Source organism: Diadema antillarum, unplaced genomic scaffold, assembly GCF_040938485.1.
Source record: "Diadema antillarum isolate AM-2024a unplaced genomic scaffold, OU_Dant_1.0 scf00000141, whole genome shotgun sequence".
NCBI classification, from domain to species: domain Eukaryota; kingdom Metazoa; phylum Echinodermata; class Echinoidea; order Diadematoida; family Diadematidae; genus Diadema; species Diadema antillarum.
In genome coordinates this window covers 2,469,134-2,613,312 of record NW_027271030.1, presented here as the reverse complement: position 1 = coordinate 2,613,312, position 144,179 = coordinate 2,469,134, and the positions used below count along the sequence as shown (strand labels likewise).

Genomic DNA, 144,179 nt, shown 5'->3' with positions numbered 1-144,179 from the left:
AAGAAATCCTAATAAAAGGCGTGGCCTGTCGCCTTTTATTATTATCACTTTTTTGGGATATCTCAGCCACTTGAAAAACAATTTTCAACAAATAAACGTTGAATCCTTCTTAAAATTACATGCTCTTTCATATTTCATAAAAGGTTTCTCATTATCTCACTTAGAATTGTTCAAAACATTAGTCCCCGTCTCAACCAGTACTGTACAATCCCTTTAAAAGCTAAATCCTCACCTCAACCAGAACTGTACACACCCTTTAGAAATGAAGAGAACGAGTTATAATGCGGAAAGATTTACGGATAAAATCCTCTTTGTGCGAGGCTGCAGACTTCAAACATTCAAAGTAATGCATCTCCTGACGATGGTAATTGTTGTTTGTTTAATTCTTTCGTAAAGACTCGTGAAGATTGCTTGGAAGTACAGGTATATTTTCGATTGTATTTTGACATTGTTTTCCGTTCTCGCCAGAAAATTCTCCGTGTCCAATCAATTCGATATATTTCTCCCAGAAGATTGCCAGTAGTTTAAGGTCGAAACTAATTTTAATTTTATATCATTCTTCATTTTCTTCATTTCGATGATGACAAGCATCTTCAAATTCTTTTACGATATGGTATCCATGAGATCAAAGTATTTGGCGCTGAAAATATGTCAATCATAGTATACAATTTCAAAAACTGTCAATTTGATAACAGATCTTAATGACAGTTAGTGATCCCTAACTAACTTTCTCCGCACTCTGTTGTGATCCACTGAAAATGTGGAAGGATTGTTTTCTTCACTTTTTTCTTTTGTTTTTCAATTTCTATCCACTCTTGGAGGACAAAATCAATGAAACATCCCCTGACAAGTTGTAACACTCGAGTACAGCAACTTCAGGGATTCGAGTTACTCTTGATTTCATTAAAGATAGGACGTTGTGCTCCCATGGCAACAGATACTAAAAAAATAAAACAATTGCGACATGAATTCCTTTCTGTCAGTCTAAAAAAAAAACTGAACAGTAATGACATGAGTACATGTTCTCTATCCGAATAAAAACTCCAAATGGAAGACCATCATGATGATTCTATATAGGCCAGGCTGATGCTTTCCTAACTTATTTTCATCCAGGAGCCTTCCGTCGATACTAAGACTGTGAGAAGCCCGAAATATCTGGTCTCCAAATTACGCCAAGAGTAATCTGACTTATTAATCATCTATTGACAATCAAAACGCCTTCAAGAAACCCTCCGTCCTGTATAAGACTAATTCGATCGTGTCACTGCATTTTCTTTATTATCTATTCAATTACTTCTTAATCCATTCTTTTCGCGGGGGCTTGAGGGTTAAAGGCCTAGTGGAGAAGTACTAGTATCAATCGGGGTTTTCTACATTTTTTGGCGCTCACGTTCAAACTTGAGGTCAGTGCACTGACCTGCCGGGCGCTCTAACCTCTAGGATGCTTTTGGCGGGAAAACTTTTCAACACATTGCACCAATTCAATTTCCGCGGCCGACAATTGGATACGAGATAATGGTATAGCGCACAAAAATTGCCCGCTGCTCATATTCTGCTTTTCTATAATCAATATAGGATCTTTGCCAAAGTTTGCCGATGGTCACGTCGAAGGCACTGTATTAGATTAGTGATAGATACTTTCTAACGTCGATGACATCGTCGTATCGGCGGCATCGTTCAAATTATTTGCTCTATCTCCCCCCCCCCCTTTGCTCTTTCATATTATCATGCTTTCTTAATAGTCCTCGATCCCAAACGTAACGTCATGTTTCCTTTTGCAGGTTCTTGATTTTTTTAAAATCTCTGCAGTACCCTAATCAAAATGCCTACATTTTTGTCTGATTCCAAGAGTGAGAAAGAGAGAAACATATACATCTTCCGTGACGGAGAGGATATAATTTTGTTCCGAACTCATCTTCCATGCAAGAGAGGTTTTATAAACACACGTCCTTAGCAGAGTTGCTTATGCTATGACAAAGAAAACTCATTGGCTATAGTCTATCTCACGCATATCTATCAAGGAAAATTGAGATGATGCAGAAGCCATGATCAGTATGACGATGATGGTATGGTAATGATGACGAGGAGGAGGAGGAGGAGGTGAAGGAGGAGGAGGTGGTGGTGGAGGAGGAGGAGGAGGAGAAGGAGGAGAAGGAGGAGGATGGTAATAATGAATATTTCAATTCAATTTCAATTCCAATTTATTTTCATATTTCTCGATGAAAAAATACATCAAATGTAACAAAATTGAATACATCAAATATAAATAATAAAATAACAAATATGATGATGATAACATCAACGATCATGATTCCCTAACACATTAGTGATGAAAATAGCTCTCACAAGATGCGCAGAGCAGCAATGTGAGAAAAAAAGGGGAAAAACGTGTATGTATGAGTAAGAAAATTGTATATGCTACTCGTTTTGGGTCATTAATGTTAGAGTTAGAGACTGAAATATCCCCGTCTCCCACGAATTCGATTTTTCCCTTCGACGCTCACTTGTCAGCTCTAATTCCATTGGCTCCCCTGTGAAAAGCGCTCACAAAATTCTTTAATTTGCGCCAATGATAAGGGTCGCGTCATTTTCACTTTTCTGACTGTCGCGGTCATATCCAACTCCCCCCTGCCTGACCTATGCGAAATTTCAAACAACAGCAGTTTTTTTTTTCTTTTGCTCATTTCTTGCTCTTCCCGAGATGTAAACTTGCCAATTTGTGATGATCTCCTGCTACTTGTGCTTTAACACAGGAAAAACAATAATCTAACTGAGGCAGTTTAGAATTATCCAAGAGAAGAGTGTAAAATATGCAACGCTGGCCTTTAAAAGAGATGAAGTTCTTAAGATAGGTTTCTGTTTCACATCAATCGATAATAATTGACTACTAGAATGTATTCATATGAAAGGATTTTTTAATATGATCGGTTTATTCGTTTTTTTGCTTGCTTGCTTGTTTATTCAATTGCTTGTATAAAGACATGACAATGATAATGATAATGAATAACATTTATATAGCGCTTAATACTGATGTTTCTAAGCGCATCGATCCGGAAAAAAAAAAGAAGTATGACATTGAAATAGAATACAGCATTATATACATGTACATATTACAATATAACAACAGCAACAAAACAACAGAATTAAAGTTGAGTAAACAGATAAGTTTTCAACAATGACTTGAACTTATCAGCATTTTCAGCATTACGAATATAGAGAGGAAGTTTATTCCAGAGAGACGGGGAAATAACAGAAAAAGCCCTATCACCATAGCGGGTGCAGGTGCGGGGACCATGTGATAGTTGGAGAGTGGAGGAAGAACGAAGAGAACGGGTTGAAGTGGAGGAGCGGAAAGAAATTAAGTCTTTAAGGTAAGATGGAGCAAGATTATTACATATCTTGTAAACAATAAGGAGGATTTTGAAGGTAATACGTTGATGTATGGGGAGCCATGTAGTGGAGGGATTGGAGAACAGGAGTAATGTGGTCAGATCTTTTTGTAAGGGTTACAAGCCTATAGCAGCTGTGTTTTGAATTCTTTGAAGTGGTGCAATACTCGAAGCAGGGAGACCAACAAGAAGGGACATGTTTGTTTGTTTGTTTGTTTGTATAAACACATGACGTGATTATATCCACAGTGAAATATGGTGTGATCTGAAGAAGAAGAAGAAGAAGAAGAAGGGAAAAAACACACGTGTCTTGAATAGGAGTAGTGAGTCTTTGAAGTTTGATGTCAAAATGTAGTAAGGAAGCATATAAGTTAACAATAATAGTCTTGAAAGTTTCGCGCGCATAAAAAAAAAGTGGATGAAAATTAAGCAGCAAACAGTAAAGATTTAATCAAGACTGATAAGCATGATGACAAAAAAAAAAAATCCCTATAGGCCGATGATTTTTCCCAAGCATTCGCCCATCTCAAAATCTGGGAGACAGAAATGGGCAAATCAATTCTGGTACAAATCTTCATTCCGTAGTGAGGATTAACTATTCGCTTAGCTCGGATGAAAACATCGCAGGAATTAAAAAAAAAACCTACAGAGAAGGGGGATGTGTAAGTAAATCATCAAATTAAGCTACCTGAAATGAACCAAAGATAGGGTTGTAATATGGAAGTATCCCGGAAGGGAATTAAATCATCGTAACACTGAGTGACTGATTTCGCTAATGGGCGGTGCCGTGTATCTCATTACACGAACAATGATAATCCATCCAAATTAGTCAGCACGAACAACTTACAGGAGAGATGAGTTATTGTATACGGTTATTCCGGTTATATCATTCCGTCACATTACGTTGAAGTTACAAGCGAGATCGTTCAGCGGTAATGATGTCAAATGGATCTGAAATCTGAAAATTGGTACCGGGACTGAGTGGTTAAATGATGTGACCTCGAATAAATCTGAGTAAGGAGGATTTAAAGATTGGAAAGCGAGAAGAACATGCATCTTACAAACAGAGACGAAATCGGCGCTTGAGATACATTCACTCCCCCCCCCCCCCTTATTTCGTTGTTCTATTCTTCCTCTTCATCTTCTCTTCTCAAAGTAGCAAAGGCAGTGTCCTGATTGATAGAATGTTCAGTGCCTGTAAAATCGTTTCCTGTCATTTGATTACAAGTAGATAGATAACAGTATTCCACCCCCTCTCTCTCTCTTTCTTTCCCTTTGAAGTTTCTTTTTTCGTTATTTTCTCACCTCCCCATTTCTTTTCGTTCAGAAGACTCATTTTTTTTCATAAAATCCCATTACATATACATTACGCCATTGTATTTGAGAGTCCAGAGTGTATGCCGCTCATAACTTCCTTTATCAGAAATTTGAATTGATTATGTTATTGGTCATTCTTTTGTTATCAGAATCATATCATCCAAGATTTTTTTCCCTCGGGTTTTCCTCTTTTTTGTCCAATTTCATCTCCTCCGCGTGTTTTTCATTTTCAATATTATTTCCCTTATCATTTTGTCTTTCCAATTCCTGTTATTCTTATTCTCGTTTTGTAGAGAAAACCAGTTATGAATCATTCTACGTTGTCAAATATATCGTATTACCTGAAAAAAAAAATATCTTAAACATGCTACAGAGCTCGAAAGACGATATTCCGAGCTATAGGCCAATCCGTCAGTCACATTACGGGCGTCCGGTCGACCACAAGAAGCACGTCTTTCTGCCGTTGTATTATCCCCTTCTTTCAAGTGACTTTTCATAATCTCATGTAAATGGTCGTATTTGTTGTCCACTCTAAGGGGTACTCATCCATTTCATCTCCCTCATACTATCTCCCTCTTACTCCTTTCTCTTTCTATGCAACTTTAATCCTCATCTAGAGCAATTTTCTTCTCCGTCTCCATCTTATTCATAAGTGGTCGCTAACTATTTGCACGAAGAACTGTGAAGAATTATCTCAAAGGGATGTCTTAACTTAGGCTAACATAAACCTCCAAGGGTGGCCTAAATTCTGAAGACATTTTTTTTTTTGGGAAGTGCTCGTTTACCAGCATATTCCTTGTCAAGCTGCATCACAAGCTGACTTTCAGCCGGTTTACAAAATGACTCCGTCGTTAATTGGAAATGAGGAAGATGAGTTTTCGTTCCTCAGTCAGTAAGGTTTGTTGGTGTAAATTTCGAAAACATTCCTTCATGATGCCATGTGTACTCTGTTGTTGGTGGAAAGCCATCTTAGTTGTTTATTTCTTTGCATTATTGTTATAACGCACATAGTTCAATATTTTCATTTTATTTACTGTCATTAATGTAGCTACCTTGTGCGCTTATTGTGGTCATAATATGAAAGTTTGGCAGAATCTACAAAAACAATGTTTGAATTCTGATCAGTTATTTATGTTATACTATCGAACATAACTTTGAGGAATTAAGGCCACAGAGTTTCATATAGGCCATCTAATGGTGCACAAAAATTTGTTGGAATGTAGGATTATAATATGAAGAAAGAGATGAAGAGATAATGAACATATGTTTGTATATTATATATGTGTAAGTATATATTCATCTTTCATTTTATTTCTTTTCATTCGTTCATTTTCAGTTTAAAAATTTTAAACAGAAAACATACACGTACAACACATCATCCTGATGAAAAAGGACAATATACTATTTATATGTCAAAATGATGTAGGCCTATAATCACAATATACAAAGAGCATAGTCACGTGAATCACTATTAAAGGAAAGAGTGCCATGAGTAGAAGAGCCATCTACTTGTTTGTGATGTGACAAATTGTGACAAAAACAACATTCGTCCGATTTTGGAAATATAAGTCATCTTGTTTTGCCCTCCTGTTACGTGTCGTTTGCTTTGTTTTAAAGCCACATCCTGTAGGTATCATATATACCAGGGAGGTGTTACAGAGATGGAGTGGCAACTCTTCGTAATTCATGCAAACACATGTTTGGGTTCAAGGCGTTACAATGGGATGTATAGCATTCCATTACACTTTTAAGTCATGCTCGGCACCGCTCTAGTTGCAAGACGAAGTTCGGAGACGAAGAGCGCATTTCACCTTTCGTTGAATTATAAGCTTTATTGCACCGTAAAATTTTAAATGAAATACTCGAATTGATTTAGAATAGTTTAGGGGAAAATTCAATATTATAAACATGTATTTCTAATTTCTTCGTAATGCGCAAAGCGAAATGAAATGAAAATTAGGCCCCCTTAAAAACCTAATATTTTTCTATAATGCGCACATTTCCGCATGTTAGTTTTCTATCTTTTAATCTGGTATATTTTGATCTTTCAAATAAAGCACTCCGCTAAAGCGTGTTCCAGCGTGTTTTTAAACTATTTGCTATTAAAATTGTCAGTTTTACACTGCATTTTTATTCGCTGCTCCAATTCAAGGTACACAAATTCATTGTTGCCGTCACCGTGAAAGAGAGAGCGAATTGCAGTTGGGGGAAGTCTTTCCTGGTGTGAGAGGCCAAGTCCCGATTATTGATGCTCTCTTTTGCCAAAGCACCTGGTTTCTACCTGTAGTTGGACGCATAACTTCTCGACGGTGCCGCGCATGACTTCAAAGGAGAGCAGGAGTTGTCTCTCCTTCTCTAGTAGCACCTCCCTGTATATACAGTGGTGTCTATCAACTCGTATCACGTGTGGGTATATCTTGAATGGTGCTGCTCACTGCGCTGGTAAAAGTAGACCCTTGGTGTTTGAAAAATTAAGTTGTCTTACTTTTAACATAACAATTCTTGCGACTTTGCAGTAGGTCTTTATCCAGTCCGTGCGGAATATAGAAATCAAGTTAAAAGTATAACTTAAGCAAAAAGACAGTAATAGCATCAAGCTGAAGTTACCGCATATAATCGCACCTACCAAGTAAGGTGGGGTGAGAGTCTTGTATGAATGGTTGTAAGATTACAGATCCCTGACCACAAAGATTCCACCACTAATCTTCAAAAGACTGCATCTCATTCAAGGAGATGCGTACTGGTATAGCCTCATCCTTAACAGTTGTAACAATGGTCATAGAGATGAGAGTCTCTGCTGCCGTGGCTGACACTCTTTCCTCCCGGTATAGATCCCCCATAAGAGGATAAGTGTGACTCTCAAACTGTCAGCTTCGCAGTTCTTAACGCAGATAGATGTTCAGATCATCTAGTGGAAGCAAGTTTTGTGCTTGTTACTTTCTTTTGTAAGTCGTCCGGGTCGGTATCATCCGGACTTGTGCTGCCGAACAACATTATAATGTAAAACAAAACCTCTCCCGCTTCGTTGGGACAAAAGCCGCCAAGGATCCTGCTACGCCACCCGTGGTTTTTTCAGGAGCACAATAAAATAGCATGTAACTGCAGCCTGGCAGCTCTCTGGTCCTGAACAAATGGAATAATTAGGTGGAAGAAGCTCCCTACGATTCCACGGGTCACTTTGGTCTTAATCCCGCCAAAAAGTCACATCCACAATAATCATCTCCCGCGGTGCCGTTATGAGCCTGTATCAGGCAAATGAGCTGTCTTTTTACATACCATTTTTTTTTCTTATCCGTCTTTTTTTCTTTCCCTCTCTCTTCGTCTCAAAGTACCAATATATCTCTCTTTATGTCTCCTCCGTTCCCCACTTTGCTCCAACAACTTTGTCCTCTGGTGTTCAACTCAGATCATTTGAAAATTACACTCTGCAAAACTCAAATACTCAAATTGTGATGCCAAAACCTCGTTCTAATTTTGTCCGAAACAGCCCATCTCATATTTTTACATGTTAAACTTTCAATCATCTTTCTGTCCATTTAAGAACAGTATTTAGTCTCACCTCCCTGATTATAGTGACATCAAAAATTTCACGAAAGAGATCATGAAGTTAGGGGAAATCCCTTAATGTGTCCAAAAAGTATATCGATTTTCTTTTCATGTTTGTAAACATCTGTAAATATTGCTTTTTTAATTGTTTTTTTTTTTGTAGCCTGTTCGGTACTTGTCATTTATTGTGTATTATTGTGTATGCTTACATTTTTGCTGTGTGTATGCTTTGTTATGCGACGTAAAACACGGCCATGCTGAAAAACAGCTGTCCAGCTAAAACCAGGCTTTTATTCCGTGTATAAATGAACTCAACTCAACAGGCTTCTTGATGCATTTTGTGCGAAATGGATGTGTTGTGATACGTGTCGGATACAATATAAGGATCAGTCATTTTTGAGAAGTTAGATCATTTCGTTTCCTTCCGTTTCGTGTAGTGTTCTTCACCATTTTCGCCTTCTTTTGCTTTTTTTTTCTCCGTTTTCATCCTTCTTCCTTGTCTTTTTTTCCTCTTCATCATCATCTTCTTCTTTTCTCTGCTTCTTCTTTTGCACCTATTCCTCCTTCTTCTCTTCTTTTTCTATTTCTCCTTCTTTTTCTTTTTCATCTTCCTCCTCCTCCTTCTCTTCTCTGTCTTCTTCTTCTTCCTCCTCCTCCTCCTCCTTCTTCTCCTTCTCTTACTGCATCATCTCCATCTTATTCCCATATCAAGTTTCCGCGTCTCCACGCAGCTTTAAGGACAAGACTTCGATTATCAATGGCCAACCTTTCCAAGTGTTTTTATTGTCTATTTTCGATTACAAAAGCTTTGCAACAAAATTTCGACCAATGCACCTGCACATGGGTGCACGTCACAAGACCGATACCCACAAGTCATACAGCCCACGAGTCATATAGCTCACAAGTCGTATACAGCCCATGAGTTATACAACTCGCGAGTCATACAGCCCATTAGTTCGACACTAAGCTTACAAGGCCCACGAGATCAGTCGAACTCGCGGGCTGTTTTTACCTAGTGTCGAACTCATGGGCTTTATTTGCCTAGTGTCGAACTCATGGGCTGTATGACTCGTGAACTGTATGACTCATGGACCTGTTTTCATTGTCGAACTCGTGGGTTGCATGACTCGTGGGTGTCGGTCTAGTGGTATGACCCCCTGCACATATCGCTATCAGAATGTTAATTTGTTTGTTTGTTTGTTTTTATTCCCCATCTGAAAAGATGGCTGGAAAGTCCAATAGAATCATCATTCAGAATAGTTTCATCTCTTGCGTTCATAGAGTCTGTATTGTGGGTTGGTTTTGTGTGTGTGTGTGTGTGTGTGTGTGTGTGTGTGTGTGTGTGGGTGTGTGTGTGTGTGTGTGTGTGTGTGTTGGGGGAATTCCCATTTCATTGTTTTGGGAGTAAAGGTCTCTGCTCTTTTGTCGATGCTGTGGTGATTATTCAAATGCATAAAACATCTTTTAGTTGAATGGAATGCAATACCTGTTATATCCTATCCATAATGATATGTCTCTTTCAGCCACAATTAAATTTCCGTCCAGCATGAATGCATCACCTTGAGTATGAGGACTGTATACATTGTACTTACTACACCTAACTACAATTATCATTATCATTGTATTATATTTTGGAGGGCCTGCTATAGTCGTATACCAGCTTAATTTTTTTGTGTTACATATTTTGAAGGAATATTTCAATTACTGTATAAAGAGAACTATTTTCTGTTCGTTAAAAGCTCAAAATCATAGATTGTAACACACGCCATTTATCTTCTTGACCGAATAATGTGCCTCGAGAGTTATTTCCTCTATAACGAAAGATCGCAGAAATCTTATAACGATGTCTTTTGTATGCGCCTTTATCCATGCCTTCCTCTAGAAATAAACTTAAAAAAAAGGAAGATACAATGGATGCTTTTAGCAAGGAATCACCCTACCAATCCAGGGTTTTGTGGAGTTGATGTGGTGGTTATGTACATCAGGGATTTCACGTATAGGAACCCGTGCAGACCAAGAAACCCCAAAAGTATTTTGTAAGTATTTAAGGCATGTGCAAACATCGGGAAGGTGCCCATTAATATCATTTTCTCGCTAATACCCTTCTACTTATACATCGAACCCATCTCATGATCCACGACTTATCTCTTTTTGACAGTTGTAGAAAAGTGTATTTTAGTATCCCTCGTAATATGAAACCTCTCATTTCTCTAAGCGATTTCTTCCTTTTGGGGGAGCGAAAAGTTTTTTTTTTCTGGGATTAGTCAGTCTCATTCTTGGCATTTACACGTGATTAGGTTTTATCTAGTGGCACAATGTACAATGAGGCTTAACTTAATAGGAAAGAAAAATAGAGACGTATTCAAAATGAAGAACGAATTGCTGTTGATCCGCTGTGTCTACTGTATGTGATAGCTTATAGCCATTAGGAGCCTGCCCTGACAATTACTGTTGACCAACTAGACACCTAGCTATTCCTTGTTTTCTTACGGCTATGCCTGTGTAAACCCTCATAATGCACTCGTTTCCGCTAAGGATTTCAAATGATAATCGAATTTCATCTTAACAATGGACTCTTTTCCGCTTTCGATTCGTCTCTTCAGACATTTCTTACAAAGGTTTATTCCAAAAGTGACTACATGTAAGACAAACTAACAAACAAACAAACCATACAGTTGGGTTTTTTCAGATTTTCCTAGCACCACCGGTCCTTTCTTGGTTTGGTAATAATTCAAGATGATAAGGTCTGTTGCATCTCAAGAGTTCATTAAGGCGAACTGCATGATTGTACTTTTTGTCATGTCTACGAATATGATTAGGTGCTTTGTGTGTGGTTGGTTAGGTACGGTATGTGTATGTCTGTGTTGTGTGTGTGTATGTGTGTGTGTGTTGATTACAAAATGTATTTGTGAGTTTGGTGGCTTATTTGTTTGTTGCAAGGGAATGGGCAATTTTCTGCAAGAAAGATTCCTAAGTGTGTCTTTAAAGAGAGAGAATGGTGACGAATAGAAGACGCTCGGCAAAAAATTATACTTATTTCGGGTTCGAAATTACTTGACGGTAAGACTGAGTTAAGTTATTTTTTTCTGTTGTTATTGTTTGCTTTTAAACTGTATGCATGCAGTTGCAATCACATTTGAAAGGAATGGAAATGGGGAACAGAATAAACAATAATAAAGGATCTCTTGGACCAATGGTCAACTGGAATTGGTAGGATTTAGAGTGTTCACAAAATCAAAACAGCATTTGGTTTAATGGTCTTGTTTTGTAGAGTGTACAATGTGAAAGTACAACAAATGCCACCAGTTACCACATGGGAAAAGCTCATAGCTGATTGGCTAGTGCATGGCTAGCTGATGATGTAGTATAGCTGCCTCATACTATTATACGTTGTAATCGATGCAGATCGTTGTTTCAAACAGTAGCCAACAAAAACGAAAGAAAGACAAAAATGTTCAGAACAAAATTCCGACGGGCCCCATTAGCGCACTTTACACGGCCATGTGAAACACATAATACCTTTCTTAACGAGGTGTCTTAAACCGAAGGGGAAAATGAGAAAGAAAAGAAAAAGAAAACAAACAAACCTCTGTAAGTGGGAAACAACGATTTCAAGAATCGTTCCCTCATACAAACACGCAAACACAAACTAACACACATACTTGTCGTATACTCTCTCGATCATTCTATCCGCCTGTACATGCATTTATGCATGTTTTTTAATTTTGTATCTATCTTCATTCATGTGTATCTTTCAATATACCCATCTGTCCATTTTTCTCATTGATAAGAGGCGAGTATGCTTTATTCACGATTCCCATGGTTGATTAATCGTGCAGGTTCATGTCAGAGTATCAAGGTAAAAGTGACCAATAATGCCCTCACCTATAAAGGAAATGGACTTGCCCTGGCCCCTTCACAAATTCGTACCAAGATGCAAATGTAGCAGAGATAGTAAAGACAGTTCATTTAAAAAAAGGAAAAGATAAAATAACGATGGGCATTTGAATTTTGTGCAGGCTCTTAGTTGAGGTTGATGAGGGAGAATTTCTCAGCAATTGCGTAGCTATTGCGGATGTCTGAAACTTATTTTGAAATTTAGAGGGACTATTGTTTATGATATAATATGGTGCTCTAAAATATTAGGAATTTCTGAGCGAAACAGCACGTAATCTAGACGCAACCCTGAGCAGAGTTTGAACTAAATTGCCCCCCCCCCCCTTCCGCCCCTTTTGCTAATCTAATGACCGAATTGAAACAATTTGGAGACCTACAAGAAAGAACTTGCAACTTTGGGGTATTTTTTTTTTATTACATACGTACCGTGCGTCGATGGAAGACTAGTACAGGACTGGTGTGAAACCTTCAGCGCACTTTGCTCGGTAGATGGCGCTCGTTGTGAAGACGGTTTGAGCTCCCGGACCCTTGATACCACTTCTATGTTACTAATACAATGTACTGCCTTTTTCAGTACTGTCATGTATTATAAATCATTGGAACTGCCTGCGGTCGTCCCGCAGACCGATATCCTTGCAAACAGTATGTTTAAAGCAGGGAGGCGAGTGTCACCTCCCTGGTTTGAAGGGATACATGTATTTTATTTCTGTGGAGAGTGTACTTCAGATTTTAATTGGTTGTAATATGGTGAGAAACCACTCAATGACGTTTTCATTGAAAGAGCACATACTTTTATCGGGAATTTAGTGCTTACTTGAAATTCAGATTTAAAATGACTGAGATATTCAAGAAACAAAACAAAACAAAACAAAACAAAACAAAACAAAATAAAACAAGGTGGTCCTGAGACAAGCTCCCTCTATTATTTGAATTCAAATTCATTCAGCATTAGGCTCTTTATATTCTCGAGCACACAGTTTCTCACTGACAAGAAGTGTCACGACAATATCTGTAAAAAAAAAAAAAATTGTAGTACACTTACTGACGTCATCATTGCGCTCTTGAAGAGTATAGTAGCCAATTACTGGTAAACAGGGAGGTGAGTCTCACCTCCCTGAGTCAAATCAAAGTGCTCTGTGCGCACTGTAGTAATCGCTCTTACTATTGTCAAAGATCCCACACTCTGTGTAAGATATTGTTGTTAACACGAAGGGAGTACAAGGGATCTGTGTATTTGGTAGCAATGTCAAGTAAAACTTCATAGATAGATACACACATGTTTAATAAGCCATTGGTCCCCGATTGTCACATCTTTGGGTTGTCTTACCGACAGATGGCGCAATCTTGCCAAGTTTGCTCCATACGATTGCTCTATCAGTGCCCAGCTCCACACCAGGACGGGGAATACTCGGCTGCATATTAGTCGTTCTCTGGCCCGACTATCCCCAAATCAGTCATACGGGGTACTTGAACGACGAAAAGCATTATATTGGTATTTTATATTGAAAATGTCAAGCGACATTTGGCTTATCCATAATACATTATCTTTGTGTGTGTATATGTAATTTGTATGTATGTATGTAAATAATTTTGTATGCACGCATGTATGTACGTATGTATGTGAGTAGGCCCTATGTACTAGGTGTTTCAAAAAACATTTCCCACTTTTGATCATTAATAGTTCAAAAACTATTCATCCGATAAAACTGTCATTGATATGAGTAATAGCTGGATAGTGTACAATTTGGTTGAAGGTAATTTGCACGTGAAAGCATAAATCAGTTTCATTAAATCTAAGATTGATTTTGAAGTAAGGTTTCAGATTTTGGTCAAATTTTAACCCTCTGTACAAAAATTGAACTTCGCACAGGAACCAATGATGTGTATGTGAGTGTGTGCTGACAATGGCCCTTAACAATGGACATGCCTGAAGCACCTGTTGACTAAGCGTCAGTTTCGCGCTCCCTGGCACATGAATGCTTAATCAATAATTCATGTGAATTGCCCTGTGCACTGCTAGTCTGAATTCATTCACGGTAAAGTGCTTGCAAACACCACATTTCATTCCAGCTGGCAATCATTTTCAAATTTTGCTTCACATATCACTAAATTTGGGATATAAATAAGCATGAATGATCTAAAGTTCCTCATTTTAATACAACTGTCTACTAATTAAATAGTCTGACAAATTTGTCGCTTTTTCTATAAAAAGAGATCATTTTTGGTAAAGAGTTCAGCAGCATTTGTCATTGGGGCAATTTGTTTCACAGTAGATTTATTTAAGGCTCCATATACACAAGTGTATATACTCTAATTGATTTTCTTTACTTCATGTCACCACGTTTACCATAGAACAGAATGTATTCATTGTAATTTTGTTTTTTTCAGAAGTAGGGAGAGCACTGTCGCGACTCAACGACAGTATCGACAGCCGTTTGACTTTACACAGATACCGCCAGAGGCTGAATAAAGACTAGTTGTGATAGTGGAATATCTCATGAATAAATAATGAAGCATTCAAACCCTGGCCATTGTTCAGGACCATTGTCAGGGTGTAAACCACACACTCCCATACACACCCATTGACCCCTGTGCAAAGTGAAATTTTGTACAGAGGGTTGAAAATAGAGCAAAGTCTGGAACCTAACTGTGAAATTAATCATGGATTTCATGAAACTTACAAATGCTTTCATACTCAAACTAACTTCAACCAAATTGTACACTATTCAGCTATCATTCATATCAATGACAGTGTTATTTCATATATAGTTTTTGAATTATTAAGAATCAAAAGTGGGAAATGTTTTTTGAAACACCTAGTATATGTACATCATATATCAGGGCTCGACACTAACATTTTTTTTTTTCCTGATGGCCCATTTGGGGAAACTAAAATCTTTGAATTGGAAATTTTAGTGGCCTGAAATAAAGAAAATAAAACATTTCATTTTACATCTTACATTTTAATTGCCCTAAAAGATAACCTTTTCAGAAATGCGGTGGCCTGACATTAATCGTTAGTGGCCCTGAGTGACTGGGTTGCTACTAACGTGGAGCCCTATATATATATATATAAACATATATGTGTATACATATATATATATATATATATATATATATATATATATATATATATATATATATGTATATATGTATATATATATATATATATATATATGTATGTATATATATATATATATCATATATATATATATCATATATATATATATAATATATATATAAATATATATATATATACACATATACATATATGAATATATATATATATATATATATGTATACATAGATACATAAAGTTCTGCATCTGTGTGTAATAAATAGATATCAAGAGTAAAAGCTTTACTCTTGATAAACTTTACCTTTGATAAAGGTCTTTGACCGAAACATCAGTCCAGTTTTTTGGCTCCTGCGGTGTTTTTATTAGACTCCCAAGTTTTTAATCTTGATATCTATATCTATACATATTAATATTATAATCTTTCTGTCATACCCTGACACACACACACTCTCCCCCCCCCCCTTTATAATCCATATACCTATTTGACGTATTATTTTGTTAAAAGCTAGGAAAAAAAAAACAGTAGCAAGCCCACACTACATAACTCTCTTCTTTTTAAGCTCATGATCCAGCAAATCAGCACAGCAAACAAACAGGTAAAACAAACAGCACCCCCTCAAAACAAACAAACAAACCAAACAACACCTCACAACTGTGACACAGAATCATGAGGGAAAAAAATCATTGAACACATTTGTTATCATTTTTATTGTTTTGATTCATCTTTTTTTTTTCTCTCTCTCTCTCTTTAATGATTGAAAGTCAGAACCATTCAGACAAGAGACTAGACAAGAGACTAGACAACATTTTAAACGGACAGGTTGGATGAAGAAGACTGGCCATGAGTAACACACTCGACTTCATGGAATACAAAGAGATAGGAGTCTGTGGAACAAGTTCATCCCTCATATACTTTGTGACGACACAGCTCCACTACGGTTTATACACACACACAACCTCTATACACATTCATAGCCAATCTATACAGATCAATAAATAAAATTCATAGGTTTTTTTGTTTGTTTGTCTGTTTTCATACAAAATTTACACAGTCGTTATTATCAATTTGTCAGTGATTGTATAAAAGAACAATTTTTCAAATAACTTTACATGTATTTTTTTTTTTAGTCATTTCTCTCTTTCTTTTTTTTTGTATAAACAATTCACAACAGGAATAAGATGAAAGAAAACTATCAGCAGGATGGCATTCCATAGTCCCCACAGTCTTCTTAGCCACAACTATGTATATATACAATAAGATGCATGTATGCCTTAAGAACAAGGAAAAGGAATTGGCAAAGATCACTTGTAAGGATTTTTGTTTTGATCCCCGGATTTCCTTCAAAGATGTGAGATATCTATATATCTTATATAAGATGCAAGATTAGAACACCCTTCTAACTGTAACAATAATTGTGGAAATCACGGTGCCACTGTTAGATAAGGACAGTGTGAATCTGCTAAAGTCATCGTGTCACAGTTTGAAAGGACAGTGTGAATCTGCTGCAAAAGTCATTGTGTCACAGTTTGAAAGGACATTGTGAATATGCTAATATCATGGTGCTACCATTTGAAAGAACAGTGTGAACAGGCAATCAAAATCAGGGTGCCACTATTTGAAAGGACGGTCGTGAATCTGTTAAAATCATGGTGTCCCTGTTTGAAAGGTCAGTGTGAATCTGCTAAAATCACATCCACTATTAAATGCAATAGTGGGAGGTCACAACTATCGATTATACAATTGTGAGAAAACCACATTACACAGTCAACTCGGCGTAAAATCGATCTCAACGGGACTGAGAAAAGCGCATCAACTTTTGCAATATTCAACTTCTGCATACGCAGAGGAATGACACACCTATTACTATTAGGATGTGAATGAAAATTGAGACTTTTTATTCTCATTGCCTCAGCCGACTACTCCAAATGTGCGGCGTCGACTTCCATGGAGTTGACTGAATTCCCAACTGTAGATGAAAGGGGCTTGACACTTTCCAATGTGGGCCATTCTTGGCAGCGAAAACAGTAAATACAGCATTACATCTCTTGACATTTCATTTTCAAAGCATCTCTCGGTGAGTAACCTCGAAAAACCAATTACCAGTGGCACTTATATGAATGAACCCACTTTTACCGGTATATTATGAATGTTGGATGAATAACAAGATGAACTACTGAAAACTCTAGCTTGCACCAGTCATTCAATATCTATTTTCATGTTTAACTGCTGTCAATACCAACACTTTAACAACAACAACAAAAATCTTGTTCTTTACCTTTGCCCTGAATCCTTTAATTCACAGTTTTCATTAACTTTAATATCAATGAGCAAAACAGGAAAAACATGTCAATTATATTGCACTGCTGTACTCATTAGAAATGTGAGTCATCATCAGTCTCATTTACAACTGTTTGTTTCTAGCTAATGGCCAAAAAATAGAATTTCAATATTTCTGCTTGTGACTCATTACTGCTCTGCAATTTCTATCAAACAGAATAGATAAATAGATGGGTAATTGTAATGTCTGAAAATGCAAACAAATCAACCCATAACTGATCTTGATTCATTTCAAATGACTCGCCGACAACAGAAAATGCACCTGTATGGGTAGGACAGTGCAAGACCAATGAATGTCATCTAAAATGTGGCGAGAAATGCCTTTTGTATCCAAATATCCTCAAAAAATTACAAAAAGCTTCCTGGATGACTGAGTTTCTACAATGATCTGAGGTAAATCTGTTGTTTTTAAGACACTCTTTTGATTTCAATTGCTGAACAAGGGTACCAGAGTACCTGTATGAGCATTACAGAGAGCTGTTGGGCATGGGATGGGATTGCATCATGTACAGCCATCATTAATGGAACAGTCTGCGTGACTGCAGAAGGTTGCATATGCACTGAGGGTAGGGTGAATGCTACGCCTTGAACATTACGGTTTCACACTTGGACGCATTCACCTTCACTTACCCCATTAGGCCCGTCAGCTCAAAATGTCATTAATATCAAGTATGCAAACAGGTCACACAGTGGCAGACAGAGCATTACGCCTGATAAATTGAAGGTATGATGCTTACTTGATCTTGCTGGACACCAAACTACAGCCACGCTTGTTCCACTACGGATAGGCCATCCATGTTCTGATACCTTAGGTTCTTAAGGGCAACATGTTTGGACAAAAACGATTCTAGCTCTAGCCTTGGTACCACTAGACAAGTGTCCTACAAAGCTATGCTATATAGCTGACAAAGCACTGTAGGCATGGAGTCTTTTCAAACATCAAACACCGATAGGACTATCGACTTCTAACAATGATAGACACCAGATATTGAGTTAGGCAGTTAGGCCAGGGAGGCATCATATACATGACAGTGACATAGCGGAAACAGGCGGCTTGCGATTAGAGCTGACATCTACAGTAACACATCAGCACAATATTGCAATCTTTTACTACTCCGCAAAGAAGCCCCAACAGTGTGCCCAACTTTATTTGCTATTCACATGAACCGAAGCTCAAGAGCTGATATTTTTTTCAGAGTACATGCATGGTATTGTATCTTTAAAATGTACATACTCAGGGGGAAAAATTTGCAACACCAACATATAGCTCCCAACTGCCGCAGATACACACACAAAAATAAAGAATAGAAAAGAACAAAAATGTGAAGTGAGAGCATTTCTGAATGTTGCTATTCGAGTACGCTTAAAATTTTGGAAACTCGTCTATTTTTCAATTTACCAAAGCATCTGTCACAAGTAAATCACATTTTTTACTTGAAAATTGTACACACAGCCATAATATGCTCTTAACGTTCATGTGCAAAGACCAAACACATTGCAGTAATGTGACACATTCTCCCCTCCAAAACTCTGAGAACTACGGGGCGAATGCTCTAGATTTGGAGTGATTGGGTCTTGGTCAATCTGCCAATATGTCACCCCTACAATCAAATCAATCATTTGACCATACAACCATTGCTCCTCCCCTCTGTGGGAACCTTCATCCAGTTTAGGAATACTTGCAACATTTTTAAATAACACTACCTTAGTACATCATTCTCATTCTAAACATCATCACACTTGTCATCATCATTTCATTTCTGCCAGCAGAAACAGGGTTACAGAGATATCTTAGAGAAACGGGAAAAAAGTCATCTTTTACCCTAGTTATGAGACGCACCCACTGAACTCATCAACATAACCATGCACACACACATATACACAAGCATATCCTCCTTTTAATCCCCCTATACAAAAAAAAACACCAAACAAACAAAAAACAAACAAAACTCCATGTGATGTAGAATGTGACAAAAAATTGAAGGAGTTTCAATCAACTCCAAATAGCCTACTACGTTCTTTGGAGAAAAAAATGAATCGAGGTAAATGCAGGGGACAATAATTGGAGTTCAGTCCCCTACATAATATCACAAATCATATAATTGCTTTGAGTCAAAGTGAAAAGTTAATAGCTGTTAACATGTTGAATGACTTCTGATTTTAATCCTATAGTGATTCCAATGAAGATAAAAGAAATTTAATGAACTGTCTATACACAGGAGTCACTATAACTGAATTCATATCCTGCATTACCCAGTATTGATTTTTCTTCTGACTTTTTGTTTCAGATTTTACTCCACTATACTGCCTAAGAATAATATACTTATTTTTTATGAAAACACATATTGTAACACATACTTTCACAGCCACTGGTTAAATCAACACTGCAAACATTTGTGACAAAAATTAATGGAAAACGGGTGTTAATCAATAAGAAAAAGAAAACACACTCTCCAAACACAAAACAAACTTATAAAATGTTGAAAAAGATTGGAAGATATTTTTCTTTCGCACAGGAAAAATGAAAGCACATTTAAGATTTACAACAGACTTTACGAACTTGCTTTATACTTGATGCTTAAACTCAGGAGATGTCATGAGCTTCTGACACTAGCATAGATCCCCATCCAGTTGGTGACATCAAATCACCCTGTTTTCAAGCTTGCAACAGTACTTCCACTTGCTTCCATACCCATCCCTGTCCACTCTAACCACCATCCCCCCCCCCCCCCCCCCCCCCCGGGAAAAAAGCATAAAACAAACACAAAAACCATAATATGATAATTCCCTTCCTATAACAGGTTTCTTACTACACCAGGGTACATAAACAAAGACATTTATAGTGTTGGGACTTGCACACTCACCCATTTACAGAGTTGTGTTGTATCTGAGCTCTTTATAACAAGGTTTCACTGTAGAGTCTCTGCTACTTCAAAAGAATATTTTGATAACAACGCGGACAAGACTAGGAGCTCAACTATTGGCAAATCACTTTCCATTTCACTGACCTGACCCCATCTTGAGGATTTCATATCTGAGCACCGTATACAGAATGGTAGGGATTATAACATCCCAGTTGTTCTTTTTTTTTCATGATAAGATCAATACTTAGATGTGCTCTTTCTATCTTCAACTGGAGGAACACTTTGGCTTTTTTCCTTTTTCAATACTGGTATAACTGTCATGATCATCTAAAGAAAGTATACAAAGCCACTAAATGCCAAAATGCTACTCACTGCATACTAGTATCATGCAGATATGATTTAAACTGACAATTGTCAAAACACAATCGAAAAGTATGAGTTTCTGTGGCCAGAAATAAAATTTCTCTGGCTAGATCCTTCCCTTCCACATGGTTTTTACAATAAAGCAAATCGATCATACAATCTTGTTCACAGGGGGTAACAGCAAAACAGAAAAACCTTGGTAACTACATTTTCTCTGCGAAACAAATTCTCTTCATTCTTATAGATTTCTGCATAAAAGATGCTATGTCCACTATATTTCCTGATCAATTATCTTTTTCTATTCCTGGATGACTCCCTTTTGGTACAATGTTCCCAGAGAGCAACTGCACAATTCTACCTCTCTTTTATCAAAAATGTCCTAAATATTCTGTTTTGAATGTACTCGTTACCATCTTCAAAGAACAGAAACTGCATCCAGCCAAGTTCCTATCAACAAATTTCAGTGATACAGGTTGATTAGTGCTCATCTACCACAACAAACTACAGAAGAAAAAAAAATACTATTTTTCTTCCTTTTTTTTTTTTCAAGAAAAGAATAATCTAAGCAAATGCCTCCTGCAAATGAAATGCTGAATGCTTCCGATCCCTAACATCTGCCTTGCAAAGTGATAAGTTTAGTAAACAATTAGCTACAAGTGGCTGCTCCATCCACAAATGTGTGACTCTGCTGGAAAATTTTCACTGAGCAGATAAGGGAGCTTCACTCATGAGTCTTTGACATTATTATGTAAAGCAAGTGGGCATGCTCCACCACTTGGAGTCTGGAATTAAAGGACAAGTTCACCTTCATAGACATGTGGATTGAGTGAATGCAGCATTATTTACATAATAGAACACATCAGCAAGAGTTTGAGGAAAATCAGACAATCCGTTTAAAAGTTATCAATTTTTGAAGTTTCTGGCTAGTCACTGCTGGATGAGGAGACCACTACAGCTTGTGATGTCATATGTGTACGATATAAAGAAAATATAAAGAAAATTCAACATATTTCCACTTCTCTTGAATAATAAAAGAACACTTGACTTCCCTCTTTCAGAGGGCAAGCAGGAATAATATTACCCTCAATGTACGTCAGTACAAGAGTTGAGGAAATGTGCACTTTTTTCAAAAAGAAAAATTTTGTGAAATTCTCTTTTGTATCCGGGCAATTACCCCCAGAGGGCAATTACCCCCCGGCTAGATACTGGTTAGTGGTAATGTTAGAGTAAAGATTAGGGTCAGGGTTAGGTTTAGGGTTAGGAGTTTGGGTTAGGGTTAGGATTAGGTTCAGGATTAGGATTAGGGCCAGGGGAAGGGTCCGGGGTAATTGCCCAGGGGGTAATTGCCCTAGACCCATTCTCTTTATATTTTCCTTATAGCGTTGTACGCATGTGACATCATACACTGTAGTAGTCTTCTCATCCAGCAGTGATTGTGCAGATACTTGAAAAATTCATAACTTTTGAACGAATTGTCTGATTTCCCCCAAACTTTCACTGATGTGTTCTACTAATATTGCTGCATTCACTAAATCCACATGTCTATGAAAGTGGACTTGTCCGTTAAAAACAGCTGCAAGAAATCAGCACATGAATGAAACACAAAAGGCTTCTCTCTTGGTTCTACTCAAAATGCTCCAAGAAATTTGACTGATCATGCATCCTCGATGACCACAAGGTCGATGGTGTCACACACTTCAAGAAAGGTCAAGTTTTGGTCTTTTGGTGCATAAAGTAAATGAAATTTAAACACAGATCAAAAACAGATCACTGAAAAATCTAATGCCTAGTAACTTTCTATTCCCTCTGACAAAACAAATCTAGCACAGGAACAATGTCTGTCTCCAAATTTAAAGTCCCTAACATGTTTTGACCACCATGGCACAAAATAAAAAAGTGCTGAATATGACTACCTATTGAAGTTTACATTTGTACAGAAAGCTTTCTCCTATTTTGGCTCTGTCCTGCACTGAGACATGCAAAAAGGCAAAGAGAATGGTACTGGCATGAACCAAGGGAAAGGAGAAAGACTAACTCTCATGAGAACAACAGCTGTAGGAAACGATGCATCATTAATTTGACAGTCACATGACTTTACTATAAATGTTATCATTAATATCTAATGATTAACATGGAGGACTGACAATTTTTCAAAATCTATCTGCTATACTCTTCTTTCTTTTTTTTTAAAGATACATTTGTATCTTTTTTAAAACTCAAAGGGTTATTATTACCCCCACCAAGATTTGCCTATATTAGTAGTAGTAGTAGTAGTGTAGGATTAATGTACAGGACTGATGAGAGTTCCAAATCTGTTATTCCATTCTTTCTTTTCAAGATATATTTATATCTTTTTAGAACTGCAGGAGTTATTATTACCCTCCATAAAATTCTCCCATGCTGCAACAGTCTTGTGAGATTTGATGTCATCTCCAAAAGGGTGGCACAAACTTCAGCGACACTCAAGAATGTAGAAAGTCAAATAATCTGGAATTGGCATACTTAAACATTGCTCTTTCTTATCTACTGTGGCTCATTATTTCAATCCAGCCTCCATTTTCCTTCAGCCAGAGCAGACGTGAAAACATATTCCGGCTCTAATCTCAGTATGTGCTTTAGCATGTGTTAGTAGACGTCATGGTAATATATCATGTGGGGCTGTGAATGCAGCCTCAACTAGAGTCTCATCTTATACTCACTGCAACTACACCATCATGCACAGCCTTGCAAATCTGCCACTGGCATGACGATGACACACACAGACATATTCCGCTCGGTCCCTGCTTCTTGAGACTAGTGTGAGGTAGATGTACGGATCTGACAAACCTTACAGAAGTGCTTCTAAGATGTTCAAGAATATGAGAAAACAATTTTTTTTCTTCTTTTCTTTTTCTGTGAGTGTTATTTTGGAAAGGCTGGCTGTATTAAAATTCAGTATCTGATCATGAGCCATGTGCAACTTTTCTCCAGGTGTCTGTCGACTTTAGACATCAACTGTTGACGTCCATTTCAACCAGCCAAGAAAATTTGGATCAAGATAACTGCATTCTGTGCTCAAGTACAGGGGAAGAGACCTTAAGGACTATGAGAATGACATACATCCATCAAATGTACATACCTTGGGGAGAAAAAGAAAAGCCCCCAAATTCAAGAAAACAGCCTGATTATTTGCAGCCACTATTACGGTGTAAGCAACAACTTTGAATTTACAGAAAGTGACAGATTGGAATTGGATAAAATTTTTGCAATCATCTCTGAGCATTTCTTTCTTGGCTTTCTATTCTTTCATTCTTTACTTTTTTTCTCTATCTTCCTCCTCCCCCCCCCCTTCACTTCTCCTTTTATTTTCTCTACTGTTTCTCTGCCACAGATTACTGTAAAACGAGGAATTTTCGTGTGCATGCGAATTTCGCGAATTTCGCGAGCGCCAAAATTCGCGAAATTAAAATGCACGCGAAAGTTATTATCTACACTACAGTCATTGAACGCCAGTGGCAATTCGCGAAAATTTTATGCCACGAAAAAGGCTGTCGGCTCCAATTCGCGAAAATTTCATGCCGCGAATATATCATGTTTTACAGTATCATGGTTATTTTTCTTGAATGAGCAACCTGGTGAAGGCCAATGTCCTATGTAAAACCAAAAGCTGCGGAGAGTATGACAGACTTCTTTATTTTCAACCCACAGCATAGACTACTGACCCTTGACTGACACAACCACAAATTTCTGAAAAAGGTCACATCCCCCTTAAGTTGGAATCCACTTTCATCTTCGGCTTTCTCTTCACTTTCTGCCACATCAGCTTTTTGTCGCTTCATTTTGACATAATATCATCGACAATGGTAGCGTGCAGGATCAAGTACATAAGGTTCACAAAAATTTACGACCGCAATCATTTTGTACAATGTTGCATTTTTCAGAACGTGCCGCTGGTTACCCTGCGACAGTGTTTGCTAGGCTGCAGATAAGAAGCCTGCTTGTTTGAATGAAGCTAAATACGGCTCTAAAGGCAGTATATGTCATTAGAAATAACTGTCTGCAAGCATGAGACGGCCGAGGCAATGTCATAATTTTGGCTAAAGCAGGATCTTGTTTGCTGGGGCAATGTCATTCACTGAACGGCAGTAAATGGATCGAATGACATATTCCACAAAATTCGTCCCGCATGTATCTCTTGAGAATATTAATGATATATGATCCACATCCTTAGGTGCACAATGCACGGAGTCATTCAGAATATCGTTTGAATTGTAATTCGTAAACTTGTTTGGGTGACTGCACCATCACACTATCATACAGAGGAATCAGGGGATCCATGCAGTAAGTCTGTGGAAAGTCACCACATCTGAGAAGACTGGCTTAAATTGCTTGTATGTGCCTACAAGTGCAGTAATGCATCTGTATTATAGAACTGAAGTTCTCAAAAATTATCCACATGTGCGATACGGGATATGCATGAGCATAAAGAATACCTCTTATCGTCATCCACATGGCCCAACTCATTACTTTCATCTTTGAAAAGAACAAGAGATAATCCAGCGTAAGTAATATATTTCCCCTTTCTGAACCTTTCTGAGAATCGGGGTATGAAGGAAAACACCAAACCTCACACAGACAGACAGACAGACAAACACACACACTCTCACAAGAAATATTTTGGCAGTAAGACTTGCTGAGAAACACCATTTTTTTTTTGCCCTGAATTCAAGCATGAACATGATCAAAAAGGACAAAAAAAGAAAAAGAATCAAAATACACTTCATCTCTGAGACAGTGTTGAATTACCTCCACAATTTTCTGTCGTGAAACAATCACTCTCTGTACTGTCGCCCTCTACGATTCCACCACATACGATTAAGGGTCACAATAAGATGCCCTTAACAATCACAATAGTTTGTGACACAGAAGGGGCAAAGAGAAAGGAAAAGAGATACATAGAGAGAACGCTGCGTTGACAGAAAATGATGACATCACAGTGGATCGTGACGGAGGTCTCTCTCGCATACTGCACAGTTGAGATTGCCTCTAGCAATGGCCAGTGGTGAGAGAGGAAGAGAGAATGCGGAGCCTTGTGAGACGAACGATCCAATGGGATGCCAGCCCTCATTTCTTTATAGTCCAAGCTGTTCGGGCTCCGTCGCTGGTAGGATGTTGGATGCTGCGAGCACCGGTCAGCAGGGGTCACTATCTTTGGTCAATCACCACCGCTTCAAAAGTGCCTGCTGACATTCTGCAGGTATGGGGGAAATCAAGAAAGGCAACAATTTGAGAATGGCAAAAAAATTGAGTGACACTGAAACAGGTTGATGTATGATAATTCTATAACACAGTTACCCTTCAGAAAAGCACAGAAAAAACAAAACCTTTCATGTACACTCCAACCTTAATTATCTGGCCATCCCATATCCAGACTTCTCTATCATCCAGATGTGTTCACACAACAAAGACAAAAATAACAGTGATTTAAAACTCATTTAGAATTGCTAGGATCCTCATACCATTTACCTATAATATCCACTACGGAAACTAGTTATGAATTTCACATTAAACTGTTTCAATTTCTGTAGAAGCAAACAAAAACAAACTACACCACTGACTCCAACCCCAAGCACCTTTTGATCTGGTGATTCTCCCGCTTGAAACCCCTAGCAAACGGGAGACTCAAACTTGATGTGCGCTTTGCGAACATACGAGTGCGAAGTTCCTTGTGGCCGCTGTTCTAGGGCTCTAGATGCTCTCTCATGGTATCTCAGGCTTATTTTTCAACATACGATGACACTAAGTAAGAAATCATTTCAAGCGGGAGACACAGAGCCAGGGCAGTAGAAATTAAACCTCAAGCGGGAGAATGGGAGATTTTACCAAAATGGGCTTTCAGCGGGAGATCTCCCGTCGAAAGCAGGAGAGTTGGAGTCTCTGCTACACTTTTAAGTAGGCTAGCATAGATTACACCATTGTTACCGTGTACATGTACTGTATACGCCGAATATTTCGCGAGGTTTTTATTTTCGCGAACTTCGCGAGTCAGCTGCTATTTGTGAAATTAAAAACACGCGAAAAATATTGACTCTGATGCCGATATGACTGTGACATTCGCATATACATGTCTCTGTTCAGTACAAGGACTCCACAATCGCGAATTAAACCACTTGCGAAATTGTCGGAAAGTCCCGATTCGCGAAAATTTAGACTCGCGAAATATACAGCGTATACAGTATGCTTCCTTACGTCTGGGTCGGCAGATACATGTACATGTACATAAACTTTTTTCCCCCCATATCTGGCCAAAATCTTTTATCTGGACAGGCACCGGCCCCAACATAGCTGGATAACAGAGGCTGGACTGTATATGGGAAACATTTGTTCACTTTTAAAGGGGTGGTATAGTATTGGTGGAGACGAAGATTGGGCTTTTAACTTCTTGCAAGATATCAGAAAACCACTACTGAAATAATGTAGAGCATACCATTTTAAGAGGAATTCAAAGTCTATTTGATGAAAATCAGTTTTGGAATGGCTGAGACAGCCAAAAACAAAGTAAAATAAGACATCCTAATAAAAGGTGGGTCACACCTTTTTATTAGGATTGCTCTGTTTTTGATATTTCAGCCATTTCAAAAACCAATTTTCATCATATAAACTTTAACCCGTTGAGGATGAGTCCTGAGTATACTCGGGCAGGTGTCTATGGGAAATGTGTGTTGTAGCAAAATCAAACCGTCCTCAACGGGTTAACTTCCCTTAAAATTACATGCTCCTTCACATTTCATAAGAGGTTTCTCATTATCTCACTAAAAATGTTAGAAACCTGAAGTTAGGTCTCGACCAAAATTATACAACTCCTTTAAAGGTCTTGTCATGCTGGTCTCACCTGTTCTTGAGCTGGTGGCTTCCTAGTGCTGTGGAGCCATCCTTGGCAATGTACAGCTGTAGACCTTCCTCTGAAACATTGCAGAAAAACAGACACGTTCAATGCCAGAACACATGAGAGATAGATAGATAGACAGATAGATAGTGAGCGAGAGATAGAGAGATATACATAGAGAGAGATTGATAAATAGATAAACAGTCATGTAGATACATAGATATATAGAGAGATTGATAGAAAAATAGACAGGTAGATAGATAGAACGATAGACAGATAGAGATATGTAGGTAGATAGATAGATAGAGAGAGAGAGAGAGAGAGAGATAGATAGTTAGAGAGAGAGAAAGATAGAGATAGATAGATAAATAGATAGATAGAGAGAGACAGAGATAGATAGATAGATACAGAGAGAGAGAGACAGAGATAGAGATAGATAGATAGATATAGATAGACAGAGAGACAGATAGATAGATAGATAGATAGATAGACATATAGACAGACAGATAGATAGATAGACAGATAGACAGATTAGATAGATAGATATTATAGAGAGAGAGAGAGATATCATGAAAAATGCAAAAAAGAGGAAAAAGGGAGAGAATGACAGAGAAGAAGCAAGCAGCTCTAATAATATCTGAGCACCACATGTCTATTGATTTCCAACTACAGATACAGCAGGTGTTTATACATTCACATAAACACAGAATATAATTCTGATGACCCCTTGCTTACAGGAAACCAAGCGTAACATCTATCAGGCCTACTCAGATCTGCTCTATCGTAGTATCAACCGGTTAATTCCATGTGACGGAAATTACCATGGGTGCATGTGACTATTTCACAACTGTTTATTGCGCCTGCAATATGCTGGTATTTATTTTTACAACGGGCATTTAATGTGAGCACACTTGACTCTGAATGAAAACTATTATGACAACACTCCCATGTTTACACTAAACATACACATAAACATATCTCGTTCTCCCTCTCAGTGTCAATTTCTTGCGATACAGTAATTGCATGCCAAACTATATCTTGCCCGACTTCTAAAGTTGTGTCTGTTTGATTGTACGCTATTCATTAAAGGCATAATTTACCATTTGCAGATGAAACAAAAACCCAGCATTAGTGCTTTAAAATAGTTCTACAATATGAGTTAGGAAAAGAATCAACCATGCAAAAATTTGAACCAGTATAATGGATGTTGAGTATTGTTAAATACACAAAATGTGAACAATACTTTAATAATAAAAATGTTTCCTGACTAAAGTGTCTACAGTTATGGTTTAATGAGAAAAATACTGATATCTCCTTATATTTTAGGCTTTATTGCAAACATTTTACATGGTAGGATGTTTTGTGATACAACTGACCTACACATATGCATCAAAAGTAATATCTTGAACATTTTTAAAATCACTGCTCCCAAAGGTAAATAGGACCTTTAAAGTCAGTTTGAATATGTGGAGTCGCACTGATGTTAAAGGGCACCCAGGCATGTTTGAAGATGACATATACAGCCAAAACATTTGGAATTTACTTGTAACACATCAAAAGGATCTACAAAGAAACTTACTGGCTGATGCGATTTGCCAGGATTATGAGTTGTTTGGGGGTATTTTGAGACCAAATATATAATATATATTTTGATCGTATGCATACGACTTTCATTCCAGAAGAGCCCTCCCCGCTCAGAATGGTGGGTAGGTAAAATGTTACGAACCCCAGCAATAATATTTTCCAACAAGCTGCATGCACTTCACTTTTACTGCAGAAGATCAGTTGATACCCCTGTGGCCTGACTGATCGATTGTTGATAATCGATTTTACAAATTTACGTAGCAACCACAATCAGATATGCTCCGAGATTGTAGTACTTCCGTTGAACCATTTTGTTCAGCATTGCTCATTTTTGTCGCTACCCAGCTGAAATTGTGTTACTATGATGTCATTTCATAAATTCCTTATGCATATGTGTATATATCTTAGAACAAGAATCGACCTTTCTGCAGGCATATGAGAGCTATAATTTCACTTTTAAGTGAAGAAGTTAATAGATTAGCAGTTCATTCTTGTACCTGCTGATGTCTCGTCACTCTGGAAGTCCTGCTGGTCAATGATGCCCTTGATGAGTTCGTCAGCGTCCACCCTGGTGTTGTCTAACCTCCTCTGGGACTCCTCTGCCTCAGCATGTTTCTGCAGGGATAGCACAATGAGACACATTTTAACCCTTTGCCTCCAAGATGATCTTCACTACTGTAAAAGTTGTTATTTTCGCAAATTTTGCATATCACTGTTGGGGTGAAAATCTTTTTAATAACAACACATGAAAATATTGCAAAAGGACAGACATTAGTGGACTTAAGATAATACTTGGTGTCAATCGCGAAAACAACATCTCCCCAAAATGCCTGTATCCTCATTTGCAAAAATATCTCTACCCAAAAAATAACAGCTTTTATAGCATTTACTCAAAAGTCAAGGACCCGTGGAAGTCTTCACGATGAAGTGTCATTGAGAAGAGCAGCACTACAGTGATGCCATGTTAACGACCCTGTAGCAGCCACCTATCTACATCGGCCACTTTTTTTTTTGTCTCCGTTGGGGTGGCCGCTAAAGACAGATTTGACAGTAGTAGAAGTAGTAGCAAAGCAGAAGCAGTAAGAGTCAAAGTTCAAGCAGCAGCAATTACATGAGGAAAAATGCTGCTTGAATTTGGAAAGAGTGGTATTTTTTCATTGCTCCATCCCTGCGGATCTCCAATCTTCTTATTTGAAAGCAGAGAATTCTACTGAGCACTTCAAATCACTTTTGTGAAGTATCTCTTTGGACAACTTCTTTCATTCAGAATGACTACCCAAGGTGTGGTCTCTACCTGTAATGTTTCTACAGCTTGTAATTTGTTTCCGATAGCACGATGAGATACTCTAGCAGGAGTAACGTGCCCTACAAGAATTGTTGCCAGTGTTATCCAAAAGCTAATAACTTCGCAACTACAAGTGTACATTTCTAGATTGAAAAGTATTTACATTCTTTTTGTGAAAATACCATTCAGTAGCCTACTTAGAAACATTCTATAACAGGAGCTAAATCTAAATTATTATTATCATTACTTCTGCATCAAGCAAGGTTTGTAAGAGGAAGCTTGGTCACACTGAGTCTGTATGTAGGGGAGAGCATCAAAAATGTAGCGAGAAAATACTGTCTCTGCATGTGGATAAACAAAAACAAAAAAAGTTCTATCGTCCTTATGTGATCTAAGACTAGGAGCCATATTAGAGGGAGGAGTGTCGGAGTCAAACACAGTTCAGTTATTAGGGTCTATAAAGTACACGTCGACACAAAACACAGCAATTTATGAGCAGACAAACAGAGATGGTGAGTAGGAGTCTCTGATCCTGTTTAAACAATGGCGACATAAATAGGGAAGTGGGAATGTAGCCACTAGGGTACTGCACACATTGCTATCCTTGGGTAGGCATTATATCACCTTACAAACAAGACAACATACAGATAGAACTTCAGTTCTAGGAGGCCGTGCTATCGCCATTAAAGTCTAGTTTTATTGTTTTGTGACCAAAAACAGCGACATTTATTTCAGTAGAACCTTTCTTTAATATTTGCTTTGCACAAAACGTCCAGTTTTAGATAAGCATGGGACTTATGTGGACAAGTTGTTATCAGTTTAGTACATAATGATATATTCTTGCAGAAGAACACTTATTCAAGAAGCTACTAAACAAAGCAATGGGTATGTGAGAAACCACAAGATGGAATACTTCTTATTTGTAATGAATACTGTAAAAGATTCTTCACTTCTCACAGACATTTTGGTCACTTTATAGTGATTTTAATCCAAGCTTTAGCTTTACACTTGTAAGTGAATCATATGTCTTTCATACAGAAGATGTCTCCATAACGCACAAGAAACTTTAAAAGCATTGCACCGTATTTGCGGAATGGTTAACTAAACTTGATGCAAACTTTAATCCTGTTCCTGTGAAGGTGACTGCCGCTTCATATCTGTCAACACAAAACTGGAGAGGGGAAGTCCCCCAATGTCAAATTCTCCATGCAAACACATCTAGGTCACTTTGCCATGCAAGTTACGTAGCTACAATGTGGTAAACATTACTGAATCAAGAACCTTTTTTATGCATCTTTCCCAACTATCCAAGCTCCCCTCACCGACCCCCCCCCCCCCCCCCAAAAAAAAAGAAATATATATATATATAAATAAATGAATAAAAAGAAGAAAAGAAAAGACACAAGTTTCTCTTGGATAGCAGGATTGATCTCATTGCTCATTTTATTGTTCTTTTGTGTGTGTGTGTGTGTGTGTGTCAAATCATGGAAGAACACTAACCCCAGGTCTGCCAACATTCCCAAATCCAAATCAGGGAGATTCCACATAGCAACTACGGAGAAATCTGTGTGTTCATGCATTTCAATGGGCAAGAATAATTCCCAAATCAGGGAGATTTTAATATTCTCTTATTCAGACATAAACAGATTTTGACATTGTCAGGGAGACTCCTGCAGAATCAGGGAGACTTGGCAGCTCTGTATCCCTTAGCTGCACAAACATCCACTCTCCTACATTTGATGAAAACTTTTGTTTACCCTCTCTGCTTTCTTACTCACAAAAGCCATCTAGCTTTCATGTTTGGACTTATCTCTATCAGCAATGCTTCCTCAAAGTCAAAATTGATCCTAAATGTCAAAATGATCTTTATAATGATAGTCATTGTATATGGGAAATACCAATATATATCCAAGTCAGTCTCTTTGCTTAATGAATGGTTGATTTAGTAACCTTTATGTTTGTACACAAATGATTCACATCACAAGTCAACTTTCACAAAAGTAGGAAATGAAATTTGGAGACATTGAGGATTAGAACTGGATGATACAAAAAAAAAAATGCTTTTGAATATCATATCACCAAGATACCAGATTCAGATATGCCTGTTATTATGCTCTGATTTGTTCAAAGTTTAATATGATGGCCCCATTTTGAAATATGGTCTTGCAAGCTGCTTGCAAAGGTATAGAGATTCACACGAGCACACTCCTGAAGCTATCATGGTCATGATTTGTCAAAGTTTTAAAATGGCCCAATCTGTGGAGACAACTCTTCAAGAGATGCCAACTTGCAGCAAATCTCTAAAGATGCTAGCTTGCAAGGTAAACAACTCTTTGAAGATGCCACCTTGCAACAACTCTTCACAGAAGACGGCAGCTTACAAAAATCCTTCAAGAAGATGCCAGCTCGCGATAACTATAGAAGATGCCAGCCTAAAAAGATGTTAGCTTGCATCAAATCTTTACAAGAGATGCAGGTTTATTAAAAACACCTCCTTAAAGAAGATGCCAACTTACAACCTGACAACCCTATAAAGACGATGCAAGCTTACAACAACCCTTTTATAAGATGATACCAGCTTACAACACCTCTTTAAAGAAGATGCAAGCTTGCAACAACTAAATAAGATAATGCCAGCTTACAACAGCTCTTTCTGGAAGATACCAGCTTACAACTCTTTGCAAAAGATGCTAGCTTACAACAACTCTTTAGAGAAGATGCTAGCTTACAGCAACTACATATAGAAGAAACTAGCTTACAACAATTCTTTCCAGAAGATACCAGCTTACACCAACTTTTTAAAGGAGAAACCAGCTTGCAATAAACTCTGTGAGAAGATGCTGACTTACTCTTCTCCTCTCGTTGGTCCCCGTACTCCTCCAGGCATCCTTCACCTGCTCCTTCTCCGGGAGGTCCGTCAGACTGGTGGCGCTGGAGAAGTGCTCCGCCGTGAAGCCCGACGATACAGAGTGCGCGCTGCTGTACCCGCTGGCGCGCGACTGCTGCGAGTTGTAGCTCGACGACCGTGAGTGGCCCAGCTCGAAGTTCTCCTCGCAGATGCGTGGCTCCGGCTCTGCTGGTGAGACCAGACCTGTGGAGATTGTGGAAAGAGGTGAAGGTCCAAGGGAGAAAGGAATGCGTATAAACAACATGAGAAATATTCTCCTTTACTCATTCTGAAATAAAAACAAAACAAAAAAATGACAAGGAGACTTGTCTATTTTCTTTCTCTTTCTCTCTCTCTCTCCCTTGAGTGGGCAAACCAGCCACCAGAGACCTTGAGCTAAAAGTGAACCTGCATGGTTTCATTACGGAGCAGCATGAAGGTACAAATCATTCAATACTACAAAGAATGGTTCCCATGAATGTATCCTGGCATTTGCAGGTTCTTTGTGATGTCACAAGCATGATCAGTCCCCCCCCCCCATTGCTCTGTACTGTAAAATATGAAATTTTATTTTTCCCATCAAGTAAATTTCCAATCATACATGCATCCTTAAAAAAACCATTGTAAATATTTTTCCATACTACACCTGTATGCAAAAAAAAAATTAGATATATATATAGTCTGTTGTCAATAATGTAAAAAAAGAAAGCAGACGAGATTTCATGGAAATTTATGCACAAGGCAAATGGAAGGTGAGCTCACATGCTACAAACCTATTCTTAGGGTGGACTTCCACTTTCAGAATTACATTGGGACCAGCTTATCACTGACGGGAAAAAAAAAGTATCTTTCGCAAGTCGCAAGTATCTTACGCCTGTTGGCTCAGTGATAGTTCTAAGATATCACACACGAAGAAGTCTATGATCATTTCTCTCTTTTTTTTTGTGAACATGAAAGGGGAAACATCTCATGGTATGCTTGCTTGCTAACTATAGACAAGAAACTTGTGGTGAGACAAATTTTGGACAGACATCCTCTGACAGCACCTCCCGTGAAGAGCAAAAATAAACAAAAAAGACAACATGCTTGCAAGTAAACTATTTTTAAGCAAAAAGAAAATAACCCCCTACACAGTAGGAGTGACCATAATCCAGCAGCACTTCTCATTCTAGCAAGAAAACAAAATAATGGTTATCACATTCATCTTGTACTCTCGATATTCGTGTTAACATGTTTCAACATACTTGGTTTTCATTTCAGCGTCTTGCTGTTTTCTCTGAACGTATGTCGTCATCTTTGAAATGACGCTAAAGCCTGTAAAAACAGAATTTCCGGGTAGAGACTACTCGGTTTTCACTCTTTTGGTTTGATGGATTGCTCATTTGTTTGATAATGTTTCAGCCTGTACGCACTTCAAAAGACACATCCTGCTTACGCTCCACAGAATTGGTTTCAATTACTTGCTAGTTGCAGTCATGTTTGCCTCCAGTGACGGCTATCCTGGTGTTTGCTAACCCACGCACATCTTCTCATATTACAAGGAAAAACATAGCTCTCATCTGCCTGCAGAATTGTTGATTTTTGCTCAAAAATGTATACATATGCACAGGAAATTGTGAGAAATAATAGTACAATGAAACAATTTCAGTTGGACACAGACAAATTTACGAGATATTACCCAAAAAGTTTGCCGGAAGTACTACAGTCTCAGAGCATGCTTTGTCATGGTTAATTGCGACATAATTTCTTTGATAGATTATTGATAATCACCAAATTGGGCCACGGCAGTACTGTAAACATGGAAATTTTCGCGGTACATTAATTTTCGCGGATTTCGCGCTACGTTCGGCTAGCGCGAATTCAAAAACGCGCGAATTCAAAAACGCGCGAATATATCTTCGCAATTTTCTATGCACATTTTTTCGTCAATGATACTGCTCCGTAGTACAGACATGTTTACGCATATAGCAGTATCATTGCACGCGCCGCACGCACCGAGCCCATGGCCGATTGGTGTGCTACATCTCCGCGACTACAGTACATGTATCGAGTAAAATACGTGTACAGTGTACTACGTACATAGTGTAGTTGAGCGCTTGTACACTCACACTCGCGCCGCTAGCGCTCGCTACGTCGCTTTCATACGCTGGCATCGCTGGATGAAAACAGCGACTACGTATTAACCCGCTGCGGAGCGCGAATTCAAGAACCCGCGAATATGTTTTCGAGCCGCTCAGCGCGAAAAATTAATCGCGCGAAAATATTGACATTTACAGTATCAACCAATTTGTCACTGTAGAGTAAAAGTCATGCAGCTTTGTTGGAAAGTATGACTGCTAGGGCATGATGGACCATTGCATTCATTCTACCAATCCACTACTAAATGGGGAGGATGCTTGACATAAAAGTTGTACCAATATGATTGATATCATTTTACACTTCTGATCTTAAAATATTCATTATCCTAGTAAAGTGCATCAGCTAGATAACTTCATTGGTAGAACCTTTTGATATATTGCAAGCAGATTCCAAGTGGTTGAAGATGAATTTCAAGCCCTTCTGAGAACTATGTTTTGGCTTTAACTAGTGGATGCAAATGGGATGGGGGGGGGGGGGAACAATGTGTATGTACTTCCCTGTCCCTACCAGGAAATTTTAAGGTGTCTTCAACTTGCGAAAGTTTCACTGCAAATGTTTCTGGTTTTACATTAATGTAATGTAAGGCAATGTAATTTAAATGGATAAAAGTTTTATATGGCAGTTTCAGGAGCCAAGAATGTTTTATAGGATGGGTGGGGGATAGTTGCAGGACTGGGGGGGGGGGGGGGAAGGGAGGAGGAGGAGGGGCTGTCAAGGTCAATGGTAATTGAAGTTATGTTTACATGATAGGCTATTGATTTCCTGTCAGAAATTTATTCATTTTCCCCTTGAAAGTCACCATAGCAAAGGTGCACACACAACCTACACAAGATGAGCCACCCGAGATTGCTGTGATGGTTACCAAAAAAGTTCGGGCTTAATAATGAATGCATCAGCATGAAACAAGAGTAGCCTCCTCATGTGTTAACATCCAACATTGACTGGCACAAAAAGCCAAGGACAATAATCAATAACTTCCTATTCTCCGGCGGAATAGGGTCACCAGCAACGCAAGATCAATCCGGTTCCATGCGACTGAGTGACCCCGTGTCTGCGGATGACACAATGGCTGTTGTTGCATAATGACCACCACAGCAAGGGACTGTATTCGTGTCCTCCAAGAAGAAGACACTAAAAAACTGAAGCAGGAGTGTGAGTGTGGAGATCAATGCACGTTGGGGGCCATATCCGCCTACGTCGTCTGGTGTTCTACTAGCATAACTCTGATTTGTTTTCACATCTCCCTCGCAACCAGAGATCAGAAGAATGACCTCCTGCTCCAAGACATGCTATTGGACTTCAATGCAGGATGGGATTACCTCTCAAAATCACTGCCAAACATAAGACTGGGAATAACTTCAATAGACTTTCAACACAAAACATTTTATCATGCAGAAATTTCCAGTACAGAGAAGCTAAAGAATAACATTCTATAATCATGTGCAAAGCATTACTTAGCATAAGTGTTTACTTCAAACATCCCAAAAAACAGTGGTCAGTGCTTTGATACTTCACCTATACATTTGAAACTCAATAATTCCACTCACCTGAATGAAGAATTTTGAACAATACAGCAAAATACAAGTTATTCTTCCTCACATACACTGAACAAAGTTTAAACGATCATCATTTTGAGAGCTTACGATTATCAGCATAGCTCAAGACAGGAATTAGCCGAGTAAGAGCAGCATATTTTTAAACAGGAAAATAAGTATAATCACAAAACATTCTTATAGAACTTCTCATGAACAATCCTACAGCAGTTCGGTATCACACAATGTGTAATGACTTTGGAAGGGCCTGAAAACTGGCGGCCGCAATCTTAGATATTCCACTGGTCCTGTAACTATTCCAAATTTTGTTGCATATGACAAAGCAGCCACGACATTTAGCAACCACTTTATAATATACATGACTAAATCAGCCTCCCTGAATCTCTTCCACCCCCAACCCCCTTCCCTCCAAAAAAACAACAACAAACAACCAACAATATTCCCCAATTAACATTCCTGTTTGTGAGATGTACCTGAGGTAAGTACGTTGGTTCTATGCTTGGCACCTTTACTCCTCGAGCTTGAGCTGGAGGTACTGCTGCTGCCTGCTATGCTGCCCCCACGGTTCATCTCTTCCCCGTTCCGGTTGGCCAGACTGCCGAAGAGCAAGGTGTCCGGCTTCACGTCGCCAGGCAGCTGGTGCTGCTTGAAGTCGGGTCTGTCGGGTCATAATGAGAGGGGGATAAAAATAACAATCAGGTCATAATGATGACGATCTAACAAGCTCCCTATGGGGGCTTGATGCTCACCTGAGCTTCAAGATATTAATCAAACTTGAAACAACCACTCTCTCCTCAACTCTGTGGTATCCCTCTAGGATACATCAGTAATTAACTTGTGACTACCTCTTCTGGGGCTTCATGAAAAATGATCATTCTGGACCCATTAAAGGTACAGCTTAACCTGTATGACTTCTGCATAAACTTTGTGGAGATGTTCACGCAAATTTTAAATCTCGGTTCTCAAGAAGGCTGGCCATATGCCCCTGTGGGGATCACATAGGTTTCGCATGCATGAAACTTTCACTAATCTTGCAAGGAGCCAAGACTTGCAAAAGTAAAATGCATGTGACAGTTGTTTGTTTGTTTGTTTGTTTGTTTGTTGGTGTTTTTTTTTTTTGTATACAGTGCACTGAATGCCAGTGGCAATTCGTGAAAGTTTCATGCCCGAAAAAGGCTGGTGGCTCCAGTTCGTAAAAGTTTCATGCTGCGAATGTGTCTGGTTTTACAGTATATCCTTGGCTTTACAACTTATGGATAACAATTAGATGTTTGATGTTTATGAAATGATCGGCCTTTGGGTATCCTACTCTTTGCATGGCCTGTCCCCTTGGTCCCCCTGTGGAGGAAGGGGGGAGGGGGTGGGAAGGACAGGGAAAGAGGGCGGAGCCTTTACCATTTCAACACTTTGTATTCCTTACCTGTAGTAATATCATTAGCAAGTTTGGATATAAATCTTGCCAAGGGTCTGAAAAAAAAATAGCGATAAACTAAAGGGAACAAGCAGACATAGACAATACATACATTTGTACAACACTGATGGGGCACACATCACATTAATAGAGGAACTGTCTGGAAACAAGGCCAGTGTTCATGATGTAATCCTTCAGCTAACAGAAACTAAAATTCAGCAAATATTCAGAGAGAGAGACATGTGGGCACCTTCAGCAAAGATGCCTCGGAGAAACAATCATTTACGCCCATCTCCTGAATAATAAATATAGGACCCCTGTCTCCCACTGGGATCGAGGAAGGAGCCATTGTTTTGCTCTTTCTGTTTGTAGTTTGTGGGGGTCCTCCCACCTTCCTGGCTTGTTTAAAGGGATAGTATAGTATTGGTTGAGGTGAGAATTTAGCCTTTAACTTTTTGCGAGATATTTAGAAACCACTTTCTGAAATGTTAAGAGACCTGCAATTCTACGAGGAATTCAGAGTTTATTTGATGAAAACTGGTTTTGAAAGGGCTGAGATATCCAAAAATAAATTGAAACAAAGACATCCTAATAAAAATTGGGTCCCACCTTTTATTGGGATCTCTTTGTTTTGGATATCTTGACCATTTCAAAACCAATTTTCATCATATAAATTTTGAATTCCTCTTAAAATCATATGCTCTTTCTTATTTCTAAATCAATTATCTCAAAAAATCATCATAAAAAAACTTTGGAAACATCGACCCCCTATCTCAACCAAAACTGTACCATTCCTTTAAAGGAAAAGGAACAAATGTCTTGCTGACACAGCAGTATAGCAGCAGCAAGAAACCAGCAAAAGAGTATCTCTTTGTGCTGGTCCAGATAAGGCAAAGTCAAGATTTTTATGTCAGTTATATCTCTGGTGCAAATATATCTGAAATCCTCCCTCCCTTGTACACACACACACACACACACACTTGGAAAAGCTACCAAATGGGCAGTGCTTCAATGAACAGGGTTTTGTTTTGTTTATTTTGTTTTTTGAACCTTCACAGACCACCATTTAAAAACTGTTACTACAACTGAATACACGGTATTCTCCCTTCTGGCTAGGAAATGGATAACCACCTGTTAGTGGATCAAAAAACCAGAAATAAGTTGAACTCAAATGATGACTACCAGTACCAGTTCTATGTATTCGTGTCTTGGAGCAGCCTTAATCAACTCCTACCAGAGTGGGCCTAATTTGAAGACACCATTACACAGTAAGCAGTCTATCACACCTACGATTTGTACTCAACTATCAAGAATGCCTGCGGTTTATGTTTGTTCAGATCATTCTTGCTTGGTCCTCAGTACATTATATTAACACACCCACAAACGCACATATACACAACAAAGAAAAATTAAAGTCACCTGACTTCATGAGCTATGGAATAAATAATGATTGGTCTACCACACATTTTCATACCCTCACTGTCACCTTTATAACAACAATAATACACACATACACTGTACACTGAAAGAGAAATGTCATATTATTTTCTAATTGAAGAACTAATGTTGAATCACATTACTGTGATATCTTTAAAATTTCTGATCTTTCCTTTTCTGCATGCGATATAATTTTACAATGTGTTTACGACACTCCTACACATACCACACTCCCCCTAGACTTGAGCTCTGATGCAAATGCTAACCTCCCTAAGGCAAATATGTGAGCTCTTGAGCAAATATGCCCATCACCCACGTTTCAACAAGTCTTTCAACAAGTCGTGTTCCCACTGTTATTGGACGAGGAGGCAACAGCTTCACAACAAAACATAACAAAGAAGATATTTAAAGCATGATTCAGTACTTTGACATAAAATTTTAAGTTTTCAATTATTGCCATTAAAAAGTTTGTAATAAAAGATGTTCTGAGTACACTGGTTTCTGACAAATTATGTAACTTTACAATGGTGATGGGATAGTCTTGCAGATGCTTATGTACACTATTACCCTCTGTGCACCAAATGATTTTCTGCCCATAGGTACATGAATGTGTGTGAAATTTGTACGCATTTGTCTCACTGGCATAGAAAAGGATGAAATGGGAACAAAAAAGGTAGAGATTATACACCCTACAACTCTCAACAGGAGCACACGTATACAAAAGATGAATGAATTTCAGAGTACATTGATAATAAGACAAATGTGCACGATGCCTCAGTCACAGAGGTATAAATGCTGAAATACTTTTTGGATCCCTTCATATGAACTTTAAATACAATTCCACATCACACATCAAGGTTAAATCTGTCTCAACCAACAGCAAACTTAATAGGGATAAAGATAAAATGTATGCATGGGTGTGATGTCCCTTGTGTAATCCAGGGGTACTAGGCGAGTTGAAGTTCATTCTCCTTGGTATGATCAGGGTCCTCATCCTTTGGTAAAATGGACTCATGAACGACCCCTCCCTACCTCCCCTTATCCATCACATCCATTTGTCCAATGTGGAACCATGATGCAGCCCATCCCTCTACCCTGCCATCTACCCATCTCATATATTCCACCATCCATCCATCCATTCATCTCTCTATCTCTCCATCCATCCATCCATCCATCCATCCATCCCTCCATCAATCCTCAAGGCACTCAAGTGTCCCTTACACCTCTCTTGTATGTATGAACCACTCCTTCTAGCCAGCCAGTCGATTCTGCCCTTCAGCTGTACTAACAGTGTGTCAGAGATGTAGTATCTCCTAGAAGTCACCACCCCACTCTCCTCCATCCCCCCCCCCCCCCCCCAAATATATGCCACTTGGCCTTTTATTCATGATTTGCATTGTCATCACTCAAAAGAAGAAGGTTGGGTCCAAAGTTAGGAAGAAATGACCGTAGGTGTCAATTATAACTGTCAATCAAGAGAGAGGAATGTAGCACTACTGGTGTCAAGTCACCACACCCTCCCAATAAACTACCCATAACTTTCAATTAGTGTCATGATTATGAATTGCACAGGAAGCAAGAGTTTGGATTTGTTTGTTGTTGAGTTCTTTCCTTTCTTTAATTTGTTTTTCAACATGAAACCTCAGCTCTCAAAGTTCAATTCCAACCTTATCAAAATTCCACAGCTTAGAATGTCACAGAAAGGAGTGCTCGAAGATCACCTATTTTACTGAAGACTAACGCTCAATGCCTGGTGTTCCAAGGTTCAGCAGGGGACACAAGGTTACGCGAAGTTCAGACAACACAGCGAAAACATGGCAATGCCTCCATAGCTTTTGTCAAGCAACAGAGACACTCAAACATATTATTTTGTTATTAAAGAGACTGTCTGATTCAGTATTGTATGCTTTAATAACTGGAATGTTGGGATACAATACATCAACCTCTCGACAAGGAAATGCCTACAACAAACTGAATCTTAATGATTTTTCAATTTTGTTTGCTATTGATAACTGGAATGTAGGGAGGGAGTCCATAAATCAATCTCTCCATAAAGAAACACCCACAAGAACCAAATTTGAATGATACTTCAAGGATAAACAGATATCACCGCATGACTGATCCTGTAATTGTAAACAAATGCTAACTCTTACAGTTCTTTGTCCATGAGACCATTCATTTGTAAAATGTAAACTCTGGATAATTCACCACCATGAATACTTGATTCCATTTAAACCCTTTATCATGACATCAAAAGATGATTCCGATATCAACTGAGTCTACAAAAAGATAGCAAACATGGGTTGCATCAGCTTGAACAAACACAAACTACACCTACAAGTCCTGATGTACCTACACTTCCTGAGCATCTATTATGACAATGACCTTTTCAACATGCCCAGTGACGTCTTCACACACGACTGGGGATAAGGTAGACAGTAACCCACATCTTGACTTAATCGTCAACCACGCCTAGCAACAATGGTCGCCAAGACAGAAAATTCCCACATAAACAGGAAAAAAGTGCATAAGTAAAATGAAAAACAAAAAACAAAAAAACACAGGAGGCATAATCACCTGGCGTCCGGGCAGCGACTCATGACAACCACATAGAGCTGCCTGACACTTGAACCATGACTTTGTTTTGTGTTCAACATTGACCTTTGATTCACCTGAAAGACTTTATTAACTCAGACACAGACTCGTCGCTGGTTTTCTTTGGCACATATCGTTTTAACTCAATCTCCCTGAACATTTGCATTAATCCCAAACTGTAACCTAAGCAAGTCCAGGTACATGTTGATCAACTTGTTTATTTCATGTCACTCTGCTGGAAAATATTGGAAAGTCCTTGCCTGTTATAAGCTCAGGATGTGTTGTGCTGAATATAAGACCCCATTTACAGTGCGAGGCTCGGCCGTGGCCGAGCCGCGGCCGTGCCCAGCCCCGCTTCAGTGTAAACGCGCAAAATGCCAAATGCGAGGCCCAAATTGGCCTCGCATTTGGCCTCGCTCTGGAGGTGGTCTCGGCCGCGGCTCGGCCGCGGCCGAGCCCGGCCTTTTCTTGGTGTAAACGCAAACTGGGCCAAATGCGCGGCCAATTGCGCGGCCAATTTGAGTCTGGCTTCCAAACCCTCTGCCTGTATCTTTCGCTATTCAGGATATTAACCTCCTCAACGTCGAAAACTAGTATAGTTTAAGGTGGTTTTGCCCTGCAAAGGATTCTTTCCTTCGGCAAAGGCCTTTGCCCGAACGGCGACTTCGTCGCCACGGAATTCATTTGGCAAAGGGTCTGAAAACCAGACAATACCAAATTGCATTTGTTTACAAGCAGAGCGCCACTACGACAAAATATTGAAAGGTTTGAATCAAAAGCGCGGCCGAGCCCAGCAGTGTAAACGGACAAAATTGCGGGGCTCGGCCGCGCAATTGAGGCCGGGCTGTAAACGGGGTCCGTTTTGCTAGCTCTCATCTGAAAGGTTGTTGACCTCATTCACGACTCTGAGCGGTTTGCTCGAAGAGCGACAATTTGCCGCCAGCTGCAGTGGCACTTTTATTGAGAATTTGCACTCTTTGTATTGGACACATGGATCACTAATGCCAGCAAATAAGGCACTGAAATAAGGTCAGGAAAATTAGGGACATGAAAAGGCTCATTTGTTGTCAACAAAAGATCTTATCATATCATACGTAGTTGCGACAGTTGCCTGTATCTGATTAAAAAAATTATGACATTCTATATACAAAGCCCACTAAAATGATTGTCATTTTGTCAGAAGATGAATGTCAAATATTGGAATAATGCTACAATCCAATTCATGATTGCAGTGATGGTCCTTGCACAATCCCCTTTTATTTGCAATAAAAAAGCACAAGTTCCCTGCCCATTAGTAAAGGAAAAAGAAAGACAATCACTACTACGCTGTATGTGACACTAGGTTACAGCTCGTTATTCTGAAGGTTCGTTATTCCGAAGGCTCTTCAGCCCGAAGATTCGTTATTCCGAAGGTTTGTTATTCCGAATTTTATTTTCGGATTAACAAATCTTCGGAATAACGAACCTTCGGAATAATGCCACAAATGTTCGGATTAACGAACCCTTTTTCACTTTCGGATTAACAAACCTCTAGGTATAGGGAATTTGGGTGTTTCGGATTAACGAACATCCGGAATAACGAACCTTCGGTATAGCGAACCTTCGGAATAACGAACAGCACCCGTGACACTAACACCCGAATGAAAGTACTTCAAATCAGATGCAGACATCACAGATATAGCAACAATGTAAGCCGAATACTTCTTCACCTTAAATTTCAGAAAAATATCTCCAGACTGAAAATCTGCCCAGCTATACCAACAACAAAGCTGAGGATACATGCTATTGTCTTTGGCAAAGTCCCTAGACTGGTCGTTAGGAGCTTCATATCTGGAGGTAACTTCCCCTGACAGAAGTTTGCTTGGTACTGCTCATCATGTAGTATCTAAGCAGTTTCTTGGCAAGTATACATCCTTGGACCATGTTGTGGTTGACTTTTCTGGTGGTTACTCCCTAATCAAGATGACCCCATAGGCCAATTCATATACACCCTAAAATGCTATTTAAAAGATAAAACCATTTTTGTAATGAGACGCAACAACCAATAATTCTTGTGTGTGATGGGACATTAATTTATTTATTTAGTCATCTATATTTATCAAATGGCTTAAAAAAATCTCATTATGGTACAGGCCTAATGTTTAGAGCAGTAAATTCAAAAATATTTGAGTTATCACATTTGATGCATATGTGTAGTTCAGTTGTATCACAACACATCCTACCATACAAAAAAAAATGCAAAAAAGGCTAAAATAGGAAATATCACTATTTTTCTCCATAAACCATAACTGTAGATAGTATATTTTAGAAACAATTTTATTTTAACTATCATTCACATTTTGTATACCTAACAATACTTAATTTGATTGTACTGATTAACATTCTTACATTGGTTGTTTCTATCCCTAACTCACATAACTACTTTGAAGCACTAAAGCTGGGTTTTTGTTTCATCTGCAAATGGTCAATAATGTCTTTAAAACTGCTTTCACTGAAAAAAAAAAAATCTTGGTAAGAGACATCTTCCAGACACCAACCCTTAAAAGGACTATGATAGCAATTTCCTTTTCTGGTGGTCACTGTCTAATGAAGATAACCCAAGTGGTGATTCCACCTGTTCCCATCATTATGTCATTGTCATCTCTAGAGACAAAATAAACACCAGCCATCCAATTGGAAAAAATGTCAGTAGTATAGCTCATGGCTTTACCACACCACTTCCTGTCACACCCACACAGAAGTAAACAGACGTTAAAGGACAAGTTCACCTTCATAGACATGTGGATTGAGTGAAGGCAGCAATATTAGTAGAACACATCAGTGAAAGTTTGGGGAAAATCCGACAATCCGTTCAAAAGTTATGAATTTTTAAAATATCTGTGCAATCACTGCTGGAGGAGCAGACTACTACAGTGTATGATGTCACATGCGTACAACGATATAAGGAAAATAAAAAGAGAATTTCACAAAACTTCACTTTTTGAATAAAGTGCACATTTCTTCGACTTGTTGCTGACTTATGTTAGGGGTAATATTATTCCCCCTGACATCTGAAAGAGAGAAGTCGAGTGTTCTTTTATTAAGTGAGAAAAGTGAGAATATCTTGAATTTGCTTTATATTTTCTTTATATAGTTGTACTCATATGACATCACAACCTATAGTAGTCTTCTCATCCAGCCGTGACTGAGAAGAAACTTCAAAAATTCATAACTTTTGAACGGATTGTCCGATTTTCCTCAAACTCTCATTGATGTGTTCTACTAATATTGCTGCATTCACTCAACCCACATGTCTATGAAGGTGAACTTGTCCTTTAAAGGCATTGCTCCACAATACGGCACATCTCATTTAAAAAAAAAAAGAAAATGGCAGCAAAAATTGTCTGAAGACTTGCACTATTAGCTCCAATGACAACACAGATTATGAAGTTTCTGGGAGTATTGCACATGATACTTCTAATAGCATGATGTTTTTATCCCAATGAGAATGGTCCTGTTGTTTCTAGCCTCAAATCAACAAAGTGCAACAAGGTTTTAAAGATTGAGCCACCATAATGTCACTCAGTATTCAACTATCAGATCATTTCCACAGCCAAACGGCATCATGGTGCTTCTCCCCCTCCCCACAAGACCTCACCGATATATTTGCTTTCTTTTTCCACTTGTGTTGACATGATTGTCAACATGATCAATAACAGAACACTGAGATGGAAAAACCAGCTACGTCCACTTATAACACTTGTACCCACCTCGTCTTGAACTCTGCACTGGTATGAAACATAACATATAATGTAGCATACACGATTAACAGATCCGGTATTTGTTCTAATCATTTTCATATCTATATATTTTCACTCATTTCTTGATATTCACATGAAACAGATATAAATCTCACTCTCTATGCCATATAATATACATGACACAGGCCTATATACAATATATGTTATGTATGCACAGATGCATCACATAAATGTTGTTTGGAGAGGTGATTGTTTCAAAACCATAACACACATATACTCAGTATGCCTAGCTTCAAACATTACTCAACCTTGACTTGGCAGAATGGCAAGAGAGACTGGCAAACATTCCATCACGAAAAACTGAAAGTCGTATAAAGCTCCCTTGGCCTAAACCTTCAGGGTCAAAACGACTTGGCAGGTCGAAAAATAATTACACAAAAACTTCAATCCAGTGATCATATTGCACAGACGTGCCATGGGGTACTCCAATATTCTCCTATATTTCCTTATCTCTTCATGTCATCCTTTGGGCCTCTTACATCATTATACTCCATGTGTAAATCAAAAGGACTGAATTGCGATAAAAGGTGCACGATCTCCTATAAAACCTGGGATGTGATAACATGCTGTTCTCTAGTACGAAGCACGTAAACTTGGTTTTTATCTGTTATTAAATTTAAAAAAAAAAAATGCCAGCTCAGGACTGTCTAAAGGAGCAGTCAAGAAAATCCTGATGGATCTTAGCCGTGATTTACGTCTTGTTTCCATCTTGTTTTTTAACAGTTTCTGCAGATATCACGTAGCTGCAATCATAATTCCTTTCCTCTCTTTGCACAGATATACGTCGTCTTCGTCAGTGTGTGTCTGTCTGTCTGTCTATTTTCTTCTTTCTAGCCTCTTTGCTTCAACAGAAAACTGAAGTATTGCTTCGCTGCATCTGGAGCTGAATGAGTCTTCATAATGGCATGATTTCACCTCACATAACCAGTAGCCAGTCAACAACATTTAGCCCCCCCCCCAAAAAAAAAAAGCCAAGCTAAACATGACATTTGTCCAAGAAATCTTCACCGCATCGCGCAGAGGGGGTTTGCTGTGTTGATGGACGATAGGAGCATAATAGGATGAAAAGAATAAAGAATGATGATGATTTTGGGTTGACTCCCATCAAACATGAGCCTTGTGTGTTTGACATACTTTCATTCTGTTGCCTTCCCCCTCCCCCCCCCCCTCATATTTTTTTATCATTTTTTTTTTTTTTTTTTTTTAAACAGGAATGTGCCTGATTGATAAAAGACATAACATGCAAGTCTCCATATGTTGAATTCTTTACTGGCCAACAGCCAAGATAATCCGTTTGTTTAAACTCACACTGAATGTCATCAGCGCAGATGCTGGAGTTCTCATTCCTTTGCAGAGGTAATGAAAGCAATGATGGCTACTAAAATGCAAGTGCAAACACGTCCACTAATATTATGACTCTTTCTTCTACCATGGACCTACTGTAGCTAGGTCCATGCTCCTACCAGTTGGCAAGCTATTGAAGGTTAAAAGCTATGATTTGATTTTGCTCATCCTTTGCAATATTTTATTTGCATTCCAACAATGCTCTTGATTTCTTCACAAGTGAAGGTACTACACACCAATGAGGAGAGAAAAGTGTAACACTCTTCACCTCGAGAGATTCCCCAAATGTCCTGCTACACTTTGACTCTTACAACAAGTCTGATGAAAAAACATACATTTTGGAGTGATGCTATTAACCTACACCCACCATTGTAAGTGTGGTAAGAAAAAGTTGCTGAAATGGTTCAATCTAAAATGTAGTTCAAACTCTGTATGGTCTGAATAGAAACTACAGAGTCTGAGATTTTAACCACATTGAAGAAAACTGAATATAAATGCTGCATTTTTTGCCTTTTTTTCCCAAGTTTGAAGGTAAAGTGAAGTCCATGAATGCAACACGCTATTAAAAGCCTAAAATATTTCATGCCAATTGAACCCTTGGTTCTTTCATTCATGGTTGAGGGCTGACAGATTAGCCCAGGCAGGTTCATGTCTGGGCCACCAAAGACCATTTTTCTTTAGAAATCAGCTGGCTTGTCATGGGACCCAGGCAAAGTTAAAAAAACCAACAACAATAGGAACTGGGCCACCGACAGTTCAAGGAACTTTGGCTCACAAGCAGGAATTTGAGCTGAAAAATTACATTTTGCTTTTACGATTGAAAACAAAAAGGAAGAAAAGGTGAAGTGAACTATGCAGACAACACCAACAACAAATCCTGGTTGCCACTTGGCAACTGTAATCCAGATAATATCCTCTCTGCTCTAGAATGACAGCACGTCTGTCAAGGTGGGTTGCTAATGGCTGCTCTCAAGGCTAACAAAGGATATACTGGTATATAATACATAAATCAAGAATGGGAGAGAAAGAAACTCAAAAGAATACACATCTTTTTGTGCTACTAAAAATTTGGGGCCAAATAGAGTGCAGAAGGTTATTCTTTTTTCTGTACTGACCTACCTATCACATTTATCTTCATTCTGTTTATATACCGGTATGCAGAAAAACACTCCAGAATTATCCAGGAATATACCTGAGCTATAGGTATGATGACGTGATCAAGCATAAAGTATCGTATAGATTGTGCTCTATGTGTAGCCCATTTCTATCTCAGCCTTGGAAGAAGCAAAAGCACATAACTTGTTGGGTCTTTTATACATGAATTCAAACCATAAAAAGCAAGATACTTATTTCTCCAATCGTTGACTAGGGTAAGAAAAACTCCATACTCCAAATGCTAGCACTGCTCAAAGACAGTGGCACACTGAGAATCAAACAAACATTCTACAAATGACACAAAAATTCAGTCATGGAACCATGCACTGACTGCTATAACACTGCAGTCAGATAAAGCAAATTCAATAGAATGGGATGAAAATACAGTCTGTAACTGCCAGCATTGGTTATATCTGTTAAAATTCACCAACACATAATTGACTGAACAGTAAAGTACTGTAATTATTACAAAACACATTTTTATCGTTGGTTGTCTAGATTGCCTGATAGGCTACTTGTGTTTGTTCATTGTTTTCTTTTGATTTTCTGGCATGTGTATAAGTATTCTATTGGAAACAACTAAAATCTTTCACTTCTGGTTGAATAATGAATGGCTGTCAAACAAGTCATCAATTAAAAAATTGCACCAATAGAATCTATTGTTCCCTGTGTACTGTAACATATAAATTATAATATCATTAAACCCCTATAAACATTTTTGTCACATTTAATATAGTACAAAAACAGACAATACTACTTCTTTTTGTTCTTCTACTTCCTCTTCACACCTTTTTCTCTTCTTTCTTCTCCTCTTTCCTTTTGTTAACATTTACCATCTTTTTTTTCAATGTCATTTTTTTTATAGTAGCATCAAATACACTATAATTAATCATGTGACATATTGCTTGAATACCTGATGCAAAATATCATGCTAAAAAAACATGGCATCCTCCATTGTTATTGACACCAATTGATGTACCTACAGTATAATCGCTAGGATCAGCATTATCATTGTTATCATCACTAGGCTCAACACACAATGGGACCAGATATAATCTCAACCTGATTATATCTCCAAGTTACATTTTGTGTAACTTGCCCATGGAGTAGTCTCAGTACAAGGCAGCCTTGTTATTACTTTTATCGGGCTCCTTGGCAATGTGTAGTCATTCCGCCAGATTTCTGGTGATATGAAAATTCCCAATAGCTCTCAACTCAATAATTATGAGTCTGCATTCACAAAAGCATTCATAGAATTCCTGAGCCTTTGTAGGAATGCGACAGAACAACAATAAAATATGAATGAAATATTTTTCAGGATTCCATCTATTATTGGCCATATCGTACATCAGCATCTGGTCTAATGATCTGTCCTGAATGAAAAGACCAAAGTGTATTCATGAGGTAATTCACCTGTCACTTCTACAATTGTAGTAATCTTCTCAACTTCTGTATATAGCTATTTCCATGTTCCCTTGTGATGTATTTTGATATTTGCAATGAAAACCCTTACCCTTGAAGTTCACACAAATTTTTCAGTTCTACCAAATTCCCAAGTTCTGCCAATTCCGCTCAGTCCACAAAGTTCGTGACCTGTTGTCTGTGTGCTATCCTGTTGTTCCATTTTTGACTCTGTCAACAGACCTTTTGTCCAGGATTTGTATAATAAGGATATTTATCAAAGTCTGCTCATTTTTTTCCTGCTTCAAAAAAAGATTGCATCCATTCATGAAAAATGGGGGGGGGGGGGGGGGGCAAGACTCAAGAGTCAGAATAGGGTGACACAAGGGTCATGGCTTGAAAAATGACTATAGATTTATTTTCATGAAGTAATGAAATAGGTCATAGTTGAGGAGAAGGTAGTGGTAATATCATCACACACATCCTCTCATCAACGTGGGCATCTTCTACTGACCAATTTCTATTTTCCAATGACTTGGAACAAATATATGTATGGTATTAAAATGCTAAAGAATTGTGTAATGATAAACTTTGAGTTTTATGGGATTTAAAGTAGCTAAATTACTGACAGAAAGTCATGATGCCCATACTATCTATAGACACCCAATACAGGAGTTTGGCAAGAGTACATGTAGCTTTTGGAGAGATTAAGTAAATTTTATGTAAACTACATGCCCATTTGAGAGAATACTGTATGGAAATTATACTACATTTTATGATGTCACCCGCATGGAATAATATAAGGAAAATATAAGGAGAAATCCGCAAAATTTCATATTTTGAAAAAAGTACACATTTCCTCGACTTGTTGCTGACGTATGTTGAGGGTGACTGTATTCTCCCTGCCTTCTGAAAGTGGTAAGTCCAGTGTTTGCTTATTATGCAAGAAAAGTGAAAATATGTCAAATTTTCTTTATATTTTCTTTATATCATTTTCCACATGTGACATCAGAAGCTGTAGTAGTCTGCTCATCCAGCCATGGTGGTGATGGAACTTTACAAATTCAGTACTTTGAACGGAGAGCCCAATTTTCCTTAAATTTTCACTGATGTCTTCAAGCGATATAACTGTATTTTCTCAATCCACATGTATATGAAGAGGAACTCATCCTTTAAATCGTAACATCATACTGGGAAGGAAGGCAAGCAGCAAACACTTTACTCACAGGTTATATCAACTGTGCACAAATATGTTGAACAAACTGATATCAATACATTGCTACAGGAAAAATAGACCTTAATGTGAAACACTGCCATATGTTCATCCCTCACAAAAAATTTGCAGGTACCATGTTTCTTCTAAGCATTTGATACAAGAGGTAAATTTCCCCACAGATTTACATTTTACAAAAGTTCAGCTTACAAAGTGTGTGTACACACACACATATGAATGATCTATTTTGAAGAGGAACTATACACATATCATGATTATGTTTTCCTAAATGTCATACTTGTAAATTGATTGTAAATGTTAAAAAAAAAAACGGAGTGCAGAAACTTGAATATTGTGCTCACCAGAAATACCAAAAACAATAAATAAATGCAAAAATTTGGGGGAAACATTTAAATGTGTACAAAAATACTGCACACACCAATATTTCATAAATTTTTCGAATTGGGTGTTACTCACAAAATTTATAACACACGAAAATATCAACTCTGATCCAAACATGAATGTGACTTGCACGCATACATTTCTCCGCTCAGTACTGTACTCCACAATCACAAATTCAACCATGGTGGAGAAGTACCAATTTGCAAACAATTAGACTGGCTACATGTATGGCATATCTCTGTACAGTTCTCTCTTCTGCATAACAGCACGATGTGAAATTCACTCATCACACATTCTTGCAAAAGTTTCCTATTCTACCCTGAGGGCATATCTTTTTCTGGGTTTTTTTTTTCCACCTAGGGTAGATAAAAAGTCTGATTCCCTGCTACATTGGAACACATGGAATATGACATGCATTGTACATGACTCTTTTAGTATTTACTGCAATCCTTCAAATGTTGTTAACCAGCCACAGTTCTATTTCGGGGGCTCGCATCCATGGATTTTCCCCTCCGCAGGTGCCTGGGAGTTACCCACAAATTGGGCAATATGAGTAAGATCTAGATTTCTCCAAGAAAACTTCACCAAACTGGACAGGAACACGGGACAGGCAATCCGCAGCTTCTGAGTCACGCAACGTCCAATGCAGAGTGACAGCTCACGCTCTTTAATTTACCAGAAATTGCCCGGGTTGACGTTCCCAGGCCAAATCTACAGTGATGCGATCAATCAAGAGTCGGCTCTGATGTGTTTTAAACGTACCACGACCATGAGGAGTTGGAATGTCACAGTCTTTGCGTCAGTTGTGTTCTATGCCATTCAGTTTGCTAGCATTGCAATGGTCACTACATCAGCAACTGTGGAAGTGCTGGTAAATTCTGTCTTGTTGGGGTGACATATAACATCACACATTTTAAAAATGCATAAAAGGCAGATCCAAAGCTTCAACCTTCTAAATTGTCAAGTTGTCTACATTTGACTTGATAATACATTCTAAATAATTTCTACACAGTGTGAATGCATGTAAAGCTGCCATTGCTAATGTGTAGCTGTAAGATCAATTTGTGACTAAGTGTTGTATTGCAAACTAAAACACATGAGAGAAGAAATAAAATGGAAAAGGTGCACTTTTACTCATCAGACTTTAATTCCTGCCTTGTAGTTTTTACTGCAAGGTTATTCATTTGCATGGCATCCAGAAAGCACCTTCAAGCCTATTGTTCTGTGGATCGTCACGCTGAGTCACAGCTCGTGTGTCAGGATTCTGCCCGGGCCCAAGCTGATTACATCATCACTGTCATCGTCACAGACGTCGGCATATATGATCACAGCTCACCATGGCAGAGAATCCATGGCAGAGTCTTTATTGTACCTCAGACTCTTGGATCTGGTTTGACAATAGAGTCAATTTCAGCACAATGTCTTTTCCGGGCTTCATGCATGCTTGAAGTCAGGAATGCTGCTTGCGCAGCTAAAGCCCAACGTATTCACGACACAACCTACCGATTTCTGTCAGCAGGGAGAGAGTATTTCGAACAGGCTGCAAATTCTTACAGAATACATCATTTTGGTCTGAATAAAGTAAAATTGATATAGTCTTCATCTATTTCAATAGACTCCTTGAAAAGTCACTATAAGTCTGCTATCAGTGCATAACATGCATAAGCCACATGTATAGATGAAATCACTTGGAATCGATATCACTTGCACGTGGATACATCCTACAATGATTTCTCGATCCCAGTTTCGATGCTCATTGCCTACATTAGTAATGAGTGGGCGTCAAGCATTGTTTGTTTTCTGAAGGAGATGTGAGAGGTATGCTTGGGGCATTTTAACAGAGCTGAAAGGAAAGGCAGAAGAAAAGATTATGACTGTATCCATTCCACATGGCACAATATTGTTGCATTGTTTTCAACAGAGACAGCATATTACTACAACACACTGAGTCCAATCCTACCTATAAGATATGGCAACAAATCAACGAATCACGGAGCAGTGAAAAGCATGATGGATCGCCAATATTTTCCTCAAAAAATGCCACAACTCTCGCACTACCGTGCCATACCGGTGTATTCTAGTGAAAACAGACAGGTCTGTAGGCTTTCTGGTATGTGCATACTACCCTTTATGCCTTTACACATTGTGTAATCAAACTCCAACGTTCGCAGAGATCGGTGTCACGCGAGACTCTTTGCGTAGCCAGCGATCGGCGTGACCTCAAAAGAACTGTAATCGAGGCCGGATACAGCTGGCAGCAGGATATGAGTTGTTTGGGGAACTCACTGTCTCTTCAGCTGGACCAAAATAGCTCTCATGTCACTATGTCACCCTCCTTCTACTATATGGATCTTGCCCCCATCATTAGAAAGCTACCATTAGCTTCGTCATGGCACGCCCTGTGAACGTCGTCATTAGATGAGGGGTGACTTCATAACGAAGGGGATTAGGAGCTCCCTATTTTTCCATTTTCTTTCAAATATTATGCCAACTGAAAAACATGCAAACACACGCACAAACTGGCACAAATTTGTCCTTGGTGAAAACTGGGGGGGGGGGGGAGCAGAAATTGGGGACCATGGGGCAGGGGCTAGGACCTGGGAATCTTCCACCTCAATGGCAGCTACAGAAAAGCAGAAATTTTTGTCTAATTTTTTTTTCTCTCTATCTTTTGCTCCCCAAGATCTCCTGATTTTCCACAAAATTTCACATGCAAATGGATATTTGCATCGAAAAAAAAAATAAATTGATTAGTTCAAGCATTTAATTTAATGTTATACCCGCTTGAACATTACCATAAGCTTCAGTAAACCCCAGGAAAACAACCACATGAAAATGGACTGCAGAGCATTATTTTCATATCGCAACTATATGAAGAGAGATATCTCATAACATGAATGTGATTGACATTTCAACAGTAAAGCTGCTCTATGAACAGATTCTGAAGACAATGATAAGACATTGATAATTTGCATAAGAAAACATTGATATTTTACAGTTAATGTGACCAAGAAGGGTCCCAATATCAAGGATATCATTGTAAGATATGAGTAACAAAAGTGCGCTTAGAAACGTCAGTATGAAGCGCTATATAAATGCAATTATTATTATTATTATTATTAAGATAGCCTACCACTAGCATTCAAAATGAAATTTTGCTCTCATTTTTCCCCGATCCTCTGGTCTGATTTGGAAAAACATACCACTCAAAAATCTCCTCTATCCTTATTCTAATCTCATGATAGATAGATGTTTTTCATGCATTTTTTTAAAGTAGTTTTGATTCACACTGATTCACTGCAGAAAACAAACAACAATAAAGGTCTCCCAAATAATACAGGGGAAAATAGGGGGCAAGAACTCTCGTTTTTCCAACGGCACGTTTTTGTTGAACTTTAATTCACCCTTGATCCTCAGGAATTCAATGCAAAATCCTTTTACTGACAGAAGTAGATGACTTTGTACTGAATGGAACGGTCAAAAACACAGGCTGCCGCAATCCCTCATCCCCGCCATGCAAATTGGCCACGTACACGATAACCTTGGACATACCCTTGTTTGCACACCTGTTGGTCTTTCCATGGGGGAGCAGTGGTATATACTGTATCCTCATCTCTAAGCAGGGCTGGAGAATATTTTCAGACAGATTCTCTTGGGTCTCAAGAATTGATTGAACTTGCGATGAACCCCCGGTTCTATTTGAGCTCATAGGACAGTGCCAACAGCTCTGCTTCCTCCATTCTGTCATTCATTCCGCTGTTCATTCCTCTGTTCTGTCACTCATTCCTCATGCTTTTATCGAATCTACATCTCATTTTTCACTTTTGCGGACAAAGATATTATAACGGTTTTTGCAGCATATGCAGGGAATGTCACCGGAAGAAACTAATATATCAAAAATGTCTGCCACGGACCCATAGGACCATTCAAACAACAACTTGGTGGTGTATGATGCGCACTCTTCGCATTCAGTGAAAGCATCCCCACCCTTTATACACTGATGTAAAACATTTTCTTCTTCATTATTAGGCCTAGTTGTTCTACTGCGTTCATTTTTAAAGACGGGAATAACTTCATCCTCCAAACATTTGTACACACATGATGATTTAGAGAGGATTCTACTCAAATACTGTGAACACGGACATGGACACAGTAAATTGATCCATGGATTGTGCGCACGATCGCTTTTCAATAAAACAAAGCATGATAAAAATTGATGAGCCAAATTTTAGTTTTACTGCAGGCACCTGACCTACAAAGGATAAACAACATAATAAATCCTGCATACATAATTTTATGTCTCCTCCAACTAAAAGGACAATGCAAACTCTATGCAACACTTTCCACTTTCTTTCATGATATCTAATAAATCATACATATAATAATAATAATAATAATAATAATAAAAAAAATAATAACAACATATGATATGAATCTACATTACAGTCTATTTCTCTCTCACAAACACTCAAAATCTTTTAATATCATACTCTCTTTTCCTGTGACCTGTAGCTTTCCTCTTTATATAGACATATACTTATCTCTTCCTATTTCATGCATCCTCCCTGAATATCTTATCACCATGCCAGTCCTGAAATTATTGACTGACCAAAAAAAAAAAAATGCATTGTATCCGAGAAGAACATAAAGGTCATGAAAACAAATGCCCGGGCCAGGGAATGATTTGAATACTCACGCTTTGAAACAGGGATCGCCAGATTGTAGCAACATTCCAATGTTGACCTGGGGGCAGAAAGAGGAAATCAAAATAAACGTGACAGTGAAATGAGATAATCTGCTGTGGGCTAGCGCAATTCTCCTAACCTCTCTCTCTTCGTTTTTTGTTCTTTTCCTCTGTCTCTCTTCTCTCTTTAAAGGGACTGTACAGTACTGGTTGAATGTTTTGAACATTCCTAAGTGAGATAATGAGAAACCTTTTATGAAATATGAAAGAGCATGTAATTTAAAGAAGGATTCAGCGTTTATTTGATGAAAATTGGTTTTCACATGGCTGAGATATCCCAAAAAGTGATAACAATAAAAGGCGACAGGCCACGCCTTTTATTAGGATCTCTTTGTTTCACCTTGTTTTTGGATATCTCAGCCATTTCAAAACCGATTTTCATCAAATAAACTTTTGATACCCCTTAGAATTGCATGCTCTTTGACATCTCATAGAGTGGTTTCTGAATATCTCACAAAACATTAAAAGCTAAATCCTCACCTCGACCAGAACTGTACACACCCTTTAATATCCTTTCTCTTTCAAAAGGAGCATTATTCAAAGCTTATAGGGCACAGTTTACTGCAATGTCACGTAATCAAATACAGTGTACTGCCATTAAAAGAATAATTCACATGTTATAACATTACTTTACCAGGAGTTAGTAAAACATGTAGGCTCCATAATTCTTATGACTGTTCAGGTGTTTTCCCTCCTACTATGGCCAAGCATATATTACGTGTAAAATTGGAAACTTTTTGCAAAATTAATTTCTCTTGCACCACCAATTTTGGAGGACTTTTCGTTGCTGACTTTGTGGATGAAAGCAATTTTGTAGGCCTACATCTCTAACTATCTCCAAAGATGATGCATGTTGCTATTTAAACAAGAGCTCAGTCCACTGCAAATATTACAGCAATTTCCACGCTTTTACAGTAGGCCAATGCCTTGCTGAAAATTTCAGTGTCTAGACTATTCTGTCTGCCCTATTGACTTGTTCTATTTGATACCACATTGAAAATATAAGTTGGGCAATAAGAACTTCACACATTCTTAAATTTATCACTGAAGGAGAATTGGTATGATGAGAGAAAGAGAGGATGTAACTGACAAGTTGAGCCTGTTGGCCAATAAATCAAAATATCATGAACCTACAAAATGTTTGTTAGCCTATAAATCAAATATATTTATTTCTTTTATTGGGAAAGAAGTCTAGAATGGGAAGAGGCATTATTTGTACATTCACACGTCCCAGATCCTCTGAAAATTATGTTATATGTTTGAAACAGTGACAAGCACAGTAAATCACAGTTAGAACATCCTCCCACCTTCCATTTCTATCTTTCCAAAAGAAAAAAGATTCTTGAGAACAATTTATTTGACACTCAAAAATAATAAAGCCCTTACAGCAGAAGATGACGGAGGGAAAAGGTATTATTCTATTAAAAAGGGACGAGAAGTAAAGGAAGTGGGACAAACGGAAAGAATTTTCAAGGTTAACTACCCAACTTCTGTATAAGCTGTTATTTTTGTGATGGTTTATTTTTGTGAATTTCATGAATCACTGTTGGACCACAAATTTTAACAACACGCAAAAATGTCATCCATGTACTGGTGTAATAGTGCACTCACGACTGCTTTGTGTCAATTCATGAAAACAACATCTCGCAAAAATGTCCACGACCTCCTCATTCGTGAAAATATCTGCTTGCGAAAATAGCAGCTTAGGCTTACAGTATTTGATACGCAGTGAAGAAAACATGGGGGGGGGTCTCACTCATTCATATTTGATATTTATAAGCAACTCAGTAATGTTCTATGAATGTTTGCAGTCACTTGTGTTATATGGGAGAGATGCATGTGATGATTACTGCAACTATCACAATGTAATAAAGTCAATATGGCCACCAGCCTGTCCCTAATGGTCACTTGCCAAGAAAGGCCACCTCTATGCTTCCCTCAAGAGGCCAGTCTACGAAGGCTTGACTGAATCTCTATGGACGTTAGGAAAGAGCTGACTGAGCTTCACTCTTTTCAATGATGTGAAAAGCAATGACTCACTAACACCTTGCTTGAGCGTGGATGGGATACTTAAAGGACAAGTTCACCTTCATAAACATAAGGATTGAGAGAATGTAGCAATATTAGTAGAACACATCATTGAAAGTTTGAGGAAAATCGGACAATCCGTTCAAAAGTTATGAATTTTTGAAGTTTTTGTGCAGTAACCGCTGGATGAGAAGACTACTGCAGTGTGTGAAAAACTTATATGTCACATGCGTACAACAATATAAGGAAAATATAAAGAGAATTTCACAAAATTTCATCTTATGAAAAAAGTACACATTCCCCCGACTCGTTACCGACAAATGTTATGGGTAATATTATTCCCCCTGCCTTTAGAAAGAGGCAAGTCAAGTGCTCTTTTATTATGCGAAAAAAGTGAAAATATGTTGAATTTTCTTTATATTTTCTTTATACTGTTGTACGCATATGACTCACAAGTTGTAGTAGTCTCCTCATCCAGCGGTTCCAACACAAAAATTTTAAAAATTCATAACTTTTGCATCGATTGTCCAATTTTCCTCAAACTTTCACGGATGTGTTCTACTAATATTGTTGCATTCTCTCAATCCTTATGTTTATGAAGGTGAACTTGTCCTTTAAGAGTCGTGTGATATCGTCCGTTCAGTTGCACATCATGCCCAAATGTTTTAGTAGTATTACCAAAGGATTACTTTGAAAAATTATGAAGGAAAATTCTGAACAGGAATTGGAACATTTTCTGCACATCATATAACTATCATTTTCATGGGGGGGGGGGGTTGAAGAGAGTGAGAGAGGGTAGGGTATAAAGGATATAGAAAGGAAGATAGCTTTTTGGTATATACCCCCCCCCCCCCCCCAAAAAAAAAAAAAAAAAAAAAAAAAAAAAGGCAGCTTTACTCTGTCTGAGAGAAATAGACCTGAATTTGTTTTGGACATATTTGTGTTGATTGAGGGATCTCAGTGCAGGGCAGGGCAGGCAGCGACTTGCCGTGGCTCATGATTTATTCAAGGCCCCCTTTGCCCAGCCAGCCATTTTTCTGGTGCATACTAACGTCACTTCTCGATATGGCTGCTGGCTGAGATCTGCAACGCTGACGCTTTCAAATTCGATGCTGAAATCAGTTCTCGTGGAAATCAGTTCTAGCACATACAGCAGTACAAGTGCTGTCAATTTGATACACTGGAAGCAGTGCTCAACAAAGTGACATTGAATTCTGAAACTGTGTGTCCCCTATGGACAGCGTTGGTTGCAGAACATTATGATAATGAGAGTTGTCTTTTTATGTAGACCCCCCTCCCTCCCCCCCCCCCCCCCATGCCTTTATATCCTGTCGCTCAATACATGGAAAATATTTTTCCCATTTGCCTCACTTGGCACTTGGGCATTCTCGGAGGTGAATGTTGCAGTTCCCTTGTCCAACAGTGTATGTTCGTTGTCCTGGGTATGCTTACAATTTAGATGTGGGTAGGCCTATACAATGTAGTAACAGTGTGGCAAGTCATTACCAGCACATACAAAAACCACAGAAGAAACAGCAAAAAATCACATTATTCATGACTAGGGATAAGGGAGTTGCCATGGCACTCACAGCCATTGTGGGAGGGTGAATGATGCGTCACTAAACTGAATACATTACTTTCATAAACCACATCTCGGTGTCACAAACTAACACTACACCTCAAAGTGTCCAACACAGTGTAAAGGTCCACACTGCACTCTGACACAAGTGGCTGCAGTGTAATTTCATCTAATGGTGTAAACTAATCACCACTTGTGATGATACGAAGTACTGTGTTACATGCATTTTACACACATACAGCATAAAGGATACATTCGCTGGGCTTCATAACAATAATGTGCCAGAGCAATGTTTGCTTTGTTTTTTATTTCCTTTTTACAATAAAGTCGACCAGCATTCAAGAATGTCTGGCTAATTTCGTGTACTAGAATCCAAAATGCTATCTTGATGATTCTTGCAGTCGAATGAAGAGTTGCTTACTTGTCAATTTGTGTAAATGATTGCAGAGTAGAGTTGCACACAATTCATTACGAGGATTTTCTAATATATTCGAACCGGCTAGCCTTCCCACTCCACCGTACTCCTGTGCTTCCAGGTTTGTAGGTAAATGGACCCATGTGAGTGAGATGTGCCGTCCATGTGGGAAACAGACCACGTGTCACATCTCGCAAAGAGCACAAGCATCTCATGATGTGAAGAAAGTATTGTATGCTACGAAACTTGATATGATATTGATTCCACAAACATTTGCACTTCATCCCCTCTGAGAAGAAATAATTGGTACTCGCTATGACATCGGCCAATCGAGCCATGAAGACGCTCCGATACGCACCTTTAATGTACTGTTATCTTGTCTGTTTTTGGTGTCGTAACCCTCCAGGAGGTATCTTCTCGACGTGGACCCCGCCCCCGCAAACTCGGCCAGGTTGATGTCGACGAACCCGCATTTTGTATACGACTTTCCACCTTTGACTTCCTGTGAATGAAAATGACAGAAAAAACAATGACGACAACATTGTTTCAAGTGACTCGATACATCTTTTCATGATTACAAAGAAATTTGTCCTAAATCTACTTGCTAACATGAATATGATAGCTCTTTTCTGATTTTTTTGCGTAATATTTGTGTTTATAGCCCAGCAACCTAAGGAAACTGGCAACATGACTCTGCATTCAAATACATTGACAGGAAAACACAATGCCACAGCCTGTAACATCCTGATACAGTGGAATGCAAATGTCATTATTAGGTGATACGCTATCAGCGTATCACCTATTGTGATTGTCAAAATCTCTCTTTATTTCTTTTTATTCTTCTTTCTTTCTGGACAATTTTGTGTCATCAATATCTCAAGAATGACATTACGGAATAACATGACATTTTCAGGGAACATGTCTCATGACAATATCTAGCCACAATAAGGTTTTCATGACAGTAACATATCTATGACGTCGTCTAGGCGCCATTTTGTGATTTTTGGACCATGTTACATGATCGATCATAACTTCATAACTAAAGGTCATTTCTGTATCATTTTTTGTGGACATAAAGTTCAGGTCACGTTCTATCTTACTTCTTTTGATGCTAATTACCTAGGACATCATTAAGTGCGCGTAAGCGCGCGTCAAAATTTTAAAAGGCTCAAAACAACTTTCCAATGGGAAATCTCGAAGTTTCAGACAATTTTATGCGTTTCAAACAATTTTGCGCGTGCGCGTCCGTCCGCGCATTTTCGCGCGCACAGCGCGTCAGCAACATGAAAATACACTTTTTTTGACAGATTTGGATTCCTGATACTTTGAGCAACAATATCCATTGATTTCTAATCGATTCCTACAAATAACAAAGCAATGCACTTGCGTCAAAGTTCAAATTTCGCCTGCGCGTCTATGTGCAAATATAGTGAAAAAACATGTCTTTGTTTATTTCGCCATAGCTCTTTAAAACGTCAGGTGACCCCATGTTTTTATTGCATATTACAAAAGCATATAAATTGGACTTGACGTTTCAAGTATCATTATTTCCATAATTACATTATGACGTCATCATATCGTCATCTGAAATCAAAAAAGTGGAATTAATTTTTTTGAGGTACTGTTTCTGACATTCATTTGCTCGTATCTCTGTTGTTTAAGCTCAATATTATCCCAAATTCAGATATGTTGTACTTTGAACATTTGCCTTTCAAGTCCATGTCATGGTTTTGAAATTTGATGACGTCATCATGCTTTAAATTGTGTTTAAAGGTAAAGACGCAAAATCGGACAAGTTTACGTGTATTGTCTATGGGAGGTGATTTTTTTAGAAACCATGCATTGACTTGACAACGTTTAAGCACCTTTATCTCAGCTGATTTTGCTTCATTTCCTCTGAAACTTATTTATGTTGTAGATGTGACAATAAGCTGCAGTAATCATGCATTTTATTCTTTGAAATCTCCTCATGAGGTTGACAATTTTGCAATTTAAAACTGAAAATGAGAATGGAATGCGGACCAAACGATTCGTGATTCATCTTTCACGTACATAAGCTTACGTTCCTCTAATTTTCTCGTCGAGACGTATGGCCGAGTGGTTAGAGGCGTCGTCTTAGAAACGTGAGGTTGCACACGTACGGGTTCGATCCTCACAAGAGCACGAAAGAAAATAATAATTTTTTTTTAACTTTTTTTCTTCAATGGAGTACTACACCTTCGTCCATGTAGAAATCACGTTTGCATGTAAACACACCTATACGCACACACTCACACAGTATACCTTTGTTTTGCGTTGGAGACTGCATTACTTCGTCTGCTGCAAAATTATAGTTTTGCAGGTTGGGCTTTTCAAACTGATACAGTATACTGTAACAAAATGAAATTTGTTCATATCAATTCAGTAACACAATGTAGTCGTGGTTACTTTGTGCTGATTTATACATGTAACAAGCTATACATTGTAAAAAAGGTATTCAGTCTTCTGTATTGATGATTATTTGTCAATTAGTGGTTTTTGTGGAGTTTCAGATAGTGATAAAAAGTATGGATGATAAGTGCAGCGATAATTCCTATAGTTAGTTCAAAGCTGTGTTACAGATGTTTGATACATACATTTAGCATTGTGTGTGTGTATATACGTGTGTATACAGGTTGGCCATATGACACATTCTAGACAATTACTCTTAATTGATTAGCAAACGTGATCAGCTATGGAACTGAATATGGTACTAATGTATGATGTTAATGATTCTAATTAAACTGTGACGAGTTTAAAGGGATAGCGTAACTGTGTGTAAAAATAAGGCAATTACTAGAGATTGTAATTTGTCATCACTGACAAATTAAGGTGATCCGATTTTTTTTTAATCAATGATTCGAGTCCTGATACTGCAAAGTCTCAGCTACAACATATTAAAATCTGAGAGAAATTCACCGAAGCATAAGTAAGATAGTGCTTGATAAAGAGAGTCATGTCAATTTTCACATCTAAAAAATTCCCTCCCATAGAGATAACGTCATAGCGAAGATAGAAAAAGAAGTACATATGACCTTTGACCCCACATTGCACAGACAAGATGGCATCAGGGCAAAAAGTGATTATTTTATGAAATGATCCCTGTAACATGGTTTTTACGTGTGCAAAATATGGGGAAGATAAGACATGTATTCACCAAGATACAGGATGAAACATCTATGACCTTTGACCCTAATTTACATACCCAAAATGGCGTCTGATCAAGTAGTTGTTATTTTATGAAATAATGTTCGTGACATGAACTAAACATGTGCAAAATATGGTGGATATAGGGTATGTTTTTCTTGAGTTATTGCACATAAAATTGCAAAAAGAAAGAAATATTTCAATACATCGAAGATAAACTTTAATTTCAACCAAGTTTTTTTACGTGATCTCGACAACGTATGAAAAAACGAAGGGCACACTTACGATAGTGCTACGTCTCAGCTACAACATATTAAAATCTTAGAGAAATTCACCGAAGCATAAATGAGCTAGTGCTCGATAAAGATAGTCATGTCAATTTTCATTTCCATAAAAATTGCACTCCCATAGAGATTACACGTAAACTGGTCAAATTTGACAAGGTTACCTTCAATCCGTTTTTTCGAGGTGATGTCGTTATCTAATCAAAATTGTGTAATTACATGTATGAAAGAGCATTTCATAAGCTTAAACATATTGAAATTTGGATGAACATTGGCAAAGGATAAGTGAGATACACTCGAGTGAACTTGAAATTTGATGACGTCATTTTGAAAATTTACTTTTTTTACTTTATTAAGAAATTTAATATCTTTTAATCATTTTGTCAGCATAGCCAACCCATGAAATGATATGTACAACTCATCAGCTTTCAGAATATAAAAAGAAAATGGAGGGTCACCGTCCATCCTGACGAGTAAAATCCGATTTAAAATTGGCGGTTTTTTGGCATAGTTGCACTGTGTATCCCCATTGACGCACGCGCGGAATTTTGAATTTGACGGGCCCGTATGACGTCATATTGAGTCGGATCAACTTGAAACTTGGTAGAAATATTCCTTGACATTTTGGACATCCGATCCGTGTAAAAAAACTGAAAATTTCTATTGCATATGAGCTGTGCGTGCGAATATGTGCGCGCGCGTACGCGTCCGTCCAATTTTTTCAATTTTTCGAAAAATGCTCCAAATGGTCTGAAACGTGTGCAAAAAAATTTTGAGCTCGATTTGAGCATACAAATATTTCAACGCGCGCGTACGCGCACGTTCTAAGATAAATATGAATTTTGACAATATGAGTAGAATTCGCTTGACTTAAAATATATGTGACGTAAATTTCATTGAAGAATTCGATTCTGTTAATGAGATATGGATGAAAATGTGTTTTCATATAATGACGTCATAGTGACGTCACGGTCGACTGATCACTATGATTTTATTAGACCCGTCGTCTTTGGGACATGATACATATATGGTATAATTTTGACATTGATAGGAAGAATACTTTCTGAGCTAATCGATACACAAAATTTGTCCAGAAATAAAGAAAGAAGAAGAAGAACCACCAACAAAGAATCCGTACAGATACAGAAGGTGATCCGAGAGGATACTCGGATCACCTAATAAGGATATTTTAGGGCAATTTGATAACCATGCCTATAATAATTTCATACAGGTACTAATGCCTCCCTCATATTCATGTGATAGATCGTCATGTCAATAGCAAACTGACAACGTATGATGAATGTGTTATATATTGAACAACTGTCTTTCAAGTCCATAACGTTCCCCATATTTTCCCGTCGAGACGTGTCGCCGAGTGGTTAAAGGCGACGTCTCAGAGACGTGAGGTTGCGGGTTCGAACCTCACAAGATCACGAAACAAAATACTTAGCTACTTTACTGTTTTTTTTTCTTCAATTTTGTATTACATATTCGTCCATGTAGAAATCACGTTCGTATATAAACGCACCTATACACACACACAGACACACACACACGCCATATCCCTCTTTTTTGTGTGTTGGAGACCACATTGCTTCGACTGCAGCAAAATTTTGCAGGTTGACTTTGTCAAACCGATCATAGTATGTAATGACGACGACTGAGGTGTTGTACTTTGAACAATTTTCTTTCAAGACCATGTCATTGTTTTGTAATTTGATGACGTCATTACACTGAAAATTGTGATTAAAGGCAAGGTATCAAAACCAGCCGATTATAGGTTTTATGTCTGCGGGACGTATTTTTCCCAAGTTGCCAGAAATGGTATAGCGACCTCAGTCGTTACAAGGCCGCTTTTCCGTCTAGCAATGCAATAGATGTTCACACGGCCGCGTTAGTTGAGTGGGCATTGACTTTCCCCCCGTTATATCTATACATTGTTGTTGTTTTTCTGTCTTACCATTTCCGTGGATGACCCGTGGCCGAGTGGTTACAGAAACGGTTTCGCATGCACGCTCAATATAACTTCAAGGTGCCTATATCACATTCTTTTCTTTGTCGATCACAGATGACTGTCATCTGATGACCACAAGCGTATCACCTAACTCGTCCTCAATGTGACGAGTTTTCATGTCTCGTTATTTGTTGAAGCTAAAACATAGTACTTGGAAGGGCTCAAAATCATCTGCCACTAATTTGGAATTTGCTTGCACTATTTTGAAAAGCTTATACCAAAAACTTGTCAGGCTGAAGCGATTCGCCGAGGTACTAGTAATGAGTTGTTTTGCGGTATTTTGAGATCAAAAGTGCGAAATAATAAAAGCCGGTAAACCAACTTACAATGTATATTCCTGAAGCGCCCTCCCCATTCAGTGGAGGAATGTGAAATGGTGCTAGTACATGATAATCGAATCATGTCCAAGCAACGGCACTGGATTGCATACAGACTCGCATGTGATGGATACTGCTGTGGCCCGATATATTGTAATCAGTGAAATCAAATAATATCACACACAGTAATATCTGTAGCAACCACAATTCGGGTAAACTCTGAGATTGTAGTACTACTACTTATGGAAAAGCTTTTTGGTTCATATTTCGCATTGTCGTCATTACCTAACTGAAATGGTGTTATGACAGCATTATTTAACACATTTTTTATGTGTACATGTACATGTATGTGTACATTTTAAAACAATGATCAACAGTTCTGCCAGGCATGAGAACTACAGCTTGTATGTTTTGGCTTCAATAGTAAATGACTACCACAGTAACATGCAAAGGCTGTGGATGCTCCAGTGACAGCAAAACTGGCCCTCCAAATTCATTGTTGTTGCCATGGCAATTGCTAGTACAGAATGTCATCAGCACATCAACTGTTTGATGTAGCATGTTGGGTCCCACAGTATTTTCCTTTAGAATATCAGGTAAAGCATTAGCAGCATACAGACAGGTATTTATGACCTAATGGTTAGACAATCATTCAGCAATTTCAGAATACCACATATAAAGAGTACAAATAAATTTTTAAAAAATCACAATTTTTTTCAGATAATGCCAAATTTTTCCATCTCTGTTGTATGTATCTTGCTGTCTTGTCATAACAGTTAGTTGCAGCATCCTTCACAGATCAATTAAAACTCACAATTGATGCAACATAATTCAATTAGTTTCAATGGGATTTGGCTAACAAATACTCTTTCCATGATATGATGAAGTATGCCACATTGAATGCTGAAAGTGAAGCTTTGTACACCTGTTGTATGTCCTTCCTATTGATTTCTTATTTAAATTGTCAAAATATGCCTGCCAATAAAACATTGTATGCAACCCTTTGCTCACAAACACCTGAGCAAATTTCAACGAGCCTTATTAATTGACTGACAGTGAATACCAACAGCTGGCACAGGAGTTTGTGAAATTTTAGGTCAAGTCTGGATTTTTATTCTATACCGAAAAGTAATGAGAGATATAGAATACATACGCTAATGAATCAAAGCTGGCGGTTTTGAAAATTGCTAAAAAGCAAGACAAGTTTTAACATGAAAACCACTTTTCCTGTTTACAAGGCAGACAGACACATGGCTACACATTGTACATACAGTGTACACTGTAGTTACCCACGCCGATGAAAATCGGCAGGGGGTTATGTAAAGGGTTCCGTATGTTTGTTTGTTTGTTTGTTTGTTTGTTTGTTTGTTTGTTTGTTTGTTTGTTTGTGTACAAGATAACAAGAGAACGGGTAAACGGATTTGCACGAAATGTTATGGGGATGTTTGGATAATGGCAGGAAAGAATCGATTAGATTTTGGTGATAATCGGTTGACCCTTGCAAATTCTGTGTGACCTTGAAGTTTTGACCCCATGGTATAGTGACCATTCCGAAAATTTCCCGTTTCTCACTTTGCGATTTTCCGCTACCATACGAAAACATAAACTCCCCAACGATCCGACTTCGCTGCTCAAATGTTCGTAAGAATTCCGAAATTTACGTTTAGGCCTATTTGAGGGACTATGTCCTTCTAGATTTATGAAAGTTCGTTCTCCGTCATCACAAACTGGCCCGTATTTTGATGATTTTTCAAATTAACATAGATTGTTTTTTTCGTTGGAGGAGCATTTGCTCGGTTGCAGTCACACTGCACGATATGCGTGCTCAATGTCAATGCGTGTGCAAGGCCGCTGAAAATGCATCGCGCTCTACACTGTTGGTGCAAAATTGCACCGCCACGGGGACGTTGCGGCGCTCGTTGGTGGCCGAATACTGGTGCAGTAGACATTTGCATTCAACCCTTGCATTGAATAATTCCCGTAGACACTAATCATAGGGGTAATTGCCTAGGGGGTACGTAAATTTTGTTTTTCTTTTGCGCTTTTGTGGATACCATCAAAGATCGTACACTCATATGACATTTGATATCATCACACTCTCGGCTTGCTATAATCAAAATATCCCGCAAGAAAACGGCGTATTTCTCGATTTTTAGCGCTTTTTCCGCGACCCGTCGCGTAGACAATACTCTTAAAACTGGACTTAATTCGCGCGCGCTTGGAAAAGTTCCGATTCTGCACTTTTGACGGTGGAATTTGGGATTTTCGATGGATTTTTGGAGGAGACTTAAGGACTTTCCTGTACGTGAATGAGTGTTAATACCGTATGTGTAATGATGTGATTTGCGTGTGATGTGACTGTAGAACCAAAGATCGTACACTTCAGTGTCAGTGTACGATCTTTGGTAGAACTCACTGGCTGGTGATAAAGCACACTGGCAATTAAGTGGCCAAATTCTGGTAGATGACCGAATGCACATCATGTTTACCCCGACTTTGTACTTAGGCGTGGGTCTGCCGCCTTTGATGGCCCCTCTCTAGTTACATTGTGAGTTTCACTCATGTCAGCAGGACACGAAACACCATGCAAATATGCAAATAGCAATGTGTATGCACAGGCAAAGGACAGGTACAGTCATATGAGGTAAAGATGCAGGCAAAACATTTATGAAAGAACAAAATGCAAAACAAAAGTAATTTTCTGTGAGTGAGGATACTTGTACACAAATAACCAGGGCGGCAGTGTGAATGTGCAAATTTAAGCAAACGTTTGAATGATGTTTAGTTATAAAATCAACTTCTCTCCCTCCCTCTCTCTCTCTCTCTCTCTCTCTAAAAAAAAAAGAAAAAAAGAAAAGAAGTGACAGCTGTGTAAACCAAACTGACAACCTCTCATGATTTACACAATGCACTGCAGACGTGTACATTGTCAACCTGTGACATCATCGCCACGGTATACAATTCTGAGGAATTTTACCCTTTTTCTAGCCTTACAATAGTGGCCTCCCTAAAAAGAGCCTGCCTACGCTACACAGCCTGATTGACTGGCTGCAATGCAAATCCCATGCACAAAGCCTGGAATACCCCTTGTCTGTTTAGAAGCCAGTTACTATGGAAACAATTGTTGCTGATGACATCACTGTTCTACTCTGTGTTTCATGGTTCAACAGAAATTTATTTGGTCATGTTTGAAAGGCTGTTGCTCTTAAATTTACGAAAAAAAAGGAATAAACACCATCATAATAATATGTGACAGTAAGTCTTTAGGATGAAGGGCTTTAGAATGATAATGATGTTAATAATAGAATATCATTTATATTGCACCATTTCTATTGCAAAAATGCTCAAGCCGCACTCTTAGATGAAAGCATGAAGATACTTGTAAGCTAAACACTGTTCTTACAGAAAATGCTGGTAATGTCCCCTTAAAGGTATTATTTACCATTTGCAGATAAAACAAACATCCAGCTTTAGTGCTTCAAAATACTTCTTGAAGGTGAATTGGTGATAGAAACCTATGTAAAAATTTGAATCAGTATAATCAATCTTTTAAAATGTGAACAATAGTTATGATGAAAATTTTTCTAGACTAAACCATCTACAGTTATGGTTCAGTGGGAAAATAGTGATTTATCCTTATATTTTAGGTATTTTTACGAAATTTTTATATGGCAGGATCTTTGGGGATACAACTGACCTACACATATTTATTGCATCAAATGTGATATCTTGAACATTTTTTAAATCAATGCTCCCAATGGTAAATAGTACCTTTAACATGGGTTGGCTCTAGCCAAGACAAACTTGAGGCTTGCCTGCTACAACATGAGAAGTGTAAGGTCATGAACTTTTCAGACTCTGTCATGCCTCCCTGTTGCTACAATGACATTACTGTACAGTTGGTACACACGCCATAAACCATATATATTTCATATGATGTGAAGGTAGTTTAAAAAGAGAAATAATTGTTTCTGTTATTACATTGAAGCAAATTAATCCTAATCAAAATGGTAAATGAAACTGACAAAATATATTTGTAATTCACAAACGCTCAATTGAGAAAGAGGTCCTTCTCTTGCCTCAGTGAAAATGAAACACAAAATGTCCCAGGAAGTATTATATCAGCCTGCTGTAATTTTGCAATAGGATATCAGACATTTGTGAAACTGAAATGCAACTGATGTCATAAGCTCTTCTTATGTATGACTTTCATTTGTATTTTAGGGTTTATGTTGTTGTTGTATTTTTTTTTGTTTCATTATGTAATCAGTGTGCCAATATGGGATTTGAAAATGAATTTGACTTGAACATCATTCGGAATCAATGTCACAATCACACAAATTTTGACTACACAATGGCAGCAACTCGGGCAAGAAAACTGAGTTAGGAAGTAAATTGGAGAGCTAATGGTGTATACACTGTAGAATGCCATATAATAAGCACATTGTAGTTTGTTTGTCCGTAAATCACAGAGACGATGGGCTCCTGTAGTGTTTGTTTCATGAGTGCTACACTCCTGCTAGAAAGGTTTACCCCAGACATGATGTCCAAAGAAGTGTCCAGCTACTGTCAATGAAAATATTAAACCTGTGACCATGCAAGCAATCTTCTAGAAGAGGCGGTGATGAAATAGAGAGCACGGACCATTTATCACAGGAAGTTTGGACCCGAGGAACCTGGACCCTAAAGTGTGATGGATTGGCTAAGAAACGAGCCACTGCTCATGCCTAAAGATGAGCAAACCTGACAAATGAAGTGATGAAATGCTTCTACAGCTTGGCTCATTTGAAGCAGTCAATATTCTTCTTAAGGGCCATGCACTATGTTATGGCAAGGAGATGAGACGAAAACTGAGCGTAAACATGACATAAGGTGTGTGTGTGTGTTTTTTTTTTTTCTCTCTCTGTAATAACATTGTGATCCCATTAAAAGCTACGTATCCTACAAGGGTTTAACCTATTGAACAAATGCATTTACAGTATAAAGTACTGTAGTATCCATTTTTTATAACATATATTTGTGCATGGGGGGGGGGGGGGAGGGGAGTACTCCATCATCTCAAGCACCTTGCAAGGCATTCTGTAGATAGCCAGGTGCAGTCACGGGTATCACATGTCCATGACATCACAAGCATATTCCTCCCTTTTTTCTGTACACATGAATGCCATTAAATTCACAAAAATATTTTGTACTAAATAGGCGTTTTCACACCAGCCCGATAAAAATCCAAGCTCGAGATATTTTTTCGCGATCGCAAATTAGCGCGCTATTTCATTTCCTATTCACATCTGCCCAAAGATAATTAGCCCGAAATTTTTTCGAGCTAATTCGACAGCTGGGCATGCGCAAACAGTGTCGGGTATACTAGTAGAGCACGGTCACACACGCTAGGCACGATGGGATGCATCGCGCTAATTTCTTGAGGCGTTTTCAAATTATCAAATAGCACGCTAGTTCGCCAATTATCCCGCTATTTTGGAAATTTCCCAAGCGATAGAGCTAATTTGTGTTCACATTATCATATAGCGTGCTATTTCGTGATCGGGTTAATTTCCCAAGTCAGAAAATAGCGCGCTATTTCAAAACATCGGGCCGATGTGAAAACGCCTAATGCCTTCTTCAAGCATTAATCAACATGATCCAGGAAGTTGTTTGTATTCACACTCACATACATAGACTAACTTTCTTATAGTCCTACACAAAACAAATCCAATCGATAAACAAATAAAATTCAAGACCTTAAAAATTAAACGATTGATTCACAGACTATACTTCAGAGACTGTCGGATGTCATTCATTGATGATCAAACAGTAACCCCATACACAAGAAATTCTTACTTATAATGATATTGAAAGATGAAGAACATGAAATAATTAGAAATTAGCATTATATGTAAAATTGTCATTAATGAAGACAGAAAATGAAGAACCTGAAATAACTAGAAATTAGTATAATATTTAAAATTGTCATTGATGCAGACAGCAAGTATTAGATAGCATTACATGTACATCTATTAAACACACTGGCTCCCTGGGCAGGCATATTTCTCTAATTCCCGATAAGATTTCATCAAAATTTGAGCTTTGTTGCTTCTTTCTTTTTATTTTCCTTTTCCTCTTGTGTTTTTCAGCGGCTCCAAGGACTGGGAGCATCCACTATGTATCACTATGTATATGATCCTTTCTTTGTTTGAAATGATAAGTTTATCTGCCATCTGATCGAGGGGATAGCCGGATTGTTGTATCCTGTACAGACTCAAGGATTAGCATGACTCACAACTAGTTGGTTACAAAAAGAAAGAGACGTGGCTTCCCTCATAACATACACTGTGCAGTCTGCTGACACCCGTACATGTCCTCAGCACTGCACACAATGCAAGTCTCGATGATGACGCTTGCATCATGCCCACACAAAAACAGTAGCCTACAAATTCTTGCTGCATAATAATGCCTACACTTTCACATGTTTGATTCCAGGGAATTCAAGTACAAGACTATCTTAAGCTAGCAGGGGTAACAAATATTAATCAAATAAAAAATTAATGCATCTTCCAAGTGAAAATAAAACAAACAAACGAGTGAAAGTGTTGATTTCTACCAAACTAGATAGTTTGCATAATATGCCTGCTATATCATGATTAGATTTCATTTTGGAAAAAAAAAACCATCAATAATTGTTAGACCTTTTCCTTATAAATACCAGGGCCATACTGCATAAACAGATTCAATAAAACATACGTCATTTAATCAAAATCCAGTATCAGCCAATGAGAATCAAGTATTTAAGGACTTATGTTTGATTTTCTGACTAGTATGTTTGATCTCAACTTTTATGCAACAGGACCCTGGAAAGACATCTTAGCATCTTACAGCAGCATCAAAATGCATGTCATGAAATATCTTTACTTCTTCTCACTACATAATGCACTGGTAGGCTGAGCTGAAACATAACAAAGAAAGGAATTTATGGAGAAAGAGAAAATTCGCATACAAATTTTTGATTTGATGAGAAGGGATGGAGACTGTGTGTGTACAAAAGGGCAGCTCTGGAGAGAGAGGCTCAAGATTGTGGTTTAATGCCAAATGTGACTGACCGACCATTTTTTAATTCCTTTATTATTCAAAGCTTTAAGCATTCCCAGGGACAAGTCAGTAAAATAATTGGCAAAATACAGTGAATACAATTAAGCTTAACAAAAGGGCTGAACAGACAGTACTATTACTAATAGAAATATTTGTCGCTTTTCAGATATGGCTATCCGTTCTCTTGATATCCAAAGACTATTGAAAGAAAAAAAGATAGAATAAAGAATTGAGCAAAATTTTGATCAATTTTACATTCAAAAGAAATCATGAAAGAAATGTATACACGTATGCAAGAGAGGGTCAGACAAGAATTTTCCTCTTTCAGCAAAACTTTTGATGATTACTACACTCAATCAATGCACAAGTTAGAAAGCTAACTTCAATTCAAGTCAAAGAATATCTTTACTCTCCCTACATTACAATCCACTTTCTCTTCAGTGACGAAAACTCCACTATCAACAGAGTCTTTGAAAATTGATCCTCTTCTGAAATAGTTTAAAAAGAGATAACAATATGTTTCTCTTGCTTTGTAAATGAAAATCGTAACAGTCAGAGGTATTCCCCTGTGAAGCTTTCCAGGGAAACTTTTCTGTCTTCACAGCAGCGACAGAAATCTAATAGAGCGCAAACTTCCTGAGTGGGAGAGTGTTGTGTGAATGTGGTCTGAAAACACAGTCCCTCTGTACAATTTTGTCACAAACTATTATATGCTTGTTCATCAACAGTCATTCTGTTCAAAGCTACTGTGAAGTATGTTACATTATCAACCCCTTTTCTGAAGCTTTTAACAGTTTATTTTGGACCATCAACTTCACAAATTCTTTGCAGCTTTTAACAGGTATTACAAGCAAATGACCTGATTGGCTAATCAGCATCATCATTAACATTCCTGTGTCAGGTGTATCTGAGTAAATTTCACATCATCTGATCCTGTCAACAACTTGCAACACCTGTTTCAAAGAGCAGAGTGTAGCAGTACATTGCACCATGTCTATTGTCAAGAAATAATGAACTATTGATTTTTACATTCTTTTAGTTGGTTTCAATAACATGAAATGAACTGTCAAGTTGGAGAACTGTTGTTTGTTGACAGCATACTTGACTGATCATATTGCACAGGTCATCACACTTTACCAACGTTTCAAGCTTATTCTACCAGTTTGTCTTCTTGTAGGTCTTCATAAAATAAAACAAAATCAAATTAACCTTGAAATTAAATAAATTTAACATTAAATTCTTACCATTAACTAGAGCCAAGGATAAAAAATAACGGTTAATATACCTCACCTTACAAGGGTTCCAAATCAGCAGTTTCCTAGTGGTCTGGTAGCAATAATGTTATGAATATGATCAGGAAGCCAAATTATCAATTTTTGGATATTATACATCATATACAAATACAAATTTCACTGAATGGTACAGCTTCAAATATTCTGCGTTCTTACATCATACATTCAAAAGTTTCTTTGATACTCCCATGATACACCATTCTATGCCGTTACAAACAGTAGAATTCACATAATAGCACTATTATAGGCTATGACTTATTAACTTGGAAAAAAAGTTAGATATGGCCACTATTATATGGTAATTGATGACCTTCAGCTAGCTCATTGGTCAGCCAGACCAGAACTAAATTTCTGTTTCACAGGTTGCATATATATATTGTGAATGTTATGCAACATTCATTTTTCATATATAAAAACAGGCTGTGTTGTTACCCACTCAATCATTTTATAATTTGATGATTTTCTTTCATGATTCTCAAGCAGTGCATAGTGCATGGTTAAAAACCATCTCCACAAGAGGTTATGCTTTGTTTTCATAATGAATTCAAACCCCTAGCATGTGACTTTTGGCAGAGATATTATATTTATGTTCCAAAAACCACAAAAACCTAGTAAGGGCTGTCAAGTGAGACTAGTTTGGCATTGCTCTGCTTGTGCACTTTCTGAAGGCAACGTGCATTCTCAAAAACTTCATGGACTACCTCACCACCTTGACTTGTGAGTCACAGAGTTTGAAAAATTTGCTTGCTCTGCATGCCACCTCAGAACTGATTTAGGGTGCGTTTATAAGATTTTTCTTCTGGCCAGAAACAGTGTTTTGAAACACTGTTTCTGGCCAAAACACTGTTTCTGGCCAAACAGTGTTTCTAGCAAGAAAAAAAATCTTATAAATGCTAGCCGTGATTTGAAACAGTGTTTTGAAACACTGTTTCAAATCGCACAAAATACTGTAGTGCATTTCAAAACACTGTTTCTGTAGAAACAGTGTTTCAAAAATCTTATAAACGCAACCGCGATCTCAAACACTGTTTAAATGACGTCACAATGCCTTGCGCGCGCCCTCTTTGACCTTTTGCTGAGGAACAAACTGCGCAGAGTGAGTTGCGCAATGGCACAGTCTGAGTGAGAGCCCCATCACACTCGGGGGAAAAATCTTATAAACGCTCTCCTGACGAAACCGTGTTTCAAAACAGTGTTTCAAAACAGTGATTCTAGGCACGTAAAATCTTGTAAACGCGGCCTTAGCTGCACAAAACAAAGTGGTCAAAACATACTTAAGAATTTTGCGCACAAAGAAAATGTCACAATATTCTCAAATCCATAATAAGAAACACATACCACCACAATATTTTTTTTACCTATGTGCTACATCCAGTGCTACACTGACACCAGGCTCAAATACACTGATTCTAGCCTCTGCGCAAAAAATGCACACGTGATTTACTGCGTCTTGTATACTATGAAACCAAAACATGGTCACTCCCCCCCCCCCCCATTCTTCCTCCATAAACAATTGTTTCCTAACTCTACAACAATAAAGCATGTGAGAGGTACTAAAATAGACTATTTATTATATCAAAGGCCCTGAGGTATGTACAGTATGTTCATTATTTATGTCATAATAGCAATCAACATACAATTTGTAGCAAACTGAGCGACTGAGTCAGTGTATGACAAAACACTCAACAGAAATTGATTCATGAACTGACTAGCTCGTTACTGTATACCTCCACAGGAAAAGGACATCGATGGATTTGATACGTAAATACGAGCCCTTTTTAACATAATGCACACTACCCTGGATAAAACTTGAAAAAACAAACCATCATGTGATGCATGTGATAGTCTTTCCTTACATGAATGCGCATGGAAAGGATTCCATCATCTGCACAAACAAATCAAACACAAACAATGTGGGAGAAAGAGAGGGGGAGAGGAGGAATTAATAATGCATGTTGCACGCTTGCCATACACTCTCAGAGCTATCATATTATTTCAGCATGAAGCCAAACAGTGGGGGGGGGGGGGGGGGGGAAGGAAGAGTACAGTATATCATACGATCAGTCGGCCACCACCTGAATATTACATTGTAGGGCCGATGTAATTAGTGTGGGTGAGTGTGGGTGAAGGCCTGGGGTAATTTCGATGCAGAAAATCCTCATCTTGTCCCCCTTTAATACACTGGCCACTACAAATTCAATATCTCTAAAGCTAACTGCATGGTTGCTTCGGAGAAGCGATTGAATCTCGCAAATTCATAAAATCAGTGCAAATGAAAAACAGCAAAATACCAAATGAAGAAATAAGGAGTATGAATATTATACAGGAAATTTATCTTCTGAAAAAGTGTTGCCAATTCAATGTAAGTTATAAACTTCTAAAGGAATGATGAAGCTTTTGAAAATATGCACCCAACAAAATCAAATATTAAAATGAAATTATCAAAATGCTACAATAATATGTATTTTTTTACTCTACATGAAACATGAAACATTTAGTAGTAAATATTATGATAGGGTACAGCTCCAAACTAAAATAAAAGGCTTTGTGGGTTTGATGGATTTAAAAGCAAGTAACAGTCCTCATGTGAAAAATATCAAGATGAGGCCTCAAACACAGATTGGCCAATAGCTGTAGCTCTGGGTGAAACATGTTTTATAGATTAACCCATCCCCGTCAGCTCCCACAAAAAACGTGGTTTTTATTATTTATGACCAAAAGAGGGCGTCCTAGGACCTCAGGCTTGGCCAGGAGCTGTAGAATAATTTTAGCCAATCACAGAGATCCTTACTGGGACTCAGAAAAATAATTTATGCAAAGAAACATATTTTAGAATGTCTCTTATTGGCCAAAACACCTGCCAGGGGTTCGAGCCTGCTGAGAAACTAATCAATATTCATGTTTACAGCGCGCATGTATCTTTGTTGCCCCAGCAACTGCAGTGATTTCTTACGCGCGGTATCGTGATATCGATCTCCTCATAGAGTGCTTGACGATATCTCCTTGTGTGTGTATGTGTACTATACTAGTACTGTGTGTGTGTTGAATTCCATTTACGTTAGTGAGTGTGGGTAACTTCTCTAGGTTTCCCGTCCATTTCTCTCTCTCTTTTCTCTCTTTTGCTTTCGTATCATTCTATATCTTTCATTCTCAGAGTACAATCGTACTTCTGAGAGTGTTTTGTTCATTTTTTCTAAGTGATTATCTCGTTTGCAACAATTTAGAGGTGAGTTTTTGTCCTAGTGTTTGTTGAGTTTTTTGATTGAACACGATGTAGCTTATCTACGTATGTGCGAAAACATCGTAGTTTGTGTGGTACCCACTCGTTTGTTTTCCGTGTAAGCATTTTTGCCGTAGTGTCTTCATCGTTCGTCTTTCCAAGCATCGTGTTTTCACCCTAGTTTTTCTCATCGTAGTTTTCTACCGCGACTTTTTTTTTGGGTGCAAGATGTTCTGTGTATTTTTTCTACGGTAATATGCCATCGTTGATGATCTTCGTGTATTCATTACTAGTTTTTCACCTCCGTTTCATTTTTGTGTACAACTAATGTCTAACGTGGCGTAGTTACAACTATGTTTAGAGCTAGTTAGCTAGGTCTGCGATGTCTGTATCGTTTGCTGATATGTTTTGTGAGCTGAGAGTGACTATGATGGGAGTGATATTCAGGGTTTTGCTGTGGTTGAGGTGATGGCAAGATGTAATTTATTTTGTGTAACCATGTATGACATTGATGATGGCGAGTAAAACTACGACACGAGTAGCCTAGCCTAGGCCAATGACGAGAGTGACACTGAAGAAACGGGGGCTGATGCTCGCTCGTGCACGGGAGTGGTCTAGAGACCTGCATTACAGTTGTGTATTTATTTTTTTTTTCCTTTTTCTTATTCACTCGGGTATTGTGCTACCAAAATTCGTGTCTCTGAAGAAACTCAACCAAAAGCTTGACAACAAGTTTGCATCAGGTCTATTCTGTAGTACTAGCACTAGGTTCTAGATCTAAATCATAATGGCGATGCTAATTTAGTTTTCATTTAGAACTCGATGAAATCCATTTTCTTTGCTCATTTTTCAACTGATAAATTATTTAGAACTGTACTTCAATTCTGATGTACTGCATTCACCATTGTAATAAAAAAGAGCCTGCTGATCAGGTGTTTCATTGTATCCTTTTCATTTCCTCCCTATCCTTTTGGTTTCCTTCCTGTCACTTTCTTCTTTGACCCTGGATGGAAAAAAAAAAATCCCATCTTGCCATGTAAAGACAGAATACATAACCATCATGAAATATCATGACATTGAAATAATAATAAGAAATATTCAAGTGACCAAAATACTTGTTTGTGAAAATAAATAACAAATGAAAGGTGATTTCTTATGGAGCAGTTCTTTCAAATGTCAAACAGCTTCGATAATGAAGCAAGTGAAATCTGAAAACTATCCTGGCAACAAGTTGAAATTGATAGGGAATTCTGACAAAAACTGTCACACCATTTGATGTTTGAATTTGTCTTTTAATTGGATGAGGTTATAAAACTAAGTGCCGCCGATAAAATAACAATCCTCTCAATTTGAACAAGAGCAGTAGGGTGGTACACTAGTACGACTCAGTAAACAGCTGATTATTTATGCATCGTATCCATGGGCAACTGCGGGGTAACTGCAAGAAGGCGCAGGAAATTAGACTTGAGTCAAGAACGACTATTTATTATCATTTTTTTATTCAAACTATTTTTTTTCTTGGACTGAAAAAAACTTCAAAATATTTCATGTTACGCTTCTAAAATATAAAATGAATATATGAAGTCTTTTTATCGTGATTTTATGAAGAATTAGAATTATTTAAAAAAATATAGATACTAGACGGGCTGAACAAGGAAGTCTAATTTCACCCCAAGAATTTGCAACACACCGCATCTCGGGTGCATTCCTAGCGTTCTTGCCGCACTCTCACGATCACCTAGCTAGGCCATGTGCACAAGCCAGTCACATGTTCACAGTACACACGTTGTTAGCCAGTTCACCGATCTCATTCCTGATCTCGTGCGTGTAGAAAATTCTCTCAAAACTAAGCCAGACATGATTTTGGAACATACATTACAATGTCAAGACCTTTTCAGTGGACTTTGAATTCGCTATTTGTCTGTTTTAGCTCTTGAATGTACGACTTCGAACGTCCGATTTGTTTTTTACTACACCACGTGGAGTTTTGTGTTTTTTCAGCCCCATGCTTCTCCACACACGTCACACTAGCACTGTGTACCTGTACACACACAAGCCATCGCGATCGAAGTTTGAGCGATAGCGATAACATGTGCGGAGCAGACATGCGGATTTCAGCACAGGGTAAATGAGTAGTTGAACGTATCACGATTGTAAAACAAATCTTTTTCTATGTCTCTGCAAATTTGAATTAGGCTATCTCAGCACAGATAGATTATGATACATTACAAAATAGATTAGCCATAGCAAGAACTTGCTTACATGAGAGTTATTAGACAACGTTGCAAAATAAAAACCCCGTCATTGAATGGAATGTTCCAGAGCTATCTCGGGGGGGGGGGGGGGGGGGGGGGGGCTCGAGGACATTATGGACACGTCGATTCGCAAGTGGGTAAGATGTGATTACAGATGGCTTGAAATGAAGAGGATTTATCAATGAAATACACAGAAACAATATTTTTTCATAATTCCTGCACAATTTATTATTTCTTTTCATAAAATTCACATAAACTAGTGCTGTATTGAGTCAACTAAGTGCATATTAGCACGAGTGTACACGCATCATTCCTCCTGCCTAGTGGGAATGACACAGGCAGTTTTTTCAATGACGTATGAATGCTCTTCGCGTGTAGATCGCGCCGTAGGGAAGATCGCGCCCAAGTTCATGGCCAACTTACTAGGCAGGCACGATATTACAGATTACACAGAGGCCCGTACGTGGATGGGTTAAAGGAACATATCACAGATATGGCCATGGTATTCTGATTGCAATCAGAATGCCACACTCACAAGATTTGAAGGGCTTTTACAGGGAAGACTTCGTTGGTGGAAGACTTTAGGGCTTTTTACACTTGTGTTTCTTAACCCCGGACTTTCTCTGACCCAGGACTATCGTTAGTCCCGTACCAATTTTTTCAGCTTTTTACACTCGCCAATTAGTCCCGTACTATCTCTTGTCCGGGGCTAAGGAGAAAACTGACCTTTTTACACTCGTATTTCTTAGCCCCGGACTTTCCAAACCACATGAATATTCATAATTACGCAGTGTACTGTACACGTACACGCACGCACCGGCAGCACTTGATTACCTCGTTTCTGATTGGTCAGTGAGGGTCGGACTTCGTCTCCGTCGCTTAGCCCAGGATTATTTTTTCGTTCTGTTTACACTCACTTGCTTGGCACCGCAATTGCGGTGCTAGCACCGCAATTGCGGTGCTAGCCCCTGCTATTTTGCAGGGCCAGATAGTACCGTACTATCGGTGGGGCTAGCCCACTTTGGCAAAAACGAGTGTAAACAGAAAGTGGGCTAAGGATAGTCCCGTACCAACGGTGGGGCTAAGGCCCCCCCTTAGCCCCACCGTTGGTCCGGGGCTAAGCAAAATTTTACAAGTGTAAAAAGCCCTTTTGTGGGTCTAGCACTCAGCTGGGCATGACAGTTTCACTTCTGGGCCACTGCCAGAGACCATCCGTATCAAATTTGAATCACGAGTGTTCAAGACTTTGGAAAAGAATCAGTTGGGGAATCTAGAGGTACAGTGTATCTTTTTCAAGCACTGTTATAAATCTACCAGTACATTTCATAGAAAAGTCGCTTGTGATTTGTATTCTCAACTTGCGCTAAATCAAACCTGACCCATCAGCCCTGATCCCCCCTCCCCGCACACACACACACACACACACACACACATTTCACCTATTTTGAGCTATTAAAGTAAAGAGACCCAACATTCATTTCCTATTATGGCATTCACCTATGCTACAAATTCTGTGCAGTTTTGGATCAGGACTACGAAATATGAAAAAATATTGGAACTATTCCTGAGCACCCAAGGTTTAGCTCAAGAAAACCTTCACACACAGCACAACTTGGACAAACAAGTTTTCGTGTATTGAAAAAGAAAATACAACATTCACAATAGCAAGGGACTGTTTATGCTTCAATGTCATCCTGACTGACAATTACACTACATAAGTGTACACAGCAAACATGTTCAAGGGTTTGTTTACAAGTTTGTTTTTTAGCTCAAACTCAAATGTCCTTAGGGCCTATACTTCAGAAAGCTTGAATGTCCTTAGATACATTACACATGTTTTATGACTCCTGTAATATACAAAAGGTAGCATCCCATATATCGAAACATTTTGGGTCTTCAAGAAACGAAAATTAACTCAGTGCACCCTAAATGCCAACTCACATTGAAAGACATACCAGTAGGTCTTTAGCTACAGAGGCACTAACATTGAAGAACAGTAACAATACAGACAAATTGCTTTCATTTCAATGTCAATAAAAGATGCTATTTCAGCAATTCAAGGATATAGAAAGACTGACAAATGCTATTCTTTCTTAGGCCATAGAAAGAAAATGTTGGGTATAAAGTCTGACCTCCTATGTACAATTCTGATGTTATTCCCGTACATACGAAAATTCCACTGAGAAAAATTTGGAGGCCTAGCAAGAGAGGGACAAGCGACGGTCTCCTTTTGGGTCAGGAATGGAGCTACATCTTAGCTCCATGCTTTAGGCAATGCAAACATACCCGTAGCATTCACAAGTGATAATGCCATTTATAAGTTGGGCGCAGTAGAAATGCCCGTCACTGCCAACATGACATTTCCTTCACCGTGCACATGAAACCTTCAGATATTACTGATCAGTATGAATAGAGCACCTTAATGCAAGACCTGTTATGTCAGATTATGCCTAGGAGACATTCAATCCGTTTTACCTATCGAGAAGGTTTTTACTTCAGAAGGCAGAGAGTGTTCATTTGTAGATCAGTTCTTGTTGTTGTTTTTTCATCTTAATGCTGGCCTCAAAGCAGATGCCAACAAACGACAGCTTAGCATGATGACCCATGAGTGAAACATGGCACATATTTCAATTACAGACCCCTGAACATGCCAGAACTGCAAATGAGGACACACACTTAATTTGTACAATGAACATTTCTGACAGCTTCATGTAGGTGTAAACATGACTCCAGGTGGCATCTCTGGAAGCTTTGCGTAGGTGTGAACCAGACTTTTGATGGCATCCATCCCTGGATGGTTGGTGATGGGACTGTATCCGCAAATGATCCCACCGCATCATGGCTGTATGCAAATATACTCTACACGATGGACATCTGCGTGTCAATTTAGGGGCATCTTCTGTGTCACCAGGGGCGCTTTGCTGCCGCCAGAGCTTGAGTCTCGTCTCGTTAGGGATTCCTGTCATTCCATCATCTTGTCGGCATGAAGAAGAGGAAAAACAAACTTCTGCAAGCCGAATGATCATTCCCTGTACTGTCACATGCCCGGTGGAAAGGGGGGGGGGGGGGGGGGGGCAAGCCACTAATGAAACATTTGCAGCATGCTAGACATAATTCAACACTCAAAGCCTTGCCTAAGGTAAGATCAGACAAGAATCTGGCTTCTTGTATTGTAAACAGATAGGGTCCTACATAAAATTTGTTCCGAGCAAACTCTACAATAACTGCACAGCAACTGTGATTGTAGAAGTTTTTTTGCATGTTGTAAGGCTCAGATTAAAGAAAAAAATCAATGATCAAATGAAATTGAGCTCTAAAGGTTTATTACAAAACTACAAAAGAATAATACCATAGATGGAGAAAATTTGAGAAAATGCTTGTGTGCATGTGTGGAGGTGTGGTTGCATGTACAGGCCTAAATCAGGGAGGTGCCACCTCCCTGCCTAAATCCAGAAAATTACTACAACATTCATTTTTAGACTACACTACAAACTAACATGGGCAAGTAAGTAGGCCTACACTGTATATCAAGTAGTCTAGCGGGCGACGTATTTTTAGCCTATATAAATCAGTGATTGGCAGTCAATAGAGGGCGCGACGATGTGGAAGTCAAGTTGGCTAAAAATCCGTCTAGTAAGAAACCTCCGAATAGAGGCGTGGAACCGGGTGTGGCAAGACAGTTGTCAGTCATCAACTCTCGAAGTTTTATTGGCTCAGCATCGGATGTCAATCAAAACACGTCGCAGAGGCCGAAGAAATGCTAGTCTACTCTCCTAGGTATACTACAGATAATCTTTCAATAAAAATACAGTTTGCCTGTCTCTTTCAGCTTACTACAGTATTTTTTCACCCTTCTCCATTCTTTTTGAGGTGTATTACATCTTACCTTACTTCAAAGAATGATGGTAATCAGTGCAACTGACTTCAGTTGTAAATGTATGAGGGTTTTGCACGTAGAAACTACGCCCAAATTACTGCCGAATGTAAACCTTCAATTATTGGAGTAAAGTCTACTTGATATTTGCTTTAATTGTACGTTTCGGAAATGTATTTGATATCACCACTCCCCTTTATTATTTTTAACCTTGAGTTACCATATATTTTTGTATCATACCTTGTATGATATTTGCTTAACATCACTAAAGCTGCCGTCAAGACATCAATCTCTATATCGGAGCACCATAGACTTTAAACAGGCATTTTCTGTCGTGTTCGGGCGTGATCACACTGTCACGGAAGAACTCGTCCGCGGTAACATGGGCGTCCAAGGGGAAAACAAAGAGGAGCTGCGACACAAAAAGATTCCTGCAAAGCCAAAGGCACAGGTGAAATATGGTGCATTCTTTGCAATCATGAAATTACGAGATGCCATACATGTGATCCTGGCAACAAGTAAGGAGAAACCGATTCAATCTGATTCACATTTCTTTACAAATGCAAATGAGGACATCTTTCTGACCATTCCGAATGCATGTCAATGCAGAAAATTAAGCTAACCAATGTGGCTGATGCATACACACACACGCAAAGGAAGAGAAAAAAAGTACGACCTACTTACGACACTGAAGCTTAACACGCACGATATGTGACCATGGCCAAAGCGCCGGAAAAGACAAGTGACGGTCATTTTTTTATCCAATTTCACGGTTATCAGATCAAACATCCACGAATAATTTGTATACATGCTTATATAGTTGGTAGCTCATGGTAATTCCTATACCTTACTTTCCTGGTTTTCATATCTCAGAAAGTGCTTCGAGGGACGTTATACATTGGTTGAAAAGTTACAGCAGGTCAACGTGGCATCACAAAGTATAGACATTAGGTAAATGTTTGGAAATGTATTTTTTATATTTTTGTTGAAAGTGTGAAATATGACTAGGAAGTATAGGCGTAAATGGGTAAAGCATACTCTTTAAATATGGATGCACCTCGAGTGAGCATGAGGACATCTGAATTGGAATTTTCAAAATTGTAGCTCTGAATGCAGTGACGAACGATTTCAGATAGAAGCTTCGCTTGCATGTGGAGATTCACCATTCTCACTCCGTAGAAGATGTTAAACACGATACCGCTTTTACGCTTCGTGAAAGACCCTGTTATCTCTTTTATCAGCACACTGTTATAGTTTTCTTATCAAGCTTTATCCACCATGATTTTCTGCATCTATTCAACCAAATATCTGTATAAATAACTTGCGTTAGTGGTCAGCGCACGAAAGCCAGAATTTTCATTGCTTTAATATACGTTTGCCTGAAAAAAAGACACTTTTCACAATGTCCAATTCAGCTGACAAAGAAAGTAACTCTGTTCGAATAGCGAAACATGGAAATGCGATCCTCTATAAAGCTATAGATTCTGTCCAGCGACACATACATCACCAGTCATGATGGAAGTGCCTCAATAGAGTTATAACTTATCGAGTAATAGATATGAAGTGAAACCTTGCATTCTATATGTGTGCAAATAGGCCGACAACTTATCTCAACGACTACTGTAAAACATGCTGTCATAAAACGCCAAGAGTCGTTTAATGACTATGGAGAAATAGCATCAACGATTTATATGATCATGGTGAAAATGATTTAAATCTATGATAATTATCATAACATATCAATTTGGGAGCTGAATATATTTGTAATTTATGGATAAATGATGGAAATTTGTGACAGAGGCGCTGAAACGCTTTCTGTATTGCCCTTCTTTTGAGAAAATAAGGTTGCCTGTGACAAGTGCTTTTACCACCATAACGTGCAAGACGAATGGGTCAGTATAATAATAATAGGACTACAGTTTAATCATCCATACAACAAATATTTTATCTCAAATGGCCATGATTTAGTCGAGATAGCATTTATATTAGAAAGCAAAGGGAATTAAAGTTATGTTGGCTTTGAGAAAAGCAATAAGGTTGTTCAATCTTGCTATTTTTGCTCATATTTTCTGAACTGGAAATTTATGCCAATAGGCCTACATTTTCAAATAAATACTGTGACATAATAATTCGATGTATGTATAGCATATCGTTTGTTGAATCGATTTCTTCACCGTAGTTGCCTATTTCGTCACCCTTTATATACAACTTTCTCATGTATTGGATCGCTCGAATGCAAAGCATAATACAATCTCTGGGAGAAAATTTCTTGTAGCACATTGAGAAGCATGTAGCTCTCAGAAAAGTTGTATAGTGATTTGATGCTTAGTTTTTGCATAATCGTGATAATGTTGGCTGAATCAATTCCGTCACTGTGCCGCCTTTTTCGCCACCCTTTATTTACAACTATCTCATGCGTGTCCTTCAAATCCAAAGCATTTGTAATTTGGGGAAAACTTTCATACATAACGATTTAGTGTATCATTTAAGCATATTGTTAGCTGAATCGATTTTGTCACTGTTGCCTCTCATTTTCGTCACCCTATATGTACAACTGTCTCATGTATTTAAAGGACATGTTCACTTTCATAGACATGTGGGTTAAGTGAATGCAGCAATATTAGCAGAACACATTAGTGATAATTTGAGGAAAATCGGACAATCCGTTCAAAAGTTATGAATTTTTGAAGTTTCTGCTCAGTCATGGCTGGATGACAAGACTACTATGGCTTGTGATGTCACATGTGTACAACAATATAAAAAAGTATAAAGAAAATTAAACATATTTCCACTTTTCTCGCATAACAAAAGGACAATCGACTTCTCTATTTCAGAAGGCGAGGGGGATAATGTTACTCATATAACATACGTCAGTAACAAGTCCAGGAAATATGCACTTTATTCAAAATGCGAAGTTTTATGAAATTCTCTTATTATTTTCGTCATAATTATAATTCTATGCATATGACATCATAGTCTTCTCATGTAGCAGTGATTGTGCAGATACTTTACAAATTCATAACTTTTAAACGGATTGTCAAGTTTTCCTCAAATTTTCACTGATGTGTTCTACTAATATTGTTGCATTCACTTTACCCTCATGTCTATGAAGGTGAACTTGTCCTTTAAATACATGAGACAGTTGTACATATAGGGTGGCGAAAATGAGAGGCAACAGTGACAAAATTGGAATGTTTATCAATGAATCAATGAGGTTGGGTAATACATCAAATCGTTGTATCACTTTGCTGAGAGGTGCCTAGTTTCCAATACGCTATATCAAGACGTTTTCTCCAAGAGACAAGTGCTGTGGATTAGAGGCTATACTACATGATGAGGTGTAAGTAAAGGGTGACGAACATAAGCAGCAGAGGTGACAAAATCGATTGAGCCAACAATATGCTTAAATGATATTATACATAAATATAAATGCATTCACTCAATCCACATGTCTAGTAAGGTGAACTTGTCCTTGAAGAACTCGAATGCAAAGCATATATCTCTGCGACAAAAAACGTTTTGAAATAGTTCATTGAGAAGGATGCACGTCTAAACAAATTGGTGTAACGATTTGATGTAATATTTTAGCATATTGTTGGTTTAATCCATTTCGTCACCGCTGTTGCCCTTTTTCGTCACCCTTTATTTACTTCCTCATCATGTATTTGAGCCTATAATCTAGAACATTTGTCTCTTGGAGAAAACATATTGATGTAGAGCATTTGGAAGCCTGCAACTCTCAGCAAAGTGGTATTACGAGTTGATGCATTACCTAAGCACATCGGGGCTTGATTAAATTTCGTCATCGTTACTGCCTTTTTTCGTCATCCTGTCTGGTTCTGGATGTAGTACGGTACAGGACCTTGCGGTATAAGGCACCGGGTGAGAGAGGGCACGTTGGGAGCGTTGGTAGTCAAAGTGAAGAAGACTTTGCTCAATATTTGCTTTGAAAACCTCCTTAATATACTGTTAACGACTTCAGCTGGAAGTTAATTCCAAACCAGGATCGGTTTCACAAAAAAAAAAGAGAAGGAAACTCGGTCGGTATATTGATGTGTTACAGTGCCTTACTGTGTAACATTTAGTTTGATTTGTAACGTAATTTTCGACATTTTTTTCTTACGTTACATTCTTTATATTTCTTTGCTGTAATATTTCGTTTGGGTCTTACTTTAGTGAAAACAATTCCAGAATGTAGGGCTGGGACCAACCCCTCTACCACTTTGAAGAATGATTTTAATCTCCGGACCTGGCATCCCAAGGTAAGAGTTGGCAAGTTCAGTTTCTCCCTCATGCACGTGGTACAGTCTGGATCACGGAAAATGTAGTCACTGCATATGAACCGTACAGCTCTTCGTTGTGGGGTTTTCCCCTGTCTGTCAACTCTTTGATGTACTTGTATATTCCAAAACACTTTTCTCTTTGATATAACGTCTTGATATCGCACGTTGAGAAGTATACAAGTCTCAGTAAAGCGGTATAACGAGTTGATGTACTAGTAAAAAAGAATATTGTTGGCTGATTCGATTCCGTCACCGCTGCTGCCTGTTTTCGTCACCCGTTATTTACAACTATCTGATGCGTTTGAGCCCTCTAATCCAAGCCCACATGTCTTGCATAAAATGACTTCACAAAGCACAATAACAAGCACACAGCTCTCAGTAAAGTGATATGACGACTTGATTTATTACTTGAGCAAAATGTGGGCTGATTCGATTCCGTCACCGCTGTTGCCTGTTTTCGTCACCCTTTATCTACAAATGACTGATGCATTTGAGTCCTCTAATCCAAAGGACACATCTCTTGGATCAGGGTGGTGAGTCACCTCCCTGCTTGGATATAGCACCTTGACAAAACACATTGAGAAGCATGCATATCTCAATAAAGTGATATGATGAGTTACTTATCGATTTAGCAAACTGAGAACCATGCAACTCCCAAGAAAGTGGCGTGACGAGTTGATATATCACGTAACCACATTTTGATCTGATTTGATTTCGTCATAGCTGGTGAAATTTTCGTCAACCTCTACGTACAACTTTCTGATGCATTTCAGTTGTCTAATCCAAAGCTCATGCCACTTGAAAAAAATATTGATAAAGTACATTGTGATATACAACTGTAAAAAAAAAATGGTATAACAATTTGATGAATTAGCTAATCATATCCTGGACTAAATCGATTTCGTCACCGTTGTCGCCTTTTTCGTAACCCTTAGTGTACAACGGCATCATGTATTTAAGACCTCGAATGCAAAGAGCATGTCTCTGGGAGAAAATGTCTTGATGTAGCACATTGAGAAGCATGGAACACTAAGTAATTTGGTATAACAATTTGAAGCATCATTTAGACACATTGTTTGCTTCCGTCACCCTGATTGCCTTTTTCGTCACCCTTTATTTACAACCTCGTCATGTATTTTCGACCCCTCTAATATAAACACATGTCTCTTTTATAAATTTCTTGATATAGCACATTGAGAAGCATGCAGCCCTGTAATCCAAAGTACATTCCTCTTGGATAAAAACGCCTCGATAAAGCACAATACGAACCATTCGGTTCTCTGTAGAAAGGTATAAAGAGTGGAGTAGAACTTCAGTAAATTTTGGTCCAAATCGATTTCGTCACCGTTGCTGTCTGTTTTCGTCACTCTTTATTTACATCTCCCTGATACAATTGAGCCCTCTAATCTGAAGCACATGCCCCTTGGAGAAAACGTCTTGCTGTAGCACAATGAGAACCATGTAACTCTCATCAAAGTGGTATGACGAGTTGATATATTGCCTAACCACCATTTTTAGGATTAGTTAAATTTCCTCACAGTTGCTGCCTTTATCTTCATCCTTTATGTACAACTTTCTGATGCATTTGAGTCCCCATTTCAAAAGCTCATTGGGATACATGCAACTCTGAACAAAATGAACAATTGGACGTATTAGCTAATCATATCGTGGACTGAATCGATTTAGACACCGTTGCTGCCTTATTTCACCACCCTTCATGTACAATTAGTTTCATGTATTTGAGCCCTAGAATGCAAAGCACACGTCACTGGGGGAAAACTTCTTGATGCACTGTAAAGCACACTGAGAAGCATGCAACTCCGATCATAGTAGTAAAACGATTTGATGTATTATTCAAGCCTATTGTTGCCTGAATCGATTTCGTCAGCGTTCTCCTTTTCTCTTTTCTTCGCCCTTTATTTACAACCTCATCATGTATATTAGCCCTCCAATCCAAATCACGTGTCCTGGAAAAAAAAGAATCTTTTTGATATAGTACATTGAGAGGCATGTAACCCTTAGCAAAGTGGTATGATACTGTATTACCATAGCACATTGTAGGTTGATTCGATTTTGTCACCGTTGCTGCCTTTTTTCGTCACCCTTTCTGTACATTTGTCTGATGCATTTCAGCCCTCTAATTCAAAGCTCATGCCACTTGGAGAGAAATTCTTGATATAGCACATTGAGAAGCATGCAATTCTAATCAAAGTGGCGGAATGATTTGATGTCTTCACTAAGCGTATTGTTGGCTGAATCAATTTTGTCACCCTACTGCCTTATTTCCTCATCCTGTATTTACAACGTCATCAAGTATTTGAGCCTCTAATCCAAAGGGCACGTCTCTTGGATAAAACGTCTTGATTTGGCTCGTTGAGAAGCATGCAACTTGAGCAATGTTGAATTACGAGTTGATGGATTATTTAAGAATATTGTGGCTGAATCGATTTCGTTATCGTTGCCGCCTTCTTTCGTCACCCCTTACATGGAGCTACAATTAGCTCCATGCCCCTTATTTACAACTGTCTGGGGTATTTGACCCCTGGAATCCAAAGCACGTGTGTCTTGGACAAAACGTCTTGATAAAGCACATTCAGAAGCGTGCTACTCTAAGCAAAGTGGAAAATAAGTTGAGGTATTAGCTAAGCACATTGTGGGCTGATTTAATTTCGTCACCGTTGCTGCCTTTTTCTGTCATCCTTGGTTTACAACTGCATGTCTGATGCATTTGAGTTATGAGAGTGGGAAGGGGCTGATCTATGATTTGGGCCGTATTTCAAAGGGGATTATCAGCACATACACGAATGCTTTATTTTTGACCTTTTTAGTTTGTATATGTTTGTCATCATACTTGTCTTTGTGTGTGTCAATGCGTGTGTGTGCACGTGTGTAGGCATGAATTCGTGTGCGTGTTTTCATTCAATTTTTACTGCATAATATTCAACCTTTTTATTATTGCTGTCACATCAACGTATTTTGTAACTAAAAGAAGAATATTTCGTTTTCGGCATAACGAACCTGATTTTATTATCAGATTAACGATCCTTGGAATGATGAATCCCAGAAAGGACATGAAGGAATATAATCATTTCTGAAATCTTGTCAGAAAATACGAGTATAATTCATTTCTGACAGGTCGAATCAAGTGAATGTTATTTTAACAACCACGCCTAACCTCTAAACGAGATGTTCCAGGCGAAAATGGTACAAGACTATAAGCAGAGCCACACGTGTCACTTCTAGCGATTTGGACAGGGACACAACTCTTTCGTGTTGTGCCTCAGTTGCGTAATACGTCTTGTGTGTGTGTGTGTTGGTGTGTGTGTGCGTGCGTGTTTGTATGTGTATTTTACCACAGTTGTTCGCTTGTTGATGATACTCAATCTAGCCATTCATGTGCATACAGAATGGCCACAAAGATGTCCTCATATGCATTTGTAATGAAATGTGAATCAGATTGAATCGGTTTATCATTACTTGTTGCCAGGACCACATAGATGGCATCTCGTAATTTCATGATTGTAAAGAATGCACCATATTTCCCCTGGGCTTTTAGCTTTGCAGGAATCTTTTTGTGTCGCAGCTCCTCTTTGTTTTCCCCTTGGACGCCCATGTTACCGCGGACGAGTTCTTCCGTGACAGTGTGATCACGCGTGAACACGACAGAAAATGTCTGTTTTAAGTCTACGGTGCTCCGATATAGAGGTTGATGTCTTGACGGCAGCTTTATTCATGTTAAGCTAATATCATACAAAGTTTGATACAAAAATATATGGTAACTCAAGGTTAAAGATAATAAAGGGGAGTGGTGATATCAAATACATTTCCAAAACGTACAATTGAAGTAAATATCAAGTAGACTTTACTCCAATAATTGAAGGTTTGCATTCGGCAGTAATTTGGGGGTAGTTTCCACGTGCAAAACCCTCATAGATTTACAACTGAAGTCAGTTGCACTGATTACCATCATTCTTTTCTATTTGATGTAAGGTAAGATGTAATACACCTCAAAAAGAATGGAGAAGAGTGAAAAAATACTGTAGTAAGCTGAAAGAGACAGGCAAACTGTATTTTTATTGAAAGATTATATGTAGTATACATATGAGAGTAGACTAGCATTTCTTCGGGCTCTGCGACGTGTTTTAATTGACATCCGATGCTCAGCCAATAAAACTTCGAGAGTTGACGACTGACAACTGTCTTGCCACACCCGGTTCCACGCCTCTATTCCGAGGTTTCTTACTAGACGGATTTTTAGCCAACTTGACTTCCAAATCGTCGCGCCCTCTATTGACTGCCAATCACTGATTAAGGCTAAAAATACGTCGCCCGCTAGACTATATATCAAGAGGCTTCATCTTTGCAAATGATGTCAGAACCATTTGCATAGACTGTGTGACATTGCAATTCCAGTGAAATACATGTTAACCAGCTGCACTCAAAGGATTATGTACAGGTCAGTCTCAATCAGCTTTCCAAACACACCAGCACTTGTATACCCAGCCTTCTCAGATGACAGTTTGAGTCAAGGCCATATCTGTTTGTTTGTTTGTTGTTGTTTTTTGGGGGTATGTCTGTGTTATTGTTTTCTTTTTCTCAGATTTCAGGAAACTCTTATACAATGTAGGCTGACTCAATGGCAAAACATCTAGCAGTTTTACTAGAGTACTATTCCATTCAATTTGAAGTGTACAATATTGTATACGTGAATGCATGCACTCGTTTCCATCCATACTCATATCAAAATTCATCAATTATATTCATTTAATTATTCATTATTTAATCATTCATTCATTCATTTAATCAGTTATTCAGTCATGAAATACCTTATTCATGCAAACTGTATGGAAATTGTGCTTGGGGATTACAGCACGCCAAGAACATAACATGAACAATAATTATTCATCAGTTTTGAATAAGGGAAACAGTATCATAACAAAAGTAACAATGCGTCTAACATTCACGCAACAGATCAATTTGATACTGTTTCAACTTAAAAGAATGTTTATAATAAATAGGTATTACATCTACATGTACTTTTGAACCGTCAGACCTAAAACTGGATATTACATCATTGTACTAAAAACTAATGTTATTGTTGCTAAAGATACCGGAGGCAGATTTCAAGGGTTAACAAAAGAAGGAAAACGGAGGTTCCGGTTTTACCATCACTTCCACTTTTCTGGTTGCAGGAAATCATAAGGACATGCCGCAATAGCGTTTTTCCTGGTTTTGAGATAGTGCCATTACACAACAGAGTGGGTAAAGCCAGTTTGAACAACTTGAATGCCCCTTTAAACCACTTTCAAAACAAACAAGTCCACAGATGCACTGATGTTATTGCTTTATGTTATGCTTTATAAATCATATGATCATATATATAGGCCTACCGGTACTCATATGCAGGTGTAGCAAAAGTCTTCAAAACAAAAACCACCAAAATACTCTGGTTGATTGCATGACTTCTGTAGAATGAATTGCAAACTGGGAAGAAATGCTGATCACTGTTTTCATGCTACTGTATTAGCTGTTATTAGGTGATCCGAGTATCCTTCGGATCACCTTCTGTATCTGTACTGATTCTTTCTTTATTTCTCCTCAAAAGTTGTGCAGAGGTTAGCTCAGAAAGTGCATTGCCTATCAATGTCAAACTTATACCATATATGTATCGTGTCGCAAAGACGACAGATCTAGTAAAATCATTGTGATCAGTCGACCATGACGTCACTATGACGTCATTATGTGAAAACACATTTTCATTCATATCTCATTAATGGAGTGGAATTTTTCACTCATATTTACGTCACATATAGTTCAAGTCAAGAGAATTCTACACATATTCTCAAAATTCATCTTTACCCTTAAAACGTGCGCGTACGCGCGCGTTGAAATATTTGTATGCTCAAATCGAGCTGAATTTTTTTTGCATACGTTTCAGACCATTTGGAGCATTTTTTGAAAAATTGAAAAAATTGGACGGACGCGTACGCGCGCGCGCATATGGGTAATTCCATGGGGTTGGGACTGAAATTGTGACATACAAGTTGAAAATTCAAGTTGGGTAAATTGAAATTTTCTTTTTCCCCCTGATTTGTTACTCCCATTCTTCAACTTATTCCACTAGAAATCTGTTTATTACTTCGCACACTTTCAGTCAGCATGGGTAAACAGGTATGACAAATACCTACGTTACATGGACTTCATTTTGTGACATCCTCAATAATTTTGTGTTCTGAAATGATAACAATGAACATATCCCAGTTTTTTTCCACCATAACACATCAACATGTTATCTGACAGGCACATGAGATCATTATTAGTAAGATTGTCCATTCTGATATCAACTGCAAGACACTTTTATTAACATGTTTTTTCTACGAACCATTTACAATTTTAAACAAAGGTTTAACTTTTTCCTCAAGAGTGACACAATAACAATATTCTTTAAAAAACTACAGTCGAAGCAAGTGAGTTGTATGGACATTCAAGTGAAAACATGATTTTATTGTTATCATCAGGGGTTTTCGTACTACAACCTTGTCCACAGTATACTACCTATGTTACACGGACAGTATGTCTTCGTAACATAGGTACATTACGACATATCAACTGATTTCCTTTGTTGTGGTGTCAGATGTTAAAACCTACACACATAGACTTTATGTATGTTCCCATGAATAACACTAATGTAACAGTTCTTTGGAATTATACCTGCTGTATACCTTTGGAACAATACCTATGTTACACAGACTTCAATTCTTTGTAACTCTGGTATGAAAGAAGGTAGACTTAATGATAAGAAGAAGAATGATGTCGAGCCTTACACAATTTGACCTTATATACTCTGACTAACAACTTCATCAACTGTCAACTCAACTATGAAAACTAATAAAGAGAAATCATACAAGTTTTCTTGTCTTCTCCATGTTCTACGTTTGAAGTTAATTTCTGCTCTTTTCTACAATGTCCATTTTCCCTCCGTGCAGTTTTCTTTTTGTCTAGTTTGTTATGTTCGCTCTTCTTTGGTGTTGCTTTGTCAGCTTCCTCTCTCTGTTTGTGGAGTGCTGTGGCTGTGCCCTTTTCACTCTTTCACGTAGTTTAATCACGTAGCGGCGGCAGAGGAGGATCCATGGCAGATTCATCGACAAACTGGACAAAAGGTGTGAAGAGAAATAAAATGAAAGAATTAACAGAAAATTTGTGTCTGTGTACTCTTTATATTCCTGTTGATGTATCTGTGTATATGAATGGAATTAGATAATTTGGACAATTTTGCTTACCTTTCTACCTCTTGTCATACCAGTTGGCTACAGTTCCATGTGTACCATCCACCAAAAAAAAAATAAAATAAAATAAAATATGGGTTACGCTTAAAATGATGTACAGCAGTAATGTTAATGATATTAATAATAATATAGCATGTAAAAAATCATTTTCATATTCTACGCTAATTTTTTTTTTCACATCTATGTAAGCTAGCAAGGCCAAGGGCAGGGCGCTGCCCCCAGTGTCATGGCTAGGGTTAGGGATAGGGTTAGGTTTACGGTTACGGTCCTATTCCAAATAGACCTCAAACAAAATACTAGGCCCCCCCCCCCTTTTTTTTTTACGGTACTCAATCCCCATCAAATTCAAAATTTTTGCCCTCTTTTTAGGATAGGATAGACCAATATTATGCCAATTTTGATTGCGGTACATATGGAACTATTTCCTACCAATTACCTACCCAAAATGAATACGAAACTGGCATTTTAGCTTTGAGACTTTACAGTGGGTGAACGTGGAATGGAAACAGTGAACCCATGTACTGCTTCATCAGAGCACCGTAAAGCCATCTAACACTATTAACAGGTCAGTGAAATCTTGAAAGGAAAACACTGTCATTGTAAATCTGTTCAAGAGAAAGAATCTGACAGCTCTTAATTCCCAAAATATCAACAACAAAATTGGGCAAACTCTTTCTTTAGCTCAGACGCAGTCTGGACGTCTACGTATTCCAACTTCATAGTACCGTACTAACGTTCAGCACATCTACTTGGTAGATACGAATGACATAAGTAAGGTCCAAAATTCACAAGAATCGGGAGGTAAAATAATGTTATATTGCCGTGAAGATACACTGGACATACTTTTGTACGGTTTTCTAAGAGAGGAACACATGCTCCTTTTGCAGAGACGGGCATAAAAGGGGAAATTTGGCGATCACAATTACGAACATGAACAAGTAACAAATATCTCAGTATGTGGGCAACAGCGTGTTAACGGCATCATCGTCCACCGTATATTTGGCCAGTTTAGTGGTTTTAATATCGTTTTTTTCCTCCAATACAGTTTACAAAATGTGACAAAAGTTATTTACTTCGTAAAATAGCGTACAAGCTTACTGATTGACATCGGAAACATTGAAATTCCCGATCGGAAACATCGAAATTCACGTACCGATGTAACACGGACTACAGCAGAAAAACGGGTCTTGCGCCATCCAGGTAGGTGTGAACGGGCTGTAAGTGGTCTTCCCGCCGTTGGGGAAGTACTGCCAGTGACGTAAATACGATTGCTGAAGTTAGTAGCTCTTCTTTTTGTCGCGAGCGCGACTTTCTTATCCGATGTTACACGAAGAGGCCGGACTTCGGACGGAAGTACGGTAATATGTTCTGTGTTTTCTCTTTTATTTGGAGCTTTTTGATGCTAATTTTTGGACAATAATACTCCTAAAATATGAGTCTAATTATAGAAATCAAGTTTCTGATCATATTATGATTATAAGTGTATGTAAAACCATGCAATACCGATGTTACAACAAAAATCGCCGCGGACTTCGTTTGTAACATCGGTATGAGGTTGCTTCAAGATGCTCTGGTGTTCTTATTTTGTGACACATGTTTATGTGCCTTATAGTCTTTGTAGAAGTCACCTTGCCTCTCTTAATTATGATAGGCATAATGCTGAAAGGTTGTGTATTTCTGTATTACATTGCCATGAAAATGGCATATATTTTTGTCACAACTGGTACCACAAAAAAACCATGAGACATCAACAATGAAACAGTCACAGACAAAATAAATTTGTACACAGGCTTGTTTTTTATTCATCAAATAATTCTTCACACATCTCTCTCCAAGAATAACCACAAACCACAAGCAATTATTTGATAAAATTTTCAGAATATGACTTTTATTCCCTGCACAACATGAAAATCTAGAGCAGGCCCAACCCCATGGAATGACCCATATACACATGCACAGCTCATATGCAATAGAAATTTTCAGTTTTTTCACACGGATCGGATGTCCGAAATGTCAAGGAATATTTCTACCAAGTTTCAAGTCGATCCGACTCAATATGACGTCATACGGGCCCGTCAAATTCAAAATTCCGCGCGTGCGTCAATGGGGATACACAGTGCAACTATGCCAAAAAACCGCCAAATTTAAATCGGATTTTACTCGTCAGGATGGACGGTGACCCCCCATTTTCTTGATATATTCTAAAAGCTGATGAGTTGTACATGTCATTTCATAGGTTGGCGATACTGAAAAAATGATTACAAGATATCAAATTTCTTAATAAAGTAAACAAAGTAAATTTTCAAAATGACGTCATCAAATTTCAAATTCACTCGAGCGTATCTCACTTAAATTTCGCCAAGTTTCACCCAGATTTCAGTATGTTGTAGCTTATGAAATGTTCTTTCATTAATATTAAAACAACATTTTGATTGGATAACGTCATCACCTCGTAAAAATGGATTGAAAGTATCCTTGTAAAATTTGACCAGTTTACGTGTTATCTCTATGGGAGAGCAGTTTTTCTGGCAGAGAAAATTGACATGACTATCTTTTTCGAGCACTAGCTCACTTATGCTTCGGTGAATTTTTCACAGATTTTAGTATGTTGTAGCTGAGACTTTGAGCTATCGCAAGTGTGCCCTCCATTTTTTCATACGACGTCGGCATCACGTCGAAAAACTTGGTTGAAAAATTGCATGTGGCTTCGATGCAGCGTCATTTTGCTTAATACACAGGGCCTATGGAGCATGAAATAGGTCATTGCATAGCGCATCCGACTCGTAATCCTAAGGTCCCTGGTTCGATGCTCACCCCTGCCAGTTTTTTTTTTAATTTTTTAAACACATTTTTTTCTTCTTTTTCTTTAGTTAGTCTGAATCTCCTTTCCTAACTTTATCTTTTTCTGATTTTTTCATGCTTCTCCTTCAAATTTCTATAAAAATAACATAATTTTTTCTTTATTTTTCTTTCTTTCTACTACTTTCTGTGCAATAGATGAACAATAACAATGGCTATTAATCCCATATTTTGCACATGTTTTGTTCATGTCACGTATATTATTTCATAAAATAACAATTACTTGATCGGACACCATCTTGGGTATGTAAATTAGGGTCAAAGGTCATAAATGTTCCATCCTGTATCTTGGTGAATACATGTCCTATCTCTCCCATATTTTGCACACGCAAAGACCATGTTACAAGAATCATTTCACAAAATAACGACTTTTTGCTCAGATGCCATCATGTCTGTGCAAAGTGGGGTCAAAGGTCATATATTCTTCTTTCTGTATCTTCATTATGACGTGTTATCTCTAAGGGAGTGCAGTTTTTCTGCAAATGAAATTTGACATGACTATCTTTTTCGAGCACAAGCTCACTTATGCTTCGGTGAATTGCTCCCAGATCTTAATATGTTGTAGCTGAGACTTTGGGCTATCGTCGTTTACCCTTCGTTTTTTCATACGATGTCGGGATCACGTTAAAAAACTTGGTTGAAATTAAAGCTTATCTTCAATGTATTGAAATATGTCTTTCTTTCTGCAACTTTCTTTGCAATAACTCAAGAAAAACAGCGTCTATCACCCTCAAAGTTCTCAAAGTTTGCACATGTTTAGTTCATGTCACGTACATTATTTCATAAAATAACAACTTCTTAGTCAGACACCATCTTGGGTATGTAAATTAGGGTCAAAGGTCATAAATGTTTCATTCTGTATCTTAGTGAATACATGTCCTATCTCTTCCATATTTTGCACACGCAAAGACCATGTTACAAGAATCATTTTACGAAATAACCACTTTTTGCTTAGATGCCATCCTGGCTGTGCAAAGTGGGGTCAATGGTCAAATATACTTCATTCTGTATCTTCGTTACAGTGTATACGGAATTTGGTACCAAAGATGGCAGGTCTGACTCGCTTTTGTAAATGAGATTCCAAATATCACACGGCGAATGTCCCTAAACACACATGAAACCTGTATGGTCATGCCTAAATTATGTATTTGTTGCTGAATCTTCGTTATCTAGTGTATACAGAATTTGGTACCAAAGATGACAGATATGACTCCCTTTTTTAAATGAGAATCCAAACATCACACGGCCAATGTCTCTAAACACAGATGAAACCTGTATGGTCATGCCTATTGCGATCAGACCTCGAATCATTGATTAAAAAAAAATCGGATCACCTTAATTTGTCAGTAATGACAAATTACAATCTCTAGTTTTCATAAGGGTTTGATTTTTGCGAATTTTGTGAATCACTGTTGAACCATGAGTGTTGCCACGCAGTAGGGTCATAATGCACTTATGACAGCGTTGCTGTCACTTCGCCAAAAAACAACAACAAACATAGATTATCTCTTGAAAATGTCCATGGCATGATTTCCTCATTCGCGAAATTATCTATGCCAAAATAACAGCATATACAGTACTACATGACTCACAAACAAATGTACTTCAAGCCACAAAATTTATACGGCACTCTGGGCTGTACGCTGCCAAAGAAATAGTCACTTCCAGCAAATGATTTTGAGATGAAATTTGGTGGTGACTGGAAGGCATACAAAATGAGGGCATAGTGAACCATGGGGGTGGGGCACAAAATAAATTCACTTTTACATTAGATGAATAAATGCCTGCAGAGACAGGCTCACTGCACTCAGGATACAAATTGCCCTTTATGGACTTGTACTATTAGTATGGGAGATAAATGAAAACTCTGAAATGGGTAAATTTCCTGTCTCTTTTCGGGTGTCCTTGGGGATATTTTTGTCTATCTTATTTTTTTTTTTTTTATATCAATATTAATCCCTGCACTTTTGGCGATGAAGTTACTCATATTACAATGTACTTCAATACAGCAGTGTCTAAGTTGTTTATCGCATTGCCCACGGCATCCATTTAGGTATGTGTATACAAGATATCAATGAATATATGAGAAAATGCTATTTGGTGTATTTGCTGCAACCAATGGTGATACTGCATTTTCCACCAATGGGGAACCAAATTGATGCATCTGTGTAAACCTACACTCTACTTGATTGGTTCATTTCTATTTTAGATGCCCTGGTAATAAATCTATTTAGCTGAAAGAAGCCAATTTATATAAAACATTGATATAATTTCCTAACTTGCTTTGTTTGTCTTCTATTTGCTACGAAGCATGCACAGCAGAAAGGACAAAAGAGATCAAGTTTTGACTCATCAATTACTTTTGTTGTAAATTTCTATAACCAGATAATGAGGAAAATTGGTATAATGGCACATACAAAATTCATGCAATATCATAGCCTAATGGCTTTATACACTGAAATTAAGTCAAGTATGGAAGCGAGCAGTACACATGAAGACCATACCGTAATGGAAAGAGTGTGCCATGGAAAGGGCGACGACCGACAGTGCACTTTGCGCTTTTCAAGTTCTATTTCATTTTTATTAAGTTTTTACTTGGAGTTCTTATAATGACTGCAACATGCCTACACTTAGTTACCAGTGCTCAATGAAGAATTTTGTGGTCATATGATCTATTTAACACTGATTAATCTTGATTCTTCAGTTAAAAAAACAATGTACTAATGTATTCATTTACAACATTATACCATATATTACATCGTAATAGAATATTGATATTAATATTGGAAAGACCACTACAGGCAAAAATCCATTTGATACAAAAGGTTGTCTGCTTCTAGAGGGTGTTTCACGAAGAATTTTAAAGTCGTCTTAAATTCCAAAGATCAACTTACAATCATGATACCAATGTCATTGGTTTTCCTATTTAGTCTACTTTAATTTTTTCAGAATCCACTTCAAATTATGATCAAAATTTACAGACAAATTTCTTTGTTCCCAACTTAATTTTGCATATTTATGCCTGGGTGAAAAAGTCTCCAAAATTTTCACTTTCATTTGGGAGTGAAAATACAATTGAAGTCACACACAGCATACCATACCATTCTTTGTGAAACAACCCCATGACACATACAATTAGGCAACATTATGCAATGCATAAAACACTTTAAGATATACTGTTTTCACGGTGTAGAGGCATGACAAAATACATTTCTCCCACTCGTTAATACACACAGGTAGGCAAGGACCTCATACATTAAACAGGCATGTGCTTGGTATTTCACTTGCCCTGTAGTGAGTTTTCAGTTGCCCTGGCAAGCTGGCAAGTAGATTTTTGGCACCCTTGGCTACTACACTTATGACGATCTCCTGTCAGTACAGCACCGTAGCACACACACACACACTCATACAGAGACTCCAACCCAAAGCACCATCTGATCTGGAGATTCTCCCGCCTGAAACCCCTAGCAAACGGGAGACTAAAAGTTGATGTGTGCGAAGCGCGAAGTTCCTAGGGTTCTAGATGCTCTCTGTTGCTATCTAAGGCTTATTTTTTCAACATACGATAGAAATAAGTAAGAAATCCTTTCCAACGGGAGACAAAGAGCCAGAGCGGGAGAAATTAAATCTCAAGCGGGAGAACGGGAGATTTTGCAAAAATGGGTTTTCGGCGGGAGATCTCCCGTCGAAAACGGGAGAGTTGGAGTCTCTGCTCATACACAAGAGATACGGCTGGGATTTTTTTCCTTATTCCCCTTACGTTCTAGACAATAAGAAAAACAACTAGAAATGTCGCTATGGCGACTGTTATGCCTCCACCATAATGCATGATTCTCCGAATCGGTCTAAATAGTACACGTGGACAATGTGTGATTACATTTTCACAAAATTGGCAAAATGTTAAAATGACAAGTTTGTCACGAATGTGTTGAATGCTCACCTTCATTGACCTATATATAAGAGCATGTATTTGGGATTTACAGACTTTAACTTGACTTTGACCCATTCATATGTTTATGTATTGAGTAATTTTCAAGGTATGGAGAAAAGGTGCGATTTCTGTATTGAACAGTAAATTGTTACCATTTTCATCTGGCCTTTGACCCTAAAATTCATAAGATAATCACTGTAAGGCAGAAGATGCATAAATATGTAGTACGTTTCAATATTACTTTAGCCACTTTCGAGATATGGAGGAAAAAAATCAGGTCAGCACTTTCACTTTATCTTAGACCTTTTGACCTTTGAGGCAAAAACAAAAGAAAAAAAAAAACTTTCCAGAGAATCTCTATTAGGTTAAACATGCATACACCTAGTGTAGAAAAATAATAATCCTGCTGGCATTGCGTAAACATGAGGGAAATAGTAAAATTTTAAAGCGTTGCCCTTGACCTTTGACCCCTGATCTTTGACCCCATGATCCCTAAATCCTCTCGATAATCACTGCCAGTCAGTACATGCATATATACTATGTTCCATATGTGACCCTGCACCTCAAAACAAACAAAAAGTCGCCAGACATGAATTTTTAGTTAAGACCATATTTTGAAAGAGCAGACTTTAAGCTTTAAAATGATGTATAACTCAAATCAAATGGACTCTCCTAACCTATCTAAATATTGGAAAGAAAGCACAAACTCAGGAAAAGTGTGAACTGAGAAAAGAGGCTCTGAAGTACAGTGTCTATTCAAGCGCTTAATTTTTACCAAACCGTGCTGGCTGTGCGATGAATGGGACAAAAAACAGGAAGTAAACCACCAGAGTAACAACAATGAAGGGATTATCAAATTAAATTGAAATTAAGCGTGCCTCATTAACACATTCTGTCCATAATTAATGCCAACTTTCAAAGCAGTAGCATTATTCTTTCAAAAGTTATTAGAGTTGAAAGTGAAGAGTGTGGACAAGGTTTTTCAGAAATGAAAAAGGGATTCTAAAGACACACCTAATCACACTATTCTACCAAAAATGTTCAAGATAAACTGCTAAAAAAAACACACTTTCCTGGCCGTTTTAAGATACCAAATCTTAGCATAATGTTAAGGAAGACCCGCTCTTTCAGAAAATATGAAAAAGTCAAGTTCGGCCAGGTTGACCCATTTCACTTATTTTCAGTCCTCACGCAACATCAGAGTGTGCGACTTTATGTTTGTTTTGAGGTGCACAGTCACATATGAAGATACATTGTACCTTGAACAATTTCCAAGTTACAGAGAAAAAAGTGAAGTTTTAATATCTTTACTTGACCTTTCGACCTTTGACCTCATGACCCAAACTTTCAACAGAGAATCCCAATTGGGTAATGCATGTATACACTAAGTTTCAAGAAAATATCTTCAGGCATCGCTTAGGTATGGTAGAAATAGTGACATTTTATGTATTTGACCTTGACCTTTTGACCTTTGACCTCATGACCAAAACTTTCACCAGATAATCTTAATTGGGTAATACATGTATACACTAAGTTTCAAGAAAACATCTCCAGGCATTGCACAGATATGATGGAAATAGTGAAGTTTTATGTATTTGACCTTGACCTTTTGACCTTTGACCTTGAGCATGTGCACCCAAAAGTTGATAGGCACAACTTCACTCCCTAATACACATACATGCCAAATTTCATTAGGATACCTCAAAAGGTTTTGATAGTTACCTTGTCCACAAAATTCATTACGGACGGACGGAAGGACGGACGGACGGACAGACGGACGGAAGGACGGACGGACGGACGGACAACCCGAAAACATAATGCCTCCGGCACCACTTCGTGGCGGAGGCATAAAAACAAAAATGTTCTTCAACACCAATATGGAGTATACAGTATATCATACACATCCTGGAATTTCTATCTTTACTCTGGCAGGACTTAGCACAAATAAAAACATAAGAGCATGTAAAATCAATGTAAACTTTGAGACACAAGACACATCAAACATATTGGGGCCTACACAGTATAGACTACACCAACAAATCAAAAGATCCTTGACTTGTGTGACAACATACCTTTCGGATGGATACCCGGCACATACACGGTTCCAGGATCCCTGAAGTTGCGTTGGCGCTCATCCGGCAGTTGAAGCTAAACTTGGTACCCCAATGGACTGCATGATCTTGAATTTCCTCCCTAAAATGAAAAGGAGAGGAATAAAAGCTTGTTATCAAAGATCCCTGAATAGAAATTTAGTGTCACTGATTTAGAATGGCAAAGGGATTGTAGCTACACTATCCTGCATACAGAGATTATGATTTAATGCACAGCATTTCAGCATTTTTTAGCGCTTAAAAACACAAACACAAAAATTCTTCTGTTGCTTTAATAAATCATAACACAATTTTCATACAGTGCACACTTTGCATACTTTTTTTTCAGCCTCTTGACCTACAGTTCTGTATATTAGATACTTATGGCACAAACGTCTGAAAAACCTGTAAAATCTCAATCCATTTGCGACTTTCATTTTAGAAAGTGCTGACATCAAAGAATCAAGAAAACACAGAGCACATTAGACTCACTCTGAAGGACAATGTATTGTGCATTTTAATGACATGTATTTTTGCAAGCTCTTAAAGATACAATCAAGTAAAGTAATATTTCATGTCTCTTCAAACATTAGGTTATAACAATCAAGATACAAGTAACATAATAGATTGATTGATTGATCAATGTCTGTCTCGACCATCCCTAAGTTTATCTAGCAAACCATTCCACAAAATCGGTGACCTCCATTATGAACAAAGGGATGAAAATGGTACGAATGTACTAAAGTACACATTCATCACGAGAATGGATATTTCTTGAAGGTATGTATGAGGTACAACTGTACTGATGTTATTTAAAAAGGATGGAGATTCCATGACTATAACCATTTAACCCATTGAGGACAGACTGATTTTGCTACAACACACATTTTCCATAGACACTTGCTCATCCTCATTTATAGAAAATTATGTGCACAAGATCCTTAGCTACAGGGAGTTTAATACACGGTACCAGCCTATAGATACAGTATAAATGGAGTACAAAGCCCATACACTGTAGATCGAAATCAGTCACTTAGATTAGAACTAAACAAGGATAGTATCAAGAATGTCTTCAATCTTTGCGTAATTACTGCTATCAGCATTTAATCATGATAGACACACTCCTATCTTAAAGGGAAGCACCAGAAGTTTGGCAAAATAATTCCTGCACAAATTATCACGTGGGATCCAAATATAACAGCCCAAGTTAATCTATTAAAGTATGTAGGGGCCTCAATCAATACTGATCACACATTTACTAGTGTTACAAGCTGCCTTTGTCTGTTCTTTTTTTTTATGGTGTCTTAACACTCTTTAATATAATTGTTACAAACATTTTCTGAATATTACATAAAATATAGTCTACACGGGACATCATTTATTTCATTCCTCTGCCCAGAATTCGTCATAATGAAATTCTACAAACATTCACATTCAGAAGATACAACGTACAAACATTGCAATAGCATTAAGTTGGCATTAGGCATAAGTCTCACGGCTAATGTCTGACACTTATGACTTTATAGTGCAATGTCTTGCTCTGTCAGTACACTATAACTAATGTAGCTGTAGTGCATGGCCCTTTGATAAGACCATGCATTCTGTATCACAGGGTCCTGGCTTAAGCTCTTTATTTTAACCCTTTGAGCATGGGTCCCACGTATACTTGGTCAGGTGTCCATGGGAAATGCATGTTGTAGCAAAATCAGCCCATCCTCAACGGGTTAATAGGATCACACTCTACCCTCATTGCCTAGTTCTTCAAAGGGAGTTCATGCTGTAAGTCCCATGGCTCTTGCTATTTGTAAGCATGTGATTACTTCTTCTATGGGCCAACTGTAAAATAAATCAAGCATTTGATCAGGGAGGGGGTTTCCACTCACCTCCCTGATTTGATCAACTTAAAATAAAGAGCTCCATAAAAAGGGGATTTCTGTACTAAAGACAAGATTTCATGCTCTTTCATTTACATCAGCTAGGGCCTATACGATGTAAAATACTACCACTAAACCCATCATACATTGTAGCTCCAACCCAAAGGGAATAGCTAGCTTTAATTCAAGATGGTACAGTGTAGCTAAATTCTGGATTCATGTGGCTGGAATTGGGCGGGAAAAAAAATTCCTTTCATTAATATATCGCTATACAGAAACAGGTTGTCATCACCTTCAAAAGAACACCCCTGCCATTTCATTAAGTACAGGCCATTTGAGATTTCCATTAGCAGTACAGCCTATACAGGATGTAATTAAGAGCACGCTGTATGGAGAACTGGCTGGTAGGGAATAGAAATTTCATTAGATGCCGGTGAAGGCATCCACAAATAAGTGGGTTACCAGAACCAATGAAATGAGACGGGCCTGGTGGAATTCATTCAGTATACCTATATAGGCCTACATAATTATATGAAAAAAAAAAATCTTTTTGCAAAATTTGTGCAAAATACACAGAGTACATTTCTACTACATTGTACCTCTTAAATGACAAATTTGCATTCGCACAGTGATAGAAGTGTGATGAATATTCACAAAAAACCCCACCAAAATCTCACCCAACTGCACGTGAATCACTCCCAGTCCAAATCTCCCAATATAGAATAAAAGCCAATTCGTAATTTTACAAAACATGTAGCTCATACAGTGTCATAATTCACACTGTACACTTGGTGTACGTGCATGATCATATGGACAAACGACGTTCTCAGCTGGTTAGGCACTTCACTTGTCAAAGTGGCATACCAGGTATTATTATGCACAACCTTGCCGGACGTAACAATTTATGGAATTCCTGTTCAAACAAAGAATGAACCTGTGTAGACCAACTGGGGAAGCATTCATTTCATTGTTTTGTGTTGAATGCAATAGCGAACTTTTTCTATCAATAATGCCACATACGAGGTTTTAATGAACACTTTTTCGCTGTCAGTCTGACATGTTGTAAAGCACCATTTATAAGGATTACAGTACATCATGAATACCTTCATGCCTGTTATTTCAAATTACCTTTTTCTGTTTATGTGCAATATGGAGTTCTACGAACTGACTTTTAAACCTGTTACATACGGGAACCTGGTGACCTGTGTACTACGTCTATGGGGATTTCAGAACTCAGTATGGGATGGGTTAATACAAGAGCATGATCTCAGGCACTCTCATCCGAGGTCTAGCGCATCGAGATGCATTATGGGATCAAAGTTACTGATTTCATGTTTTCATGCGCTGTTCGCACACACTGCACAAAGCAAATGAAGGGTTTTAAAAAATCAAGATGGACTCAATTTTGCATTGTGATGTGGATTGAGATAGTTCATGATTTTTTTTGTGTCTACACACCCACACACACAAAAGAATTATTGGTTTTCCATTACATTCCTAGAATTGATTTTAAAAACCTTTTTTTTTTTTTTTTTGGGGGGGGGGGTGTGAGAATGGGCCTGTTATGCAATGCTCATCGATTTGCTGCCTGTTTATGATCAGCATACATAATGTACTTCAGATCGATTCACAACAAATCAATCACTGGACTTTGAAATATTAACTAAAACTGTAAGAAGTCTTTTCTTTTTCAATAATAAAATCACAGACATTCTACATGAAATAGTTCTCATTGCATATAGAGTATTAATAGAGGCATGGTTAGGGAATTCACACCTTGGCTATCTGAGCATACCGGTATACATTACTGATCAGGGGTGATCGAAAGGTTATGATGGTCCCATGGACAACTTGTTCAATGTGCAAACGGTCATCATTTACAAGAGCAATGGAAAAGTTTACGCTCTGAGTGCCAGCAGGGAGCATCTCGGTTTATTCTTCAGAATCAAGGCAGCTGTTCTTCTCGCAAATGCTAATTTGTGATGGGGCAGACGGCGTGACGTTCTCTACTACTCTAGCTTGTGAGCAGTGGGTTCGCAGTCTACGCTACCCTGTGCGCTGTGCATTAAGAGGAAAACAGATGCTCTGCATGAACTGTTGAGCAGTTTTCCAGTCTGATCAATAAAAACAGCAGAATCAAGAGCGTAGTGTCAATATTCCCCGCACACCTGCATTTATGAGGAAAACTGTCAAGTGGGGCTGATAGTTTGTGTGAGCTAATCAAGTCAAACACTATGAGAAGTGTATATGGAATATAAAAAAAAATTGTCATAAGCACATAAACATGGCAGTGTGCAACTTATAAATGCAAACGGCTGATTGCATCACATCCTACTGTAGTTGTCATCCCATCTATTTCACAGAGAACCTGATTTTGTAATTAAATGAACATTTCGTCCACAAAATGATTATTTCATTAACGCAATGGTAATTTTGTCGACGAAATGATCAATTTCGTAACGAAATATTCTGGGCGACACTTGGCGCTCCATGGTTTTTGTCCATGGTTTAAACCATGGTTTAATTTGTACCACCTTCATGAATTCGGGCCGAAGGGAATCAAAACTCATAGAATGCATCACAACCTTACTCTCATGGGAAAGACATGTTCCTTTCAATAGCAATTGACAAAAGCCACTAACATTCTGAATATTACAAGCATTCACTAAGGTGTCTGAAGGAAAAAAAAAACTGCCTGGATGATGGCATGGTTACTAACGATGTCTTTGTCATGAAGAATAAAGATGTGTTCATCTTTCTTTAAACTTGTTCTGTGAATGCCTGTTTCAATAAAATTTACTCCCAGGCTACTTTGGTGAGCATGAAATCAATTTCAATGGCCAAATCCCCAAGCTCCCAGATTGATGAAAACTTATTAACAATTGGTACTTTATCAACAAGCCACCTAATCAACTGGATTGGTGCTGAGCTAGTGAAATGACAAATTATCAATACGGTGTGTCATACATATCGTACGACATACTGGGTGAGCTGAGACGCTACTGCACTATCTATCTTGCTGCACAAATTGTATCGCCCATGTCTGCCTTAGAATATTCATGCTTGTAAATGCCAATGTGTACTTCCATATAATGTCAAGCACCTCGTTTGTAGCTTTAACCCGTTCAAAGGATGAGTCCCGAGTATACTAGGGCAGGTGTCTATGGGAACTCTTTACCTGGGCATTACATGGCCACAGGTACATACACGGACCTTTTGTACAACTACATGTATAGATGCAGTCCAAATGAAAATAATCACAAATCTAAAAATCAAAGGTCTAAATGAACAAGTTGGTATTCCCTGATGAACCCCTCTGCCCTCCCATTCAACTACACTACTGTATACACTGTTATTTTCGCGTACAGATATTTTTGTGAATGAAGAGGTCATAGACATTTTCGCGAGATGTTGTTTTTGTGAACTGACGCCGACGCTTACGTTAATCTACTATTAACAAAGTGCATGGAGATGTTTTAGCATTGTTAAATTTGTGATTCAACTGTGATTTGCGAAATTTGCAAAAATTAAACCCTCTCAAAAATAACAGCTTATACAGTATCCCTTGTCCATATATCACAGGTATATTGTACAGGTACTTGTGGATCATCATAAACCAGGGAGGTGAGATCACCTCCCTGTTTAACCCTTTATGTGCCATGGTGGAAACCCCCTGTGTGCCACATTATTCTGAGACACCAATGTAGTCATGCGTTGAGAAAACATTCTGTTTTTCAAATCTATATAACTTTTATAGATTTATGTTAAATTGCAGACGAAGGGAGTGAAGTTGTAAAGAAAATGCCAACCTTTGCATCGATGTAAATTCTATGGCAAATCTATAATTGCTTTTCTTTCAAATGCCCAGTAGCTGTATTACCGTAAATGTATGACTTTTGCACACAAAGCAGTGACAGAAACTTAGCATTTGTATGCAAATCCAATAGGAAACACTGCTTGTTAGTCAATCCCCACACAAAATGCAAGCTATAGACGAGAGGAATGGAATCGCGAGAAACGCCGTTATTGTACTGTGGCATTTTGGCGATTTATCGATCTGTTTGGGCGGGTTTGTGCATTTGAGCAGAATATGCGAAGTTGGCACGCCATCGTCCGAGTCGGAGGTGCGAACGTGGCACATAAAGAGTTAAACCTACTTGTACACAGAGTATTAATACTGCTTTAAAGCAAATGGATTCAGTATCAAATTGTTTCTTGCTTTCTCAGCATATCATAGGCCTACCACTACACACACAAGAAGCCAATTGGCTACAAAATATTCATACACATATTATAGTGCATCCAATGGCAAAGTTTTTGGCTGAACAGAAGAAAAAAAAGAGGAAATTTCACAAAATTTGATCCTGCTGGGAAAGTGCATGGATTTCCCAATAATTTCCTGCCCTGGAGCTCTCTTTTGCTGAACCTTTACAATGGTTGTCAGAAATAGCCACATCGAGCCTCAAGCAACATGCAGTAAGAATAGCATCAAGATATAGGCCAGCCAGATAACAACAAGAACAACAAAAGGATTTTGACTGTTTCAACTAAAGTTATACAGAAGAAACGGTGTTTCTGCTACCTTTGCAAAAACAGTTAAATGACAGTACAATGTACAAGTAAGAGCAGTGTAAATTGTGCATTGCTATCAGCTCCACATTTTTAACCCGTTGAGGATGATTTGCTTTTGCTACAACACACATTTCCTATAGACGCTTGCCCGAGTATACATTAAGTGACTCATCCTCAACGGGTTAACAATGCCAAACAAAACTTTGTAGAGGAAATATCTTTACCTTGGTGAGCATTTCAGCAATGCTTTCCTGGCCCAAATTCAATATTTTCATACAAGGGTTACCTGTAGTTTTTGTAGCTGAAAAATGTTTTCACGATACAGGCTTACGTTGCACATTTGCTGATAAAAAATACATTGTACCTGTTAGAGTTAAAGAGAATAATTATATATAATGTAATTATATATTTCTCTCTTTTCTTGTGAGAGAATTATTCTTTGATCTTTTGCCAGGCAGTAGATCTACATTGATGTATGAAGAATTTAAGAATGCATTTATAAATTCTAATTGTCCACTTATGCCCAGGAGTATAAAACTTAGTTTGGTGGCCCAGCTATAATATTGTAACAAAGCCTGATATGAGAAGTTTGTATTCCAATTTAAAAATTAGTTGTGCCTGCAGTTTAGAGTTGCTCGATCCAATTTCCCATGTCTGACTGGGTCATGTGTGACAGACTTGGTCCATGAATGGAAATGAAAAAAAAAAAAAATTCCACAACATCCTGAAATATTAAGTTTGGAAACCATCATGTTATAAACTAACAAAATATATGATCACTAAGACAGTTTTTGTTTTTTTAATTTGGTCAGCAGGTGGTAAAGGCCCGGTCACACTGCCCAAAAGTCACGTAAACGCATGAATCACCGCACGTAAGAAATTCGAGCCTTACGCGATACATGCACGATTTGCTCTTTATATGAGTTTATCTGATGTGGAACCTTCGTAGTTGTCCGCCGATGTGCGCCGGATCGGCGCTTTACGTGATTCCAGGTTTTGAGCAGCTCAAAACTTGGCTTCGCATAAAAGTTTACGCAGTATTGCGCTGTTTTACGTAATTTTTGCATAGTTTGCGTAGTTCTTACACGAACAATGCGCGAAATATGCGTGGAATATCAGTGATTGTTCGCGAAAATGTTGCCACTATTGCGTTCATGCGCGATTCATACACGGCTCATTAGTGATAATGCGCAGATTATGTGTGGTTTTCCGTGGACCTCAGTCGTCGCGCACAACCACCTATTCGCCCTGTTTGGGGCCTTTGCGTGCCTATGCGCTGAAAGTGCGTGGTTTGTAAGTGATTTTTGCGTGATCTTTCCGTAGTTCTTAGGCAGTTCATCTGTGATTTTCATCGAGTAAATCAGCGAAAATTCTCGACGGACAAGCACGCACAACCAAATTTCTTGCGTGATTCATGCGTTTACACAACTTTTGGGTAGTGTGTGCGGGCCTTAATCACTTGCTCAAACTTCACCAAATCATAAACATCCAATTTATTTCCATGTTTGATTGTGGAGTAATATTTAATGGCTACATGTACACTTGGCAATAATTCAGTGTTACTAACCACCCCTACCCCATTAAACCCAGGTACGTTTGTACACTGTATATCCTCCGTCCTCCCCTACCTTGATACTAATGTAAGTTCGACCACTGCAACTTATCAGAATGAGAGGCCAAAGAGCAAATTGGAATGGCCCTACATGTTTGCTTCAAATGATACAACGCTGGTATGCTCACTATCTCTCAGTCAACTGCCACATCAACAATTGCCAAAGTCATGCAAAAAGTTCTTATCTTGCTACCAAATATTTAACATCCTCCTGGGAAGGTCATAAAGAGGTAAGAAAAAGTTTGCTGGAGTATCATAAACTCTGCTTCTCACAAAGATTACAATTAATTTGTTTCATGAAAAGCCAACTAAAGTTTGAACCATGAATGATTAATATTTACTCATACAAGTCATTAGGCTAGGTCATTAAAGAAATGAAAGCAATAAACTGTGAATTATAATCACTATTATAACACAATCATATCAATTTTCAAATCATCACAAGTGTGATATATACATCTAACAAAATTAATAGTTTTGGTTCTAACATTATGCTTCTGTGTAATTTTATTCAACCAACATTGTTCTCACTTTTGAGATCATTTCTAGAATGCATGTCAACCCATTGCTTTATTGAAACAATTATAATCCCCTTCTAGCCACTGACATAATTTTTCAGGTAAAACATGTCTGCTAAGATATTTTTTTTTGTGCTCGAGAAGTTTGTATTGTGTTTTTATCATAACTTAATATAGAAATTTCTCAGCTGAGTAACTCCTTATTAAAGAAGCTCCCCCCCCCCCCCCCCCCCCGAATATTGACCCGTTGAGGGTGGTCTGATTTTGCGACAACATGCATTTCCCATACACACCTGCCTGAGTATTCTCAGGACTTGCCTTCAAGTTCTACAGGTTAAGGTTGACCTACTTACACATACAGGCATAAATTCCTGATGCCAAGTAATGTTGGCTCCATGTGATCTAGTACCAATACATTATCCTCACAAATGAGGAGAAAACCCATCACATTGTACTGCCAGTTACTCACACTGCTATTGTTAGTGTCAGAAATAAAAGAGAGAGGGGGGGGGTGGAGGGCAGGGATTAGTCGAATTAATAGGCTGCCATGAATACTGGTAAACACACAAAGTGAGAAACCGTGACTCTTGTGAATACATGGATACTATTAAACCCATTTGTATATTAAAGTACAATGTGGTACTTGATTACTTGTGTCACTGACAGCAATAACAAACCATTTGCTAATACTGTTTTGAACTGGGAACATGAAATAGAATGAAAATGTTCCTTCCTGCACATGGTAAGCTAAAGATAAACACAAAATAACTACAAAGATGTGAATTTCACTTGAGACATTTCAGGTTTCAAACTACTGTGATAATTGGTCTTTCTCAGAATTGGAATAAAGTGTATACCCTGGTATATGAAGCTTGTAAAATTGTCCAATGGCAAGGCAGATGTACCTACAATGTACCAATCTCACTCTCTATAAACACATTTTATTGGAGTGAATCAATGTGACATCATGTATGTAATTAAGTGTAGACCTATCAGCCTCTTTATTCTCATCCGTGTTATCATGAAAAATCTATCATTCTTTAAATAACCTCTTTAAATTTGTCTATGTTTGCATGCTTTCCTTTTCTTGTGATCTCTCACCGCCAATGAGATTTTTAAATCCACCTCACTCTACCCGTCCCCCACCCTCATACAAACATTCTACTTGTAGGGCCTAAATGTTGAGGCCAGCTTGGAAACATGGGTGAGAAGGACAAGTGAAGTGCATGAAGAGAGAGGGGAGGGGGTTCAGCCCAGCCAACAATGAAAGGTGAGCTCTACTAAGCAAGCATTGCATAATACACATAACAATAGGGATGTCTGGGGTTCAACAAACTTTGTACCATTCAGGCACTCAGTATTGGTACAGCTTTATCCCCCCCCCCCCCCCCCCCTCCTCCCTCCTTTCTATTCAAGATGTTCTTTGTACTAGCTTGCTGTGTGATCGAGATCTGTTGTGACTGTATGTATAGCATTCCATGTGAGATCCCACCATTGTGTAGAAAGCCCACTCAGTTGCCATTTAGCCAGTGTAACCTTGCTGTGCAGGCAGACACCTCCTGTGTTTGCTAGGCAATTAGAAGCTTCAGTCCTGCTTTTACCCAGCCCCATAATATTTCTTTTATTTGTTGGCCGGGTGCAATGTCGTGTCAGATCGAACTCCTCAAACATCAAACAGCAACCACCACCTCCACAGAGGAATGTACATTTTATCGCCATGGTGTTGGAACAGGATGGTGCATCGTTAATAGGCACACGTATGGTTGATTGGCAGTGGAGGGTACTGCTCTGCTCAAGCACATATGAACTAAAACAAAAATACAAAAAACAAATACAAAAACATGATAAAAAAACACACAAATAAATTGCCTGGAGCTATTTAGGAGGCCCTCTGCAATGTGAAACATACACGTGTCTTGCTGGGAATTAAGCATTCAGCATAGCACCAAGTAATTGAATCTACATATGTAAGAACTTGACAATTGATGCATTTTGCTGTGCACTGTTAATCCAGTGCATGTACATTGTACACATGCTACAATAACTTGTGATTTTAAGTAAATCAGGAAGCACGCACTGCACATTAATATTCCCACGCTTCACACTCCAGATTACTGAAGTAGGGGGAAAAAATTGATTCAGTGCTGAAGAGACACATTAAACATACTGCATGTCTTCAGCCTTTCCAACATGATGTATTCTTTATGGCTTGGCATACAGAGCCCTTTATAATTTATTGTGTTTGGGTGGTTTGTTTTTTTTTGCCACTGTTCTCTTTAACAATACTGTCAAATATTTGCTGAATGTAAACTGATTGTTCATTTTCTAAATTGATGATGTTTACAACTTCACCTAACAAATGAAATGCTTTACTTCCCCATGCAAAGTTTATAGCATGATAAATTTGACTTTGGTCACAGTGTCAGTTCGATGAAACTTTACGATGCAATGCTGTTGTTTTGACTAAAAATATAACAAAACACTGCTTGGATAGTAAAAAATTATACAAAAACTGGACATCAATACAATACGTACAATAATACATGTGTACATGCAAGAAATACTTTACCCATGCACTGTATGCAATTCCTCTTGTATTTCTGACAGTCTTAAAAAATAAAAATCATCAAGACATGTGTCACATTGACTCAAAGAGATTATATTTTGTGACTCTGGTGATTTGTGGCAACCACTGGCATTCCATTATATTACAAGGATGAGTCCTCACACATTCTTGGACAAAACAGCAGCGTGAGTATTCTGTTTAATTTAATAGTAAGGTCATCCAAGGGAAATTTTCAAGTACTCACTTTCACATACTTCTTGAAAGTTTTACGGCAGTACACCCTACACTATCGAAGCTTTCAATACAAGACTTGAAAAGGCTACGAAAAGAATGTATTTAATACATTAAAATAAAACTGAGATCAGGATATGAGGCTTTGACTACAAATATTTCAATCTCATCTTGTCCTCCTTCACAGGATGACAAAAGACAAATATGTGCCCTACGTGACCACAGGGATAGACTTTGAAACACGAGACATGCACCGACACAAAGTTGTTCTTTCACTTTCGTTCAGCTGACTTATGTAAAACCTACAGACTGTACACTCTGAATCATAAAACAGTGTGCAACAGATAGCCTCTTAATGAAACTATCATACCTTACATGTTACTTTATCATAGCCATATGAATTTATTTAAAAATACAAACTGCATATTGTAGAAAAGGTAACTTTTACAGCACATGCTTCCTACTAATCACTTACAGCCAATTTAAGTCAGTAACACCTGCTTTGTCTTGAAATGCCATGAAAGAATTTAGTATGCTAGCAAAATATCACATACATTGTACCAACGCAATGGCATTGTCAATGAACAAAAAGGTTGGTTTAAAATTGCATGTCATAATATTGTTTTTTACATTGTGTATTTGATTCAGACATTGCAAAACCTTTACCATGTGAGTATGTACATTGTAATTTTGTATACTGTGAAGTTGTTGTTCTTAGTGATTCCTTTGCTAGAAAAGGGCTACACACGTTGTACCTAATTTTACATTCATGAAAGAGTGTACATAAAGATGTACATGTGTAATATCAAAAGCACTAAAGACAAAAGGACTCATCATTAAAGTTAACAAAGTATTAAAAAAGAAAAACACCTGGCCATATAGCACTCACTTTCCATAGCAAATGACGTAAACAGGAAGCCCTTGAAGAACAGCTTCTATACTGGCCTTGACAGTGCATTGTCCAGTATCCACCATCTGTAATTGCCTTTACCTTTTCATTGGGGTACAAATCTGATTAAAGGATTAAAAGCCTCTTGTTCAGGCCTATAATCCTTGCTAAGCAGCAAAGAATAGGATTAAAGGACAAAATGGCTTCTCCCTTGAACTTAGTACCAACACTCCATGGGAGTATTCACTGCCACTGACAATGATTTGTACAACTTGTCAATGTGCAGTTTGAGATGTTGGTACAAAGAGAGTTAACTTCGTTACCACTGGTAAGACTCTATATTACATGTCCTTGGTGTCCTAAAGCAATATGGTCATTGACCCCAGGCCCTCCTCTGATTTCCAAAGGTGTGATATCACTACTTCTTTACTAGGCATGTAGCATATCAGCAAATTTCAAACTAAGGGCAAATAAATTGAGTTAAGTTTAACTATAACATATTGATGTGAGTGTCAGTTTACCTCTGATGCACAACAAGAAATAATGTCAATCTTGGCATTACATTAAAGAACTCATGACCCCATACAAGCCTACTAGATGTCTCCGATCCTCTGCTCGAAACTTACCGTACTTGTTTTACCTACCATTCAAACAAAGTCTTATGGGGAGAGGGTTTTTTCTTTTGCTGCACCTACTCTACGGAATTCTCTGCCAGACCCACTGAGAAGTCAGATGCCAATAGACAATTTCAAACAAAAACTCAAAACTTATCTATACAAAGTAGTCTATGACTGTTAATTTGAAGTCATTTCTCAGTAGTACTGGCAACTCTGACCTTTTATGTACATTTAAGAAATAGTAATTGTAGAGTAATATATTGTGTTTGGTAAATTGTAATTTTTGTTGCTATATTTTGTATTATGGTATAATTTGTTTGCTTGTTTGTAAAGCGCATTGAAATTCTTTTCAAGTCTGAAATACGCTATATAAGAATTTATTATTATATTATTATTATCAGAAAATACTCATCAAATGTTTACTGTATCATTCAAACTGATTACACCAGGATGAAAATGATTTAATCAATTATATATTTTTTTTTTAAATCAACCTGGCAATATCCACAGACTTTGGACGAAAAATGGTATCATAATCCAGGATAGAATTATTCTGATTTTACTCTGAATTTACCCAAATGGTATAGCAAATTAGCAGTCATTAATACAATTTACCACCCCTAGACATTAGGTTCAACATGTACAGGAAGGTCCTACAAGTACATCTAAAGTTAACAGTTTACCACTCATGGACATTAGGCACAACATACATGTACACAATTATATCTAAAGTTAACAGGTTTGAATTTAAGTCTATCATTTCAATAGCAATGCTGAGTACAGTTGTATGAAATATCTTCATATGTTCTCAATGGAACTTTTGGAAGAAAAACCCCATGCAATTATAATATGCACTCTGTCCCTACAGTACCATTATGTATATACAATGCTTTGATGTCACAAATGGGCCCTGTAATGGGAGAACTCAACCCCCAGGGATCAAAATCCTAAGTGCAATTCCATAAATAATTACTATGTTGCACCAAAGTCCTTTTGAGAAACCTAGAGAGAGAGAGAGAGATGGAGAGGGAGAGAGGAAAGCATCTATAGGGAATAGAGAACAGAGAAGGAGAAACGGAGGTGGGATGAAATGCCTTTGTAGTGCGCCAGATTCTCAACTGGGAGATTCAGTGAAAGACATGCAGAAAGAGAGCTAGAAAAAATAAGATTCAACTCTCTTTGAGCAAATCTTTATTTGCTTTCCCAGGCACTTTTTCTCTACCCTCCCACAAGAGGGATCACGAAGCTATTGAATTCAAAAATTATTCAAATCCTTTCATATCGAGCTACCAGTTTCCTTACACTGACTGTGCAATGTGGATTTTCCTCTGCAGAACAGCACACTGTTCTCGAGTGTACAGAACATGAATGGTGCATTGATACAATGGGGCCTACCTGTACATCATGCGTGCACTGCAGTTTGGGGCAACACACTCAAGCTGCTCCATTGCATGTGTTTTTAATAAACCCTTGTTACCAGATGGTACTCCGTGTGTGAATTTTCTGCAAAAACTGTGTGCAGCATTTTAAAGTTAGGATAGGTACTAAACCCCATCTTAGACAAACTAACAGTTAGTACAGTACCGTATGAATAATGCTTGATAGCATTAGGACACATCATACATGTACACATGTATTTCATGTCCTAGTAAAAGAGTTCATATTAAGAGTCATGGTCATCACTGAGTTTACAAATGTAAAAATGGAACAAACAATAATCATGGTCATTATTTAGTTCATGCAGCAACCTTCATAATGACAAACATTGCAGAGTTTTAATTTAAGACATGTGATCTTCATCAATATCTCCACAAAGATGATTGAATACACATTGTACATGTTAGAACATCGTAACAAAGACTTTAATTCATTTTCACCATTTACTTCACAATGTCATAGTTCAAGGTTATCATATTGTGAATGAATGAGGCCATTTCTGACAATTAAATCCGATTTGAAAAGCACAAGATTTCGAAAAATTCTTTCATTTTACCGTGTCTCACCACGATACACAGTTTCCAAAGCATATAATTCACTGGTATAATGAAAACCAGACATTTTCGCTGGCATGCGAGGGGCCAGGTTTTGAAAAAAAAAAAAAAAAATGCACGAAAAAGTTGTCTACTCAGTGTAGGCCAGTGGCAATGGATGCAAAATTTCATGCCGCGAAAAAGGCCATCATCTCTAATTCGCAAAATTATTATGCCCTGAAATCAGTGTATTTCTGGTTTTACAGTAGACAGACAGAAGCAAAGTGAATGGTTAACCTGTTGAGGACGAGTCCCGAGTATACTCGGGCAAGTGTCTATGGGAAATGCATGTTGCTATAGCAAAATCAGCCAGTCTAAAACAGGTTAAGTGCTAGTGTGAGTATCAAAACTTCAGTGTTGCTTGTGGGAATATGTCGCCCAATGTCGACTAGGCAACAATTTACTGATCACGGCTGTATGGACCGTTAGTTGTGACGCAGCGGAACCGTCAGTGGAGCGTTCAGCCAGAGAGTGGTAATAAATGTCACCCTCAGCTGGCTGGCCTGAGACTAAAATTAGGCTGTGTAAGTCCCAGACACCACTGAATGGGGCGAGGTGTGGGCAATGCCTAGCTGGGGTGACTCCTTTGCTTCATGACTGTAATCCTGTAACTGATCACTTCCCCCAACATCCCACAGTGCTACATATCAATACTATCTCTATGGGACATTGTGATCAGCAAATGATTGTATATTTCCACATTTCATCTTGTCGCTTGTGAAAATGTTAGAGCTGTCGCAAATGGTATTTGGCATAGGGCCTAATAAGATAAAGAACAGGAGCATAGAATATACACCAGTCCATCCTTTTTGTTTCACATTACAGTAGGTACAATAGTTAACATATTATTTCATTTGTATAGATTATACATAGACTATTTACCAAGTCTAATTTTTCCCAAATCAGGACTTCCCAGCAATCTTGCAAGTGGTTAATTTCACAATTGTGTAGCACAGTACTAAACAGAGAAGGGTATGTGTGCACGCGACATTCATGTCGGGATCAAAGTAAATATCCTTGCACCCAACTCGCAAAATTCGCAAAAATAAAAAACATTGTGAAACATTCAGTACAGTACATTCTGAATGTCAAATATAAGTACAGTGTATCACTGCCCTGTTACTTCTTTTTTCCTCCACATTTGCGGATAAAATCTACAGAGGGCAACACCTTGTACTACATTGTAACCAAAGTACTGCAAAATACAATTATGGTACATTCTATTGTTGACCTAGCCAATTAACAGCAAGCTTTGGATCTGCAATGCAAATGCTTTGACGACCCAGCATCCTGTGTTGGGCAATGGAAGCAGCTGTCTCACGCATTGTTTGTGTGCAAAACACAATTTTTATTTCCTACAGTACATCGCAATTAATGTCTTTAAAGCATTCGCGTCGCAGATCTAAAACTCGCTAATGTCAGTGCCAATGGGAACACTACATGACAGCCTTAAATATATCACTATTGAGACATTCGGTGATATTGTAGCAGCACAATCAATGGGCAGCTTATCTCACAAGGATTCAAAGTTTGTTGACCTTTGCTGGTGATTTATTGATTTATTGGCTCAGAGAGCCCTAGCTCTTCACTGTTGATAATGGGGCAACTTTCTACATGACCACATAGGAGGTATGCTGCTTCCATAGTATTGTGTTCATGGGTAGGCTGTCTTCCTGCTTTACAAACTTTTGTATGTCATTGTTTTTAACCACAACGTCAAACAGCAATCTGTCAAAGGCAAAGTGTAGGCGGATCAACAATATTTTCTACCAATTTCAGTCACAAGCATCTTTTTATTCCCTTCCTCTTCAATCTGAAGCAAATGTTATGTGAAGTGAAGCATGACTTGTTTGACTGCATGAATGCTATCTTTGGGTCCTCTCTCTCCCTCTCCCTCAGCTTTGTTTCAAGGTGACATTGGAATTGAATGAAACAAAATTTGAGTGCACCCTGCAATAATTGCAACTAATACTGTATGACATTTTCTTCTCTATGTACGTCAGTCTATGGGTAGAAAAAACAACAACAAATGGGATGTATAGTAGACCACGCCACAGGCCTTCAATTTTTGAAGCATTTAGGGCCTACATGTACTTAGCATTCACTGCAATCCCAAAACTGTCATTATACACATGTAGAGCCCTTCATCTTCACACTAGATTTTAAAAAAAAAAATGCCAATTAGCATGGACCTTGCAGCCCTGATTTGTCAAACTGGCAACCTAAACCTGTAATACACAGTGCCTTGAAGTCATTACTTGTGAGTAAACACAGTAGGAAACATCCCCTGAAAAAAAAATAAACTAGAAATGTCGCTACGGCGACTGATGCCTCCGCCATAATGCATGATTCTCCCAATAGGTGTATAGTACAATGTCAGCACAATGTGTGATGACAGTTTCACATAACTGGCAAAATATCAAAATAACAGGTTTGTCAGAAATATCTTGAATGTTCACTTTCCACGAACTGGGTTTGCTATAATTGTCTATTAAAGAGTGCAGGTACACATATTTGGGGAATTGAACATTTTTACTTGACTTCTGACTGACCTTATTATAAGTTTATGCATTGAGTATAATTTTCAAGGTATGAAGAAAGAGTGTAATTACAGTACAAAATATCTCTCTTTTTTTTTCATTTAAACCTGACCTTTGACCCTTGACCTTTGACCTGCTGGCTGGAAATTTCCAAGAGAATCTCCATTAAGTAATACATGTACATATATTAAATTTTAAAACTAATAATGCAATCATTGCATATACTAGTATATGAGGGAAATAGTAACATTTTGAGGAGTTGACCTTGACCTTTGACCCCCTAACTATTGACCCATGACCCCTATATTCCCTAGATAATCCCTGCCAGTCAGTCCATACATATGTACCAAGTTCCATGAAGATACATTGAACCATTTGCGAGAAAAGTGATATTGCAACATTTTCACCTAACATTTGACCTTTTGACCTTTGACCTTATGACATGAAACTCTCTCTGGAGAATCCTTACGCAGTAGTACATGTCTACACTGAGTTTCAAGAAAATAACTGCGGGCATTGCATAGATATGGGGGAAACAGCAACATTTTTAGCATTTGACCTTGACCTTTTGACCTTTGACCTCTTGTCAATGTCACTAGAATTTACTCAACTAATTGTCCCATCATACATCATCCTTGGACCAAGTTTGGTGAAAGCTGCTTCATCCAGCTTTGAGTTATCACGTAAACAGATAAATTTTAGGATTTGACCTTGATCTTTGACCTTTGACCTCTGTCCGATTTCACTGAAAAACTAATCAAGTAATTGTCCTATCATACATCATCCTCCAACAAAGTTTGGTGAAATTTGCTCCATACAGTCTTAAGTTATCGCGTAAACGGATACAATTTCATGATTTGACCTTGACCTTTGACCTTTGACCTTTAGCTGATTTCACCCAAAATCTAATCAAATCATTGCCCCATCATACTTCATACTTGGACCAAGTTTGGTAAAATTTAAGTAAATATTACTCGAGTTATCGCGTAAACGAAAGCGGACGGACGTACGTACGGACGTACGTACAGACGTACGTACAGACGTACGTACGGACGTACGTACGGACGGACGGACAACCTGAAAACATAATGCCTCCGGCACCACTTCGTGGCGGAGGCATAAATAAAAGATCCAATAATTTATAGAATATTACACATGCTGTGAGAGTGCGAGTCATCTTTGTGTTGTTCCAGTCAGTGTCAAAAGCTATTACATACAACATTAGGGCTGGAACATCAGTGTACATATGACGTACAATGTTGTTGACCTACTATTACAGTACTAGCGTTATTCCAATGACTCAATAATACCGGTAAGTACAGTTTGTGGACAGTATGCACTTCACAAAGAATTTTTCACTTTATACTGTATACACACACAAACACACAATATTAAAAAAAAACAAAAACAGACAAAAATATGGTTTTTCTGTGGCTTGCAGTAAGAGGAATTCAAACATCAATTTCTTTTGTCTAGGAGAAGGTGTCACAATACATGTAATGATCTCTTGACACATCTTGAGTAGCGCTATCAGTGGTAAGTAAACAAGATTCCCGGGATGCATTTATATAGAGCGATCGAAAACAAGACATTATGCACTGTATTACTCATGCAATATCATAGTCCTATGAGTAAGACAACTCGTATGGGTGTCTGGTGTATGAAGTGGGATGAGTATTTTATCTTTAACTTGCAAATACACCATTGATCATAACTTTCCCCATATTTCTCATATTTCACTCAAAATTTAATAGAGAGATTGCTTCACGCTCTCTGCATAATATCAACAAGAAATATCTTTCAAATTCAGGTGCATTCTGTCCTATTTCATCTTCTTTTCACACACACTATGCATACTGTTGGTAGGGCTGCACACTAACCCATTTTTTCTACTGGTCTGACCTGTCTCTCTGACCAGTAAGTACCCATTTTTTTTCCTATTTTTTACTGGTCCATTCCTGAAAAAGTTACTGGTCCAACAGTACTTTTACTGGTCCCGGACCGTCGGACCAGTGCCAGTGTGCAGCGTTGCTGTTGGTAATCAAAATATACCATGATATACACAATTGTGTCAGCATCATGTAATGAACCCTGTACAATGTACAGTGATTATAAACCATTGCAAAACCTCACTTGAAAGTCTAGAGCATTCTCTCACCTTGACGACAGCTGTGCAAAGTTGCCGCCCTCTAAGAGTCTGACTTTTCCAAAAAGGACTGCGTTGATGAGTGGTACTGATGATAGTTCTACCAGCTCAAAATTCACTTGGAATTTGAACTTTTTCTTTTTCATGATGAAAGTCATTGCATGGCCAGGAGAGATAACACTCCTCCAGGTAAATCCGCAGAATGCAAAACTAGATCCGTCACAAAGAACTTTATGGTGTGGGATTCTTCCGTGCGGTCTTCTCTTCAGTAATTCCTGCAATGGGTCAAACATAAGATTTGATATGATAGCCAATTTGTGAAAAAAAGCAACATGCTTTTACAGCACACTGATATTGATAGCATTTTCACATTTTGGGTAGAGTCAGGTATGCATCACAATTCTGTCACCAATGGCAACATGTCTGTGAGCTCTGTTAATTTCACTGCTTTATCAAGTAGAACCAACCTAGAAATGCAATGCACATTCAATAAGCAAAAACAAAAGAGCAGTAGGCTACAGATAGTTAAAAGTGTGTACAATAGTCTAGAAAACATACCAATGACTCTAGAAATTACTTTCTATTGGTACAGTACATAAAACTATGTTGTTACTTTTCTATAAAATTTTCTGAATCTCTCAACTAGTTTTGCTTTCTCCTTGATCAACACTTTGAGCAATATTACATCAGTAGACCCTCTGAAATTCCTATTTGCAAGCCTCCGCTCCTTTATCATGTGTCTCTACAAAGTCATGATGATGATTCTTGGTATTCAAAACAATTTGAGGCGAACGGAAGATGACAGTTTTGTCTACTTTCCTTTGTCAAGTCATCACCCATCCACAAAACCTCTGATACTGCTGCTGATTCATAATGCTGTGGTCACTGTACGTGTAAGCAGTACCTTTATAAATCTTTGTCTCATGATTATTTTCTTTCTTCAACTGACACACGTAGGTTGTCTAGGCCTATTCTTTTACTGGGTTTTAGGTACAATAATTTTGTCTCAGCTGGTTGCATGCTATATTGAAGTAGTTATAATACAGCGTCACCAATAGATATAGACGTCTAGATCTACTCACTCAATTTGTGAACCCGACGTGATTCAAACACACAGTATGCGTATGCTGATGTTTTTGCCTGACACAGTCTTTTGTCTAAACTGCTTGTGTGCTGTACTATTCAACACCTCTTTCTGCCACCTGTAGCAGTACTCACTTGATTGTACAGACTTCAGTTGAATCAAAACATCTCAGAGCAAAGCTCCCAATTTAACTTTGGCTTTGCCTACAACGTACTGTTTATATGTGTATGTATTCAGAGCCGCCGGAGCCGGAGGTGCCTACAGTTGTATCTGTGACTGGCTGCCGGTATTCTGTAATTTACCCATATCAGAGTCAGATTTTTTTTTTTTTTTAATAGTGCCAGTGACACTGACAAGTGTTTATGTTTAAGCCCGTTAAGTTTAATACATTTTTAAGCCTGTCCAGTTGGTGGCCCCTGCTGCATATTGGTGTTGGACTTTCTGTACCAAAGAAAAATAAGAAGCCCAGGCCAGGGTATAGAAAATAGGTGTTCTCGGTGAACAACAAACATTATCGGTACCCACTATCAAACGTTAAAACATTTCTTCATCAGGCTTAATTCAATGTTCATACAATTGTATTTGTAAGCCTACTCAGCAGCCATAATAAGGCATAAATGATATACTCATAGCCTATAAACAAACTATAGGCCCATGCCAAGTGGCCAGTGCATGCCATGGGCACCTAGTACACCTCCCTACCACTACGCACTACTACGGTACTAGTATGTCCATGGGCAATGGTCATTTATATTACGACAATACTAGGTTCCAAGTCAGAAAACCAAACATTAATCGGGTATCAGCCACCAAATTGGGTTTTCAGAGACTTACATTGTATGTTTGATCTCAACTTTCATGCAACAAGGACCAGCCAGGTCTGGTCTGACAAAGGTTCTACCCACAAAGTGGCACAATAACCCAGCTAGCTATGGTCAGCGAGCAAGCGAACGGGTCTTTGCCCTTGGCTCCTCCCGCTACTCACCGATGGTATGACGGCCCAACTCCAGCAGAGGGAGAGATCGGGGTGGGCGAGTGACTTTTCGTACGGCTATGGAAAATCTCTCAATATTACCAACACTTCAGGTTTCAACGTCTCCTGATTACCAAACAGCGCAGCCAGTCAGTGGTAATCTTCGCGACTCGATGCCTGGGATAGAATCCATATAATCCATACACGATGTCGATGATCAGCGGTACGATCATGAAGTTTGTTTCAAGGAAGACAGCAGCTACCGATCTTGCTTATCAATCCGAAAACACAGACATACAGTCGAACCAGCTTCGTCGTATAGTAAGTGCGCTATGCTAGCGCTAGCTGCTCCCTATTGATAGGAGCGCCTACAACAGAAGTTGCACACACATGCACAGTACACGTCGAGACCAGTGTAAACATTTTTCGTGTGCATAATTGCGGCGGCCCAATGTCACTGCATGCAGCTGTGTATGTTTTGTATACGTCGGCCACGAGATGGCGCTACAATCATAATGAAAAATCATCAATGAACAGCAGTTGCTAGCCTTGCATTTTACAGATTATTTTTTTTATTAACATTTACTGTCTTGTACCTGCCTGCTTGTACAGCTGTACTGTCGTTACTCCATATCGACATAAGAATAAAAATTTATCGTAAATCCCTTTGTGACGTTGGGGGGGGGGGGGGAGGGAGGACGGGGAGGGAGGGAGGTGCAGGCCCAAGAAGTGTGGAAATGTTACTGAAAAGCAACATAAAAATATGATGTGGATATCGTGAAAGCAGCAATATTTTAGTAGAACACCTAAAAGCCGTGAAAGTTTGAGGAAAAATCGGACAATAATTATTCAAATGTTACTAATTCTTAAAGTTTCGGTGCCTACATCCCTGGATAAGAAAATTATTGAATTTGATGAAGTCATTATAGACTACAATTTAAAGAAAATTCCACAAATTCTCAAAAATCATGAAAAGTATGAATTTCGAGGACTTGTTACTGGCATAATTAAGTAACAAGTGACATAAATAATTTTGACATAAACTAAGTGACACGAGTATCTTTAGGTAGATTGAGTGCTTTTGATTAGATGCCGCTATTATTATCATTTTCTATGATAATGTAAAAGGGTGATATCATTCCCTTGCTTTCTGAAAGAGGAAAGTCAAGTGCTCTTTCGTTATGCTATGTCACGTATAGAAAAGTGAGACAATCTACGTTCTCACATTTGATAAAAAATCAACAAAATCACGGTATCTCGACCCATTTTAATTGGGAAAGAAAAACGTGAATGAAACCAGTTCCACTGAACTCGACGGCACATGTCGCTATAATGGGCATGGCCGGCGGAACCGGGGGGCTCGGGCCCCCCACTTTTTGTGCACCATACAAAGGAAAGTTCTCAGCCAATGAAAACCAAGGATACTGAAATTGTCAAAGACTGACAACTTTCATGAAACCGTCGTGCGGGGTGGGGGGGGGGGGGGGGCCGGGGGAGGGAGGGGCATTTCATGGAGCGTCTTGTCGGATATTTCTTTCTCACATACTAATATTTGCTCTCAGCCAATCAGATGCATGGATTTCAGTAGCTTACAGTTTGTCAGAAAAAAAAGTGAAATGTTAGTGTCTTACACGTGTTTAACCCTCTCTGTGCCAGGGACTCTTGACGGTATGTACATTGCTATGGGGTTTCCTGCGCCAACCAGTACCCAAAACACACAAAGGATTAAAAACGCAGTATAAGAATAGGACCGCCAGTGATCTCATCGTCTCACACTCTTCCAATATTGTACACAGAAGCAATGATTTGGGTCGTATTGAAATACCCATCCCGCCATAAGTCAGAGTTATCAAACTAAGTTACCACAAAGGAAAGATACATGCTTTTCGTCTGACAGTTCATTAGAAAAATAATTAGTAAAGATTTGAGTTTTCAGAACACTTTGTTATAAAATCATAATGTAGATCGTGACATAAAAATGCCATAATGGAATTGGCTGCGACTACACTTCTAGTTCGTGAAAATCCATAACTCACTTTTTTGTTTTGTTTGTTTGTTTGTTTTTGTTTGTTTGTATGTCTGTCTGTTCTTTACTTCTTGGTTCCATTGATTTTGAAGAAACCTCTACAATTATTTTCCTCTTATTTTATTCAGCATTCCTGAAACACGGTTTAGAACATTGATGACATGACGGCCATCGATAGATGGCGCCAGACAATGCAGAATTTCCATACATTCGTCTGAAGGGAAAAAAACATTATACTTACCCAACTTACCGTTCCTATTAGTCCATGGGCCAGGCCAGATATTGGTACCATCTGAGGTGGCAAAACCTTTTTGGTGTCATTTTGTTTGTCGGGCATAGATATGCTTATCAAGCTATGATAGCATTTCCAAATGAGTAGCTTAGTCATAGTAAATGAATTTTTAACCAATTTGGTCTCGTTTTTATATCCCTATACTTCTGAATCGAAACTAACCGCTATACTAAGAAGAGCACTGTCTTCTGTATGTTCCATAGAGCTGTAAAATGCAGCTCTATGGTATGTTCACAGGTGTTTTGTTGTAAACGCGGTGCGCTTAGTCTTTATTCAAGGCAGCGAAGAAAATATCCAAAGGTTATGATGTCCACAGCGCTTAGTCTTTATTCTAGACGGCGAAGGGAATATCCAAAGCGTATGATACAGTGTAGTATATCCTTTTATCTAAAAACAACAACAACAAAAGCAATTTCTCGTGAATTTTACCATATCTTTCGATTATTTATCATGAAAACGCTGAGACCACGCCAATGTCGCTTTATTTCCCTCTAACAATATAAGATAATGCAAAAACAATGTACCGGTACACTACGATACATTATAATGAATGATATTGTAAATTAACAGAGTGATTTTTGTTTAAAACTGATGTATTTGTTGCTAGGGTGGTAGAAAAACAGTAAAGATAATCCCTTTTATGAGGAACTTTAGATATGATAACGGTACATTGGTCTAGATAAAGACTAAGCGCACCGCGTGACAGCTGTGGACGTCATAACCCTTTGGATATTCCCTTCGCTGCCTTGAATAAAGACTAAGCGCACCGCGTTTACAACAGAACACCTGTGGACATACAGAAGGCAGTGCTCTTCTTTGTATAGCGGTTTAGTTTCGATTCAGAAGTATAGGGATATAAAAACGAAACCAAATTGGTTAAAAATTCATTTATTATGACCAAGCTACTCATTTGGAAATGCTATCATAGCTTGATAAGCATATCTATGCCCGACAAACAAACTGACACCAAAAAGGTTGTGCCACCTCAGATGGTACCAACAACCCATTTTTCGGGTCTTGGCCCATGGACTATATGTAAAAGTCGCGATCTTTTCGACGACATTCGACCCTGTGATAACGTGTCTTTTGACCTTTCACCATGTTAAATAATTCTATTTCTTTCAAGAAGGGATTGTTTTCTTCTCCCTCCCTCTCTTTATGACTTTCTCTCGCTCTCTCTCTCTCCCTATCTCTCTCACTTTCTCTTTGGGGTTTGATGTCTCTCTCTCTCTAGATACAGTGTATAGGGGATTGGAATGGGGATGAGAGCTCACCTATGTGGGGGGGGGGGGGGGGGACTGAATTGATCGGCATTCCGTTTCCAAAAGGCAAGAAGAGCCTGCGAAAAGCCCGCGGCAGGGGTTGGGGGATGGGGAGAGGGTTCAGAAGTTTTAGCAGTCCTGAACCCGAAGATGCTTTCAAAGGGAGGGAAACGAATATAATAATCGTAATGAAAATGCATATAGGCCCTACACTAAATTATAATGGGCGGGGGATCTATATGCTACAATTCCCAAGGTTGTACGTGTGAAAATGCACTATAGAGGAATCTGTGATCACGAGAGCGATTACGATGGGAATTTTATGAAATTATTTCACCATTGCGTTCAATAACACTAGGGAGGTAGAAAGAAATATATTTTTCTTAGACCACTCACCCTCATCACTTCAGTTGACGCGGCTCGCATGACATGGCTTAAAGATTCCTATCATTATGATTTACAGTGTCAGCAAGTGTAGGATTTCATACAATAACTACACTTAACTCCAGAATAACGAGAAAATATCAAAATTAAAACGAGAAAAACAACACAAACGAAAACAAAGCCTCAGTAAATGGTATATAGACAAAATAAAGCCTAAGCATCGTCGTCTTTTTCTTTTTGATAAGCATACAAGGGGTCATCCCATGAAGCTCTTCAGCACTCATTGCAAGTTAAATCTCAGAAGCATTTTCCCTCAGCAAACGCACTACCAGAGTTTTTAGTGCCTACCTCCAGCATTATACTATCAACTAAGCCGTTTTTGACATTCTTTTGGTGATTAATTATTGGGTACCAACATTTTATTTTTGCCTGATATCCACGCACAACGTAGTTATAGTTTGTGGAAAGTCTTCAGCAACACAGATTCGACCGGGAAATGATGATGATGATGATGATGACAATGATGATGATGACGATGACGACGCTTAGGACGATCTATGATGATGATTATCACTTTAAGCGCCGTAACTCATTCTCACCACAAATCCACACAAACATATATAAATATAGCTTAGAATACACCACCACACACATAACTATTGAATATATACGATCATACAATACACGCACACACATACTAGGTGTTTCAAAAAACATTTCCCACTTTTGATTCTTAATAATTCAAAAACTATATATGAAATAACACTGTCATTGATATGAATGATAGCTGAATAGTGTACAATTTGGTTGAAGTTAGTTTGAGTATGAAAGCATTTGTAAGTTTCATGAAATCCATGATTAATTTCACAGTTAGGTTCCAGACTTTGCTCTATTTTCAACCCTCTGTACAAAATTTCACTTTGCACAGGGGTCAATGGGTGTGTATGGGAGTGTGTGGTTTACACCCTGACAATGGTCCTGAACAATGGCCAGGGTTTGAATGCTTCATTATTTATTCATGAGATATTCCACTATCACAACTAGTCTTTATTCAGCCTCTGGCGGTATCTGTGTAAAGTCAAACGGCTGTCGATACTGTCGTTGAGTCGCGACAGTGCTCTCCCTACTTCTGAAAAAACAAAATTACAATGAATACATTCTGTTCTATGGTAAACGTGGTGACATGAAGTAAAGAAAATCAATTAGAGTATATACACTTGTGTATATGGAGCCTTAAATAAATCTACTGTGAAACAAATTGCCCCAATGACAAATGCTGCTGAACTCTTTACCAAAAATGATCTCTTTTTATAGAAAAAGCGACAAATTTGTCAGACTATTTAATTAGTAGACAGTTGTATTAAAATGAGGAACTTTAGATCATTCATGCTTATTTATATCCCAAATTTAGTGATATGTGAAGCAAAATTTGAAAATGATTGCCAGCTGGAATGAAATGTGGTGTTTGCAAGCACTTTACCGTGAATGAATTCAGACTAGCAGTGCACAGGGCAATTCACATGAATTATTGATTAAGCATTCATGTGCCAGGGAGCGCGAAACTGACGCTTAGTCAACAGGTGCTTCAGGCATGTCCATTGTTAAGGGCCATTGTCAGCACACACTCACATACACATCATTGGTTCCTGTGCGAAGTTCAATTTTTGTACAGAGGGTTAAAATTTGACCAAAATCTGAAACCTTACTTCAAAATCAATCTTAGATTTAATGAAACTGATTTATGCTTTCACGTGCAAATTACCTTCAACCAAATTGTACACTATCCAGCTATTACTCATATCAATGACAGTTTTATCGGATGAATAGTTTTTGAACTATTAATGATCAAAAGTGGGAAATGTTTTTTGAAACACCTAGTAGATACACACAAACACAAGACCAAACACCCAAAAACAACAAAGACGCCACTGCGAAAAGCTAGCAGACGACAGTTTAGTTTTTCCGCTATCTTTAATATGGGTCGCCAAGTGTCGCATAGTCTATTTCGTTCATATATCAGTCATTATTCGTAAAAAATATGATGATTTACTCAGGAAATATAACCATTTAGTTACAAAATATAGCCATTTTGGAACAAAACGATAATGTTGTTACGAAATACAGTCAGTTTGTAACAAACGAAAATGACTGATTTTCTAACGAAATAGACTATGCCACACTTGGCGCCCCGTACTAAAATCCACCTGACACGCGCACGCATGGACATCTTCTCTACCATCATGGAGGTTCTACCTCCATTCTACCATGCACAGATTGCATCACTCGCTTTGTTGCGCCGTGGCAATGCTTGGTTAATGAATCAGGGTATTAAAGTACCATTCAGTGACCGGTCGAAAACTGGTGACGGAAAACCGAATATTGCGTGGAAATCCTGTCGCCCGTCGGCTATTTCAACGGGAAAATGAACCAGAGGTCAATATCTCAATGCTGACTGAAAACGGAAAACAGAATTACGGATTTTGTCTGAAATTCTATTTTCCGCGTTTCATTAACATGAAATGTGGAAAAATGACTTAAAATCCTATTTTCTCAAGATTTGATAAAATAGGAAATGGAAAACAGGATATCGGTTCGATATTCGTTTTTCCATTTTCCATTTGCAACGAGCGACGGGATATTGAAGACCGCCCCCAACGGCCACTTTATTTCGACACATAAATCAGTGGTAGCGGTTCCGTGTTATTCAGCGTCTAGAAGAAGAAGACTATACCTTGGCTACGATATGCTACGCACCTCATCAAACTATCCAGCAGGCACATGGCGTGTAGCTCTTTGTAGCGACGTGCTCTGCTGCGAAACGACAAGTTTGGAGAGACTTGCGACCATAATTATGCGATATTTCCATCTACTGAAAACCTTTTTCTTCTCCGACTGAAACTGAGATGAACTAAGAAAATAGTTTAAGATGAAATCCTCGAATTTCAACAACTTCACCAATTATAATGTCGGTGAAAACCGTGAGAAAGGAGTTGCGTTTCCTTTGTCACTGTACCAGGACAACAGGGAGAATAGTACCAATCATAGCTTTTCATGGTGGGGGGGGGGGGGGGGAACTGGTAAATTATTCAACGTAGGCCCTTCTCATTTCCAAACCTATTCAGCAATTCTACATATAATTATAGAGACTCTGTTTTGAATTTGTTTATTATTTATGACCAGACCATTGCACTACATACTTCGTTCTAAGTTTTTTTTTTCCTTATTATGCAAACATCTCAGATTAGTGTAACAAATTTATAATCATATTCTACACAATGTATACACCAAGTAAAATCCTCTGTTGGTTATGATTCACCTCTTTTCTCACCGCATGTTTCTTTAGCTGCCCCTACTTTTCATGCTTCTCTTTGAAAATCAGCCCTAATTTAGCTGAAGGGCAATTTCTTCCCATAAGTGGAAAACGAATAAATAAAATAAAATATGATAAAGAGGAAAACTGTCTTTCTTTGATTATGTATGTGAGCTTGTGAGTCGTCTCGAATTAATTGTTGGACATGTATCTTTGATTGAATCAGTTAATATTTTTCTATAAAAGGTGCCTTATTGACGGTATGTTACATTGAATTTTCTGTTATGACCAGTCAGGTGGGCAGTCCATAAAACAAAATAGCATGTAGTCTCATGGTCCACCTGCCATGGTTACTTCTGGACATGCACCATCACATGAAATTGAAATGAAATGATCACATGAAAAAGCAAGAAAAGAAGTGGCACCTAAAGAACTTAATGGTGAGAAAAGGGATGAATCATAACCAACAGAGGATTTCATTTGGTGTGTTGTGTTTTGTGTATAAATTTGTGAATCTAATCTTAGATGTTTGCACATGATAAGAAATAATACAGGTGAACATAAAACGAAGTTATTATTGCTATCATTATTATCATAATTCATTCGACATTTGCAATACAATACAAGTGATAACAGATAAACAAACAAAGCAAACAAATTAAGGATACAAGATGTCAGGTTTTCCCTGATGGTGAGCTTATGCAGGCATATGAGGTTGTTTAGTTTTTCGTAATTACGCGATATTTTAGTCTACAGAAAACCACATTCTTCTCCGACAGAAACTTTGATGAACTGAAAAAGTAGTTTCAGATGAAATTTTCATATTTAAACAACTTCACCAATCATAATATCGGTGAAAACCGTGAGAAAGGAGTTGCGTTTCGCTTGTATGAATCCGTTGCCACTGTGCTATAAAACAACTGATAGGATTAATACATTTAGTTGTTTTGGTTTTTTTTTTGGTGGGGGGGGGGGGTTGAAGTCTCTGAGTTCCTAATCTCAGGATTTTTTATTTTTAAATCTTCTTCTGTCGAACCGAAAAAAAAAAGATAGAGCTAAGTTAGTGCTATATGAAGACTTTAATGAGTGAAATGTCATGTCTGATTATGGCGGATATAGAGGGGTGCCCTGATAGGGGCGGAGGGGGGGGGGGGGTGGAGTGGGGTAGGACCAGTAGGAGGCGGAATTTTCACACTTTCAGCATCTTCTTAAAAAAAAAGAAGCTATGACAGATTTTCATCAAGCGTGGGAGATAGCATCCCCAGGGTAATAGAATCCAACTTTGTTCGAAGGGGCAACAAGTGGGGGGGGGGGGGGGGGAAGGGGAAGGGGGAGGGGGAGGCGGGGAGGGTTGGGGTGAGACGAAGGCCTAAATTTTAGGGGAATGTTTATGGAAATAAAAGCTTCATTTTAACTAGAAATGAACGAGATGATACGGTGATTTATCCTCTCTCTCTCTCTCTCTCTCTCTTCCAATTAATCCTCCATTTCCTTCTTTATTGCACTAAATGTAGTGTACTGTGGAAGTTGTTATCTAATTTATGCAATGCTGGAAGAAGCTTGCAGCTTTCGATGTTAGTGAAAGAATACACTGACTCAGTTGAGCCAGGAGTATTTAGGCTATGTATATACTGCGCAAATTGTATGTAAATATGAAAATGTAGAAAATCCCTCCTACCCTTCACCCCCTCCCCCGATCAGGGCAGCACTGAATCCGCCATAATCGAACATGAAATTTCAGCCATTAACGTCTTCATAGCTCTATCTTTAGCATTTTTGAATTTTAATTTTGAATTACTGAAACTGCACTGGTCTTACTCTTGAGACACAGTGAACAGTTCCAGCTGTTTATTTTCATAATTTCACATCACATCTGTATACATGTAGGGCCTACACTTAACAAAAAAGAAACAAAAATAGAAACGAGCAATTAGCAAAATACAAAATATGATATAAGGTTGGTCATTACAAGAAAGTGTCTCAGCATATTATGTATACATAAAAGACAATTCTCTATAACATGTGAAATACGAAAGAGCCGCAAAAGTAAAGCTTGTAACTTCGTGTTCCGGGGGAAAAAGTATCACGATGTAAATTCGTTTTACAGTGGAGATAGGACACAAAGTACTAATGACGAAACTATAATTGAAAGCTAAAACAGCAAGGTGCAAAGAGCAGAAGAAGTAAAAGAAAAGAGAAAGAAAAGAAAAAAGAGAAAAGGAAGGGAATAAGTGCTGATTGATAAAAGACAGCATGACAATACACTGGTATACGAGCATGACCTATGCAACGAGTTCAAAGTATGAGTGATAGCGCAGTAATTATTGGGAGCATAAACACATAAAAGCTGAAACCAGAGGTAAAGCAAACGTACACTTCAAATTGATCCCCCATGCATTGAAAAAGAATAATGTAAAATAACAGGTTACATAATTCTAATCAGGCAAGTTATACTCATTAAGTAACATTAATTTGAGTTTTTGTTTGAAATAAAGAGAGAAGAACATTTGACTACATCTGCGGGAAGATCATTCCAGAATTTGGGTCCGGTGAAAGCAATTGTTTTTTGAGCAAAGAGTGTGCGAATACGTGGAAGGTGAAACTAGTCTCTTTACCTTGTGGGGTACGCATGAACCGCATAGTTTTTCTCAAACAAATTGCTAAAATGTGGGGCAAGTCGTTGGCTGATAACTGATGCATAAAATTAATGTGACTAAGTTGTATAGAAACAAATCAGCAACCTCAAAGGAGTCTGCTTTCAGAGAAGAATCGTGTGAGATCGTGTGGGCAGAATAAAAACCAGATAAGTAATATATATGATATTTCCATGAAAATCATGGTCAATAATATCGTCGGTGTTTTCACGAAGTGGCACGACCGGCCAAAATCGAGTAAATTTTCGATTTTAAGATTTTTGCATATTATGATAGCAAATACCGAGATCTACAACCTGACAAATTTTTGAACCTCAATCTCAAATAATTACGTAATAATAACGACCGTGTCACTTCGTGAAAACTTCGACTGGTCGGTCTACGATTTTCACGAAGTGGCACGATCGCGGGTTGACGGTGCGTATACGCCGGACGTCATCATAAATCATTCATCTGCCAAACGTCCTCGTACGCGCGCGTCTAAAATGGCTGCGCCCAGAGCAACGGAAGCTAGACAGATGAAATCGGTAAAGTTACATTTCGCTCTGTATTGACACTTTAATTGTTCATTTTTCACATTCTTGAATGTAGATTTATGAATGAGGAATTAGAATATCAAAACAGCGTAAATATGTATTCTTGCAGATCACATTGACTTCGTTTGGCGCTGTCCTAGGTTCGTTATCTACGTGTGCAGTCCCACATCTATTATTCGGTGTAAGTGGAGAATAGGCAGGGAAAGTGATTCGAACTAAAGTCAAATGAACACGTCTGACATTTGCATCGAATCTTAAACGCACTAACTGGTGATATATTGTGAAGTTTTATTGTTTCCTGTATTACGAGCTCAAATACGTAATGCAACGACCTACTTCCCAGGTGGCAGGTAGACTGATTTAACTCTCTTATCTTACTTGATTATGTCTGAATCTTCCAGGAATTTAGATCCATTTAAGGGAGTCTATATCTAGGCCTACAACTTCAACATCTAATTAAGATAGTTAACAGTGTTACAATGTTAATAGTGTTCTTGACCTGTCCAGGTTACCTGTCTAGGTTACTCTAAAAGTGATGTTATTTCACTGACTACCTTTGAATTCTCAATGAAAAAAAAATGATTTTAGAGTTACTTCTGCTAAAAGTCTAACGTTAAATCAGGGAGGTCCTCTTCCCATCTCCCTGTCTAAATTCAGGCGTTACCAACAACAATGGAGACTTTGATAATGTTGTCGAGAATACCGTAACAGCAAATTTGATTTGGATAGACAACAAGCAAAATGCAACGTTTATGCTCAGCACCTGAATTCATAAATTGTTCTATCATGCTATATTATGAGCCTAAAAGCCTCAATGTGGTCGTAATTGGCCTATACGTGGCAAGTACTTTTGCCTTAGTTTGCAATTTTTCGTTTTGTTTGTTTTGATTTTCTACAATCTATGGTTCTTTGAAACACTAGGGTTTTTTTTCGGGGGGGGGGGGGGGGTGGAGGCTGGGGATTCGGAGCTGGGCAAATTGTAAAATTAAACCAAAGAGATGTTCATTGTTCATAAACTTCAGATTCTGGTAAGCCGGAGAATATAGACCTGAAAGGGATGGGGGGGGGGGGGGGGGGGCAGTGTGATGTTTTGCAAATCTGTGCATCAATTTTATGATCTTACAGAACTGGTAGTGATGGAGTTTCATGTGACTGACATCTTTCATTCATCTTCCTTTACAAACAGATATTGAGGCCTTTGTGTGGACAACCCAACAACTTGCAGACTGGAATGAAATGAGTGCTGTCCTTCGATGATGGGCTACTTTACAGTATTGTACTCCATACCGCATTCCTGCAGATTTCTCCTATCATCTCAAGCTTGAACAAGACCCGTAAGTTACATTGCTATCTGTCAAGGATTTAGAGTAAATTAGACAGACCAGTGTGTAATAGACAGTGCAGGCACACTACTGGTAATAATAATATTACTAATATGATTTGCCACACTAATATGATTTGCCACATACTAAAATAATTGCTTTGATTACCTTTGAATTCTCCATGAAAAAAAAAATGATTTTAGAGTTACTTCTGCTAAAAGTCTAACGTTAAATCAGGGAGGTCCTCTTCCCACCTCCCTGTCTAATTGAGGCGTTACCAACAGCAATGAAGAGTTTGATAATGTTGTCAAGAATACCGTACCAGCAAATTTGATTTGGAATAATGGATAGACAACAAGAAAAAAAAAAAACAAAAAAACTCCTGTGCAACGTTTATGCTCAGCACATGAATTCATAAATTGTTCTATCATGCTATATTATGAGCCTAAAAGCCTCAATGTAGACGTAATTGGCCTATACGTGGCAAGTACTTTTGCCTTAGGTTGCAATTTTTCATTTTGTTTGTTTTGATTTTCTACAATCTATGGTTCTTTGAAACACAGAGGGTTTTTTTTTTTTTGGGGGGGGGGGGAATGGAGGCTAGGGATTCAGAGTTAGGCAAATTGTAAAATTAAACCAGAGAGACATTCATAAACTTCAGATTCTGGTAAGCTGTAGAATATAGACCTGAAAGGGATGGGGGGGGGGGGGGGGCAGTGTGATATTTTGCAAATCTGTGCATCAATGTTATGATCTTACAGAACTGGAAGTGATGGAGTTTCATGTGACTGACATCTTTTATTCATCTTCCATTACAAACAGATATTGAGGCATTTGTGTGGACAACCCAACAACTTGCGGACTGGAATGAAATGAGTGCTGTCCTTCGATGATGGGCTACTTTACAGTATTGTACTCCATACCACATTCCTGCAGATTTCTCCTATCATCTCAAGCTTGAACAAGAACCGTAAGTTACATTGCTATCTGTCAAGGACTTAGAGTAAATTAGACAGACCAGTGTGTAATAGACAGTGCAGGCACACTACTAATAATAATAATATTCCTAATATGATTTGCCACATACTGAAATAATTGTTTTGTCTTACTCTTTCTTTAATTACAACTGCATTTGTAGTTTTATGAATGTGAAGCACTGACATAACATGGAATCCAACATTTTGACATCTAATTATCTGTAGTCATGTTGCATTTTGGTATAAAAGCAATGTTGTCCCTCAGTCTGATTTTGATGTGGTAGCAGTGTGCATTTCTTCAGTGTCATGTATCTTTCAGGACTGTTGTAACTGTAGTTTTTTATTGTTAGTTTGATTATTGTTGTGTTTTTATTTTTTTATTGGGGGGGGGGCAAGGGAGATGAGGAAGAACAGTTACACACTCTGTACTGATATGAGATACAATCAACTTTGCAAAAGTCAATGGCACATACTGTATGACAAATTCTTGGCAGAGAAGATGAAAATGAACTGTCTCAATATACATTTATAGTTTTACTCATGTCAATGTGTTTTTTTCTTTGTTCACTCAGAAGTCAAATGTCTGAGACATTACTTACATGGAATTGACTGTGTCACTGATTTTCACTTGTGATGTCCTGCTTTCTTTATTCTTTACTTTAGTTCTGCTCCTGATTCTAGTCAACAATATGTTCATTCACCATTTCGTCTGGCGTAGCATCCTCTTTTTACTGCACTCAAAGGTTACATTGTGCACCATGCTAAAGGTGAGCAAGATCAATAAACAGCATAACACCTTTTCATGTAGTATTTGGTTTTATTTTGTCATAGACAATTACTAAGAAAATCCAGTGTCAATGGACAATTAGGTGTAATCCTACTACAGTCTTGTTATGCACATTATCACATTGATTTAAACTTTATGATAAAAAAAAGACGTATTAGCACTTTTGAGTAAAACATTACCAAAGTGTTGATATGAAAGGAACATTATCATACAATTATTTTCTTAGGGAAATCGGTGTAGTTTTAGAAATGTGTGAAATTAATTAAGAAGTATATTATGACTGTTGTATCAAATGTCATCATTCTCCTCTGCAATGGAGAAGTAACATTGTCTGTGAAAAACAATTGTTCCTCTTTGCATAGGGAGAGAAGCAGATAACAACTGTCTACTGGAGAAAGCCAAGAGAAACCCGAAACAGCTACAAATGACTAGGGTGGCTGAGCTGAACATCTGCACTAAAATCCAAGCCATGGGATCATTGTGGAAGGAGATCATAGCAATATTTCACCACAATCACAGAGTTGCTCCACACAGCAGCATCAAACTTTTCACAAGAGTGTGTGCTCTATGAATGGACAGGCAGGTTCTAGCAGAACATTATTTCGATGTTCTTTTTGATTTTCTATTTAATGACTTTGGGTTTGTATGTGTGCAGAAATGGGGGGGGGGGGGTAGTGGTGTCATAAAGTAGGACATCATTTTTAATAATGATAATAATAATAATAATAATAATAATCATCATCATCATCATAATCATAATCATAACAATAAAAATAGTAATAATTATAATAATCAACAGTGCTTTAATATATAGCATATGGAAACATTCTGTATTATGCCATTTGTGCTCAAGGATAGAAATGATTGAACAAAAACATACAATTGCAATTACAGTGATACCTTTTTTCACGTTTAGACTGTAATGGTAGAGACATTACAAGCAAATGTATGCCATTGTTTTTTTTATTCAGGATAACAAGTAAGTCACTACCTTTTGAACGAAGGTTTCTCTCTGGTGTATTTTCTATTTAAAGTAGTTCTTTCAAATAGTGTGGATTCAAAAGTTAATATCAACATTTTGATCTGTGTATGAATTTTGACTGGAAGCTAGTGCAAGCTTCTTAGCACTGGTGAAATTTTTGTTCATTTTTTTTTAATTTGGACACTACTCTTGCAGCAGAGTTTGGAATAGCTTGTAATCTCTGTATCTGTTTGACTGACAATCCACAAAGTAATTAATGACAAGATCAACATGTCACATTAAGAAACCATGAAGTACTGTTGTGCGTTTATCAGTAAAGTCTCAAATTTTCAAAATATTGTATGTGAAAGAATCAAGGAGATATTAAGGGACATTAATCCTACATACTGTATCTCTCACTGTCACCTTATTCACTGACATTACTCTTGATAACCATCAATCCACGGGTCTCTCTATACTGCTTTGTCACAATGATGCCATCCTCAATTTCCACTGTATTATGCTTCCCCTCTCTGACTTTAAACAGTGCTTTTCACAACAAAACCATAGCAATGTCAAATACCATATTGATGTCTCTTCTTTTACTTTGTTTATGAACCAGCTCTCCCATCACACTATTCATTTTGTCTCCCTTAGCCCAGCCACCATTAGGCCAAACCCATAAACAATTTTCAGTATTTTTGAATTATGCCTACCCAAGCACCTGTGACACCCACAGCAGACATAAACTAAAGTCAGGACCAAGTCAAGTCAAGTTGTGCAAGTTAGAAAGGTATTAGTAGACTGCAAGAGGGATATAAAAAATCGGATGCTTACATTTCCTCTGCTTGCTCTCTCTCTGCACTAAAAAATGCCTAATAAACTTTGACAGAAAATGATTTCTTGGATGATAGATGTACTGCAATACATAGCCATATTATTGCAGTCTGTGTCCACATCAGAAATTATGGCCTAGACATCATTATCTATGTCTTCTTATATTGTATATTTTTGTGAGTTTTACTTTTGAAACAATAATGAGTAAATGCAGATCTGATAGCCACTTCTTACTGAGCTTAGATAAGGAACTTTGTATATGGTATCCTCTAGCAGTGAGTGAAAAGAAAGGGAAACATGAGGATTTTTATATCTTGCAAAATAACATGGTATGGTAATGAATAAAATTTCAGGCACATACTGTGCATAATATGAGTGCTTACAAACTTTTACAAAATGAGGGAAGATCAAGACTGTTTGCAGAAGATTTATAATACACTTTGTGAACTGTCACAGCAATTTAAACATCAATTAGATCAGTCACTGTCTACGAGATTGTATTGCCTTTAATATGATGAAGGTTATCCATACCAAATCAGCTAGTGTCTTTGTAATTATGTACTTGTATTCATATCATCAAATTCTAGTTTGATTATAAAGTAAATGTTTGGTAAACAGCATTTGACCAGGTTGAAGTTAGGTGATGGGATATGGAAGGAGGTGGAACATTTTGGTCATTATTTTGTAAGATTTTGGGGCTTTAAAGGCAAGAGTCAGTCTAGTCTCATACGTCTGAATAACATTTTTGAATCTACAAAAAAAAAAAATGAAATATTGTAGTACCCCGAATGCCATGAAATAAAGATATCATCAAGGTGGATGATACATACAGAGCTTGGTATAAATGTTAGAACATAACAGAAACCTTCGTTACATCTGAAAAATAAATGAAAGGTAATGTACTGTACCTAACTTCATTCAAGTTGGAATCTGCATTATATGAGTAGTATGATCCACGTATAGTTTATTGAAAAGCCATATTTAAAACTCGTGTACACACGTGGTAATAAATCTATGAATGAGAAAAGATACCCAAGTAAAGCTCATTTAGTTTTTATGTAATTTAAAAAGTTTTGTAAGGTGTCACGTGTAGGAAATAAATAGAGAGAGGGATTGTGTGTTTGTTTGTGTGTATGTGTGTGTTTGCGTGTGTGTGAGGGAGAGAGAGAAAGAAAGCGAAAGAAAGGGTGGAAAAGAGAGTGAAAGAGAGTATTACCAGCACAGAATTATTTTCTTTACAAGAATGACACATTCACAAAGCAATAGAGCAAACTGATTACATTTCATATTCGAAAACAACATAGCACGAGATACAGTAATGCTCCGAGGAAGAGAGTGAATCTTGAAAATTATGATTCGAAATAATGTGCAGAAAGACCGATGCAATGAGCTGAGAGCAATGATCAATGTGTAATATAATGAAGAACAACTCAATAATAATGCCTTTCTGCGAATGGATGAGAGATTTAGAAGGGGGAAAGAAAAAAAAAAGTATCAAACAAAATCTTGATACCCAATTCATATCACTAGTATACAAAGGAGCATCGCTAATGCGCGCGCTCGATTATGTGCGCGCGCGGCTATGAGAAATGATGAAGATAACCTAACGCGCAGCGCGTGCGCGCCGATGGTGTCACTTCGTGAAAAATGAAATCCGCACCATGCGCGAAGAATCGAAGCGGCACGGCCGACGGTGCCGGTTCGTGAAAATATTGGAAGCGTTGTTTACGTGTTTTTGTGTTTTCACGAACCGGCACGACGGACTTTGCCCGATATTTCAACGAAACTTTTGTTTTTCACGATGAACCAAGAACATGAAACACACGAACAACTCCTAATCTGTCGTGCAGTGTGATATTTAGGTAACTGGACGTGAAATATAGGCGCAATCATGGATTTTGCAAAGGCAAAAACTTCAAACGCGATTATCTCGAAACTTACTTTCGCGGCTCCGGGGCCGGCTGTGCCGGTTCGTGAAAACACCAGCGATATATAGACCTAAAAATTTAGAAGATTCAACTTGAATTAAACAATCATTACTCACTTTTATATCACCTGGCAAATGAAAATTACTGAATAACATATAATTAGTTTTGTTTACATTGAGAGAAAACTTGGGTTGTTGGGTTTCGATGTGAAAATAAGATATTGGAATCATCGGCAAAAAGAAGGAAGGACAAAATATAAGATTAATTTTTGAAATCATTCATGTAAAGAATAAACAAAAGCGGACCCAAAAGAGATCCTTGAGGGATCCCCAAGAAAGTGTCTTCAAACTAAAACTAAAACCGTTAATATTATACAAACTGTTTCCTATTGGTTAGATAGCTCCTGAACCAGTCCAAGGCCTTTCCACGTTTTCCGTAGTGCGATAGTTTATATAACAAAATATCGTGATCGATAGTGTCAAATTTTAGGCCCTGAACAGGTCGAGGAATGTACCAACTGTATATGATAAATCGTCAATACTAGTAGCGTGGACGACTTTTATTTGTCAATAAAAGCAAGCAGAGCGTGAGTAGTAGAGTGTTGTTGTTTTTTCTAAATCCAAATTGAGAGTCACAAAGAATATTGCATTCATCTAAAAACTTAATTA

At 38.1% G+C, this 144,179-nt stretch overlaps 1 protein-coding gene and 2 long non-coding RNA genes across 3 annotated transcripts; 2 read left to right on the top strand and 1 right to left on the bottom strand.

Annotated features, from left to right (window-relative positions):
• Positions 1 to 25,434: 25,434 nt before the first annotated feature.
• LOC139721362 (early estrogen-induced gene 1 protein-like) lies at positions 25,435 to 124,348 on the bottom strand. Its single transcript, XM_071632679.1, has 9 exons — positions 124,191 to 124,348; positions 104,566 to 104,686; positions 60,989 to 61,132; positions 56,561 to 56,607; positions 37,580 to 37,764; positions 33,377 to 33,618; positions 29,740 to 29,857; positions 27,665 to 27,734; positions 25,435 to 26,023 (listed from the first exon to the last, which is right to left on the bottom strand). The coding sequence occupies exons 1-9, from the start codon at positions 124,334 to 124,336 to the stop codon at positions 25,978 to 25,980; spliced, it is 1,119 nt and encodes a 372-aa protein (XP_071488780.1). The 5' UTR covers positions 124,337 to 124,348; the 3' UTR covers positions 25,435 to 25,977.
• A 12,136-nt stretch (positions 124,349 to 136,484) lies between these two features.
• Positions 136,485 to 138,873, top strand: LOC139721339 (uncharacterized). Its single transcript, XR_011710229.1, has 3 exons — positions 136,485 to 136,690; positions 137,886 to 138,033; positions 138,844 to 138,873. It is a non-coding gene; the product is annotated as an uncharacterized lncRNA (long non-coding RNA).
• Positions 138,874 to 138,883: 10 nt separating this feature from the next.
• LOC139721338 (uncharacterized) lies at positions 138,884 to 140,433 on the top strand. Its single transcript, XR_011710228.1, has 3 exons — positions 138,884 to 138,991; positions 139,662 to 139,765; positions 140,148 to 140,433. It is a non-coding gene; the product is annotated as an uncharacterized lncRNA (long non-coding RNA).
• The last annotated feature ends 3,746 nt before the right edge of the window (positions 140,434 to 144,179 follow it).

Excerpts from the sequence above, each read along its gene's own strand:
- LOC139721362 (XM_071632679.1), bottom strand. The coding sequence starts at position 124,336 with ATGACTTTCATCATGAAAAAGAAAAAGTTCAAATTCCAAGTGAATTTT. Across the intron at positions 37,765-56,560 it reads GGCGATCCCTGTTTCAAAGC|ACCCGACTTCAAGCAGCACC; the intron begins GTGAGTATTCAA and ends ATGACCCGACAG. Across the intron at positions 27,735-29,739 it reads GAGTGACGAGACATCAGCAG|AGGAAGGTCTACAGCTGTAC; the intron begins GTACAAGAATGA and ends GCAATGTTTCAG.